Source organism: Eubalaena glacialis, chromosome 13 (assembly GCF_028564815.1).
Source record: "Eubalaena glacialis isolate mEubGla1 chromosome 13, mEubGla1.1.hap2.+ XY, whole genome shotgun sequence".
Taxonomy (NCBI): domain Eukaryota; kingdom Metazoa; phylum Chordata; class Mammalia; order Artiodactyla; family Balaenidae; genus Eubalaena; species Eubalaena glacialis.
In genome coordinates this window covers 50,587,188-50,729,888 of record NC_083728.1, presented here as the reverse complement: position 1 = coordinate 50,729,888, position 142,701 = coordinate 50,587,188, and the positions used below count along the sequence as shown (strand labels likewise).

At 50.6% G+C, this 142,701-nt stretch overlaps 3 protein-coding genes across 7 annotated transcripts; 2 read left to right on the top strand and 1 right to left on the bottom strand.

The window, feature by feature from the left end:
• The first annotated feature begins 68,296 nt into the window (after positions 1–68,296).
• Positions 68,297–71,335, top strand: NXT1 (nuclear transport factor 2 like export factor 1). Of its 4 annotated transcripts, none has more exons than XM_061208579.1 (3): positions 68,297–68,591; positions 68,965–69,245; positions 70,674–71,335. In XM_061208579.1, exon 3 carries the CDS (start codon positions 70,733–70,735, stop codon positions 71,153–71,155), a length of 423 nt encoding a protein of 140 aa, XP_061064562.1. In that variant the 5' UTR covers positions 68,297–68,591; positions 68,965–69,245; positions 70,674–70,732; the 3' UTR covers positions 71,156–71,335. The 4 variants fall into 4 exon arrangements, with proteins under 4 accessions (XP_061064562.1, XP_061064559.1, XP_061064561.1 ...); XM_061208576.1 differs by having other exon boundaries at positions 70,472–71,335; XM_061208578.1 differs by lacking the exon at positions 68,965–69,245.
• Positions 71,336–80,401: 9,066 nt separating this feature from the next.
• Positions 80,402–88,681, top strand: GZF1 (GDNF inducible zinc finger protein 1). Its single transcript, XM_061209379.1, has 6 exons — positions 80,402–80,623; positions 81,537–82,951; positions 84,104–84,198; positions 85,620–85,787; positions 86,221–86,378; positions 86,698–88,681. Exons 2-6 carry the CDS (start codon positions 81,558–81,560, stop codon positions 87,031–87,033), a joined length of 2,151 nt encoding a protein of 716 aa, XP_061065362.1. The 5' UTR covers positions 80,402–80,623; positions 81,537–81,557; the 3' UTR covers positions 87,034–88,681.
• Positions 88,682–91,618: 2,937 nt separating this feature from the next.
• On the bottom strand, positions 91,619–131,549 carry NAPB (NSF attachment protein beta). 2 transcript variants are annotated; one of them, XM_061208127.1, is made up of 11 exons: positions 131,388–131,549; positions 113,453–113,532; positions 108,778–108,893; positions 107,189–107,248; positions 107,020–107,097; positions 102,280–102,335; positions 102,024–102,108; positions 95,055–95,159; positions 94,286–94,354; positions 93,901–93,951; positions 91,619–92,956 (listed from the first exon to the last, which is right to left on the bottom strand). In XM_061208127.1, the coding sequence occupies exons 1-11, from the start codon at positions 131,483–131,485 to the stop codon at positions 92,846–92,848; spliced, it is 909 nt and encodes a 302-aa protein (XP_061064110.1). In that variant the 5' UTR covers positions 131,486–131,549; the 3' UTR covers positions 91,619–92,845. The 2 variants fall into 2 exon arrangements, with proteins under 2 accessions (XP_061064110.1, XP_061064109.1); XM_061208126.1 differs by lacking the exons at positions 107,189–107,248; positions 131,388–131,549 and adding an exon at positions 113,636–113,673 and having other exon boundaries at positions 108,777–108,893.
• Positions 131,550–142,701: the final 11,152 nt, after the last annotated feature.

Here is a 142,701-nt window from a genome sequence, read left to right as displayed (position 1 = left end):
AGCTTTGAGAATCAGAGGCCACATGCGTCCGGGCGCTCACGGCCGGCACTACAGTGGGTGCCGGTGCGGAGACACAGAGACAGATCAAGTCTCCGTGCTCAAGGGGCTTTGTGCTCTGGGTGGGAGTTGCAGACATCAAACCAACAGCTAAACAGGAAGAGGTGCAGCTCCAGCGCTCACACCAAACGGTTCTGTGACCGTGGCTGGGTGGGGCGCCTCCGTGGCAGGACGACCAGGGAGAGTGGCCTCTGACCCGGCCTCAGGGTGGAGCCGCTGCAAAGACCCTGGGCGGCGCTTTCCGTAGAGTCCGATGGCCCTGGAGCCTGATGAGGCCCGAGCGTGCAAAGAGGTCAGTGTAGCCGAGCGGAGCAGGGCCAGGGCATGACGAGAAGGCCTGGGGACTATGGGCAGAGGCCAGCACAGCTTCCGTCACAGGCGATGGGGACACGTCGTGTGCTGACAAGCCACATCCAAGCAGGCGTGGCAGGACCTGAGTTATGTTGTAAAAGGCCACTCTGGGAACTCCGTGGAGAAGAGGACACAAATGCATCCTTTTGCTTTCTTTTCCTTTAGGCAGTGGGAAGTCAGGGGGAGGCCCCAGCAGGGCACCACCAGGTGGGCCACCATGACCAGGCCACCGCAGGGGTGAGAGGGCACATGGCCAGAAAAGAATGGTGCGTGCTGCCACTCGGGACTTTTGCCTCCGCTCCAGTCCTCCTGGGTTTACTTTCTTTTTAAGGAATTTTACTTTAGAAAATGCTAATTGAGAAATGCAAGCAGAGGACAGCTGAACCCCACCCGAGGACCCCTGCCGAGGGCCCATCCTCAGAGGGAGTTTTCTCAGGCCGTCCTCAGTCTGTAAGAAGAGGACACATGGACACTGGCTGCAGGGCAGCTTCAAGGGAGGTTTGGTTTGGTTTGTGTTTTGTGTTTTCGTGACTATTTCAGCATCCCCGTCACTCGGCACACTGGCTCCTCTGAAGGACATGCTGATACACGTAGCCCCTTCCCCTCTCAGCAAAACTCAAGGGCAGCACCTAACAGAGGACCTTCGCGGGGGCAGACTCTCCCCGCACCCCCGGAAGAGGCATTGCAGCCGGACAAAGATCTCCCTGTGGAGCGCAGAGCTCTGGACCACAGTCTGCGGTGAGACAAAGCTGACGCGCTCTTTGTGAGATCGTTGAGTCCCTAAACCACAGGAAGTGCCCCAGAAGCAGAGGTCAGAGTGGAAGACGCTGAGGACACTGGCTGTCACGGCAAGGACCTCAGACAGCTGGAGGGGGCGAGTTTACTCCACCTGGGCAGCTAGAACCACGTACCTTAGCTCAGGTGGACCATAAACACAGAAGTTTAGGCCTCCCAGCTCTGGAGGCTGCAGGTCCAAGATCAAGGCACCGCAAATCCAGTTTCTGCTGAGAACCCTCTTCCTGGTTCACAGACGACCATCTTCTCGCTGTGTCCTCAAATGGAGGAAGGGGCAAGGGAGCTCTCGGGGGTCTCCTTTATATGGGCACTAATCCCCTTTATGACCTAATCACCTCCTAATGCCATCACGCTGGGGGAATAGGTTTCAACATAGGAACTTGGGGGCACAGTCAGCCCATAGCACCCCCATGTCAGCTGCACGAGGCCAGACCTACAAGGACCAGAGAGGGCAGAAGAAGCCAAGGTGGTACGCGCCCAGCAGCCGATCCAAGACAAGGTTGCGGGTGTTCGTAGGTTATCTGATCCCAGGACACCGGAGTGGGGAGGTGGAGGTGAGACAGGGACGGGAGTGACCCACACAACAGTCCTGCTACAGGCAATCAGGGCCCCCCACGGAGGGAGGTTGCGGGGTGCTTCTACCCTCACCCCCGTGAGTCACTGGTTGGGGTCTGCTCCTGGGAGGTGCTAATTCCCCCCACTTCCGTCCTGCACACCAGCAGGCCCCATGGCCCAAGTGAGCCCTCGGGCAGAGGCAGGAGGCCCATGTGCCCTGAATGGGGAAGGGCATGGGGCCGCGGCGGGCACTGACTCTGCTCACCAAGTGGCCCATGGACGTCTCATTTCCAATCCGCAGGGTTCCTCTCTCCACACTTAACGATATGCTTCACTCTGTCCTCTGTCCGCCTGTGGCCAGGCCCACCCATGACCATGGCACCGCCCTCGCTTTGCGTCCCTGCCCACCCTCCGTCGTGAGCACAGTGCCCCAGCCCCCCAGGGCCATGGGCGGTGGGCGTTTCATCCACGCTCAGCCATATTTTAGCAACTCAGATACTTTAGCAACTAACAAAGACCCAATGTGTCCTCCCAGGGGGGGTTCGCTTTATTTTATTTTACAATTAATTTTTCAACTTTAGAGAGGCTTTATATACATGGACTAAAATAGACCATTAAGGGTACAATTCAATGAGTTTGGACAGACCTCTACTCCTGTGTAACCACCAGCCCAACTAAGATATTGAATATTTCCATAACACCGAAAGTTCCGCACATCCCTTCAAAATCACCCAAGTCACCCCAGACCAGGAAACCACTGATCTGCCTTTTGCCTTACACATTAGTTTCACTTGCCCCAAATTTCACAGTTTTCCTTCGGGTCTGGCTCCTTTGGGTGTCGCCTCCCTCACTAGGTCATTCCTTTTTATTGCTTTTTATTTCGTGTCCCGCTGTACAATAGACCACAGCTGGGCTGTTTGTCCAAAGGCACCCGGGGCTGGTGCAGTCCGGGGCCGTCGTGGAGGAAGCTGCTTTGGACGTTCGAGTTGGGTCTTTGTGTGGCTCTAGGTTGCCGTCTCTCTTAGGTAAGTCCCTCAGAGTGGAATTGCTGGTAAGTTAAAGTTTAACTTTATAAAAAGCTGCCAATCTATTTTCAAAGTGGATGCCCTTTCCATTTATTTTTTTTTTAACAATTAATATATGAATGATCGTTGTAGAAAAAATAGAAAATACTGAGAACTTTAGAAAAATAAATATCTGAACTACCTCTACCCGGAAATAAGAGTCTTAACCACATGTTCACAGAGCATTGCCTTGTCAGCAGTCATTTGGGTGCAAAGAATGGAAACTATGTCCAGCACAAAGGAATTTTCTGAGCAGGACACAGAGGCATCTATGGGTGACAAGGGGGAGGGGACACAGCTGAACTCCGTGACGGTTGCCATTCTGGAGCTCTCTCTGTCTCTCTTGCTCGCTCCCAGGGGCCACAGGCCCTCCCTCTCTAGCCCCCGGTCCAGTCTCCCTGCAACAGGTGACTCCCTTGGTCGGCTTCTGACCCACATGCCTCCCTCCCCAGTGGTCACATCAACAGCACTTGAGCTCAGAGCTGTCTGCTTTCCAGGACTTGGTTTGTGTTCCCAAAAGAACGAATCTGGTTGGCTCAGAGTGGTTCAGCCATCCTCTCCTGGCCCCTGACACAAAGCAGGCCACGGGCCACAGGCCACAGGCCACAGGAGGCTCTCCATGGGGAGTTGTGGGTAGGAAAACAGTGATGAGTGTGACTAACACGGACCCCCGACCCAAAACCGTTCTAAAGAAAAGGTTCAAAAACCTGTATTTTTAAAATGTATAACCTCTTGTGTACACCCTTTCACGTCATTGAAAATATACCTGCACCATCATTTGAAGAGACCACATCATGGTACCCTATAAATGGATGAACCTCGACGGATTTAACAAACGCCCTAAACATTCAGATTGTTTCTGATTATTCCAAGAAACCACTTCTTGGTGAACATTCTTGTACATAAACATTTTATTTTTCTCTTAGGAAGACTTTCCTAGGATATTCTAGAGCCAACATCTAGAGCCACAATTTCATTCCATCTTCACCGTGAAACAGGGAATAACGCATCCACTTTACAGATGTAGAAACGGAGGCAACATGAAAGCAGCCAAACACTCGCAGGTGAGAGAGCTGGGATTCAAAAAGCTCTGTCCTCAAGGCTTCCAGGAAGGTCCTCCTCCACCCTCCCCACCTGTGGGCACGAAACCACATTCATGCCTGGGCCTGAGCCAGGTGGACAGTAGGTAACAAGCGCAGCCCCCTGAAAGAAATGCCTGTTCCACACAGAGCCTGCTTCTGGGCGCAGACAAGAACCTCCATGGTGGTGCTTGGGGTCAGATCTTCCCCTGCACACACCAGAGGTGTCCTCTCCAGAGTAACACCCCGCCCACAGCCAAGAGGAGCAGGGGGTCTGGATGAACGACGCCACAGAGGAAGAGACGACAGCCGTGAGCTGTCGGACTCTCTCCAAGGACACAGGAGCCCTCAGAGGTGACGGCCTGAGGCTGTGAGCAGCCCAGGGATGGGAACTGTCACAAGCCAACAACAGGGGATCTGCTCCGTTTTTCCCATTTTATTCTTTCCTTTCCAGATAAAACTGCACTTGGGCTGCTCTAGAGGTGGGGTCCCCAGAGTCTCTGTCCTGGATGTTGGCAGCTGCCTGGACAAACCTTTCCAAGGGAGTGGCCAGGTCACTGTGAGGGTCAGAAGACAGGAATAGGACCACGGCAGCTGTGGGCAGATGGTGTGTGGGACTCGGGGAGTGGCCGTCTCCTCCCCACCCGGCCCCTTCCTCCGTGTCTCTCTCCAGGCCTGGACCACACACTGAGTGCAGCGGCTTCATCGCTGCCTTGGAGGTTGGGGGACAGTCCTGCCAAGTGCCATCCTGAAGGTCAGCCCCCCAGGAGACCCAGACCAGGCCCTGCCCAGAACCCGGAGAGCCATCAGGCCCCCGGGAGCTGGGGCAGCCCCTTCACCTTTTCTGGACGGGAGAGGCCCTTGTTTGTGGAGCCTATCCTGAGGGTGACGGAGGACAACCCCTCATTCCCAGAGGAGGACGATGCAGCAACTGCAAACAGCTGATGGGGTGGAGAGCTTTCCCAGACCAAACAGGCCCCGTGAGCTGTCCCCCACGCATGTGTTAAAGGAAAAAGGAAAGAGACAGAAAATGGGATTCCACCTGTGGTCGGTCACCAGGGCCCAGCTCAGGAGGAGGGTTAAACCCCCTCGCGTTTCAGAAGCCAAGTTTGCAGGACGGCTCGCCTCCCCTCCTGCTCGAAATGTCCCTCGAGCTGCCTACTCATGAGGCTGCCCTGACAGCTGTTCTGACCATGCCTGTGAGTCTGGGGTGGCTCGTGGTGACTTGGTGTGACCCCTCCGCACACTGGGACAGTTAAGGAACTCGCCTATTGTGCTGGGTACCAAGAGATGCTTCATGGCTTACTGCCGTTGCTGGTAGCATTGTTATCACTTATAGGGTAAGTATCCTTCACAGCAGCCCCTGCTTACCATGCTGAGCTCACACTCAGAATCTACACAGCACATCCCTTTTCAGTCAAGCTCCATCGCCGTCCTGAAGCCGGGAGGGCGTCTTGCAGGGGGTCTGTGTCTCCAACAGATGCCCGCACACTCGCTACTTGTTGAGATCCAGCTCGTCTGTGCCACCAGGAGAAAGGATGCTCTCTGCTGCTGGGAGGGTTTCCTGGTCACTGGACTCCTGAAAGGAGCCCAGCCTGGCTGAAGGAGGACGTGAGCAAGTGTGCTCCATGACCCTCTACCAGCCCTCACACATCCGCTGGCCCGCGTCCCCTCCCCAGGCCCTTCCTCTTCTTCAAAGCATCCCAGACCAGAAACTCGACTTAACGTTTGACTTGCCCCCTTAGTTGTGGTGAAATTATATCACTCAGAGCAGTTTTATAGACAAAGATTCAGAATGAGGGCATGGCACAAAGAAAGATGTGTTAGCCACTAGGGTGGGGTCACAAGGGTCATTCATGGCCAGGCTTTGAAGGCTGAACAGGAGTTCAAGCAAAGCAGGAGAGGAGGGAATGATGATGGCAGAGGAGGTAGAGGGGGTGGGAAGGTCCAGGGGAAGGAAACAACGTGGAACTCAGGGCACTCCCACTGCCCAAGGAGGAGGTGAGGGAGGAGAGGAAGAGCTCCCAGCCTCCAGCCATGCTGGGGGGAGAGCCACACCAGGGAGAGCCATGCCAGGGAAAGCCACGCCGGGGGTGCTGGCTCCAAAAGGCTCAGCGGCACCTCAACATTATAAACCATGATTTTTCCTTCTTAATAGAAGTGACTTGTTTGATGTATAGCCAAGATATCAGCTCCAGCCCCAAGTTCCACAAGCTCCCCAAGATTTCTGCCTATCCCCCAAATCTATGATTATGTATACAGAATGCCTGCTGTGTACCAGGCACAGTTCAAGCAGCAACAATGAAACAATAAAGCAGGGGTCCCCAACCCCCAGGCCACGGATGGTACCAGTCTGTGGCCTGTTAGGAACTGGGCCACATAGCAGGAGGTGAGTGGTGGGCAAGCAAGCAAAGCTTCATCTGTATTTACAGCTGCTCTGCATTGCTCACATTACCATCTGAGCTCCGCCTCCTGTCAGTTCAGTGGTGGCATTAGATTCTCTCAGGAGCGTGAACCCTACTGTGAACTGCGCATGCGAGGGATCTAGGTTGCACACTCCTTATGAGAATCTAATGCCTGATGATCTGAGGTGGTGATGCTAATGCTGGGGAGCAGCTGCAAATACAGATAATCATTAGCATAGAGGTTTGACTGCACAGAGACCATAAGAAATCAATTGCTTGCAGACTCATATCAAAACCCTATCAGTGAGTGGCAAGTGACAAGCTGCATCTGGTGGCAGGCTTTATAGTGGCAAGTGAGTTGATGTACTTCATTTGTACAGCTGCATCTGGTGGCAGGCTTTAAGTCAGAATCCAACACTTATTTTAGTCCGCGAGTAGCCCGCCCATTATTTTATTTACCACTTCCGTCTGCGCCGCTTTCCCGCACTGCGCACTTGTCTCAGTCACAGTTTTGGTAAGCCCACAGGCTAACCCTAGACAAAATGAATAAAAAACAAACGTTGCTGGAGAGCTTCTTTGAAAAAGGGAAATGACCCAATGATGAGATAGCAGAAGACTCTAAGACTGCCAACAAAAAGAAAGCTGCATTTAAAAGAAAATACCAAGAGTCCTAATTAAATTACAGGTTCAATGCCAACAGGTGATTCACATTCTCCAAGCCCGCTTTGTGTAATATGTGGCGACCAGCTATCCAACGAAGCCATGAAACCTTCAAAACTGCTTCGCCACATGGAGACCAAGCACCCTGCATTAAAAGACAAGTTTTCGGAGTTTTTCAAAAGAAAAAAAACATGAACACAAAGAACAGAAGCAATTATTGAAGGCCACCACTTCATCAAATGTGTCTGCACTGAGAACATCATTCTTAGTGGCTAACCGCATTGCTAAAGCTAAGAAGCCCTTTACTATGGGTGAAGAGTTGATCCTGCCTGCCGCTAAGGACGTTTGTCGTGAACTTTTAGGAGAGGCTGCAGTTCAAAAGGCGGCACGTGTTCCTCTTTCGGCTAACACCATAACTAGGCAAATTGACGAAATAGCAGAGGATATTGAGGCACAATTGTTAGAGAGTATTAATGAGTCACTGTGGTACGCAATCCAGGTTGACGAGTCTACCGATGTTGACAATGAGGCAACAATGCCTGTTTTTGTGCGATATATTTTTCAGGAGGATGTGCATGAGGATATGTTATGTGCAATTTTGTTGCCAACCAACACCACAGGTGCAGAACTATTCAAGTCTTTGAATGATTACATATCAGGAAACCTGAATTGGTCATTTTTTGTCGGTATATGCATGGACAGAGCGGCTGCCATGACTGGACGGCTTTCTGGTTTATCTACTTGAGTCAAAGAGTCGCTTCTGAATGAGTCTATGCACTGTGTCATCCATAGAGAAATGCTGGCTAGCCAAAAAATGCGCCTGAATTTAACAGTGTTTTTCAGGATGTGATTAAAATTATCAACCACATTAAAGTACATGCCCTTAACTCACATCTGTTCGCTCAGCTCTGTGAGGAGATGGACGCAGAGCACACACGTCTTCTCTTATACACAGAAGTGAGATGGCTTTCTAAAGGTAGATCACTGGCCAGAGTTTTTGAGTTACGAGAGCCACTCCAGAGATTTCTTTTAGAAAAACAGTCACCACTGGCAGCACATTTCAGTGACACAGAATGGGTCGCAAAACTTGCTTCCTTGTGTGACACAAGCAACCTGCTCAACAAACTCAATCTGTCACTTCAGGGGAGAACGACAACTGTATTCAAGTCGGCAGATAAAGTGGCTGCATTCAAAGACAAACTGGAATTATGGGGGCGACGAGTGAACATTGGGATTTTTGACCTGTTTCAAACATTAGCAGAGATTTTGAAAGAGACTGAGCCAGGGCCTTCTTTCTCCCAGCTGGTGCCTGCTCACCTATCTCAGCTTTCAAAAGAGTTTGAGCATTACTTCCCAACCACAAAAGGCCCCCAAATTGGGAAGGAATGGATCTGTGACCCATTTGTGAATAAGCCAGGTGAATCGACTTTGTCTGTGCTAGAAGACGATCAAGTGCTTGAGATTGCAAATGACGGTGCCCTTAAAAGTATGTTTGAGACAACTTCAAATCGCCATACGTTCTGGATTAAAGTCAAGCCGGAATATCCTGAGACGGCCACAAAAGCACTGAAAAGCCTGCTTCCATTTCCAACCTCCTGTCTTTGTGAAGCAGGGTTTTCTGCAGTGACAGCAACCAAAGCAAGATTACGGAGGAGACTGGACATAAGCAACACACTTTGGGTGTCACTGTCTCCCATCACCCCCAGACGGGACCATCTAGTTGCAGGAAAACAAGCTCAGGGCTCCCACTAATTCTGCATTATGGTGACTTGTATAATTATTTCATTATATATTACAATGTAATAATAATAGAAATAAAGTGCACAATAAATGTAATGCACTTGAATCATCCCGAAACCATCACCCACCCACCCCGGTCCGCGGAAAAACTGTCTTCCACGAAACTGGTCCCTGGTGCCAAAAAGGTTGGGGACCACTGCAATAAAGAACGTCTGCCCTCATGGGGCTTCAATTCCACTTGGGGCAAAGGAGGTGAGGAGAAACAGATAACAAACAAACAAACAAAGCAGAATGTATTGAAGGTCCCGTGGAGATAATTGCCACAAAGAAAAACCAGTGTGAGGCTGAGTAAGAGATGAAGCTCAAAGCCATCCTTCTTCCTCCCTCCCCTCCCCCTCCTCCTTCCTCTCTGGATTATGACACAAAGCTTGTGTCCTCACTTCTCCTTTGCTGCCTTCGTTTCCTCTGGAGATAATGAGCCTACGTGCATGTCTTTCCATACCTGGTAGAGTGTTGAGCTCAGCTACTCAGGGGAACACTGTTGTCTCCCATTAATTTCCCAAAAATCGCCTTCTCTATAAATAACGTGGGCAATTAAATTGTTTAGAAAACCTAAGGGTTTGCCGAGAACACACATCATATTGTCCACATGTTAACTGGAAAGTTACCAAATGATTCCTGTTTTCCAATCTGATTGTTAAAACCTGATAAGTCAGCTTATTTTTGTTAACAAAATCGCTGGATTCCTCCTGCTATGTGATGTTCAAGTGAACTAACAGAGATTGGAGGCAAAAAATTGGACACGAGGAGTAGCCGGGTTCACAGTGAGTTTCTATTCACAGACTAATTAGAGTGAGCTGTGATGATGTTAGGAAACGTGGGCTCATCTAGGTGTGCAAACAAGGCCTCCTGGCTCATGGAAGAACTAAGAATAGCTTGGCAGCCCTTCTCATCACATTGGGCTACTGAGACCTTGTATTGTTCTGCCCTCAGGAGAATATTTTTGTTTTGAAGATTTCTAACCTGCTTTTTCTCTGGGGGGTAATCTTAATAGAAACAGGCTCTTTTCCCCCCTTAACACTTCAAAGTTTCCCCAAATGGTCCTTGTGGAAAATACAATGGCACCAAAGAAGAAAACAACTTTATCACCTCCCTGCCATCTGTGGGCATAAAAAGATTGGTCCCAAAACTCTGTTCTCTGTGTTGAAAAGCTTGCCTGGAACAAGGTCATGGTGTGGACATGCTTTGGACGGGTCAGCTCCTGAGCAGGCCCTCTATAAATTCTTGGAGATGTTAGGGAAAGTATTTAAAATGTGTTAAAAGGGCCAAAAAGTGGGTGGCACGACCTTCTGTGACCACACTGGTGATGTTTAACAAGACCACCCAAGGATTCTTCAATTATCTGGGGGAACGGGGCCGTACTTGACCTGCCGTTTCTTATGATTTGAGGTTAGACACTGTGAAATTACACAGTACATTAGAGACCAAATCTAGAACAGATGCATATAATTTCTTCCCTGTAGGAAAATAATCCCAAATATTACAGTTTTATTGCCCTGTAGGGCATTAACCAGCCATTGTTGGTCCTGAGGCAGTAAACTTATCTCAGGATGGTGTTTGGGAGGCGGGAGGCTGGAACCCTGATCCCCTACTCCGTTCTGAATTAGCTCCTCCACCTTACTGACTCCCTCACTGATGAGCTAAATGCAATACTGGGCTTGTATTCCTTCTGCATTTGGGTGAGTCTCATTTTTAACTCTTTTAAGACTGGACCTTGACGGGAAGGACAAATTACCAAGGTGATGCTGTCCTGGGTGTTGACTATGTCGAGCTCCCCTGAGCCTGGCACTTCTTTTAAGAACTTGCCTTCCCTCTGTTCCTGGCAGGGGCTCGCTGCAAAGAACCACCCCCCAAGGAACTTAGATGAGACGCACAGATGACCTCCCTGGTCACCTATGACAGGGCCACGTACACCACCCAGATGCCCAGGCGTGGCCTCGTAAATGATTAGCTGAGTTGCCTGTCGCCTCTGGACCAACTTGGACAAACACCCGCTCACCTGGCTCACCTGAACTACCCAAACTTTAGTGTAACTTCTCCTCATCCCCCACCAGGCCCCTGGACTTTGGCCCAATGCAGCCTGAGCTCATCGGAATGTGGACACCCTTCCCCAACACCCCTCTTTAAGCCCCCTCCTGAGAACCGTGCTGTCAGGATACCTCCCTGTCAGCCCCCCGCCCCTCCCCACTCATAAGTCCTTGCTGGCCTCGCTGACCCACCCTTTCAAAGAAGATGCGCCCCCCCCCCCCCGCCTGCCCTCAGGGCCCCTTGCAGACCTCATGGTCTGACCATCTCCCTGCTGCAACGGCCCCTCCCTTACTGAGCAAAAGGCCCTCCTCGCCTACATCGGGATCTGTTTTGATTCAACCCCATTCTGACCCTGTGAAGAGGAAGGGCCGAGCCTGAGGCTCCCTCACAGCCTATTTGTCCTACCCTACCTGCCTCTCCTCAGGACCCAGATCTAGGGCCGCCCGCTGTCTACACTGCTAGCCATGTGCCTGACCCTGAAGGGGACCAGGCATTTCTAATATTCAGTGGTTTTCTCCAGAATCTTGTTATCCAACATGTGTGCACATCTCCAAGGCATTCAAGCAGCTTGAATTGGTGGACACAAGGGTCAGGGGTCAGGGAGCAGAGGCTGCCCTGGGCCGGGGGGACTTCCTTCCACCCCCACCACTGTTGGGGTCCCTCCTCACTGTGTGGGTGTCCTCACAGTAGCTCTCTGTTCAGGTAGAAACTGGACCACACCTTTGTGTGGTACTGTCACAGTAACGTACAGACTCACTTATGTCCACTACAGGTGAGCAGGGGTCTCTCACGCTCTCTCTTTCCAGCATCCTTTTTAGCCCCAGGAAAAGGGGAGAACAGATGCCACTTGGAAGAAGCAGAGTGCGTGACTCAGAGCTCCGGAGCTTCATCGAGAGGACGTGATGTCACCTCCATGCTGGGCACCGGAGGTGGAGGGAGCCAGGTCAGCGGCCGCTTCCCTCTCCAGGCCACCGTCCAGGCTGAGGGTGACGCCTGGAGCAGGAGGGCAACTGCCCCGCTCCTTCCAAGCCCTGGGAGCAGCAGACCACCCTAGCCTCAGGGCATCGCCTGACCACGAAGACCCTGGGGCCAGCCTCAGGCCAGGGCCACAAGGCTGGTCAGATACAACCCATAAATTTCCACATTTCTGGAGAGGAATGCAAGGGGTGCCTGAGGACCAACTCGGGAAGGCGGGCCATCTCAGAGCAGCCTGGTCAGTCTGCAGAGGCCCCCGGCAGCATCGCAGGGGCTTCCAGGGTGAGTGACGGCCACACGCTTGGCCCACTGTCCTGCTGACTCAGAACAAAGCAGCATGTCTTCATGAACCCAGGGGCCTGGCACCCAAAGAATAGATTGTAGAGACTTACTTCAGCTGTCTCAGAATCCTCTGTGGAACAAAGAGAGAGACGAGGAGGGAAAGAGGGCGAGAGAGGCAGAGAGGATGGGGGGGGGATGGAGGGAGGAAGGAAAGGGAGGGGAGGGGAGGGGACGGGAGGGGAGGAAAAGACAAGGAGGGAAGAGGATAGCCCCCTTCCTTCCCTCCACCCCCACCGCTCCCTCTCAAGTTGAGGAAACATGATGGAAGGATGCAGGGATGCAGGGTTAGGGTGGCCCGTGCACGTCACCTTTCCCTGCGCCCTCCTGCCGGCCGCTCTGCTCTTGTGTTCTTGTCCCTGGTCCCGGCAGGAAGGTGAAATGACCCACTTGCCTGAAGTGCCTGTTGAGCTAACCCATCATCAGGGCCACCGTGAGACGGATTTCCTGACAGCACACTCTTGTGCAAACAGGTCCCTGCCCGGCCCTTCTCTACAAGGCAAAGACCCTACAGTAGGTGGGAGGTTACATTCCAGCCACAGGCTGAGCTTCCCCGGAAAAAAGAGCGTGGTAGGGAGGGGGGCTCAGGACTTGCTGGAAGGGGTCATCTGACCTGATCGTGAGGCTGCTGAACGTAGCACATAACGGCTTGTTCTGAACCTACTCAGTCTCACCAAACCCTGCCTTTCCCTCCCGGGCCAGGCCCTGCAGGGAGCAGGCCGCCCCAGGCTCTGTGCTGGGTGTGCGGGGTACAAGCCAGACGCCCCGTGACCATGGCCCTGGGGAGGTGCGGCTGAAGTGATGCGCCGAGCCCCCTTCTGGCTGGAACGCTTTGTGAGTTAGTTTCCTATTGCAGTGGTGATGACAACAGAACACAATAGCAGGACCCCTGAGAGTTTGTGCAAGTTAACTGAGATAATGCACAGTAAATCCTTTGACCAGTGCCGGGGTTGAAATCAATGATGAGTTGCTGCTGGATTAACTGCTATTATTTGAAATACACGTTTCTCCAAAGAAAGAAGGGTGGGGGGGTGGTGTACTTTGGAGGCGTATACATAAAGCTGTGGACACCAAACCATCATGAGAGTCTGGTGAGGGGTGTTTGGGGCCACGGCACCTGCCAAGGGGGCAGCAAGAGGAGTGGGGAGGTTGCCCTGGGGTGGGGGAAGGGCACCGCACTGGACCCAGAAGGTGACTCGGCCTTGAGAGCGGAGCCCTGTCAGTGATGGTTGGCAGAGGGGAGGCCCCAGACCTGCCCACTCCACGCTGCCTGGAGAAACCCCAGCCTCTTCCCAGGAAATCTCCTTTCCATTTCAACTGACTCAAGCCGGTCTCCTCTGCCTGCAGGAGAGAAAGGGGCCTGAGGCAAGCTGCCAGCTGTTCTTGTGTGTTTAGGTGCTTCCCTCTCCGTGTCCAATGGCTGACGTGCAGCAGAGACCCTGGTGGTGGTTCCAGCAGAAGCTTCTACACCCCGAACAAGCTTGGAGACCGTCTCCGGGCAACCAGTCTTCACTTGGGAAATCAGGAAATGGCCCTGCCCTCCCACCAACTCTAGCGGGCCTGGGTTCTGGGGCTGATGCCAAGTTCTGCCAGCAGTGGACACAGACCCTATGGGGGATGGAGGACAGGGGCCGGGGCAGGGGGGCCAGAGATGGGGGATGATGGGGCAGAGATCTTGCAGCGTGGACCTCCCTCTAATACCAGCCCCAGAAATTGTATTTAGCCGCTATAATTAACCAATTCACCACTGGAAAAAAATATTTGTAATTTTTCCAGATCTTCTTCCTCTCAGCAGAAATCTAGGATGTGTTTTTCTAGTTCCCTTTCCTTGAAACATGTGTGTTTTGAAGGAAACATAGCCCATGTGTTGCTTATTCATGTTTCACACAAAATGCTCTTAGGGAATATTTACTCAAGGTCCAAAACAGCTTCCATTTGTTTGTGTTTTTAAAGAAATCTCCTGAACTTAAAAACAGGAAGTCCTTGCTGGCGGAGTATATGAACATAAACTCTACGGGTTTCGTTGGTTTGGGATTAGGGTCCACGATGGGTCAGAGGAGCTCTCAAACCAGAGGAGCTGCATAGGCCCCTGGGGCCTGGTGGAGAAGCCCAGAGCTGACGAGCAGAGACCAGCTCCACGAACTAGTGGCCGAGCCTGCGGATGGCAGTTCCCAGGGGAGGGCGAGGAAGGGCCAGGGCCAGGCCTTGTGAAAAATCAGCTCTGACCCACAGCCCCAAAAGGCTTTGGCCCCAAATGCCCGTCGTCCTCCCCCGGCCTTGAGAGGGAAGGGACAGGGCATCCTGGAACCAGCTCTGGCAAGTAGGGCAATGTTTCATTGCAGAAAAAGTTAGAAAACTCTGCCTTGGTAGAGGTGCCCCTCCCACTGCCAAAGGGAAGAGGAGCCAGGCCACTGACGGGAGGAGGTGAGATGGAGGCCGGGGACTAGTGGACGGGGCGTGGGGCGGGGCCACCCTGCCGTTCTCCGCCCTGTGGTCTCAGTCCTACCATCTCTAAGATGGGAATAAATGCACCCACCTAACAAACTCAGAAACACGCATCATCTACGGTTCCCAGCACGTACCTGGTGACCCATCAGCAGACAGCACAGCAGAGTCTGGTGGGAGGATCTGCCCTGTCGGTGTGACAGTGCTGGTCACAGCTGCCCTGACCAGTGTGCCAGGAAGGTTTGGGGCCAGTTTCCAGAGGACACCTGTGCAGGTGCTGGCTCAGGCAATAGAAACTGAAGTTCTTTCCCATCATCCCTAAGCCTAGATCAGGGTTCCCCAGTGTGGACCGCGTGACCCTAAGAGTGTGCGAGACAGTCCAGCGAGACCTGGAAAGGACACCAGGGCTATCTTTACATTAATGTCACCAGAATGTAAGAAAGAGCGCCTCCCAGTACTTAGTGTAAGGACTGATGCTTGTGGACAAGTGCTACCGTCACAAATGTCCACTAGCCATTGGGAAGCCTGGGCAGCCTCAGTGGGGAGTGGCTGGCCTGCGGCCTCTGCCCGATGTGGTGGTTTTCATGTGTCTGGTGTGTGGATACAGACACGGGAGGATCTTGACAGTACTTTGACATGAGACGGGGGTGACCTTGTAAAGCTTTACGCCCCTCGGCTGGCGTGGATCTGTGCACTCGGACAAGCAATTCTAGAGACCAGGTGGGCAAATCTCTTTTACAAAAAGGTGGACACTTCTTTAGCTGCACTGTCCTCTGTGGACAAAGGCTAGTCACTGAGAGCAGCCTGGCAAAGTTTCTGAAAAAATAAACCCACTGAAGCTGTCTTTTCAAGGAAAAAGTGGCGTTTTCGCAGAGGAGAAGAAAGGGACTGCTTTCCACAGAAACTCATCCCACAGAGAGACTGAAAAATGTAGAATGTTTTCCATCCTCATGCGATTTTGTTACCAGAAACATATAAACACGTTGCTTATAAAAACTGTCATATCTGTACACCGAGAAAACTTGCAAACATAATCTGGTGCCTGTGTCTTCAGCCAGAACAGCCAGGGCAGGGTTCTGTAGAACCAGGTCCCAAAGTGCCTTAAACCCAGAAGCTTGAATCACTGCTTCAGAAAGTGTGGTCAGGATTTATAAAACTAATAGTGTATGTTCAATCATTCAGTCATATTAATGTTTCCAATACCATTTAGTTAAAAAAAAAAAAGAAAGAGATTGTGTCCACAATAAAAAATAATACAAATTATTTTAAATGTTTATTTCGTCTTTGTTCTATTATCTTTTTATTTTGATGGATATTCTATTATCCAGATAATATACCACTTCAGTGTCATGGGTATAGAATATGTGTGTGTGCATATATACACACGTAATGTGTTAGTATTTTGGGGATGAGTTTTTAGATTTGGGGGGATTGCCCTGGTCCAGATGGTCCCACTGAGTAGAGACCCCACAGAGCCGGGTGATACCAGCCCCAGCCCAAAACCCGACGAAGCCCACCTCTGCCCACCAGCCTTCACCTCACCTGAGAGCTGGCCTTTCTGTTCCTTGTTTGCTCCTGCCCGGCCCCAAAACACTCGGAGCCTGTTTTTAGGCCAACGTAGAAACGGCACCCAAGTGAGATCCTCGGATATGAGCCAAAGCAAACTAGTGCCCATCCCCAGAAACGTGACCTGGGAGCGTGACTGCTCTGCACGTCTGCGGAGAAAGCACGCCCTGCTGTCGCCTCCCCTCTGTCTCCCCCATACGCTCTCCTGGCTGGGATAGACATTCCGTGTGTGTGCACACAGGTGCACACGCACACCCGTGCACACACGCACACGCATGTTGGCCTCTGATGAGCAGATACTCTTCATAATAGTTTTAACTGCCCAGAGAATTGGCAATGGGATGACCAAGTCATAGAAAAAAAGCAAGAAAAAAAACTTGAAACCTGAAAGTTTAGACTCCAAATGGAGGGAAGAACGCTTTTAGACATCAGGGGCAGCGAGAAGAGGATAAATACTTCTTGGATGAATAAAATAAAATAAAACTGAAACCCAGGCGTACCCCCAGAGCCAGGCCCCAGCAGGCATGTGGTTCAGGCCAACAAATGATGATCCAGGGAACAGGTGATGGGGAGCAGACGCCTGGCTCCCTGCCCCGCTGGGCACTGCTCTGCCAGCCCACCAGCCCCAGCGGGCCCGGCTCATGAGCACCCCCTCCCCCAGCCCCTCTCACTTTCCCACTTCTTGCTTCCTGGGACCCCCAGGTACACCCCCTGCCCCCATGTCCTGCCATGGCTCTGCTTTCAGGGACCAGATTAGACACAGGGCATCCGTCCAGCGGGCACAGCCTCCTGCCCAGTGACACCTACAGTGTGGTCTGAACGACATGTGCATTTCTCATTGTTCAGAAAATCAAAAATCACGCTACCTGTGGCTTCACGGTCACTGGCTCTGCATCTCCTGGGAGCATGTGCGCCAGCGCTGGGGGACCAGGGTTGCCTCCATGCCACCAGCTCCAGAATGTGCTGGGCGGAAGACTGGTCTGGCCTAGGCAGGAAACGGTCCACTTTGTCTGACAGACGAGCTTCCTGAGCCGGGCACCTGCCATGTTTTCCATCCAGGCCTGTGGTCTTGGTACCAGGGTTCGTTGCCAGCTGCTGGCACAGAGCCACTCTCCAATCCTGTGAACTACTTCTGACCATTCCACCCCAGAGGGAGGAGGCCAGGTGGGCGTGCTCTAAGATTCCCGAGCCCCGGGCATCAGCATGCTCGGAGCCTGGACCCCCTGGGTTTGTTCAGTCCACAGCCCAGACTCCCTCCACGGCCCCCCCTCCCCATTGGTCACCTTCGCCCTTGTGCAGAATGGAAAGGAGGCCTCGGTTGTCATCCTGCGGACTCCGTCCTCGTCCCCCCTCTGCTGTCCTTTCCCACCTCGCTCTCCGTGACTTGCGACAAGGCCATGAGTCGGTCTGTGTCTGCAGATTCTAACTCCAGAATCTCCACCAGAGCTTCCCCGGAGCCCCCTCCTCCGCACCCTCCCTCACACTCCATGCCAAGGCCTCTCCCTGGTCCCCCCACCCCACTTTGTGCCAGCGCCCAATCTGCCCATTCCTCCTAAAACAGTGACCCGACAGGCTGCAGAAGGGCCCACACCCTTGTTCTCATAGCACTTTGCTCCTGATGCAAGTAGAGAATTCCCCAGATAGCATGAAGGATTCTGGGCCCAAGCCTAACATAGACTCCCAAGCCTTCCCTGAGGAAGCAAGGGCAGCCTGGGGGTCCTGGAGGCCTTTGAGAGGGTCGCTTTCCCAGCAGTTATCCACACATATGCCTAGCCAAAGGGGAAAGATGGAGGCCCAGCTGGGAGGAAGACGTGGCTGTAAACTTGAGACTGGCTTGTTTGTCAGAAGTAAATGAGAGAGAAGTTCGCCAGCCAGACGGCCAGGGTGGTCGGTGGGGTGGGCACCTGGAATTGTGCAGAGGGGTGGATGGGGGCGTGGCAAGGCCAGCCCAACTTCGCCAAAGCCCTTACATGGAAAGCCCTGCACATGGTCAAGCCGGGCAGCTCTTGCAGGAGTTGCCCTGGTCGGGGCAACAGCGATTTCCATGAGGGCACAGAGAATGTCTCACTTCCCACCCCAGGACATGGTGTATAAGTGTTTGTTAATTAATCAATTCACAAGTAAATGAATGACTTCAAGATGGTCATTTAGGTAATTTAGAAAAAAAAAAAAAGTGTCTTGTAAAACGTTTCCATCAGAATGTCTGGGAAACATTACTTTTTGGTGTCTCTCGGTGCACCCCCTTCCCACCCAGGTCAGTACCATCCCTTTCCTCTCTTTCTCATTGTAAAGCATCCAGAAGAGTACGGGAATGTACATGTATCCGTTAGCTTTTGCCGCATAACAAACTGCCCCAAAGTTTGGAGGCTGTATAAGCTCCCTATTGCTGCTGTAACAAATGACCAGAGATTTAATGGTTAAAATATCACAAATTTATTCTCTTTCAGTTCTGGAAGTCAGAAGTCCAAGATGAGTTGTTATGGGGCTAACATCCAGCCTGGGGCTGGTTCCTTCTGGAGGCTCCGGGGACAATGCATTCCTCACCTCTTCCAGATTCTAGAAGTGCCTGACATTCCTTGCTGTGGCTGCATCCCTCCAATCTCCATGTCTGTTGTCATTGTTATCACACCTCCTCCTCTCTGTCTGACCTTCCTGTATCCCTCTTAAAAGGGCCCTTCTGATTACATCATGTTCACCTGGAGGATCCAGCATAATCTCCCATCTCAAGATCCTTCTCCCTTTGTGGAAGGTAACGTATTCACAGGTTCCAGGGATTAGGACGTGGACATCTTTTTTTGGCGGGTGGCAGGGGGATACATGATTCAGAGACCACAGTGGCTCAGAACAACAGGGTGTGCTCTTCTCACCAGCTGGCCAAGCTCACCTGGGCAGTTATCTGATCCCAGCTGGGCCCCACCCTGTCTGGGTGAGCCGCCGGCTCAGCTAGGGGCTGGCTGGCCCAGACGGCCTGAGTCTGGGCAGCTCACCTCTGCCATAATAGCCTCTCACCCTCCAGAAGGCCAGGATGGACCTGTTTACATGGCTGGTGAGCTTTCAGACAGGGAAGGCGGGACCATGTGAGGCCTCTGGGGGCCTCGTCTCAGAACCGGTCCAGCATCACTTCTGCCTGTTCTATCGGCCAAAGCAAGTCAGTTCAGCTTCAAGAGGAAACAAGTGAACTGCAAAGTCAAATTGCAGAGGTCTGGATACAGGACGGATGCAGGGCTTCAGCCCTTTCCGCAGCAGTAAATGTCTAACCACTGCGGAATCTGTAATTCCCTGCGTACTCATCAAGCACCTACTGTGGGCTCTGCTCACACACAGGCAGGCAGCACCACCCTGGTCCCAAACTATCAAACACTCCGTGAGAACTCTCTGCTCCTAACTATCACGTGCTCCGAGTGCATTGCACACCCCTGCCCACCCAGGCGCGCCCACCTGCCTGCCCTCCCCAGTCCTTCCTCCCAACCAAACCTAGCCCCCATCGAGGCCAGAGCTATGCCAACATCATGAAGTCCTGTCACGTCCCCGGGGACATCAGCCACCCCCACGGCACCTCATAGTCACAGGTCAGCCTTCCCCTCCAAGTCCAAGGAGCCCAGCAGGTGTCAGGCAGCTCGGGTCCCACTCCGTACAACTGCAGGTGGACGTGTTGTCTGCAACAGCACCACCGTGTGGCAGGAGGGGAAGGGCAGCGCGGTCCAGGCAGGTGCGGGCCTTGGCCCCTGGGGGAAGAAGGAACTCTGTCCCTCCCCCACTTGTCTCTAAGGCCTTCCTGCCTTTAAGGCATTAAGGCAAACAGGACAAGAAGCAGGTCGTGATTGAAAGATAAGTGGCAGGACCCTCCTTGCTCCCCATGTGCTGCAGCCGGTCCTCTGGTTATAGCCTTTGTCCACAGCACACTTCTTTTTTGTAATTTTTACTTTGAAATAATTTCAAACTTAAAAAAAAAGTTTCGAGAATAGTACAAGGAACTCCTCTTCACCTTTTACCTATATTCACCAGTTAATTATATATTGCCCCATTTCCTTAATCATTCTCTCTCTCTGATACATATAGGTATATATATATGAATTTATATTTTTTCTGAGTTGTTTGAGAGTTATTAGGAGAAACTGTCCTCTAATTTACTGCTAATTTCAGTATGTAGTTCCTAAAAACAAGGACAATTTCTTACATACCTATAAAGTTACTATCAAAAGCAGAAAATTTTACATTGATGCAATTCTATTACCTAAAGCATAGTCCATATTTAAATTCCATCAATTGTCCCTATATTACCCTTTAGAGCAATATTTTTTCCAGTCGACTTTTTTAAATCCTTAATGACTAAATACATAAATTCAGTTAAGAGAATGTTAAACACAGTTGACTAACAAGTCAAACTCATCCATACCTTTCACCTAGCAGCTCAGGTAGCAGAGACCTTGCCATGTGATATGGATATGGTCAGGGATAACGGCAGGTGATTGTCCTGCAGGTAAGTCACACGGAGAAAGACTGTGAACCATTTTTTCGGTGTTAAACCTTTCTGCAAGCCTGAAATACCCCTCTTCCCCGGCCCCCGAGGGTGTCCCAGGCAGAGGAGGATTCCAGGTAAACTTATGAGAGACACTGTTCCAGATAAACTATACCAGGTAGTGGGGACTATGGGGCCTGAACAAATAGAACTGAGGATGCACCACAATGGAGAGAAAGCAGAGACGGGGGTGACGGCTGCCGGGCTGTGTTTCCAGGACACCTTGGGGGCTGGAGAGCCGGCTTCCCACTCAGTCTAAATCTTACCATTTGCCTTATGATATGAAGTCATTGTTCAGAACAAAAAAGGGGATGAGTGGGTAGGGTCATGTTTGGCCAGGATGGTGCTGATACCTGGTCATGACATTCCATCAATTATCCCGCTGATCATGGAAGAATTCAGAAGGCATCTTAGGTGAGTTCTTCCAGAAGCTGATTCTAGATTAAGGATCCAAGTGCGAGTTTTTTTGGAAGGTGAGCCCAGGAACTCAGGTAGGGGACTGAGAAATTGATTCAAAGAAGGGAAGGCAGCAAATAAAAGTGTCCCATCAAGCAAGATACCATGTGGGCAACTGCAGTGCAGCCTTTGTGGGGAGACAGTGTAGAGCACGCCCTGCAACGGCCCTGAGACGAGAGAGCTGGGGTATTAACACACCCACCCCTCCCTCCAGCCCTGGGTCGAGAGCCCTTCTGGGCTTTTAATTCCCTGGCACTTCCAGCCTGCCATGGGCAACAAAGCTGCATCAGGTGACCAGAGAAAGTCCTCAGACAAAGAAATGTCCAGACAGGCAGCTGGATATGGTGTGCCCTGACAAGTTAATGGTGAGGTGATTTGGGCACAGCAGCAACAGACTCTGTCACAGTGACATTACCACATGTGACCCGATGCACCATTAAGTCACGAAGTGCAATTAAATCCCAGCACAGACACTAAGTTGCTAATGATGTGTCAAGTAGAAAAGTACATGAAAAGTTAGGGAAATGAAAAGACAGCACCACCAACAGTTATCAGAGAGAGTTCCCTGCAGGAGGTGGGTTCAAAACTGGTATTTGGAGGGAGTTGGAACTGCCCACCCTGCTCATCAGCGGGTCTCCCGTGTTCTCTGTTAGCCTGGTCAGTCCAGGGTCCCTGAGCCAGTTAGAGAGCTCCGTGGGCTGGAATGCCAGGTGAACCAGCCTTTGCCAACGGGGTCAGTGTGGACGCAGAGCAGGATGTGGTGCTTCTGAGCTTGTGGGGCAGTGCTGCCTCCTCCAGCGTCCTCTACACGTGCCCATAAGGCTGACCTCAGAAGGTTTCTTCAGGACGCTGAGCAAAAGATGGCCACCTTGTAAAGCTGCTAAAGCCCTGCCAGCCGGATCCCTGGGGAGCAGCCCACACACAACGTCCAAGGGGTGGCTGCCAGTCTGTGGCCCACCGAGAGGATCCCTGCCCTCCCCGAGGAAGAAAGAGCGTGGACGAGACCTAAGATTCCCATCCACACACTGGGAAGGAAACGACGAGCTCTCCACCATCTTCGCTGTTACTAGTCTTACTATTATTATAATGACCATGACTATGTATGCGACATGTGCTCCATGCTGCCTGTTGGTTCCTTTTCTTCTCGAAATGTCATCTCATTTATTCCTCAAGACAAATTCTTTGGGTGCGTCCTATTGATACCCAACTCAGCCAATGCAGAAACTACAGCTTCGGGAACATGTGTTCCCCACTTACAGACACACAGCTGTGACGATTCCAGAATTCCAATCCATCACCAATCACCCATCGCTGTCTGCCTATGAAATCATCCTCTCATTATGCCATCCTGCCTCCCCCATACCTTATGTGCTCCCCCCCAGGAACGTACATGCTCCCCACCTGAAACACTGCCTGGAACCAGGAAGAAAAGTCACCCCCTTCATTTTTCCAAATAAATGTGGGTCAGTTAAGTGATCCTCAGGATAAATTCTGCCAGGAGCCAATAACTAGTCCTGAAAGTGTTTCCTTCAGATCTCTGCTCCCCTCTGGGGAAGCCATTGTCCAAGGTGACTCAGAGGACATTAGCACAACTTGTGAGGAGCCAAGTTCTTGCCTCAGGTCGCTTTGGGCAAAAGCCAAGTTCTACTTCAATTCATTTTCTTCTAACAACAAACCTTATTTATCCCCTAAACCGAGGGTGTTTATTGTGTAGAAATAGTCCATGTGGGTGAAACCAGGAGCTACTGTGCTGGCACATCAAGCCTTAATGCACTTACTTCTGTGGTCAGCCTTGGCCAGGAGGCCAGCAACCTGGGCCAGCACAGCCCACGCTCAGAGCTGCTGGAAGGATGCCATCTTATATTTAAGTTCATTGTGACTGACCTACCTTCCCGTCCTTATCCTCCCTCTCGTTGTTTTCCTATTTTAATGTCTCACCTAGGATCTCCAAGCATCTGTACAGATGATAATGTGATCATTCCTGTATTTTTTAAAACACTGTTTGCAACAAGTAAAAACTAAAATGACCTAAATATCCACCAGTTTCAAAATAGATAAACTGCGATATATTCATACAGTGGTCCACTAGACAGTGGTTAAAGTCAATGTGTTAGCTGTGTATTTTCAACGAGGTTAAATCTTTAAAATCAAATAGTGCTGAGGAGAGAATGTGGAGTTATTGTTTGATGGGGACAGAGTTTTGGGGAAGATGAAACAGGTCTGGAGATGGATGGTGGAGACGGTTGCACAAGAATGTGAACGTACTTAATGCCAGAGAACTGCACTCTTAAAAATGGCTAAAATGGCTAAATGGTATGTTCTGTATATTTTACCACAATGAAGAAAACACAAATCGTAATTTGTAAATAAGTTGAGGTACTTTTCTGTATGTTTGAAATACTTCATAACAAATAAGTACATAAATAAACAAATAGAAGTGAGCATAAAAATAGCCCTGCTGACCCCACTTCACCCTAAAAAGATCCTTTAGGTAAACAAGCATCTTCTAAAGCACATGGGGATGTTTCAGCGTTCATGTTCATGTGCATTAGCGCCCCACCCCTGGCTCTTTCCACCAACCTGGTAGGAAGTGGATCACATGAGTTGGGTCCGTGGGTCACGGCTCAGAGGCAGAATGTCGGATTGACCCGGTGTCCGAAGGGAGCATGAGGGTGGATTGGGGAGACGGGAGCCCCCATGCCTGACACTCCTGTGCCTGGCCAATCGGAGGACACCAGACACCCGTCCACGGCCCAGGCTCACGCAATTCAAGGCCACTCGGTCACCCATTCAGCTCACTGACCACCGTAGGACCGCATGATTTTTCTTGACTCTGAGGTTTGTGTGAAAGTAATGAGAAAAATGCCTAAAATCAGACCCGTGATGAACTCAAGATGCACATGGCCAACCCACTTGTTGGAAAGACCTCCCTGAGTTAAGCTTTTCCCAAATGGTCCCGGGAGCTGTGGGTGAACATTCCCAGAGGCTGGGATGGCAGGGAGGCATTGTCACTGCTGTTGGGCCACCAGACCTGGGATCTCTGACCACGAGCTGCCCACGTCACTCCAGGCGCCTTGTCCCCCGCATCCCCAAGCTTCTCTTGAGCGCCGTCCACCCTTGGCTTCCAGACCGGCTATCACGGCAGTGGAAAGGAAAGGCCAAGTTAGGTCAGGAGGTCCCTGCTGGTGAAACAGGCACAGAGGGTGGCCGCGCCCTTGCTGACCCTCCGGCTGACCTGGATTCCTTGCCGGGCAGTCCTGTCGGCCACGGTCGCCTTCTGCAAGGAGCAGACATAAGTGGTCAGCCTTCGAGAGCCATTCGGTCTCTGTCACACTGGTCACCAGCAGCCGAGGTGTGAACACAGACGGAAGCAAACACAAGCAGGTGGGCATCTCAGTGTACCAAGTAAACGGGGTTTGTGGGCACGGGACTTTGAATTTTCCCATGTCATGCAATATTAATATCCTCTTGGTTTTTTTTCCCAACCACCTAAAAATGTAAAAACTGGGAATTCCCTGGCAGTCCAGTAGTTAGGACTCCGCGCTTCCACTGCCGGGGGTCAAGCACAATCTCTGGCCAGGGAACTAAGATCCCACAAGCTGCATGACATGGCCAAAAAAAAAACAAAAACTAAAAATGTAAAAACTGTAACCAAGCAGGACCCTGTGGGACCTTCCCCGGGACAGCTCCCGCCCCCATAACTTCTGCCTGCCTCTCATTTGTAGAAAAGCTGAAGTCTCCCAGGCCTCCCCTGAGTCACAAAAGAGCAGCTTCAAGCAGTTAATAATCAGGACGATAGAATCACAGGACTCCTAGTTCCTCCCTGAAGGACACAGATAACAGTATCTGAGACACATTCCTAAACTGTTTTGCAGATACTATAACCGCCACCAGAGGAAAAAGCTAACTTCATGATGACCAGACTGCAGCCATGACACCAGCTGCCCCATCCCGTGCAGCCCTGAGTTTGTGACCTGCATAATTCCGAGAAGTGGTCTCAAGGAAAAGGGAAAAAAACCGACCCTGGAACTGAAGATTAACTGTGCTGAAAACAATCAAGATGACACTGACCAGAACACCACACGACCAAGATGACAATCAAGATGATTGCAGAGCTTGGCGTGCTGTTTTGCACGTAGCCCCCGCCATACACCCCTGAAATGTCCTGGTTTTTCCCTACAAAACCCCTTTCCCTCTAACTGACAAAGGGGAGACGGTTTGCGGGATGCTAGTCCGCCATCCCCCCAGGTTTCTGGCTTCCTGGATAAAACATCCTTCTTTACCAGCCCTTGTCTCTAGAACATTGACTTTTGAGTGACGAGCAGCCTGAGCTCGGTTTCGGGTCTGGCCAGTAACAAAACCCCTGGCTGTGCACAACCATGTGGAACCACATTTGTGCCAAGGATCATAGGCTGCTGACCCCTGTTCTAAATGCCCAGAAAGGTTCTTGGAGCTGACATCACGAGATGCCTCCACGAGGGCTGTGAGTATGAGAGGACCAGCCCTGTAGGAGGAAGAGAAGGAAGAGAGGGAGAAGGTGCAGACTCTCCCCATAGACACCGCCCACCCCTCTGTGGTCAGGCTGGTCATTCGCTGTCCACTCGGTTACAGCGGCTGAAGCTGAAGCATCAGCTCCAACAGCGATGTCTCTCCTGGCTCCTGTGTAGGGTGCCTCACTGGTCCCCACAAAGGCTGAAGCTGCTGCTGTTATCCCATCGTTTGGAGGAGAAAACTGGGACATGGACGCCAGAAGGAAGCTGCCCAGGACCACACAGACAGCGGGGTGGGCTCAGTGTCGGGCCTGGGCATCTGGTCTCAGCCTTGGTGCCCATTGGTCCTACATCCGGGGTTCTTGTTCAGAATGTGTCGGTGCCCCCTCCTCCACCCAGGGTCCCGAGGTCTGTCCTGTTTCTGTTCTTCTAAGTTCTGCACTCCTCCACCCCCTTCTCCACATCCACAGACGCAGTGAAGCACTTGGAATCCATGCCCGGCTGTACGGGACTGGAAACCATGGCTGTGGCCTGCTGTCCAAGTGACCGCGTGCGCCTACATCCCTGTCCCCTGGTCCCCTTCAGGCTGGGTTGAGCTCCACCTGGGAGATGAGTAGGATGGATGGATGGGGGGATTAGGGGCCTGGCTGGGGCAGCCATGGGATAGAGGGCGGGGCCGTGGTGCGGACCCTGGAATGCCCCATTCACCACCTCGGCAGCTGCAGCCCCGGTTCTCACCTGCGATCGCCCCTGCCTTCCAGCCGAGCCCGTTTCTATTCCCATCAGTGGAGTCTGAGAATTCCCAGTTCCCCACCTGGTCCCCAAGGCTTGGATTCTTGGACTTTTAACTTTTGTCGCTTTGCCAGCAGTGAACTTGTATCTCATTGTTTTAATTTGCATTCTGCCTCTACCCACAACCCAGTGGCCCCATCAGCTGTTCTTCCTGCCCCAGGGCCTTTGCACTTGCCATTCCCCCAAGCCTGAGTGCTCGCCCCAGGTGTCCACATGGCGCCTCCCTCTCACCCCTGCGCTCCCCTCACACATCACTTCTGCCCTTGTCCTTATGATAACTGACATGGGAACACAGGGTTTCCCTCCCTGTGGCACCAAGGAAGCCCTTCGGGGCACAGCTTGGCCTCATTTCCCCCTGCAGCGCTGCAATCCTTCTGTGAAAACAAAGCACAGTGTTCTCAGCCGCAGAGCTACAGGTGGAAGACGAGCCTCATGACCAAGAGACCATTAAGTTAAATTTATGTAGAACCAGGCCAGTCTGTACCAACAGTGACAATAAACACAAGACACGGGCTCTCACTTGAGGATCAAAGAGAATGGCCAGAATGCATCTTTCTCTTAGAAGGCACCTCCATGGAAGTTGGAATTCTGATGTATTTGAGTCTTTATTTTGTTGAACTTGGCATTGACCATTTAGACTATGTGTCATTGTTTACAGCTTTCAAAAAATAAGATTTTTATGCTCCGTGGAATTGTTTGGAGTGAAGCAATAGCCAAGTGACCCGGAGGCATAAACCGCCCACGTCTGGGGGGCCAGGAAGGGAGGGGGGCTGAGCCGTCTCTTCACAAAGATAGTCACCCACTTCCCCATCGCTGCCACCTCCCCCCTCAATCAGCCCCGAGGCCTCAATTCTCAGCCTAGATATGTCCCCGACCCGCTCACATTCCCTTTCCCTCAGTCCCAGCCCGAGCCACTGTCTTGCCAGACTTTTGCAGAATCTCCCTCCAGGCTCCCAGGCAGCACGCCCCCCAGAGACCAGACCCCACACCTGTCCATGGTGTCCAGCTCAGGGACGGGCACCGAGATGGCCCCGTGGGAGGGAGGGTGGCAACTGATTTCTCTGAATGCCTGTGGTCACTGCTGGTGTGAGTTGGTGGGGCATCCCCCTTGCCCGCTGGCCCCTCAGTGGTCAGCCTTAGGTCCTGGGGAGACGCCCACAGTCCCCATTCTCCATCCTGCCCTCGATGTGTGCCCACTGCCCCCTGTCCAGCCCCCGCCCAGGTCACACGTGGCAGAACCAGACTGTAGCAGACCACCAGTCGGCCACGCCGCCTTGTCTTTATGGAGACCCAGCGTCCTCCCCAAATCCTAACGGGCTTTGAATTAATCAAATGAAAGACAGTGGAATTTGTCCAACAATGTATATAAGGAGAACTTCTGAAATAAGTGATATTAACAGTAGCACGTCTGAGAGATGGGCTGCTACTTTACAGTCCAGAGACAGAGGCCCTTGCCCGTGACCCCGGCACCATGCTGTTATGCCATTGGTTTTGGGGGTCACCGCTCACGAAGAATTGGAGGAAAGGAATCTTTTCGAAAAGATGAATATGAGAATGAGGAATGTTCCCACACCCCGAGGAGAGTGGACGGTGGCGGAGGACCCGCGGCAGGGGCTCCCGCGTAACAGAATCACCAGTTATCCAGAGCCCTCGGGGAGGGAGCGGGGCTTGGTACGTGGCCCAGTGGCCGGGGCACGAGCAGCGGGGGCACTCTTGTGGCTGCCTCGTGGCTGGAGGGGCCAGACGACTTTCCCCGAGGCGTCTAGGCAGGGCGGGTCCTTTGAACCATCACTCGCGCTGGAGCTCCGCCAGGACCCTTCAACCCCGCTCCCCTGCCTGCTGCCCCGCGTTCACCCTGAGTCAGTTTGGCTGTTGTTTGCAAAATCAGTCCCAGGGTCAGGACCTTCAGCTAGGTCTGGAATTTGGGCTCCACCTTTTGGAAGAGGACTACGGAGGTGGCTTTTGTTCCACCCGCAGGACGTTCTGCCTCTATGTTTTGAGAAGGATCTGCTGACTCTGCGATGGCCCTCTCCCGCTGACAGCGGCCGCTGCACCAGCGACACTTGGTGCAATCCGTCACGTTCACCGCGACCCATGTACACCCTTTTCCCCAATTTGCCCCAATGCTTATGAGAAACATTTTCTCTCTACGGTTTGCGTTGCAAAGGGTTTTGTTTCCTCAGTCGCTGGAACCACTGGATTCTCAGTGATGGTCACGCTTCTCGTGTCGCAGAAGGATGCACAGTGACATGAGCCTCGTGTCCCGACCAGACACCTAGAACGAGGTTCTGGTTTTCAGTAAATCTCCTTGAGCCTGGAAACAAAAGCAGAAATCCTGTCCTACCACCAATATTTCTTTTTTTTTTTTTAACACTGTTGATTTTTATTATTTATTTATTTATTATTTTTGGCTGTGTTGGGTCTTCGTTTCTGTGTGCAGGCTTTCTCTAGTTGCGGCAAGCGGGGGCCACTCTTCATCGCGGTGCGCGGGCCTCTCACTATCGCGGCCTCTCTTGTTGCGGAGCACAGGCTCCAGACGCGCAGGCTCAATAGTTGTGGCTCACGGGCTTAGTTGCTCCGCGGCATGTGGGATCTTCCCAGACCAGGGCTCGAACCCGTGTCCCCTGCATTGGCAGGCAGACTCTCAACCACTGCGCCACCAGGGAAGCCCACCACCAATATTTCTAACACAGCCCGCCTGCATGGAGACCCTACAGGACTTGGGGGTCTCAAGCATAATACTTATAATTTAGCCAAGGCCCCAAAGCAACGTGTCCTTTTATCAGGGCTTTAGTGGTGGATCTGATCCCTGGGAAACCTGGAGTCCGGAGACCTGTGTTTCCTCCAGTGCCGGCCGGTGAAGCAAGAGCAAATTCCTGGGCCAGTTCCTCCTCAGAGGGCGTGACTGTGACCCTGGCCTGGCGGGCTATGGATGCCCAGGGAAGGTTCAGATTTCGAGAAAGTGGATGCCGCTTGGAACCACAGCCGAGTCCAGGGCCCTCACTCTGGACTCAGGCCCCAAGTCCCCTTGGAGTGGCTAAAGCTCCTCATACAGCTTTGTCCAGACTCCCAGCAAGGGATCTACTGGTCTTGGAAACTGTTCCTTCTCACTGCAGCCTGTGGGTCATTGAGTGCCTTTTAAACATGACCGTCCAGCTCTGCTTTGTCCCATCCCCATCTGAGAGGCTTCCGCACACAGAACCTCCAGGCCCCCTGCAATGACCCCAGGAGGCGGGGCAATGAGTGAGGGGGCGATGACCTCCTGGCTCAAACTGTCCACAGGGGGCAGCAGGGGTGGTCGTGGTACCCTGTGCACTGCCACGTCCGCCTGGGTCCTGTCAACCTCAGGACGGTCCACCCGGGAGTAATGCGTCTGGCTTGCTCTATTTAAGACCTGCTCAAACCACATGGAGAGTCCAAGCAGATGGCAGAATCTGCAGGGGGTCTGGGTAACGCACAGGCACGTGGTCCCCACCCAGCCCCCAGGCTCATGGCGAGGGGGTGAGAGGGGTGCCCTGACCTCAGGGGAGACAGGGCACCTCCGGTCAGGGATGTGGGGTCTGGACATCCCACAGGTCCCCATAGCCCGTGACACTCCCCCTCTTGCCTGGCCCCGGCCCCTCCCAATGGGTCAGCTTGAGGTCTGCCTAGAACGCGGCCACTCCCAAGGCTCACGGTGCTCGGAAATCAGCACAGGGTGCTGGTGGTTCCCGGGCAGCGGCCTCCTTTAAAAATATATTACAGAGAAAATCTATGCTTTTGTAGAAAAATCGGGAAATGAAGAGAAGTGAAACCAAAAAGTGTCTCAAATTATGTACGATTCCACTGTGCACCGCTAATGTTTTGATGTTTTCTTTCCCTTATGTATTATACATAAGTCCACGCATAATTTTTGTTCAAAAACAAGTTTATTCTGTAATCTATTTTTCTCACCTAGCAATTTATTGTTTTAAATCAGTGCCTGAATACATTACAGAAGAGTCAAGCAATGTGAAAATACAGAGAGTCCCTCCCCGTGAGTCCCCTCCCCGTGAACCAGCCCCCCCATTCAGCCCCTGCGACCTGAGCTCCTGTCTGGTGACAACACCGCCCTGAACATCTTCCTCCACCGCCAACGTGCACTTGTTTCTCTAGAGTGACACGGAGCAGCGGAATCGCTGAGTCAAAAATCCGTGCTTATTCTTTATTTTAATAAATACATCAAATTGTTCTCAAAATAGCTGTACGGATTTGCTCTCCCCAAATCAGAACAGCTGTTTTCCCACCTCTGCTAACATTTGAAATCATCACACACATCTTAATGGTTGCCAGTCTGATAGGTGAAAAGTATTATCTCATGGTTGTTTTAGTTTGGATTTCCCTGAATAGTGGCGATGTTTACATTGGCTGGTGAGCTTCCTCTGAATAACCTGCTCATATCCTGGCCTGCACGTTGTTAGCCTTTTAAAATGATTTTAGAACTTCTTTCTATGGTCTGGTATTAAACCTTTATATGATATATATGATACATATATAATATGTATGATGTTTTTCTCCCAGGTTTTTCCTGTGCCTTAAAACTTTGCTTATGATGCCTTTTATTGTAGAGAAGATTTGGAAAATTATTTTTATGTAATCCAAACTTTCAATTTTTTGTAATAATTTTGTAGATTTTGCCTTATTACATGAATGTTATATGCATACCAACTACAGATTGGTTTTTATATTTACTTCTTTCTCAAAAATACATTCTACAAATACTAATGATATTAGAAAGGGATCTAATTTTGTTCCAAAGTTATATCCAAGTATCATAATTGAATCCAAGTATCATTATTGACTATACCAAAATTCCCCTCATAATTGGAAAGCTGCTTCCTCATACGGGGTTATCACTGGCACCACTTTGCACCTGTGCTGAAATCACATTCTGTTTGCTGTGTTTTCTCAAGTGTCATTTCCATTTGTTGAGTCCAATGCCTGTCTTCTGTGGCTCTGACTTGTCATCTGTGTATTTGAGAATCCTTCCCAGCTGCTTTGAGGAGGTATGAAGCTTCTGAGGGTCACAGTGGGCCAGACAAGGGAGCACTAAACTCAGATGGTTCCTTCTGACTTCTTGGGCCTAGAGGGCTTATTTTTGTCACCTGGGACATCCTTCTAGCCCACTAAAAACTTTCAGAAGGGCCTAGGGTGCCGTGTCTGGCTTGTCCTGGTCACACCTCGGGCATTTGTTCAGTGAATGACACCGCCTTGGGGGCATCGTAAGGACGTTGCAGAGCCATCAATTTCTCATCACCAATGTTGTATTTGAATTTCTGACAACTTCTATATTTGCTAGTAGAGCGTGCCAGGGGAATAGCTACTGATCAAAGGGAAGGGACACGTTATTTACTAGGGAAGAGCTATGCGATCGAGGTGCAACTTTGTGAGGATGTGTAGAGAATGGATCCAGTAATGTGATGTGTTTTGATGACTCAAAGTGAGAGAAACATAACCTGAGATAATAAAAATCCTCACTGAGGCATTGCTCTTTACGATTCCATCCTGAATTGGTAGTCAGGGGGGATATTTTTTAGCTGATCTATTTGTTTCTTGATAAATGCCATTCTCTGCAAAAACAGACACTGTGTCAGCAAAGGAGCCTTGCTTTTTACCATAAATAGATGTCTAACATTTTGCTGAATAAATTCTATTCTGAATGTCCCAAGAAAGGTTGCTCTTTGAAGGTCTCATCCCATAAAACATGTGTATGGTGTTTGGATGAGGTGGATGACCTGTAACTGGGAATAAAAGGTAATAGGTCTGTGAACAGAATCAGTACCACGTAAGTCTCAACAGACTAAAAAGATGGGCCAAACCAACTTGACAGTATTTAACAGGAACTTAGCAGTGGATGGGGGAGGGCTTGAAGCAGCAGGAAGCGTACCTTGGAGAAGAGAAAATGCAAGAAGGGGGCGGGTTGGGGACAGCCCGTTCTCTGCATGGTCTCTGGGAGCTTTAGCATCTGTCCCCAGGGGCGACAAGTCCTCATGAAGGGAGGGTCTGAAAATAACCTTATGCCAAGAAGGTAACTTTAATTTCATGTGGGCGACGAGAGAAAGCTGAAAGGAAGGCTGGGATCTGAGAGCAGGTGGCAGGACAAAGGTGCAGGAGGACAGCGTCCGATCTGCACGCTGCCCAGACCCTGCACGGAGACCGGTGGGCTGGCAGGGAGTGTGGAATGGATGGAAGAGAGAGACATCGGGGAATGAGGGAGGGAGGGAGAGAGGGAGGGAGAAAGGGAGGGAAGGAAATACCTCCTTTGAGGGGAATCAGTATATTATGAGACAGAAGACTAAATCAGCTTTGCCCTAAAGAAAAAGAACCTTTGAAGAAGTGCTCCAACACCCACTGGTTCGAAACCCGTTCCTTACTTTCTCATTCATCCTTCACAAACCCCTAAAAGCACAGTCTCATCACCCCAGTTCTTCAACGTGACCCCAGAAACACTTCACAGGCTGCCCAGGTCACACCCCCAGCTCCCCCTCCCAGCCCCACCCCCGGAGCTGATTCCAGTGGGGAGACACAAGGAACCTCAACTCAGCAGCCATCTGTGAATGCTAAGCCCTTGGGGTAAAATAAGCAAACAGGAAAGGGGAGGGGAGCGGGGTGGTGCAATTTAAAGTAGGAGGACAGGATAGTACATGCAGATATTTCCCTGGTGGGGTGGGGGGCAGTGAGGACCCCCTTCTCCCTGTTGAGGCTGAGCTGGACTCAGTATGGAAAAGGAAGCCTGGTCACTTGACAGTAGGAACCTGGCAGATGCCACCTCCACCAACACAGTCAGGGGGTGTCACGTGACCCCAAGTTCTCTGATGAGAAGGCACTAAACCTCTGTGGAGTTCTCCCCAGCAAGTAGTCAGGAGGAAACATCAGAGAAGCCAGGTTGGGGCATTCTACGGAGTTCAGAATGGACTTGGGGTCTGGAGCTGGCACGGGCTGCCCTCAGGTATTAAATCACAGATGCTGGTGACCTGGCTCCCACCCGGCCTGGGATGGGTTGAGTGGGATGCCAGGACCTGGAGTCCCTCAGATAACAGGCTCACAGACCTCCCCCTGCCACCTGTCTGAAGAAGGTGGCACCCTCGGGAGAAGCGGCTGCAGGGCTGGTCCCAGCCCTGCCCCTCTAAGGCCTCACGTGGGCCCCCCGGGATGATGCTCAGAGCCTCTGACACAGGGTCCAGGAAGCTCCCTCCCTTCCGAGGAAGGGGCGGAAGGCCTCACCCTCCCAGCCTCGCAGGAAAGGCAGCCAGGCAGCAACCAGAGCCAAAGGCAGGTGTCGCTGGAAGGAAAGAGTCCATCCGATGTGACCCCACAGGCCTGCGGTCTGACAGGTCATCTCCAGAGAGTGCTGAGTGTATGGATTCATGTCCCAGGGCTGCCGTGAGAAATCACCACGAATGTATTGATAGATAGGGCCTAAAACAACAGAAATCATTCTCTCAGAGTCCTGAGGCCACAAGATCAAGCCAAGGCCACGCTCCCTCCCACGCCCCCTCCGAAGCTCCAGGGAGGGTCCTTCCTGTCTCTTCCAGCTTCTACCCCAGTGGTCTCGGGCTTGTGGCATCGTCTCTCCACCCTCTGCCCCATCATCCCACGGCCTCCTCTCTGCGTGTCTCTCTCTGTGTCTCTTCTTATGAGGACACCAGCCATACTGGATTCAGGGTCAGCCCTACCCCGGGATGACACCCTCTTAACTAATTACAGGGCAGTGACTCTGAGATGTGACCTTCTTTTTTAGTCACAGCCACAGAGGTTCCGAGGTTCCAGGGGTGGGAGGGAGGGTGGGGACATGAATCGGGAGGGATGCTGTCAGCCCAGGAGAGCCTGGAACTCAGTCCGATGTGAAAGCAGCACACGAGGTCACACAAGGTCACAAAAGGAGCCATGGCTCTCAGTGGGAGGTGACCGAGATGTCTCTGCTCAAAGTGAAACAGTGAGGACCCTGGGTCCGACCCCCAGCTTCCAAACTCAGTCCGGCCACTTGGCAACTACTGTCTGACTTTGTCAACTCCCCTTCAATCCCTCTAAACCTTGGTTTCCTCACCTTGAAATGAAGACGCCATTCATCATTCATAGAAAGCGGTGAGCACGGTAAGTGCTCGATCCCTGGTGACGGGCTGTCCTCTCCAGGCCCAGCACGGGGAAGGGTTTTGCAGAAGATTCCCAGGAACCTGTACCTTATGCAGGTCATTCTGCATTTGCCATTAGTAACAGCAACTTGGGAAAACGAATTTGAGAGTTTAGACCTGGAAGGCTTATTTCAGACATTTCCAGCCTGCTCCTTCAAACCGTTCTCTGTCCGCGCGCCCCCGCGCCGGTCCCCCATTGTCACTCATTGCTGATGGTACCTGGAAGGCGTTGCTGACCCTGGGGGCACAGACTTCGTGGATACAGAAACAGAGGTCTCTGCCACCAGTGAAACGGGGCAGCGATGGAAGAGGACATGGGCCCAGCCCCTCCTGTTTCCTCCAGACCCGGCCCTCCCTCCTGGCCAAAGCAAAGTGCACACCACACCCACTCCCGGGGGAAGAAGCTCGTTTCCACACTGGGCTCCAAGACATGCCTTTCTCCCTTCCCCACGAGGCAAGGGTCCCAGTGTCAGTCCCAGCAAATGCTGGGCACTCCTTCCCAACAGCAAAAGTGAAAAGTCCTGTCACTTACGTGGGCAGAAAACGCACCTGGCTACCTAAGTGAACAGCCTTCTCATGGGGACAGCCATCCTCGTGTCCACGTGGCCACCAGCAAGGGTTGCTTCACAGTTTCTAAAATGCTTAGCAGACACCATACTCCCCCTTGGTTCTCACAGAGCTCCGTGACCCTAAGTAGGCCACATTTTCACCCCTGACCCACAGATGGAAAATCTGAGGCTCGGAGCAGCTGACCAGGGAGGCCCCACTAAGTGCCGGAGCCTGGACTCAGATCCAGCCCTTCATCCGGGCTCGGCACCCCTTCAAGTGGCCCATGCCACCTAAGGAGCAGTTTCTATGCTGCAGGGTTTGGTCTGAAGTGGACATGGCCCTTCTTCCCTGCAGAAATGTCCCATCAGCATGCTCCCCTCCAAAGGATCACCTCACAGGTTCCCATAGCTTTTCTCATATGTCAGCACATATATTTGCATCTGAGGATCGGGGGCAGTGTTGCCCAGTGGTGAGAGATGGGGGATTGGATCGAAAAAGACCCGGACGTGAGTCTGATCTCTGCTGGGTTGCGGTGATGTGGCTCCGTTCATCTTAGTTGGGGTGGAGGGGCGGGTAGTGTCCAGCATCCTGGTGCAGGGGGGAAAGTACAACACTGCTGCAGCCCAACGCCACTCCTCTCGGTAAGCAGCAGCCTTATTACCCATCAAACACCAAAAGCCTTTCTTCAGAGGAGAAAAGACCACATCCTTGATGAGACAAAGGTTGGCCTGAATTCAAGGCAACTCTCCATCTGTGAGAAGCCTCAGTGCCTGATGACTGATGAATCCAAGATGCCAGCTGACAGAATCCCAGCCAGCCAGCCTGTTCCTGACTCCACTGCTCAGTCCGGAGCCCTCGCTTAGGCTGCGAGGATGGAGCTGGGCCAGCCCGGAGTAGATCCCCACCAGCCTGCCCGTCTTTCAGCAGCTCCTCCATCAGCACAATTGAGTGTCATCGGAGCCTGGGTGTTGTCTTGGCTCCCGTGAAGCCATTATTACTATAAATACGTGGAAAGTTCAATTGCAAGCACAGCATTTTTGACAGTTTGTGATTTGCACCGGGAAGTGACTCAACTTCCTCAAGGACCCAGGCGGTCACCGCGCAAAGGTGACAACTCAATCAGCCAGGAGCGGGGCAGCGGCCAGCTGCATCACAGCCACACACTCGTGGAACAAGCGCTGCTGGTCTGGCTCAGACACGGCCACAGGACAGGGACTCCCAGACCCAGGGAGCGCTCGCTCCATCCGAGAGACTGACATGGAGGACGGACGCGGACCCACGCCAAAAGCCCCTGCACATCCTGGGGAGAAACCGTAAAGGTTTACACCACGACCAGGGTCACGTGGCATCCACTGCTCCACCACCACTCCAGAAGCTGGAGCGGAAATCAACACCTTCTCAATTCTGAAAGTAAATAGTTTCCAACTGAGAATTCTATACCTAGCCAATTGCTTAAGGATGAGGGTAGAGTACAGACATTTTCAAATGTGCACAACCTCAGTAATTTCCTTCCCTTCTCTCTTTCCCAAAAGCTATTGAAGTTTGTGCCTCACAGCATGGAATCAAAGAAATGGAGCCTGGAATCCAAGAAGCAGAAAGTCCAACACGGGGTGGGTGTCCCAGGAGAAATGTCAGATGAAGGTGCTGGGTGGAGCTTTGCACCAGATCCAGACCTCAGTCTGGGTTGGGGGGCTGGGGGGGAAATTTTAGCATCTAAAATGGATAGGTAATCTGGGATGCATTTGGACAATGGAACATTATTCAGTGATAAAAAGAAATGAGCTATCAAGCCACAAAATTCATGGAGGGACCTTAAATGCAGATTTCTAACTGAAAGAAGCCAGTCTGAAAAGGCTACTGTGATTGCGACTCTATGGCACTCTGAATGAGGCGGACTCATGGAGACAGAAAAGAGATTGGTGGCTGCCAGGGGTTAAGAGGGAGGGAGGGATGAACAGCAGAGAACAGAGGATTTTTAGGGCAGCTGGTAGGTAGAACAAGCAGTTAAGACAGGTAGCAGGTAGGGCACGTAGTAAACAGAGGGTAATAGATATGGCAGGTGGTAGGTAGGACAAGTAGCAGGTAGAGCAGATAATAGGACAGGTAGCTGATATGGCAGGTAGGAGGTAAGATAGGTTGCAGGTAGGGCAGGTAGTAGACAAAGCAGGTGGCTGGTAGGGCAAGAAGCCCCGCCTACATTTTAAGATGGTAAGTGACTCGCCAGTCCCCCAACCTGGTAGTGATGAGGCCAAGAGGTAAACTCTGCCCTTCTGACCTTTGATCCTGTAGCATCGTGCTCACACTTGTCAAAGGTTTCCCTGCCCACCCCACCCTTACCCCACCACCATTTCTTCCTGTTGGTAAAATCAGAGACACCTTACTTTCTAAAACCTGACACATTCCTTTGGACTCTGTTTATAGGAAGGAAATTCTACTTTTTCGTTTCCTGTGAGTTTCCTGGGTCGCAGTGGGCTTGGACTGAGCTTTGTTCTATTCCTGTCTGTGTCTCCAGGGTGTATCTCTTCACACAACACGCGTGCCTGCTCATGGGTTAACCACCGCCCAGAGCCAGGCTGCTGACGCGGCTCTGTTCTTGAAAGCTCTCCTCCCCGGCAGCCCCCCGAACCTCGGAGGTGAGGGTGTGTGAGCGAGACAGGCCTGACTCAGCCACCATGGCAGGCGCTCCCTGCAGACGGGGGCTTGGTGGCCGCACCCGACGGCAGGACCGGTGTCAGGAACACCCCCAGGGGTACAGTGAGCGTAGCCGCTGCATCTGCCCTGAAAGTGCGAGAACTCACCCACGGCCACTGCCAGAAGAGGGGCTCCAATCAGGCCCGCTTCCTCTCCCCCAGCCCCCCTCTTACCTCAAGTGGCCAGTCGCCCACGTTTGGGGAAGAGTTCCTACCCACAGGCTCCGGCCACCCGAACCCTTTCAAGGCCACTGACTCCGGGACAGAAGGGAGGTGTCCTGCCTGTGTAGACGGCATCTGGACGTCCAGGGGTCCCAGAGCCAGGCCGGCCCCCACCCAGGGAGGAGCCTCCCCCTCTGGGCTCACCTCCTGCTTCCCTGGGCAGCAACCATGGCCAGGGGACCGAGTGGTCCTCAGAGATTTGCAGTCGCTTTGCAGCCGGGACCCAGACCGGCACAAGTGACGCGTGGAGGAGGCTGGTGTCTTCAGTACTCCACGGCAGGACTGCCCAGCAGAAGCAGCTGTGCACCTGTCGCCGCCCGGCTGGTTCCACCCAGGTGTCAGTGAGTGTCCAGCCTCACGTCGTCCACGGTCTCGGCTCTGACCTCGCTGACCTTTGGCAGAGGGGACAAGTCACACCAGCAGGCCTGTTGCAGAGCAGCCCTAAGCTGTCCCTGAGCAGGACTGCGGCTTCTCGAAAAGCTGGCCCTGAGACGTGCCTGAGCTGAGGTCGTGCCGTCCAGGGCAAGGGACGACCCAGCACAGCGTGGACACTGGGAAGCAGGAGGGAAAAGCGCAAGGTCCCTGCCTCCCCAGAACTTATATTTCTGGAGGTGGGGGGACCATCTACAAGCAGACAGACAATAAACCAGGAAAGCATCAGGGAGAGATGAGTAAAACACTGAACATGCACATGGGCTTGGTGATGGGGCAGTACCATCGGGAGTAGGAGGTGTCTTCCCCCAGGAAGGTCCTTCTGAATCATAACAACAACCACACGGCCCCCAAAACAGCCTCGTCTCAGAGAGAGAGCAGTGCTGCCCCGAGGGCCCTTCTGGCCTCACCCACACCCGTCACAGAGCCTGCCTGTGACTGCTCCCCCCCAGGCCTCGTTCTAAAGATACAAGACACAAAGAGGCCAGACGTGATGGCCTGGAGGGCAGGGTACCCTGCTCAGCGGGACGGGTGAGGCGATGAGGACGCTGGCCTGGGCTGGGCTGGGTGAGCTGCCCCTTGGGTGCTCACTGTCTAAGCACTGGTAACCCTGAGTGCTCTGGAAGCGCTCAGGCGCCCCCGGCCCAGCCCCCTGTAGCATACGTGGAGGCACTGGGGGGGGGGGGACTCCTGATCTGTCCTCCACGGGGTCCCCAAGCACCGGTCAGCAGCCCGCACACCTGACACCATGAACAAGGGGCAGAACACCCATGAAGGGGCCACAGTGCGGTTACATCCCAAATCCATTTTACTTAAAATCTGTTCTTAAATGTTTGTAAGAGAAGGAGGCAGATGCCTGCTAAGAAAATGGTATGTGTGAAAATAAAATCAGGGGAAAGTGATTAGGAAAGTAATCCTCCGAGAGGGGCTGGGACGGAGCCCAGGGTCAGGGGCAGAAGTGCCTGAAGCTCTGGGGATGGGGGGAGGGGTCGAGGGACCAGCGGGGAGGAGACCAGGTGATGGGCCTCGGGCAGGGGGAGGGCAGGCCTTGTGTGGCCCTAACCAGCCTGCCTTGGGGCCCCTCAGAGGCCGTGTTTGGAGTAAGAAAGCCATGTGTGTTTTCCGCCCTTGCTTTTCTCTTCCTCCTGAGGCGGATTGAGAAAACATCTCCCCACTCTCCAGCTGAGGGGTAACTGTGGGGTTGTGAGAGGGTGGGAAGGAGGGACACCATGTATTCTGTGCCGTTTCCAGGCTGCAGACCTTCTGCCAATACTGTCAAGAGATTTAGGGAAACAAAACACACCAACCTGGAAGCCTGGGATACACAGCAGGGGCCCCGGGGCTCCGTCCTGAAGCCTAACCCTGTTCCCGGATGTTTCCCACGCAGTGTGGCACCGCTAGGAGAAGGGGCCCCGGAGAGAGTGGGCACCCAGGGGTTCATTCTCGGGTTTGCTTTGAAGCATCACGTGCTTCCCTGATATCAGGACTGAGCACCTTTATCAGCAGGAAAACATTTCTGCAACAACAGCAGGGTCGGGTGACATCATGTCTTCATTCCAGAGGCGTGAGGTGCTGGGCGACCCCCCACCCCCGCCCCCGCCGGTGCCCTGCGACGTTCTTCCAGGCCCAGCAGCCACTCGAAGTCACTGATGGTGGTGCCCAGCCGTCAGCTCTACCCAACGTGGCGTCATCACCATGGGAGCATCAGGAAGGGTGCGGAGCAGGCCACCAAGAGGAGACACAACTGTCTCACTGGACCAACCTATCCCGGATGGAGAGATGGATTCAACACGGTACGGGGCTACACACTGGGATTCAGCCTTTCTGCTTCTTCCGACCTGTTTCCTCCCTTCACAGATGTCTCATCTCTTAATTCCTAACCCGAATCTCTCTCCCCAGCTACCAACTCAGTTTTTAATACATGAAGTGTCAGCAGTAAAGCCTAATGCGGCAGAGCTTTTCTTTGTGGAAGATGTTTGATTACAGATTCAATCATCTTACTATTTATAGGTCTATTCAAATGTTCTGTGGCTTGGGTTCATGCCTGGTAGGTTTGTGTTTCCAGAGTTTGTCCATCTCATCTAGATTATCCAATTTGTTGATGTACAAATGTTCATAATACTCTCTTATAATCCTTTTCATGCCTGTAGAATCCGTAGTAATGTCCCCACATTAACTTCGATTTTAGTAATTTGAGTCTTGTCTTTTTTTTTCTTAATCAATCCAGGTAATCAATTTTGTTGATCTTTTCAAAGAACCAGCTCTTGGTTTTGTTGATTTTCTCCATTGTTTTTCTTTGCTTTGCTTCATTTCTCTCTACTCTAATTTTTATCAGAACTGAGAGACAATACCTTTCTGTTGTTTGAGTCCCAGTCTGCGGTCTTTTGTTTCCACAGCCCCAGCAGACACACACTGATACATTTACTTCCAAGGAGAGTTACTCGGGCAGGGTAACGGGATGTCGGGATGTCGGCAAGGGCGGGGAGCAGCTGGCGGGTACCTGGTCTCATGAACCCAACAGCGGAGTGTGGACAACGAGCCTCCCGGACCCCACGTGAGGGACCCAAGGCTTACAGAGGTTAGAAAGTCCCCAAGGTCACAGGTGGTCCAAGGTCACAGGGTGGTGAGCAGAGTAATGTCTCAGACCTGCGCTGGGCAGTTGCAGGGCTCGTGCTGAGCTGTGATAGGAACTTTTCAACATCTTCATCCCATCCAAACGTGCTTGCACGTTTCCAGCTGAAATGAAGACAAAAAAAAGATGAGACGTTTCATCAAAGCTGGAGGAGGATCTGGACATCTCCACTCCCCATCACCATTAGCAGAGATCGAGCGTTCACACTTGCGGTCCCCTCTGAGGGCCTGTTGGGATTTTCAACGGACTCTTCTGGCATGACTGATCCAGAATCCAAGGCCTTAGGGCGTCTGAGTAAGATGCCCAAACTCCTATGGAGGTGAGCCCTCCAGAGGGGAGTAGCGTGAGCATCTTAGGGAGGGCGGACAGGACAGAAGGGGGAGAAGCCCCGCACACTGGGCGTGGTCCCGCTTCAGCTGACCCGCAGGGACTCCTCTCAGAGTTCCGAGCACTCGGCAACGGCACCGGAGGCAGCGGGAGGGCTGGGAGCCAGGGAACAGAGTGAACCTGCAGGCGGAGGTTCTGAGCAACAGGGCAGGGGGAGCCCAGGCTGAGGGAGGGGAGGGGGAGCCCGGGCTGGGGGAGGGGAGGGGGAGCCCGGGCTGGGGGAGGGGAGGGGGAGCCCGGGCTGGGGGAGGGGAGGCCTCCAGGGATCCCAGCGCTGCTCACAGCCTCTTAGTTTGCACCCTTGTTCCAAAGGAGGAATTTCTACTCCATCAAAAGATGGTGAATGGGGCCGGCTCCCCACCACTGCACCCAAGCCCCAGGTCAATAGGAGACGGCGACCCCCCAGCCAGGCTCAGCCCCAAAGCCCCAGCCAGAGAAGCCAGGACCGACAAGAGTCCCACCTGGTGTCCCAGAGCTGAGACCCCTGGCGGGACACCTCCGACTCACCCTCGAACCCATCTTGCTGCCGACATGCCTCCACCCCGCCCTGTCTCGGGGGTCCCTCCCTGGAAAGGCAGCTTGGCATGGAAGAAAGGGACCCACATTAATTATTCTCCCCGCCAAGTGGCCTTTCTCTTATGAGCAAAATAGATAATTTCCCTACTTCACAGGGATGTGTGACTAAAGGAGATGGCACAGGGAAAGCACCTAGCCCACAGGCAACACCATTATGAATTCTAGTCCTTATCATCACTCCCCTGTCCTGGGAGAGAAAGCCCCGCAGGCCAGGCCTGGTACCAGTCACTGATGGGTGGAGCCCCACCTGCCTTCCCCCATTCTTCTCCGGATCCCAGCACAACCTGCTGCAAACTGGTCCCCAGGCCCAGACCCCCTGCCGCTGCCTCCCTGCCAGACCCAGACCTCTGCCCTCTCCCCGCTCCCAGGCCCTCTGGCCTCTTCACCCCCGACCCTCCTCAGCGAGGACTGATTCGGATTAACCAGCAGGCCTTGACAGCCCTCTGCTTTCTTGGTTCTGCTGCCTCTGATCAGGACCATTTTGTTGCCTTCACAGCCCTGGGCTGTCTCTCAACTTGCAACCAAAGAACAGCAATGCTGTCTGTGGAAAAGGAAGTTGAATGGCAGGGGCCTGTGGAGCTGGGAGGGACGCTGGCCCCAGTAGGGTGGTTTCCATCAGTGTTAGGGGAGGACAGGTTTAAGCCATGAGGCAGAGACAAATGCCCCAGACCCCAGGGCCTCACACAGAGGGCACTTACTTCCAGCTGCTCCTCCCACAGCCTTTCGGGTGGCTGTCCTCCAGCAGTGACCCAACGGTTCAGGAGAGTGTTTCTGTGGCCCCCCTATCTGCAGCCTCCCCCGTGGCTGCCACGGCTGCAGCAAAAGATGGGAGGGTGGGGACTTTCCTGGCGGTCCAGTGGTTAAGACTCCATGCTTCCACTGCAGGGGGTGCGGGTTTGATCCCTGGTCAGGGAACTAAGATCCTGCATGCCACGTGGCACTGTCAACAAATTAAAAAAAAAAAAAAAAGATGGGAGGGTAGAGCAGGATTCAACAACCTGGGATGATTTGCCTCTACACCCACATGCTGTTACCAGGAAGAAAAGGAGAACTGGCTGTCACACGAAGAAACATTTGCTTTCCCCCAAATTAACCTTTACACAGAACCCAAAACTGGATGCTTCTCTGTTTTAAGGGGGAAGGGGGAGAGGCCTCTTGAGAGCCCACCCCCTCCATGAATGACCAGCCTCAGCCTTCTGTCCTTGGAGCAGACGGGGCAACCCGGTGACAGGGTCTACATCCCACCCCCATTTGGCACATTCAGAAAAGACCAGCAAAGCCAGGGGTTCCTGGCCAACACGCAGCTTGTCACTGGCGGGGAACCATCCCAGAGACTTCTTGCTCTCGGACTGACCAGACTGACCGACAGCACTTCTTAAAGGACAACACAGTGGATGAAGTCGCCCCCATCATGGACTTCGAGCAAAATCCTACCCAATGTAATTGCACAATCCTATTTAAACCGTGATGCAGGTGAGGAAAGGGAATATTGCAATACACCCACATCTGGAGAAGACTTTGCAGTAACCGAGAAAGTTTAGAAATTCATCTGACCTTAGAAAATGTCAGAGGAAGGTGCCTGATAACAAAGGCCAGGATGTTAAGTAAAGAGACAGGAATTAATCTCCATTCATTAATAGGAATCTAACGTGACCTTTAAATTAAATCGAAGTCGCATCATTGAGGAGAAGTTCAGGCGAAGTTCCCTCCCACCCACGGCGCCCGCCCTCTCCTTTGCCGATGGAGCCTAACTGACGTCTTCCCTCTGCCTCCGTCCCTCCTCCAGCTAAGGACATGGTGGGTGTCTGGAGGAAGCCACGCATCTGTGCCGACAGGTTCACCCTCCACGGAGCCAAATCGAGACCCACCCCCGTCCTCTCAATGGTCTGCCTCCAGGAAAAGCACCGCGTCCCCCATGCACCTGTCTCTCCAACCCTGCCCTGCCCCTCCTGGCCCACCTGCTCTGTGCCTGCCCCTTGATCAGACCTGTCCTGCCCCCTCCTCCCCGAGGTCTCGAGACCTGGGCTGGCTGGGTTGCCCAGGAGCCTCCAGCGTGGTCTCCCAGCCCCAGCCTCAACCTGCATACACAGCTGCTGCCGGATCCGGGGCTCCCTCTCACTTCTGTAGCCCCGCGGCCCTGCCCACCCTTCCCGTCAGGCACCACGCCTCAGGTTGTGTTTTATGAGCATTCCTTCCACCCCGCTTTGTATCCTGGTAACTCCCTGGGCTCAGGGATTTGTCCTCATAATCCTGCCTCCTGTGGAGATGGTTGCTAAATACACACTCACACACATGCGCATATTATATATACGTACACTCACATACATACACAGGTGCATGCACACGCCCACATACACATGCATGTACCCACATATATGCACACGCACATACACACACACAGAACCCCACCCCAGCACACCCCCTTGGCCCTCCACGTGGAGAAGCCCCTAGCAATGTGTTTCCAACCAGGAAGGAAGCAGAAAGCTGATGGGAGACTCAGCCAGCAGAGATGAGCCTCACATCGTTGTGAAGTGTCCTCTCCAAGGCTGGGCTGTGCTGTCCAGCATGGTCCCCTGGACACACATTCTACCCATAGACGCTACTCCAGCATGAGATGTGCCTTCCTGTAAAGCACACGCCAGGTTTTGAGGACTGTGCTGGAGAAGGGTGTGAAATATCTCATTTTCAGTGACTATGTGTTGAAATGATAATACTCGAGATGTGCTGGGTTACGTAAAATATATTATTAGAATTAATTCCACTTCTTTCTTTTCGCTTTTAAAGTGCCTACTGAAAAGGGTACCATTACATGGGTGGCTCGTATTATCTTCCTACTGAATAGCACCTCCCTAGGAGCAAGAGACAGCAATACAGCCACGACTGGAAGCCCCTTGCTGGACCACAGCCCTGGCCTCGCACTTGCTGCAGGTCTGAAGATGCATCACCCAGAGCGGATCTGAGTCCTTGTGATGAGACCAGCAGCCTGCAAAGCCAAAAATACTGACTTCCAGCTTTTTAAGAAACAGCTGACCTGCTCTAGAGTTAGACAGTGGATGAGTGGGCTGTGCTGCTTGGGGGAACAGAGCAAAACTTCATCTATCCACCATCCACGAGGCTGCGACAAATTCAATCTAGTTAACCGAAAACTCTAGAAAATCTGGGTAAAATTTGTTAGAACTGTCCCAGTAATTCAAAAGTACATTTCTCAGAATCTGAAAAGTAATGTGCGTGTGTGTAAAACTGAATCACCGTGCTCTACACCGGAAACTAACACAACACTGTAAATCAACTATACTTCAATAAAAAACATATATAAAATAAAAAAAATTTTTAAAGTACATTTCCCTGATAAGTCAATTATCAAATATATGAGAATAATTCAATTATGGATGATCGCTGTTAGAAAGTGTGAGATCCTGGGTGGACTCCGCTTCTAACTTTGGGAGAATTTTGTTTCTGGCAGCGTTTTGGTAACTGACAAAGAGGGGGCGCTGGCATTTCGTGGCACCTGCTGCAGGCAGGACTCTGAGCCAGGGGCTGGACAGATATTGTTTCTCTTCTTCGAATTTCTGGTTTTTGAAATCGAGTGGCTTCGACTTAGTCTCGATTTTTACTAATAGGCAGCATAATTCCTTTGGGTCCTGTTATAGGCTCAGTGAGACTCCAGGACGGGCTGCACCTTGGGTGAGGAAGGCAGCGTGGGTCCTCCTGGCCTCCTCTCAGGAGTGACCCTGAAACCAGCCACAGGGTCCCCCCATCAAGGAGACCTGGTCACCCCCCGGCCAGAAGGTTCTTTGCTGAGGTAGCTCCACGGACTGAGACCTGTCAGGTCTGTGTCCTCTCAGGCTCCTCCCGGGCCAAAGGAGCGCTGTGGGAACTTAGGGAAGGTGGGGACGGACCGTGACGAGAGGGAACGCCACCAGGCCGGCAGGGAGACCAGGGACCCTTGGCCTTACAGGTCACTCACTTCCAGAAAGTCCTTGGCGAGAGACGGTGCCACGTGCTAAGCACTGCTGCAGGCTAGTGTTGAGCTGAGGAAACTCTCTGTTCCTGACTCTGGCCAACAAGTGCTGACATGAAAGTGAGACACGGCCGCCCCCAGTGTCAGGATGGCTGCAAACACCCACCCGCCCAACCCCAGGTCCAGCCAGCCGCTCGACCTCCTGTCTCCCGACTGTGGGAGGGGAAGGCTTGTCATGAAGCCACATTGCGTCTTCTGCACATTTCTCCCCACCCGGCTCTGTGCCCCATAGAACCCTTCCCAACCCACAGGGTTAGCTGTGACCCGCAAAAAAAAAAAAAAAGAAGAAGAAGAAGAAGTCTGTTCTTTGGCAAATGTCTAGGGAGCGTGGGGTGGGAGGGACACTCGTGTGTCCCAGAGGGACGCAGCCTGGGCAGTGTGCCCAAGCGTCCCCTCCGCCCCGTGGACGCATAATGCTGTGTTGGAAGCAAACAAGCTCCTTCTGCCCTGGCCTCCCCAGCCTCATCCCAGCCGCCACCACCGTCCCCTTCCCCGTCCCCCTACAGAGCTGCTCCCACCCGGAGGTGGCATCCTTGCTCCCGTGAGATTTCTAATGTCCGATGGTCTCCAGGACCTCAGCCAGGAGGCTGGGTCCTCCAGGGCTGAGCGGATGGAAGGCAGCAGGATGTTCTCCAAACCACCAACAAATGACTTGACTTTCCCAAGAAGAGGAAGCTGACAAGTCCTGGAAAGGCCTCATCCTGGGCAGAATCCCAGCCTTTCCTAGGAAGTGGTGAGGAGGGGCCATTCTGGCCCCAGGCAGACAACTCACGTGGCCCAGCAGCCCTCGTGGAGTTGTTCCACTTCCCTTCAGCTCCGAACAACCCAAAGGTGGACAAGCTGAGAGGGCACGCGGGCCTCCTCCTGCAGCCCATGGCCATCCTGCCCCTCCCAGCGCCCTCGCCGTGGCTGTGTGCCCACCGCCCTCTCACCCTCCCTGCATCACGGCCCAGGCTCAGGCTCCAGGCCTCTGTGTCCGCCCTCCCGCCCCGGACAGCTCCCCCATGCCCCATCTGCCCGGTGAGCTCTGCACAGCTTCTACCTGCCCCTCGGTGTCTGTGTCTCTGAGTGGCTCACACACGCCTCGCCTACGTCCCTCTTTGTTGTCTGTCCCTCCTCCCCGCCTGCACTCAGATGTTAGCACCCAGCTCCACACCGGCAGACGGGGGCCGGGGACCAGTGTGGAGAGTCATTCAACAAGACGTTTCCTCCCGGGTTCCTGCAGGAGCCCCCCTGCTAAGGGGTTCTGCCCCCGAGGAGCTGAGAGACACTTGGATTTTATGTACACCCCATAACTATGATTGAATGCCACCCATTTTGTGTGTAAGGCACAGTGTCATGCGCTGCAAACACAAAAAAGGAAAGGAAAGGACTTCCTAAAGGTGCTCTGGTAGCCACTTCCAGCAGGCATTTGAAAGGCCCAGGCTTCGTGTGGTTGGTTCACATATTACGCCCAGAAACGTGCATGTGAAAAGAAGTCATGTTTCTTTATTTTCGTTTTAACTTTAATTGCATTGATCTTTTCATAGGTGATGCATCTATATGGCAGAACATTCAAAAAGCTACACAGTGAAAACTCCCTCTCCAGCTCCCCAACACCCACTTCCCTTCCTTGGAGACCACCTGTTTCCTGTCTGTCCTCCGAGGTATTTCTACTCAGCTACAAACTAATACAGAGGCTTTATTTTCTCAAATATTTATAAGTCTGACTCCAGCCCCCACCTCCCTTAGCCAGGCACAAAGTCCACTTCGATGGTACTAGGCTCACCGGCCACTCCGGGGTCACAGGAAAACCAGGTGGCTCGGGCTTCCCTGCTGGCGCAGTGGTTAAGAATCCGCCTGCCAATGCAGGGGACACGGGTTTGAGCCCCTGTCTGGGAAGATCCCACATGCCGCAGAGCAACTAAGCCCGTGTACCACAACTACTGAGCCTGTGCTCTAGAGCCCACGAGCCACAACTACTGAGCCCGTGCACCACAACTACTGAAACCCGCATGCCTAGAGCCCGTGCTCCGCCACAGGAGAAGCCACCCAATGAGAAGCCCGCGCACCGCAACGAAGAGCAGCCCCTGCTCGCCGCAACTAGAGAAAGCCCGCACACAGCAACGAAGACCCAACGCAGCCAAAAATAAATAAATAAATAAATAAAAATAAAGTTCCCTTTAAAAAAACAAAAAAAGAAAAGAAAAGAAAAAAAACCAAAACAAAACACGTGGCTCATGCTAGGCCCAGAACATGGACCTGGGGGACCCTCATCTGCACCGCGGCCATGTCTCCCGGTCCTGGGACACCACGGCCACCGTTCTTCTCTGAGGAGCTCTTCCCAGCTGGGGAAGTGTGGAGAGTGGGGTGCTACTGATCAGTGCTGTCAGAGTCAGGCTGGGCCGAGGGTGCAAAGTGGGAGGAGGCCCCTCTGCGGTGGTGCCGTGGCCCGGCCTGTGAGCTGGAGCTGTCTCAGCGGGCATGTGGAGGAACTTCATTGCGATTTAACTGCATTTCCCCAATGTCTGAGGAAAGTGAGCACCTCTTCACGTGCTTGTGGACCATTCCTGTAGTCTTTGGACAAAATTTTAAAGGACTCTGAAAAGGTTTGGGGCCTAAGCACTCGCACCCAGGGGTTGTCTCCCAGGCCCTCCCACCTGGCCCTCCCTTTACCCCATCATCCCACCCTCCCAGACTCCTTTCCCTTGCTGAGAAGTCTTAGAACCAGCAGACCCCCAGGCCTTAGGGAAGGGGACTAATATCCTGCACCCAATTCCAGCGTGCGGGTTTCTTCCCAACACATCCCAGCGAGTCTCTGATGTCAGCTGGGTGTCCTACAGTTCAACTCCATTCTGACGCCATCTACCTGGAGACGGCATCAGATCCCACAGAGTAGGTCAGTCCCCCAAGACGCTCCCCACTCCCCACCGTCTGCCCCTGCTTCTACTTCAGCTCCTCACCTGTGCTTCTCGCCAACCAGCTATAGATCAGAGGTTCCCACAACCCCCTCCTGTGTTTGATTAATTTGTTAGAGTGGCTCACAGAAGTCAGGGAAGCATTTCACCTACTAGGTGACCAGTTTATTATAAAAGGGTGTAACTCAGGAACAGCCGGTGGACAAGATGCACAGGGCCGGGTGTTGGGAAGGGGTGCCAAGCCCCCGTGCCCCCTCCAGGCTCAACACCCTCCCCAAATCTCCACGTGTTCACCAACCCGGAAACTCTCTGAGCCCGTCCTTCCGGGTTTTTATGGAGGATTCATTATGTAGTCATGATTGGTTAAGTCATTGGGCATCGGTGATGGATTCAACCTCCAGCCCCTCTTCCCTCCCTGAAGTCAGAGGTCAGGACCCAATCACTTGGTTGGGTCCCCATCCTTAGGTGTTTCCAAAAGTTACCTCACTAACATGGCGAGACACCTGTATCTCTCTCATCTCTTAGGAAATTCCAGGGGTTTAGGAGCTCTGGGCCAGGAGGGGGATGAAGAGCAAACGTGTATTTCTTATGATAAATCACAGTATCACAGGGACAGAGGTGGTTTCAGCCTTGATTCAAGCATTTCCTCCACAAAGAACATTCTCCCCTACAGGGACTCTGCTGCCAACCACGAGGACCCATCATGGCCACCGTGTCACGTGTCACCGTGTCACGTGTCACCCTCACTCCTCAGAGGAACCTGGTGAAACAGGATCTGAGAGCCCAAGTCCCCTTCCCAGGGGACCCCGGAGGACAAGGCAAGGTTCCCTGTTTCCGGGACAGGTTAGGGCTGGGCCTGCTGTCAGCCAGCTTCCCTTCCTGATTGTACATCCATCCAGCCCCAAATCCCACCAGCCCCCTGCTCCCTGCTGGGCACTGCCTCCCGCCTTGGACCCTAACCCAGCCCGGCCCAGCCCTCTAGCAGTGAGAGCAGTAGAACAGCTTTCCCACTGGCGCTCTGCGCCCAGGACAGCGCCCCAGAAGCCACTCTACAAAACAAGAACTCTCTCTCTCTCTCTCTCTCTCTCTCTCTCGGTCGCTTTCAGTCCTTCTCCCAGAACCTCCCTGCCAGCAAACTGGCAGACTTGGGGCATTGCCTCCATCGTTGGAGCTGGAGCTTTGGGCAACGATTCACCCACACGATGAAAGGATCCGGACCAGGTGAGGAGAGGCCAGGCCTGGTCTCTGTGTGCCGCTAAGGGGCCACCCTGGGCAGGAAGGTCCCCACCGGGACGGGGAGGCCCCCTCGATCAGGGCCGAACTGGAGAAGTCAGGGCAGCCACAGGGGGTTGTCAGAGCCCCAGAGGAGGAACAGCAAGGAGGGGCCGGGAGGGGTCCGGTTTCTGGCCCCTGCACATCTTTTCTGATGGGTCATGCAGCCAGGAGACGAGCCCCAACCTGGGTGACCATCCCTGAGGCTGTCCTGGGACGCTTGGCTTGAATCCTCCAGCAGCTCTGCCCCTGAGTCAGGTTGGCCTCCATGCGGGGTCACCAAGGTTCTACCCGCTCCCTTCCCACCACCCCTCAGAGAAACTCCTCAGCAAAGAATCAGAGGGGGCAAGCCGGGGGCAAACCTGGGGCAACTGTTGGCCTGGTGGATGAGGAAGCTGGGAGTGATGGCAGCCAGAAGAAAGGCTCTTTGTTCTGGGAGAGCTGGAGCCGGGCTGCCCACACACAGGCCTCAGCCCGGCCCTTCCACCCTGGGCTGCAGGGCAGTGGAGACAGAAGGAAGGGGGGCCCCTGAGCCGTGCAGAGAGGATCCAGGTGTCGGGGCGCCGGTGCAGAGGGAGCTGTCTTGGTGGAGAGGGACATGGTGGTTACGGGGCTCGGAGGCCAGCCAGGCTCAGAGGAAATAATGATTTCTTCCTTCAGAAGCAGGTAGCTTTTGGAAGCATATACTGGAAAAAAAAAAAAAAAAAAATCTGTGATGAAACCCACTTTTAAGTCCCTGAAAGATGAGGTGTGTTTAAGCTAACGCAGACCTGCAATGAGCCCCCAGTCAGATGTGGCGGGCGTGACCTCTGGACCACTCGTGCCCCGGGAGTCACGGAGTGCTGGGGATTGGAGCTTCCCCTGGCAGGTAGCATCTGAACAGGAACTTTCCAGAGTTGCACTCTCTTCCCTGGAAAAGGACCCCAGTGTCTGTCCAATGCCCCCCCCCAATGACGTCTGAGTCCCTGGGACCACTGGGAGGGTGGGGGAAGGAGTCCTCCATTGTGCTTTACTTTGAGGGAAGCTGTGTAAACCCTATTTCTCTGAATCAAAAATACCTGTCCGATTATGATTTCAAGTGGTTTCTGTCACTTTCTCTGACACGTTTCCATAGCAAGAGGCCTGTCTTGGATGCCAACTGCCTCTCATTCTAATCATGCAAAATGTGCATAATGTACCTAAAGCATGCCTAAAACATACTTAAATGCATGCTGCCGTCTGTGGGTCCAGCAGCCCAGAGTCCAGGGAGGGAGACCAGACCCCACCTCTCACTGGAAAGAGCAGCAGAGTGTCCAGCCGTCTCTAATCAGCCACACGAGCTTTGCATGTTCTGTGCGTCTGTGCTGTGTCGTAAGTGTTGCTGTTGGCAGAAAACGACAGAAAGACAGCGAGGTCAGAGGAGACGGGAGGAATCCACTCCCACCACGAGGACAGGCTCTCCACGCTCGGGACCTAAAAGGGGCCGGCCCCCAGGGGCACAGAGGGACAGCTATTTTAAGGGAAAGGTCCAGGGACATGAACTACGCTTGAAGAAACTTGATGAGCTAAGATGTAGCCTCATGGAAACACTGTTAAACAGGAATGGACCACAGAAGTGGTGGAAGAGCCAGAAACCCCTACAGTCTGGCCGCGTGCAGGAACTCTCACTAACAAGAACTGCACCACCTCCAGGCGTGTCCAGGGATTCCGGTGCCTTGCTCAGTCCATGTGTTTTGCACACTCTTGCCTTCATGAAAGACAACAGCGAGGTGGGCGCTCACCCACCTGCTCTGCCTGAACCGGCCCACCCTCGTGTGGGCGGGGCTGCCACACTGGGTCCTGCCTGTCTCAGAGCCAAGGTGCTGGTGTGACAATCAGCTGGCCAGAGCCTTCCCGGCGAGCTAAGACCACCATGACCCTGGGGCTCATCTTCCAACAGATATTAAAGCCCTTCCTCCCAAGATTAGGGCTGGGGAGTCAGCACGCTCCAGGGAGCTGACCCACCTGGGCAGCAGCTCCATGTTTGGACAAAATGCCTGGAGGACCTCTGATTCCTTACCCTACAGATTTTACCTTAAAAGAACAAAATAGCACAAATCATGTGGTGGATGATGGAGAGTTTGAAGGGAGAAGGAAGGAGGAGAGTTTTCCCAACAGGAAGTGGCGGCTAAGACCTCAGGGTCCCTGCAGAGACCGTCTCCCAGGGGCCACGTCTGCAGTCCAACAGGGTGAGGAGAAGCCGTGTTTACGGCTCTGCTGAGAAGCAGGTTTGCAGAACTGCGAGGACCTCAAGGCGAGGCAGGTAAAGGGGTCCATGTCCCCAGGCCTCCCGCCTTTCATGGGTGTCAGAGCCACGTTGCACAGGCCCCCTCAGTCCCGTCTCCTCTACAGACAAGTTGCTCCCCAATCTTGGCATCTGCTTCCTGAGCTGACGCACGACCCATGTTCACCGTGAGCATCTCTAACCGCAGAAGCTCACAAGGAAGCCTGCTCCGCTTTGACGTGATGAAAAGAGCGTTCTTATCGTCTGATTGCAGTGCTGGCAGAAAGCAGACTTCCACATGGACGGTTCAGGTGGAACCTTTAGTGGAGGGAGACGCATGTAGGGGATGAGGAAACAAACTAGGGCCGATGAGGCACCTGATGCTCCCCCAACCAACCTGAAGCTCTTTACACCCTAAGCCTGAAGGGGGGACTGTGGTCCTGCAGCCCCATGGCACTGGAGCCACAGGGGTGCAGCCACTATGCAGCGTGGTACCAGGCAGGGAGGGGGCATTGGCTGCAGTCTGCTGGGCACTGGGCAGGACGGGGATGGACAGCAGGGGCGAGCAGAGAGCAGCATCCAAGCACCAAACTGCCACGTCCCTTCCTTGGTGCCCACTTGTGGGTTCCCGGACGTCTCCCTTGCTGCTGTTCTCATTCTGTATCCGACCCATGATTCCCCCAATAGCTCCTCTCATGTTTCAGCCTAATACTCACTTTCACACTTTCCCCGCCGGCTCTGGGTTCACGCTCCAGGCCTCGTGATGACGCACAGGGGTCTCCACCTAACACTCCTCGCCGGGGCCCCTCATGCCATCAGCTGAAGCCAGACAGAGGGTGTGGCACCGACGGGGACCCTGAACTCATCTCCCTACACACACACTGTATCTTGAGTGGAAACCCTTGGCCACCTGAAAATGTTTATCAAACCACAGAACCCTGTGGACTCTTGTTGACAGCTGCTGATTCCAGAAGTCAGGGGCCACCGGAGCCCGCCTCATTCTACTGACTGTTTGCGGTTAAAACTAGTTTTCCAGCTGACCGTGGCCCTCCCCACGCCAAGCCTCCAGATCCCTGGCGATCACTGCATATCCACTCAATGCCTTGAAACCAGAGCCAGAGTCAAAGGAAATTTCACCACCACTGCAAAATATATTAAAAATATGCAAAATATCTGAAACATAAAAAGATCCAAATTTACTCAACAAATCCCAAGGGAGTCGGTTGCTTCACTGTTGTATTTTATGCGGGGTAGCCATGTGACCCATCAGGCCTGGATTTTTATCGGCAGTAGCAGTTTCACTGATGCACACTGATCCAAACACGGTGCCCTAGCTCTGTCACACAAAAGCCAAGGAGCTGTGATACAGGGTAGAAAAAGGGACCCCCTGTATCAGCACGACATCCCAGACTGTGTGACTCTTACACGGGAGAATCTGGGCTTAAAAGTACGGCAAGCTTTTTATTCTGAAAACCATATAACCACAACATTACAGAAAGTATTGAAAAATGACAAAAGGCTTTGCTTTTTAGTGGTATCCTCTGACAGGTCTTTTCCAGACACGCATTTGCTACAGAAGGAAAGAGCACTCCAAATCAGCCATCTAACCCCACCCTGAGAGTGACATGGGTTTTCCAGGAGCCGAGGACCAGTGAGTGAAAATCCAAGTGTCCCCACCCCAAGCAACACATACCCGAAACTCCCATGGACCCTGCAGAGATGCATGCTCTCTCTCTCTCTCTCTCTCTCTCTCTCTCGTTCTCGCTCTCACTCTTTCTGTGTCTCTGTCTCTCTACCTCTTTCTGTCTCTCTTTCTCTCCCTCTCAATCTCTCTCCCCACCCACAGGCTCACCCGTGGGAATGGCCGGCCATGCTGTGAGGAAGCCCAGGCCACATGGAGGCACCATGGGGCCCCTGCTGAGACCCAGCAGCCCCTGGGGGCTTGTGGGTGGGTGACTTCAGGTGACTCCAGTCTCTGGCCCTCACATCTCCCAGCTGAGGTCTCGTCCTGGAGCAAACATAAGCCGTCCTGCTGTGTCGAGTCTGAATTCCTGACTCGGGGACACCGTGGCAGATGATAAAGGGTCGTTGCTGTTTCAAAGCCCGGGTTTGGGGGGATGTGCTATGTGGCAATGGACAACTTCCTGGGCGGAGGGCAGACGGTCAGCAAGCATCTCCGAGCTCCAACTCCACCCACCGCCCCTCCAGCCTCCTCCTCGGGCCCCCTCACTGCCCCGCCCTTCCCTGCCCTCTCTGCCAGAAAGCCCCGCTTCCCAGGCCCAGCGCTGTCCCCCTCAGTCTGCAGGTCCGTCTGCAGCTGGTTATGGCGTTTCCAGACTCGGCATCCCTGCAGCCATGGTCCCACAGCCGGATGTGGTCCAGCATCCCAATCAGAGACAACATCTCGGATGGGAGGCCTGAGGGGGCCTCTGCCTCTGCACCCATCTCCCCGGGGGTAATTATGATGACAAGGAAGTGACTTCTAGAAAGAAGTCTCCCCCTGGGATGCTCTCCATGCCACAACTTCAACCACATCTGAGTCTAATTCGGGTCCCCCAGCCTGGACGGCCACCCCTCTCCTCCAGCTTATTTGCTCCGTCAGTTGGAGCTTCAGCCAGACGCCAGCTGCCCTTCATCCTCCTCGCCCCCGAACACTCTTTCTTACCCCTTGAAGTTCCCACTACAGACAAGCTAGTCTACTTCTGTGAATGGGAATAACCCTGTTAACCATGAGATCTCAGGGCCGATTTCTCCCCCGACCTCCAGTTTTCATTGTCTGACTGCCTCGGGACCACCCACGTGGGGACCCCGTGGACCTCACACCCCAAACGGGCTCAGATGGGGCTCCCGCTTCCTCCAAAGCAGAGAACCGGAGTCCTCCCTATCCTGGCCCATCAGGAAGTCCTGATCCCCAAATGCACCTCACCCATGGCCCCTTGTCCCTGTTTTCACTGCCACGGCCTCCCCCAGACACTGTGACCTCTTTCCTCAGCTACTTCAAACATCTCCAAGTTGGGTCACCTGCCTTGGGTCAAGCATTGAGCTCCAGCCTGAGAAACAGGAGTGACCAAGACACACCGCTGCTCTCCAAGAACTTGCCTGTACATGGAGTTGGCATTGCCTGCAGGGTTGGCGTGGGCAACGAGGGTGGAGGCGGAGGGGAGGGCTTCAGAAAACTCCATCCGGGGTGGAGGTTCGTGACGTCAGGGTTGGGCAGACGGGGAATAGGGTTAAGCGGACCACCCAGCCTCTCGGCACCAGGACTGACATCTGCAGGAACTCTCGCCTCTGTCAGGGTCTCTCACCTTCTCTCTGCAGAGCACTCAGCGGAGACGTGGTCTTATTTGTTGTTATGTTCCTCTTCACTACAACCTGGGGAGCGCTTTCCTCCAGCACGGTCCCCCAAGCATCTGTGAGGAGAAACCCGGCCGGGACCCGGGGCAGGTGTGAGGGCACGAAGGTGAGGATGCCACCGCCTCGCAGGTCCAAGAACCGAGCCGCCCTGGAGGCTAAGGCCTCCTTCACGCAGAGTTTAGCGGGAACACCAGAGTGGTTGTTGGGTGAGTTTCTCTTCTACCTTTGTCTTTCCTCCTAAACTCCAGCCTACGGCACCTTCACAGGGCACACACTCCCAGGAGATGGAGAGGACATTCGGGGAGTGTGGCCCCCAAATCACAATAACCTTCTCATCATCATCACGTTTAGCAGATGTTCATAAACTCTTGAAAAACGATTTTAATGATTGTGGTAACTGTAGAATATGCAGTGGAGTCTTTTCTTAAATAATTGCTAAATATGTAAAGCAACGCCCAGATGTCATGATATGTCACCCCCAAATACTTGGCATGAAGACATGTCAACAACTGATTCCGGTAAAAATAAATTCTTCATTGTCATCCTTGATCCAGAAAGAACATGTGAAAGGAACTGGATTTTGGGTCCCAAACTTTTAAGTTTAAAAAAACTAAAAACTATCGAGTGTTGATATGGAGAGTGAATTTCACAAGTTGGGTAATTCTGTGTAAAGGTAGACTGTGGTTTATTCACCTGTGATCAATATACAGCAGTTGATGCCACATTCAAAGTACAAAAAATGACCACATGGAACCTTCCAGCCTCTCTCCAGAAAGACAGTCAAGTGTGTATCTTTTTCTGCTACGTAACAAACCAAGCCAGTACTTTGTGGCTTAAAATAACAGTGCTTTGCTATTTCTCCCAATGCGTGGGCTCACCTGCGAGGCTCCATCCAGCTGACACTGGACTGATTGGCATGTGGTGCTGGCCGTCGGCCAGGGCAACTCAGCCTCCTTGACGTGGCCTCTCTGGACCAGGCATCTTCCCACCCTGGAGGCCTCAGGGCTCCAGGAGAGCAACAGCCAGAGCTGTCAGGGTCCTTGAGGCTCTAGAACTTACCCAGTGTCACGTCCTCCACGTTTGACTGGTCCAAGCAGATCACAGCGACCCAGATTGAGGGGACAGAGAAACAGGGCCCTACCTTGAGGGGAGGAGGAGCAGTGCCACATCCCAAGGGGCGTGGACGCAAGGCGGCAACTCACCGAGATTCACTGGGCCCTCATCATAACCACCTGTCTCGTGTCAAGCAGAGCACAGAGCACGTGTGGCGCTCTGCTGGAGGTTTACAGGAAGGCAGATGTCCCCAGAGAGGGTTCCAGTGCCCAGGGGATGGGCTGCTACACCTTGGAGGGGAGCCTGGCCCAATGTCAAAGCCACCCCTTTGCCCCGCGTCTCACAGGCGTGTTAGCGGCTCCTTCAAACTCCTGAGCAAAGGGCCAGAGGGGCACCTCCCGTGGCTTCGCCCAAGACTCCATAGCTCAGAAGTGCGCTTGCAAACGCATTGGTCCAGGAGACTCGGCCCAGCCAGGGGGTGTCAGCCCCCTGCCCAGTGAATGGGTCTATGAGAAAGCGCGCTTTCCTGGCCTGGCTCTGGGGTGAAGGTCAGATCATTCCCTGCTATTCGGGGGGAGAACGGGGCCGCCCCAGGCGCCTGCGGACCCTGGCTGATCCGCTCAAACACGCTGTTCTTGGCGCACCAAAAACTCCTACCTCTGCAGATTGTTCTCTGGAGTGAGCGTTTTCACGCTCTGGTTCCAGGCTCGGTCCACGGGGGAAATTGCTCAAGACTCTTGAGCAAACTTGCAGAAGAGCCAGAGGTCTGACCAGCTCAGACTCGCCCCTCCTGACAACTCGTGCCACCTGGCGAGGAAGTGAGACGCAGCATCCATTGCCATCTCTGAGCCCCAGCCAGACAGTTCTACGGGATTGGGGACCTCGCCCCGCTTCCCAGGGAGGCTCGCCAAAGCCCGCAGCACCCTGCGAGTCACAGACGGACTCCTCATTCACCGCGGTTCCCTGGCCAGACCTCTGCGCCTCCAGCCCCGGGTCCCACGCCAGCCGAGCCCGCTGCTGCGTGTCCGCACATCCAACCCCGCGCACCCCCGCCCCCTCCCGGGCCCTCCCTGCCACTGGAAACAGTCAGGGGTCTGGTTTGCAAGCAACAGAATCTGAAGCCGGACAAATTAGGTGAAAAGGGAGATTTCGTGGAAGGCTACCAGAGCTCAAGGAACAGATGGGAAGCGGAGAACGGCGGTCTCACGCGCTACTCTCAGGACCACCTGGCGGCTGAGAGGCTCAGGGAAGCTTCCCAGTTAATGATCCCAGAACCGATACCTGAGGATGAACCCGAGTGGCCTGCCCACTAGCCCTGCCCACTAGCGCCCCGAAACTGGACTTTGTAACAAGAGAAAACCAGCCTGCAGGCCTAAAAGTGACTTCGGTGGCCTAGTTTGCTCTCATTGGGGGGGAGGGTGGACGGGGGGGTGGGGAAGAGCTCCCTTTGGGGCCAGGAGGTGGGGATTTTTGTCTGGGATGCCCGGGAATGACACCACGTAGCTCTGGGCCCCAGTTCCCTCCATGTAAGGGAGCAACTCTTCCTGACGACTCTGAAGGTCCTGTCTTACGTCCTATTTGGCTGCAGAAAATCCAGGCTCTCCGAGCTCTGATGTCAGCTTTGTAGGATCACGGCCAGGTTTTGCAGAGCAGTCGTCATGGCAGCTCCTGTTTCCTGAGCATTTACAAGGCCCGGCTCCTGCTTCATGATCTCAACACTGAGGCTCTGAGTCCCCCAGCGATCATGAGCCAGTAGCCCGGGACTCCCATTAACCTGTCCCCAAAGTCTCTGGGGTTTGAAGCTCTCAGGGTACCAACGTACCAATGTGCCAGTAGAAGGGCTCAAATACCCCGCAACACACATACAAACACACACACACACACACACACACACACACAGCAGACAGCCCCACGTGGCCCACAGGCCGTGGGGCACAGCATCTGCCCACTATGCCCCTCGTCCCTCTGTGGCTATTCCTGGTCTCCTTCTGCTGTTCACAAACCACCTGCCACTCGGGAAGAGCCCTGGCCAGCACCCCACAGTCCACTCCAGGCCTCCCGCACTATTTGGATGCCAGAGCAGCCCTGGGCGCCCGTGCTGTGAGGCGCCCCTCTCTCCAACCATATCCCACATGCGGTCACTTGGCCCCCGAAGCAGCTGGGCCTTTGCCCACAGTCCGTGCAGGTTCCTCTCTTGAGGAGCATCCCTGGCCTCTGGCTTTGCTCAAGCCCATCCACGGCGCTGAGTTCAGATGCCATGCCCTTCTCTCTCAGGGCCCCAGGCCCAATCCAATCCCTTCTTCCTCCACTAGTAGGAAAACCAAAGCCCCAGGCAGAATGGTTACATGATCTGCTGGGTCCAGTGCAGGCTGAAAACCCGGGGTCCCCTGATCAGAAGTTGTTAAGATTCCAAGACACAACCGCAAAGCATGGAACCAAGCTTGGGGCCCTTCTGAGCACAGGGCCCTGTGTGACGGCCCAGGTCACACACCAGGGAGCTGACCGTAGCCCCACACCTGGATGGGTGTCCACTGGTGGCGAAGAGGCCACCCGGGCAGCGTCGGGTGCCACCCAGATGGGGAAACCAAGGCCCTACCTGTCTGTGCACCTGCCTGCTTTCTTCCACTCACCCCTCAAAAGTGCTCAGGAAGTAGACTTGACAGTTGAAGGAGGGAGGGAGGGAGGAGTCAAGAGACAAAGAATCAGAACTGGAGCTGGGCTTCTCCGGCTCCTTCTGCGTTTCCACTCCTCCCAAGGCAAAGCCGCATTGCGGGCGTTGTTTTCCCCAAGGAAAATGTTCCATGCTTAGCATATAACGAGGTTGGAGGCACCCTCCTCTCCTAGCCTTGCCAGGAGCTCGGGCCCCACCCTCTCGACTGACCTTCCGAAAATACTTTGCGTGTGTCCCCGGGTTCCCCAGACCTCGCTGTGCTCGCTGGATGCCGGACAGGCCTTGGGCAGGTCTGGAGCAGACCAGGCTCTCGGGGGCCAGGCCCTGCCTGCAGATGAGGACCTAAAGCAAACCTGCACGTCTGTCCCTGCGCCCCACCTGAACGGTGTCTCTGGACGGCCCGTGACGGCCCTACAGTGTTTCTGTTTGTGTTCCGAGCCCAGCGTGAAAACCCGCTCACATCACCTGCCCGAGCCTCCCTGGGAAGCCGCGAAAGCCCATCGCACGGGCGCCTGGCAGGGGCCACTCACAGTGGGCTTGTTCTGCAAACTGCTTGTATCTGAACTCACTCCACTCTCATCCTCTCCTCTCCTTCGTCTGCCCCATTCCTCTAAACGCATGACTCGTAAGCTAACAACGAGGGGGAGGATGGAACCAAAGAAGATGCTTTATATTTTATATAAATTATAAATTTATTTAAATGTAAATAATATTCATATATTATTCAACCATAAAAAAAGAAGGACATCCTGCCATTTTCCACAACATGGCTGAACCCTGAGAGCATTACACTGTCAGGCAAAGACCAATACCGTATAATGCCACTTATATATGGAATTTCAAAAAGCCAAACTCACCTCTATGGGAATAGAATCTTAAAAAGAGTGGATATATGGATATGGATAACTGATTCACTTTGCTGTACAGCAGAAGCTAACACAACATTGTAAAGCAACTCTACTCCAATAAAAATTAATTTAAAAATAAATAAAATAAAAGAATTCAAAGACTTTTTAAAGAAAAATAGATAAATAAATAAAAAGCCAAACTCACGGAAACAGAGAGTGAATGATGATGAACCAGAGGTTGGAGGTGGGGCAGGGATGGGGAGATGCTGGTCTAGGGCACCAATTTCCAGTTATAAGTTGGATAAGTTCTTGGGATCTAATGTACAGCATGGCGACTATAGTTAATACTGTGTTGTGCACTTGAAAGTTGCTAAGAGAGTAGTTCTTAAGTGGTCTCAGCCATCCCTCCACAACTGGGAGAAATAGATTTCTGTTGTTTAAGTCCATCCAGCCCATGGTACTTTGTTACAGCGGCCAAGCTGACTGGTACCTCACCCTCCCAGCCTGCGTTTCCTCCTCTATAAAATGGAAATAATCATGAAACCTCCCTCACTGAACTGTTGCGGAGCTTTCTGGATAAAGCCATACACAGATGGAAGTAGTTATTCTTTGGGACAGTAAAAACAGCTTCTCACTCAGAATCTTGAAAAACAGTTTTCGGTATGGAGCATCGTTTGCCTCCCCCCTCTACCCCTCTCCCCCCCACCCCCCGCACAAAATCTCTGCAATTTGGGAGCAGTGAGTGACGATAAGTTTGCAATCCTTCTGCGCAGCTCTTTAAAGTAAAGCATCATCTGATCTGACTTCCAAATTGCAAGGTTCGTTCCTAAGCAACAAGCACAGGTTTCAAGAAAAACTGACAAGAACAGAGAGAATCCCGGGCTGTGGGAAGATCTCTGGCGCAGAGCTTGTGCCGGTGACAATAAGCTGTGGCCCAGTGTGCCGGCCACTGTCTACCATCAGGCCCTCTCCCTTGGGGACACCTTTTCCTCTTTCTCCGGGAGGCAGCAGACCCCAGCCCTGGTGGACCATTTGCTTGATCTCACCTCATGGGGCCAGCTCTGCAGCTCCAGGAGGGCACAGGGCATCCGCTTTCCCAAAGGCTCCCAACACTTCCTCCCCGTAAAGAAAAACCCAGAGCCCCTCGGCACACCCACTGCCAAGCCACAAGAGATAGTCTTGGGCTTTGCCACATTTTCCCGGGTTTGATCTGGGAAAAACAGAGCTGCTTTGTCCTCGCAGCCCTGGAGCAGCTGAGCTGAGCAGACGGGCGTGCAGAAGCTCTTTCCAAAGTCTGGACCACACTCTTGTGGCCATTGCTTGAATAGCAGCTCAGAATCCAAGGGCAGGAAAGTCCAGACAGCGTCAAAGTTGGGGAAACCACGCACGTAGTCAGGTCTGAACTAACTGCCAGGCGAGTGGAAAGTAATGCCCAATTTAAGATGCTAAAATCACGAGAATCCCAGGTGTGGGCTGCAGGGTTACTTCCATCAGCAGAATCTAGGAAGCCTCCACTTCAAGGGGCTTTTCTCCTAGCCCTCACCCTGCAGCCCCTCAGAGCCCATCCCCAGGCACTGTCCTCTGGTCAGGGTGGTGGTTCTCCCTGTGGTGCTGGACCAGCATTGGCGGCTCCAGCGAGCCCTGGGACTTAGTTAGTAATGCAACCCCTAGAAATGCAACCCCAGGCCTCACTCCGTCCTCCTGAGGCAGAAACCGAGGCAAAGGCTCCAGCCTCTGTGAGTTAACAAGCCCTCCAGAGGGTCCCGATGCTTGTGGTCTGTTAGGTATGTTTGGGTTTATTTCTGTTTATTGCTGTTGCTGCAACATACCTGGTAGCCAAGGTACTGACCCTGCAAGGTGCCAGGAGGACCCCCTGGAGACTCCCCAGGACATCTGATGTTGAGACAGTCTTGTCTTCTCTCTCACTGCTGAGGCTGGGTTCCCCCAGCAGTGACCCCAACAATCATTCCCGTGCGAGTGGGGCAATGGGGAGGTGGCCTCAGGACGCACGTGCTGGGCGTGGGAAGGTTGAGGGCAGGCCGGCTCCAAGGGCGACTGGGGACGGTGCGGGCATCCTCAGAGACGTCCCTCCCGGGGCTCAGGAGCTGGGCTATGTATCCTCCAGCCCCATCTGTCACTGTTGAGGGCAGCTCTGGGGTGTTGACCCCCGGGGTGTCCTGCTTCGCCCTGGGTGAGGCCAGGGTCTGTGGCCAGAGGACCCTCATCCAGAAAGGAGAGCGTGGAGACCCCTACTGTCAGCTCTATGCAGCTTCCCCAGGTTGCCAGGGGGAAGGAAAGTTCTAAGACTCTGGTTCCTTATTCACTTCCTTGGCATTGGTCCCGTCTTCCCTGGACACCTCGGCCTCTCCAGGTGGAGCGCTGCCTCTCTAGACACACGTCTCCGTGGACTCTGGGCCATGCTGTGGGTGCGGGTGTGAAGTGGGGCCCCAGAGGACAGGCAGTTTTACGAGGCCACCTCTCCCTGAGGACCTCACGCTGACGGTCAGCTCACTGAAGGCAGGGACAAGGAAACACTCTGCTTTTCCCAGGGTGGTCAGCTCGGAGCAGTCATGGCTTAAGGAGGCACACAGCGCACTCGGCTGGGCATCTGGGGGCGATAACACTGGCACCAGTCACCTCACAGGTCCACCCCATGCCCGCAAGGGGTGGCCTGTGAAGGACACTGGGCATGGGGGTCCCCACCCCTTGCAATGCCTGCCTTAGACCGTGGTACCAGGAAATGACACCCTCCCCGCAGCCCTTGACCCTCAGGAGTTGGGTGCACACACCTCAGCTCTATCCCCCTCTCTGGCCTCCAGGTGGGATTGTTACCTCAAAAACTGGGTCCGCCACTTGGTGGGTATCAGGCCAAAAGACACAACCAAGCCAAAGAGCGGGAGAAAGGGGGAGGTATTACTTGCAGGAAGCAAAGAGAACACGGAGGCTCTTTCCCAAAGGAGTGTCTCCCCAGCAGCAAGACTGGGGAAGTGTTAAGCTAAGGGTATATGCATGTTCATGAAGGGGCTTGGGCAGGAGACCTCAGCATAGAATTAAGGCAAAGGTGGACAGACTCCAAGCTTTAGTTGATTGAAGTCACAAGGGTCAGAAAAGGTCAACATTATCATCCCTGAGGTTCACTGAAGTGGGAGTCTTCACAACTGGCGTCCGACAGTTCAACACAGTTCTATCTACCTGGAGATGGTGTCGGATCCCCCAGGCTGAGGGCTCAGTCCCACAAGATTCCCCCACTTCAGATGCCAGTCACAAGTCCAGGTCGTCACCTGGGCTTCTGGCCAACTGGTTGTAGATCAGAGGTTCCCACGACCCCCTCCTCAGGTTTGATTCACTGGAGCGGCTCACAGAACTCAGGGAAGCACTTTACTTACTAGATCACTGGTTTGTTATAAAAGGTTGTAACGGGCTTCCCTGGTGGCGCAGTGGTTGAGAATCTGCCTGCCAATGCAGGGGACACGGGTTCGAGCCCTGGTCTGGGAAGATCCCACATGCCGCGGAGCGACTAGACCCGTGAGCCACAATTGCTGAGCCTGCGCGTCTGGAGCCTGTGCTCCGCAACAAGTAGAGGCCGCGATAGTGAGAGGCCTGCGCACCGCAATGAAGAGTGGCCCCCACTTGCCGCAACTAGAGAAAGCCCTCGCACAGAAACGAAGACCCAACACAGCCAAAAATAAATAAATAAATAAATAAAATTAAAAAAAACCCACTTCAAGTGACTTTGAGCCAAGGGTCTGTTTTAAAAAAAAAAAAAAAGGTTGTAACTCAGGAACAGTCAGATGGAAGAGATGCACAGGGCAGGGTGTGGAGAAAGGGCGTGGAGCTTCCATGCCCCCTCCAGGCTCACCACCCTCCCAGCCTCCTCCTTGTGGGTGTTCTTCAACCCAGAAGCTCTCAGAACCCCGTCCTTTTGGGTTGTTTTTTTTTTTTTTTAATTTAATTTAATTTATTTATTTTTACACAGTAGGTTCTTATTAGTTATCTATTTTATACATATTAGTTTATATATGTCAATCCCAATCTCTCAATTCATCCCACCACCACCACCCCCCATATCCCCCCTTGGTGTCCATACGTTTGTTCTCTACATCTGTGTCTCTATTTCTGCTTTGCAAACCGATTCATCTGTACCATTTTTCTAGGTTCCACATACATGCGTTACCTTTTGGGTTTTTATGGAGGCTTCATTACACAGGCACAGTTGGTTAATCTTTGGTCATTGGTGATTGAACTCAACCTCCAAGCCCCTCACTTCCTCAGAGATCCAGGCATGGGTCTGAAAGTTCTACCTTTAATCCTCTCATCACCCGGCTGGTTCTTCTGCAAACCCTTAGGTGTGGTCCCCAAAGTCACCTCATTAACACAACAAAAGACAACTTTATTGCTCTTATCACTTAGGAAATTCCAAGGGTTTTCGGAGTTCTATGACAGGAAGGGGATGAAGAGCAAATCTGTACCTTTTATTGTAAATCACAGTATCATACCCGCCCTGTCTCAATGCCCCTCTTCCCCAGCAGTGCTCCCACACCTCCCAAACCTACAATCTGCACTGAATCCCTGCTCTGGATCTGCCACACACCAGCAATTCATACGCAACATTCAGGGATGCTGCCGAGAAGCAGAGAAATCAGACGCCCTGAGAGTTCAGTCAGCGAGACACTGACTGGAGCAGACAGGGGCCACGTCATCCTGAAGAGAAATGAGGCTCGGGCCAGCCCGGCTGTGATCTATCAGCCAAGTGGGAAACACTGAAGCAGGGTGGGAAAGCTCACAGGGCAAATGTGGGTGGTGCTGCTGGAAGGAGCTGAGCTCACGGGACTCTGTCTGGTCCCCCTGGTGACACTTTCCCTGCTGGGAACGCAGACCCTTAGGATCATATCATCCACTGCCTCTCTTTGTTCTGGTCACTGCTCCAGAGCCGGCGCACCCCACCCACACCATCCACATTGCTGTGGCTCCCACCTACCCCGCTCACACGGAGAACGTGCTAGTCTCAAAGGAGGGGAGGGGTGCTCCAGTCCCCGGGACGCTAGTTCTGGCTGCAGATGAACAAACCTCCCTCTCAGGGCTTGATTTTAGAGATGAGGAGGGAGCCGGCCTCAGGACTGCGGGCAGTTCCTCGAGGCCGTGTCGCCATGGAAGACCTGGTGGGGTCTTCAGGGTCCCTTTAACAGCAAGTGGCCCACCCAGGTCATACAGGTGTAAGTTAAAAAGGGAGGTGCTGGGCTGGAGGCTCTCCTGGGGCCTTAGGACAGGGCCTCAGCGGGGCTCCGAGGGTGCTGCACAACAGACCACAGGAGCCTCGGTGCATAACCAGGCAACGACCATTTATTTGCTCGGGAATCTGAGATCCATTGGGGCAGGGCTTGGCAGGGAGGCTCATTTCTGCCCTGAGCCACACCAGCACTGGCAGCCCGACCAGGACTGGAGGGTCTATTTCCAAGGCAGCCCCTCCCCCACTGCTGGCTATTGGGGAAGCTCAGCTGCTTCCTCTCTGGGGTGTGTGTACGTGCGTGTGTGAGTGTGTGTGAGTGTGTAGGTGTGTGCACACGTACCTCACTCCAGCTGCCCTTCTCCGTCCCTCCCTCTCTCTTGCTCACATCTCCCCTCTGGGCTCCGGCCACAGCTCAGCTCCTAAGCTAACGAGCCTCCATTCTCCCTGCCTTCCCAGAATCTCCCTAAAAGTCTCGTCCCAAGTGACCTTCCAGAAATGCAGCCCCAGCTCACCCTGGTCCAGCAGCAGCTCAGATGATTCCTCTAAGGCAGGGGAAAAAACAACACATGATTGTTTTGGAGGCAACGTGTTGGAGGGACAACTGCCCAGCCATCACCGTAGACCCTTGGAGATCAGCTCCAAGTCACACAGCCTCTTGCAGCAAACAAACGTCATCAGATTCTGCACCAGAGAACTACGCTGACAACTCGGAAAGCTCAGCCCTGTGTTTACAGACCCAAAGATCCCAGCCTGTCTTCAGAGATGCCAGCAGCTCAGCGTGTCTGACCAGCTGTGTCCTTCCTCCCTGGACAGACTCCATGAGGCAAATGGGCCATTGGTTCCACGGCTGCTCAAGCCAGGCTCATCTTCCAGAAGGCGCCCATGTGATTTGGTGACAAATCCTACCAATTTGTCAGTACACTTGTCCCAAGTTTAAAAGCCAGTTGTTGGAAGGATTGTTGGCAAATAAGGAAGTTGCTGCCGATGCAAAATGTCAAAATACACCACCGTTTCCTGGATGCTCGGCCCTGGGCTAAGCGTTTCCTTTGTGCTCGGCCCTGGGCTAAGCGCTGACCACAGCCTCCTCCATTAGCTCCTCACATCAACCCGAGGAAATGATGGCATTACTGTCCCTCTTCTACAGGTGAGGCACTGAGCCTCAGGTAGGTTAACTCACTTGCACAATCACTCTGCTAGTGCACTCTGCTAGTACACTAATTAACTTACAAATATGTTTGTTAATGCCCAATTTTTAATAGTATTAAAAAATAAAAGGAATTTACTGGCTCTTGAAATTAGAAAGTCTAAACTTCAGAGTTGATTTGGTTCCCAACAGTCATCCAACTCTTGATTTCTCCCCATCTCTCCGGTCTGCCTCATGATACAAAGGCGCCCCCCTCAGCGTGGCAAGATGGCTGCAGCAGCACACATCACATGTCCAGAAGGAGAAAGACAAACATCATCTTTTCCAAAATCCCCTGGCAAACTCCTTCTCTAGGCTCAGTGGCCCTACCCAGGCATCCCACCACTCCAGAATTGTGCCCTTGGAGCCAGCGGTGTCTCTAACCTCCCAAACTCAAGGACCACAGGGGGAGTAAAAAACAGGCTTGCTTCCAAGAGCAACGGATTAAATGTTAGAGAGGAGTCATCACAACTAGAATGTTGTGGAGCAATGAATCGAACCCAGCCCTGTCTGTTCATTCAAACAGTATTTATCGCGCCCTTGCTGTGGGTCAGGCACAATTTGGTTGCTGGAGACACAAATCTGAAAGCTTCCTGCCCTCCCATCCTCCCGCTGCTGGCTCTGCTGCCTCTCAGGCTTAAAGCCTTGTGTTTTCACCAGAACTTAGCGCTGGATTAATGTCCTCCTAACCAGCTTTTCTAGGACTGAAGTGGCTCTGTGACTCCAGGCTGTCATTTAATTTCTGTCTCTCGGCCTCCTCGTCTATAAAATCAGGAATAATGATACCTCCCACGAAGCTATGAGAATGAAATGACAAGGGCTTACATGGGAAACATAAGGAAACTTAAAAGCAGTGCGACATCCAACCCAGTGGACATGCAGGTCAACTCTCATTTTCATTCTAGGGATTCGGAGTTTTGTACATTAAACTCCAATTTCACTGGCTCGGGCTTTGTAAAGTGTGAATACGGCTCCAAAGATGCGAGTTCAATTCACCTTTCTACTTAGCCTGCAACTTATTTGTTTATAATGCACACTTTTCATTAGGGGCGGAGGGGTCGCCTATATGGAAGAGCCCACCCAGTTTCTAAACTTGTCCTGAACACTGAGAGCAAGCTTTCCCTTAGGAAAGCAGGCAAAGGTGCGCCCTAGCGTAGCCAAGGCGGGGGGAACGCACACACTCTGAATACGCGGCGGCATCAATAAACTTCTCATGCCCGGAGGCTTTCGCGCAGCCGCGAGACAGCCCCGCCCCGAGAGTCGGGGACGGGACTTGCGGAGCTTCGTCCAATCAGAGGCCCCACCTAACGTCGGGCCGGAGTCTGTGTCCCAGATTGACCAATGAAGACTCGAGCGCAGATTTGCCGTGGTCTTCTGGGAAAGCGTCTCTCCCGGAAGCCCCCCTCCCCTCTGCCACACCTGGGCGGGGCTAGCCTGCGGTCCGCCGTCCCACTGGCTGGCACAGCTGCCCATCACGGGGCGGGGGCGGAGGCCGGGGACTCGCGTCTGCGCGGAGCTGGCGGGCCGCGCGCGGGAACTCGCGGAGGCTCCGACCGGACCAGGCGGGTCCTGGGAGGAAGGGGTTCGTGGGAGGCGGCTCTTCCTGCGCCGCCTCGGGCGAGCAGCGGAGGAGCGCGGAGCCTCGGCGGGCCCGGCCCAAAAGTCCGTTGTGCCGCGGCCCGCGTGACCGGAGCCGCCCACGCCGGCCTGCGCCGACCCGGGTCGTTTCGCCCACGCCTACCCGGCTGACTGAGGCCCACGCTGTCCGGCGCTGACTAGGGCCGCCACCCCGCTGTCACTCCCGCGCAGGTAGGTGCCCCACGCAGGTCGGTGCCCCCCACTCAGGTAGGTGCCCCCCACCCAGCGCAGGTAGGTGCCCTCCGGGCAGGTAGGTAACCCCGTGCAGGTGAGTGCCCCCTGCTCAAGTAGGTGACCCCCGCGCAGATGGATGACCCCCGCGTAGGTAGGTGACCCCCGCAGGTCGGTGCCCCCGACTCAGTTAAGTGATCCCCTCCCAGCGCAGGTAGGTGATTTCTGCGCAGGTAGGTGACCCCGTGCAGGTAAGTGCCCCCTGCTCAAGTAGGTGACCCCCGCGTAGGTCGGTACTCCCCAGCGCAGGTTGGTGGCCCCCGCGTGGTGGGGATGCCGGCTGGTCCCGCAGCGGGTCTTGGGCCGGTCGCAGCCCCGCAGGAACGACCTCCCTCCCTGCGGACGCCCGGGCGGGCAGCTGGGTGAGCTGCGTTTGCAAGGCGGAGGCCCGAGGTGCTGGGGAATCGCGTGGACGCCGGTTGATGGGGAGTCCAGCGAGGGAGACGGGCCCGCAGAGGGAAATGACAAACTGGCTGTCCCGGAACCTTGAGCCCCAGACTGGACCCCAGAAGGGCAGGAGCCAGTGAGAGGACCGCGTCGTCCCGGCAACAAGTTCTTGTAGTGACAGATCAGGGGTGTGATCTCCGTCCACACGTGAGTTTTCTTTTCTCATTAGCGAAGTTGTTACAGTAACACCCTCATTCGGTCTCGGTGACCATTAAAGGACGTGGTGTACGAATGTAAAGCGCTAGGAAATAGGAGCTTGGAGTGAGTGTTTGCGAGGCTGGACTTGAGGTCCCCGAGGGGGTGGCAGGACCCCGCATCAGCGCTCGGCACCCAGCGCTGCCTTCTAGGTGGGAGCTCCCGCCCAGCCTGGCTAGTTCTCTCCTGGAGGCTCAGGCCTGCACCTTCCTCCGCCCTGAAGAGTGCCTGATTGCTTCCCAACCCTGCCTGGGATCTTTTATTTCTTTCATAAGATGATTTTTTTTTTTAAGGTTGTTGAAATTAAAAAAAAAATTCAGTATTTAAGTTTGTAAATCTAAACCCATCCACTATTTTAGTAATGTTGTTCTCTGTTGGGTTTTTGTTTAGTGAAATATTTTAATCGTCCAAAAAAGAATACAGCTATAATAGTTGTACCATACCCTGAAAAAAGGTAATAATAATTTTTCTTTGTGCTTTTGGACCTTTTTTTAAGGAAATGTGACATTTCGGCTACAGTTGAAATTCTTCCTTGCTGCCACCACCCTGCACCCCATAGAATTTCTTCCATCTGGCCTGTCTTTCCTCGGCTCATGGGGCTCCCCTGTGCTCCCAGGAGCTCGGCGCCAGCTTAGCTTCTCATTCCAGTCAGCACCAGCTTAGCTTCTTAGAGCCCGTCATGAGGACTGTGGCCACCATGTTGGTCCCGTCCTGTCCTCATGGCATTTGTTCTCTTACCCTCTTAGGAAACCTGCCTTCTCCCTCCCAGACCCTGTAGGTGAGCTGAGGATAGACTGATTGGCCTTTGTTGGGCCACTGTTCCCTTCCCCAGGGTGCAGCGTCTTTACCCGCTTCTCTAATTTTTTTTTTTTGGCCGTACCGCGCGGCATGTGGGATTTTAGTTCTCTGACCGGGGATTGAACCCGTGCCCCCTGCAGTGGAAGCTTGGAGCCCTAACCACTGGACCGCCAGGAAAGTCCCTTTACCCGCTTCTCTAGGGCAGTCACAGCTGTTCCATGCTTCCAGGAAAAAGCGGCCTCCCACTATCAGATGTACTACAGCTTATAAAACGAAACCGTTAAAATTCATAGTAATAGCTACCATTGCGGACCATGTGGGTCTCAGGCTTTTTAACTAAGCACGTGGTGTACACGGCTTCGTTTCATCCAACATTGCAGTTATGCACAGCTGTGGCGTCCCGTTTAAAGTGAGCGAACTGAGGCCTAGTCAGACCAGGCGTCAGCAACAGTGTGCGCCTAGAATCATCTCTCCACCATGTGTAGTCGTTCTGCCACCAACAGAGGAGGAGGAGTATTCATTTGTCCGGCAGGATGGACAATGGCATTCACACAGGGTCTCTTCCACCTTGCCGCCCCACAGCCCAGCTCCCCCAGGTACAGGAAGCACCTGGGTGGAGGCCTTCCTCAGCGGGGCCAGAGATGGCGTCCGTGGACTTCAAGACCTACGTGGACCAGGCCTGCCGCGCCGCTGAGGAGTTCGTGAACGTGTACTACACCACCATGGACAAGAGGCGGCGGCTGCTGTCCCGCCTGTACATGGGCACGGCCACCTTGGTGTGGAACGGCAACGCCGTTTCGGGACAAGAGTCCTTGAGTGAGTTTTTTGAGATGCTGCCTTCCAGTGAGTTCCAAATCAACGTGGTAGACTGCCAGCCTGTTCACGATGAAGCCACCCCGAGCCAGACCACAGTCCTCGTGGTGATCTGTGGGACGGTGAAGTTTGAGGGCAACAAACAGCGGGACTTCAACCAGAACTTCATCCTGACAGCCCAGGCCTCGCCCAGCAACACGGTGTGGAAGATTGCCAGCGACTGCTTCCGCTTCCAGGACTGGGCCTGCTAGTGGCGTGGGGAGACACCCCCAGACTGAACTCTGTGCTCCCTTGAGTCCCAGGGGCCCTTTTCTCGGCATACACTTGTCATAGCTGCCTTTTCAAAGTAGTAAAATTCTCTATTTTTCTACTTGCCCAGTAGAGACCCTGTCTCTGGAAATTCTGATGAATAAAACGATAATATGAATGTTGCTTCTTTTCCCCTCGCCTGATGTGTTTGGTAGGTTTTGGGGAGGGGGAGCAAGAGAAGGAGGGTTAAAGGCAACAAGCTCAGCAGAAGGCACTGCAGGGGCTGAGGTCCAGGGCCGAGCACCTGCCCCAGGCGCAGGTGTGCACACAGGTGTACGGGAGCCGGGCTCACAGCCTGCGCACACAGGAACTCGTTGGGACACTTTGAAAACTCACCAGGCTGCACATCCCGGACCAACTACTTCTGAATATCTGAGGGTGGGGCTGGCATTGGCATTTTACAAAAACAACCTAGCTGTCCATTAAGACACTTTAGAGCACATCAGAATCCCCTAACAAGGTGCTGGGCCCTCCCTTAGCACCTGCGCTGGGAGTTACATGGATGAGAACAGGTGAGATACCTGGAGTTAGCTAATAATTGCTTGTAAATGAAGCAGCTACATTGACTACTCCCTTACGAAGAGAAGGAGGAGAACTGCTTTTAAGAGGAAGAAGTACTGAGGTGGGGCTGGGGGGCATCAGAATTGGATGCTGGTTTTATTGACCCTGAGGACCAACTCTAACTGCATTTCTCCAAAGTAAAGAAAGAGGAGAAAACTAGAAGTTTCCATCATCCTTTGATTAATAGATGAGATCTTGTGGACACGTGGCTTCCCCAGGTAAATCTGTGACAAAAGGTCGGGCTAGGGGTGTGGGTTAGGATTAGGAAAGGGGGAATTTGATGTGTAGGCTGCACAGATAGCAGGGACCTCTAGCCTGGGGCTGTGGCGTCCACTGGGGATGGCTGGGCAAGGTGGGCATTGCTGCTGTGTTGGGAAGGATCTCACTCCCCTCTGATAGAGCAAAGGGGCCTGACCCTGGGGATTGGACGGAGAGCTGGTGGGACAGGAACAGGGCAGGAGGCAGGACAGAGGCTGCTGTACGGGGGGCAGCTTGTACTTAAGGGCAAGCCCTGGTCAGTTTCCCTGGCTGAGATGCAGGCCTGAGCCCGGAGCCCTGCCTGGGGATTGTCTCGGGCGCTGGGTGATTGGGCTGCTGGGAGAGGCCAAGAGGAAGGCGGACATGGTCCTCAGGGTTCATAGAGTTGCTAGGGAAGCAAAAGCCCCCCAGAGCAGGAGGTCCGTTCTCCAAGGCCAGATCTCGGCAGTGTTGGGGGCCTCAGAAAACCCACTCAAGTGCCCCAGGAGAGAAGAGATCCCAGGTTCAGAGACAGCCAACTCCTCTTACAGAATGCTCCCCTCCAAAGGCTCATGACTGAGAAACTCAGGGGTGATGGAGGTGGGCACAGGGGGCCAGAGGGGCTCCAGCCCGGCTGAGGGGGTGCAGGCACAGAGCCTTCTAACACTTGAGGCCTCGGGGGGATTTAGGTGAATGCAGGACTGTCTTATCTACAAGTGAGCACCACGTGTCATCAGGGTGTCCCCACCGAAGGGCACGAACTGCCCTCTGACCCCATCCCACTGAGAGCTCGGTCAGACATCACTTGCTCTGTGGGTGGACCGAGCACCCTGGTTTGCCCAGGACTGGGGCTTCCCAGATGAGGCTGTCAATGCTATGATCAAGAAAGTCCCAGGAAAACTGGAACTAGTTGGTTACCCTACCCTCAACCCAATTTCTGCCACAGACTAGTAAACTCTAAACAGTACGGTGGCCTCTAGAAATAGGCGAGGAGTGGAGTGGGGTGGGCCCATTAGTGCTGGGAGCAGGAGGGCGTCAGGCTGTCCCACTGGGCCTGGTGAGCGGACATGTCCCCCAGCCACTTGAAATGTGGCTCGTGTGACTGGGGCACTGGGTTTATACTTTATTCTAGTTAATTTCAACTTGAATAGCCATGGTGCTTGGTCCTTACTGTACTGGTGCAGAGATAAAGAGGAATGCTGGTCTGGAGACAGGTGGCTGAGAACCCGGAAATGAGTGTGGCCGGGGCCTAGGCGCAGGCCTAGGCGACAGAGGGGACATGTGCCCCTTCTTAGCTGGAATGGGCCTCAGAACTGACCAGGTTGACATGAAGCACAGATCCCCGCTGACGTCTCCTAAGGAGAGAATTTTGTCCTGCCCATCAGGAGGCGAGGCCAGAAAGACCTTGTTCCTCGACTTCCCAAGCACATCAGTGTTACTGAACTCAGCTCCAGATGCTCAATGCTTGAAAATCAATACTCGAGAGGGAAGTGTTGGGAGAAATGGAAAATGTTGTTTTGATCAGAAAGATGGCAATCTGGGGAGAAGGCAGACTCGTGTCCTTGAAATCCACCTCTATAGATGCTGCTCCGCCATGAAAGGTTTTTTTTTTAATTCTTTTTTTAAAATTAATTTATTTTTTATTTACATATTTTTTGGCTGCGTTGGGTCTTCGTTGCTGTGTGTGGGCTTTCTCTAGTTGCAGCAAGCGGGGGCTACTCTTCGTTGCGGTGCACGGGCTTCTCATCGCGGTGGCTTCTCTTGTTGAGGAGCATGGGCTCTAGGTGCACGGGCTTCAGTAGTTGTGGCACGTGGGCTCAGTAGTTGTATCACGCCAGCTCTAGAGTGCAGGCTCAGTAGTTGTGGCACATGGGCTTAGTTGCTCTGCGGCATGTGGGATCTTCCTGGACCAGGGATCAAACCCGTGTCCCCTGCATTGGCAGGTGGATTCTTAACCACTGCACCACCAGGGAAGTCTCTGCCATGAAAGTTTTAAAGGGAAAAGGGGAAGTAATGTCAGTTAATCATGGAGCTAGGGTATCAGACTCGTAGCCATTTCCCGCAGTGTGCAGGCTTGTCAACTCCTCATGATCTTTATTTTTTATTTTAAAAAAATTTTTTGGCCGCACCATGCAGCTGGCAGGATCTTAGCTCCTCGACCAGGGATGTAACCTAGGCCCCAGCAGTGAAAGTGCCAAGTTCTAACCACTGGCCCACCAGGGAATTCCCAACGTGATCTTTTCTTTAGATGCTGTCTTGTTCACCATTTATTTGTGCCATTACTGAGGGGAAGTTAGGGAATAGATCTGTACACCTGTTAATTATTCTTCATTTTTATTTCTTTGATCTACGGAAAGAACCAACAGGTTAGGCAAGGTACTGTGTGATCAAAATTCGATAGGTGTGCTAGAGCAGGAGATGAGTAGAGCATGGGGGCGCCTAGTTTAAGGTTAGTGACAATATAGCTTTGCTAAAGTGACAAGACAAAAGGGTGCCCCTTCGGAGAGCTCTTTCCTGCCAAAAGCTGCTTACATCAGGATCTCACCTGCTTCCTCCTTGAAATAAGGCACAAGATGGGCTTGAAACTTCTCCCGGAAAACCACCCTAAAGTAAATACAGATGCAACTTGGATCCAGACATGAAGACACTCTCTGCCTGTCCTCTGCCGCCGTCCTGCTTGCGGCCTCGCAATTACTGTTGAGTTGTCGCCTCCCGGTTCGGAGAGGCAGGTGTGACAGGGGATGGGTCAGTCGGTTTATCTACCGTGACTTGTATGAAGTGTGAACATTGCCTTCTAACTAAGGCCAGATGGGAGGGGAAAGGACAAGGCTTTAACCTGAATCTCCTGCTTTAGCCTGAAGATGAGCTATTTCACGGTCTAAGGAATGGTGTGCACATATGTGTGTGTGCACGTATGTGTGTGTGCACGCCTGCTGCAGCTCTTCTTGCTCTCCTCTCCTGCAGGCCCAGCCAAGGCAACTCGGCCCTCCCCTCCCACCAGGTGTCCCCTCCCTCAAACACTCCCCCAGCCAACCCCAAACACACAAGCCTGTTGAGGTTTTATTCAGAATTTCAGAACCAGGGCCTTCTATAGGGCAAAGAAAAAGATTGTTAAAAGCTAGCATTCAGGCCTGCACTTCAACACAGCAGGGGCTCGCAGCCCCTCAGAAGGGGGCTTGAAAAGAAAAGGCAGACCTGTCCCTGATACGAATATGAAACAATCTTTGAGTTTCTTTGGTAGTCAGAAAACGAAGTTCAAACACTTTGTGGAATATTAACAACAGTTGTCACAGGCAGCTTTGTGGAATATTGACAACAGTTGTCACAGGCAGCGAGAACAACATCCCAAGAACTGCTCAAGGTACTTCGCACCATTTTCAATCTCATTTTACAGATGAGGAAACTGCTTTGTGTTTAAAAAAAAAAAAAAAAAAAAAAAGATTCCATATAGGCTTGCTCTGTTTGCACGGACCTTCTGGAAGGATTGGCAAAAACGTAAGGACAGCTGTCCTTAGGGATTGGGTTCTAGGGTTTTAACGTGGAGACAAGGCATTTGCTGCCGAATGTCCTTGGACTTCATTTTTTATACAGTGCGCCCATCTTGTTTTTTAAATTAAAAGCTCACTTAAGAATCAGGACTCCGTTTCCGCAGCCAGAAGTAAGGGGTATTCAAGTTGCGGGCACCTCGAGGAGTGGCCTTTTCCCCCACAGAGTGGCCAACCTGTGCCTGACCTGACCAGTGAAGTCTCCAAGTAGATGCTGCTTTGAAACATCCTGAGTTCTCGCAAAAATGGATGTTTTAAACATTTAAAAATCCCCACCTAGGCTTGTGAGAAGTTAGTGTAAAGTCCGGATATTTTGCCCAAATTGAAGGCAGGTGAAGACGTGCCCAAACTCAGACTCTTGATGGAGCCCCAGCTGCCCTAATGCGCTTGGCCTGACCCACCGGAACCTGACCTCGCAGTGGACCGCACAGCCGAGACCGCGCAAGAAAACCTCACCCGACCTGCCGCCGCGACGCCGCCCAGAGGGTTGGAGGGAAGCCCGGGCTGACCTACCCAAATCGCGCGACCACCAGCCCGAGGCCTGGACACAGGAGCTGCCTCCGTGCGTCCGCCGGCCACTAAGGCGCGCTTCCGGGCGCACGCAAGGCCGCCGACATCATCATCAGGCGACGGCCCAGGACCAATCGGAAGATTGACTGTGACAATCTGAGATTATGACAGCCAGTGGGCGGTGAGTGCCTCGGAATCTGAGGCCCCAGCCCCGCCCCTCCTCAGCGTCGGGTGGGCGGGGCGGCCGCCGGCGGGTGGGGCACAGCTTCTCCGCCCCTCCCTGGGCAGTTTAGAATTTGATGTGGCGAGATCCTTACGGTCTGGTTCTATAGATTTGCTTTTAAATCAGATCATTTCCCGGGTAAAATAGCGTACCTTCTTTATTCATTATAACATAGTGAGCATTGCATCAAACAATTCAACATTTTTCCAGCTTTAAGTATAATTGACAAATTGTCTATCTTTAAAGTGTACATGATGATTTGATAAACATATACATTGTGGAATGATTACCACAAGTTCCATTAAACATTTTTTAAAATGTGCATGGATATATTATAAATTATTCAGTTGTCTCCTTTTGGGCGAGTAGATGGTTTCCAAATTTTCACTAACATAATTACCTGAAAGTTGTTCACTCCACTTCCTCAGGATGGCTACAGGGCCTTACTTGGAGATAAACATCTATTCCAACTACCCCTGAGATTGCATTTCCCATGCAAACTTCTGCGACATCACAGGTTATGTTTAACTTCCGGTCAATTTGTTGTATTCATTGGTTTATCATTGCTTTATCATTGCTTTTTATAGTATTCTCTTGTCTCTGCCATGGTTGTCTTTGTTCTTTGTTAGTTTTGCATTGGGCTGTTGGTGTTTTTTTCCTTGTTTTCCAAAGCTTCTTTGAATAGCCTGATGTACTTCCTACCTTGGAACCTGATCAGGTAGCATTTCTAAAGGGAACTGAAGATAAAACTTATAATAATCATATCCAGTTCCTTCACTTGGTCAATCACTAAAGCTATTATGACCCTAAATAAAGAAGTCCTTTCAGCACTGAACGCTAACTAACTTGGGCAGAACACAGAATCCTGGCTGCTCTTTTCCACATATGCTGCTTCTACGTCTACTTGGACTTCTAACACATTCTAAATACTTCATGTGCTCTTTTAAACACTTAGACAGGATCCTTGTTAGTGACAAAGTAAGACTGCAGTGGTGTTACGTTTTATATGAAATTGTCCTATAAAAAGCGGTGCATCACCTATTTTGACATTCTGTGTTGAAGCAAAGTTGATTTCAAAGCATTTGTGGCCAGATTAAGTTTATCCAAATGTGATGCTCATGATAAGAGGATACATGTATTTTTAAAACATATATGTTTTAGTGGAATCTGAACTCTTTCCAAAAATAAGGTGCTATTTGTTCGTTTGTTTCCCATCTCCTATCATGAATTATCATATAGGCTTTTCTTAGAGGAGACATTTTATTTGGGCTCACATCCTGAAGACTGAGGACTATTTTTTGAAACTATTTAGGGTTTTAATAAATAGAATATCATGCTGAAGACACTGTGTATGTGTAAAAATTCCTTGCTTAAAATTGTTTCAGTCCATCTGTGAGGATGTGGAGAAGTTGGAACCCTTGTGCACTGCTGGTGGGAATGGAAAATGGTGCAGCTGCCATGGAAAACAGATATGGTAAACACAGAATTACCATATGATCCAGCAATTTTACTTCTAGATACATATCCAAAAGAAATGAAAGCAGGGACTCAGATACTTGTACACCAGTATTCATAGCGGCCACTGGCAGACCCGTGCCTCGGAGAGCTCGGAGGTGAGAGATGGAAGTGACGCGGCCAGGCAGGCAGTAGGCCTAGATCCCTGGGCTTTTGTGAGAAGTCCTCCCATGTCCCCCCAGCATCTTAGAAACCACAACTTCTCAGTGTTCACTTTTGGACTCGTGCAAACCAGACATGGAATTTCTAGGATGCTATTTAATCACACTCTCTCTAGTTCCCTTTTGATGTTTACCTGATCTGACAGGAGACAGCTCTGTTTTGCTGTAGCTGTGAGGCATGTGGTCTGCGCAGAGCTGAGTTGTGGAGGTTGTACCCTGGCTCTGTCTTGCTCTCTGTGTGATCTTGGGTAAGTTGGCTAACCTCCCTGTGCCTCAGTCTCCTCATCTGTATAATGGGGGTAATACTACCGCCCCTCACAGAGTTTTGTGAGAAGTGACTAATACCAGTAACTGGGGGTGGGTAGTAGTGACCCACCTTCTGTAACCATCAAGCACATTCTGTTCTTATTATCCTGAGACTTGGGACCAGTTTGGGGGAAGTTGCAGGGAGGAGATCCCATTTGCAGGAGGAAGTCGGGGCCCCAAGTGAGGGAGGGCAGGAGAGTCCTAGGCTGGAGAAAGACTAAACTCAGCGTGTGCACCTGGGGCTGAGCCCGGCCTCCAGGAACTGGGATGGCTTCTGGAAATTCTCCTGAGATGGGGAGCGACAGCAGGATCCACTTCTGGGTGCACCTGGAGGTAGGAAGAGCCCATAGGTGTGTGAGGCGGGCAGGGCTGTTCTGGAACCAGCAGAGTTCTGCCGTGTTTTTTAGCTGCAGCAGAAAGTAGAGATTGTATGGATTTGTACAAATCAGAAACTAGAAAGTAGGGCAGGAAAGATGTTAGAACTGCTTTGTCCTGTTTGGGCTCCACTGTGAACAGCCGACCACTTCCCCAAGGTCTGGCTTGTGCGCTGACTACACCCAGGGAGGTCAGGTGGGCACAGTGCCAGGTGTCACCGTAGGTGGCAGGGAGGGTGGGTGGTATGTGCCCTGCGTGGAGGAGGAGCCAGGCCCAGGCAAGCTGAGCACCATCCTCTGCCACACGACCTCCAGGCTTCCTGGCCCCGGGCTCCTTCTACCAGTGACACTGGGTCCATCAGGGCAAGGCCTCCCACTCTGTGGAAGCGCTTATAGCCCTAAACACAGACGCTGAAGGATGGTAAGTACAGTTATTTTCAAATGCTCCCTTTCATCCCCCCCTGACAGCATGGAAAAGAGGCTGCTGTCCGAGATCTCCTTGCCTGGACCCTCTCACCCCGGCCCTGCTCCCCGTGTCCACACTGCATTCCAGCCGCTTCAGGCAGATGCTTTACAGGCTATGACAGAGACAGTAAGAGAGGGGTTGTTCTAGATCAGGGGTCCCTAACCCCCGGGCCGTGGACCACTACCGGTCCACGGCCTGTTAGGAACCTGACCGCACAGCAGGAGGTGAGCGGCGGGCAAAGCTTCATATGCAGCTCCCCATCGCTCACATTACTGCCTGAACCGTCACCCCACCACCACCAAAAAAAACTGTCTTCCACGAAACCGGTCCCTGGTGCCAAAAGGGTTGGGGACCGCTGTTCCAGATGATGACTGCGCAGAGGATCTGTCTCATTTCTGGATGTTGTCTACACTGCATAAACTGAACCAGAAGACACCGGATGAGAGATCGGCCCAGGGTCCGCTGGGCGTTTGGGAGAAATGAGGACAAACGGAGGCTCGGAGTAGCGATGTGAAGCCTCTGGGACGCGAGGGCCCGTACCCTGGGGTCGCCGGCGAACGGCCGACGGCGTGCACACACCCGGGAGCGGCGGCCGGAGCCCGAGGCTCGGAGGCTCTCGGAGCACAGACGGCCTCCGGTTCAGCTCCTGACTGCCCGCCCGCCTGCCGCGTGCCCAGAACGAACTCAGCCGCCCACTCTGCAGGGCTCCGCTGGGGATCCAACAACCGCTTCTTGCGGCACGTGGAAGCGCCGCGCCCTCTCTCCAAGCCGCGCCCACTCCTGCAACCTCCTCCCGCCGCCCCGCCCCCTCCTGCCTCCTCCAGCGCCCCGCCCCTCCACCTCCCTGCCCTCTCTCTCCGCCCCGCTCCTTCAGGGGCTCCACCCCATCCGGCGACCCGCCTACCTGCTGTACTGCCCATGGGCTGGAGCCGGGGAGGGACCCACGCGAGACGGCGTGCGTGCCCCGCAGGTCACGTGACTTTCGGGGTGGACCGGCCCTGCCCCCGCCGCGTAGAGAGAAGCGCAGAGCCGCCGGCACAGTGTTCTGCGCAGGCGCAGACCGTGGTTCACGGCGGGTGACGCAATCCTGCGAAGCCGGCCGGGCGTACGGCGGCAGCGTGTGTCGAATTGCGTAACTTCCCCGAATGGCCTCCGCAGTGGGACGTGCATGCGCAGGTCCTCCCCTACCCGCGAGGGACGGGGCCAGGCCCACCACGGCCAATCGGCGTCGCCCTCGCCGGCGCCGCGCCCCGCCCCCCGTCCGTCGGGCAGTCTGTTGGTCCCGGGGCCTAGTCCTCGGAAGCTCGTCGGCGGCGGCCGGTCGGTAGGTGCGCGGCCCGCGGGGCGGAGGGCGCTAGGCCTGGGCTCCGAGTCGGGCTCGGGGGCCAGGCGCGGGCCGGGAGGCCGCCGGGGAGTCGGGGCTGGCCTGGCTGTCGGCGGACGAGGGCAGAGGCGGCCACCTGCGGCCATTGCCCCGCCGACCGGCGGGCGCTGAGGAGCTGGACCGGGCAGGTAAGGCCGGCCTCAGGGACCGGGACGAGCCTGGAGGCGGGCGGCAGATGCGGGAGCTAAAGGCGGGTGCGCCGGGGGGAGCGTCCGCGCCGGGTCCGGGAGGACGGATCCCCGGGCGGTCCGGGCCTGGCGGCGGGAAGGTGGTGCGCCGGGAGGCCCGAGTCCGGCCCGGCCGCCCTGTGACCTTGTCAGGGCCTCCCCCGTGACGCCTGCTCGAGGGTCGCCGGCACGGCCGGCGCGGCTGCAGCCCTCACGACGGCCTGTCAGCCTCCAGCACGGGAGCCACTGCGGCTCGGAGGGGTTGAGGTCCCTGCTCGGGGTAGCGCATCTGTGCCCCCGGCGCAGTGCCCCGCATCGCTTCGGTGCAGTGACGGTGACTCCACTAGGAGGGACTTAACGAGGTTGGAGAATGACTGTGAATTGTGGGCTAATTTCCATGAAATTTTCTTCATATAAAGTAGTTTAGTTGGTTGTTTTCAAAGGTAGACAAGGTTTGCTCTCAGACCGTGGCCGCCATGTATATATATATTTTGTTTTATTTGGTTTCCTGATCAAAGTAGTAGACATTATTTATTGTTGCTATAAATTCTATTAGTTTGGGGGTCTGAGTCTGTAAGTAAATTACAAAATGACCTAGAGAAGCCAATTACTGCTTTAATGTATTTTATTAATCATCACTTTATTTTTAGGGCAGTCTTAGTCTGTTTTCATGCGAATATCTCATGAAGGTGCATCAGGGCTTCAGAAAAATGCTAAGAAGTGGCGCGTGACTTGAATCTGTACATGAGAAAAGTTAGGTTTAGGTCATTAATCAGTTTATTTCCTCTAAAGAACTGATATAATCCTCATAATTTTTAATCCTTCTACTTCAGAGGTTGCTCATGCATGAATAATTCTTGGTTTGTTTTCAAAGCTGTTCCTGGGAAGAAGAAACATGGAGAGTGGTGCAGTTCTGCTGGAATCCAAGTCCTCCCCGCTTAACCTTCTGCATGAAATGCACCAGCTCCGCCTGCTGGGTCACCTGTGCGACGTGACTGTCAGCGTGGAGTACCAGGGCGTCCGGGAGGAATTCATGGCCCACAAGGCGGTGCTGGCAGCCACCAGCAAGTTTTTTAAGGAAGTGTTTCTTAACGAGAAGACTGCGGACGGCACGAGGACTAACGTCTACTTAGACGAAGTGCAGGTGGCTGACTTCGCTTCTTTTCTTGAGTTCGTCTACACTGCAAAGGTCCAGGTGGAGGAAGATCGGGTGCAGCGAATGCTGGAAATGGCAGAAAAGCTGAAATGTTTGGACTTATCTGAAACCTGTTTTCAGTTGAAGAAACAGATGTTAGAGTCGGTACTTTTGGAGTTGCAGAATTTCTCAGAGTCTCAGGAGGCAGAAGGGAGCAGCGGCTCCCAGGTCGCTGCTGCTGTCGCCCCTGATGCTCGGGCAGGTGTGGCCGCGGACAGCCCTCTGGCCAATGGCGTCGCGGGTTCCTTGGATCCCCCAGCGGCAAGAATCGGCAACAGCCTGTTGCCAGATCTGCCCTCAAGGAAGTCCAGGGAGAAACCAGACAAGAGAAAAGAGATTGCTAAGTCCCCTTACCCCAAACTCAGAAGGGCTAGCGGGAGGCTGGCTGGGCGGAAGGTGTTCGTGGAAATCCCTAAAAAGAAGTACACTCGACGACTCCGAGAGCAGCAGAAGAGTGCCGAGCAGGACGCCGGGGACCGCGGGGGCCCCCGGGAGCCCAGCCCAGACGCCGGGGGAACAGTGAAGGAGCTGGTCACAGTCACAAAAGACGAGGAGGACGGCGGGGCTGCGGCCGAGGCGGAGGCAGTGCTGCCGAAGGCGGGGCAAGGGGAGGAGGAGGACGAGGACGAGGAGGGGGAGGGGGAGGGGGAGGAGGGGGCGGGGAGGCGGAGGAGCAACTTCCAGTGCACGCGCTGCGAGAAGGCCTTTCTGTACGAGAAGAGCTTTCTGAAGCACGTCCGGCACCACCACGGCGTGGCCACCGAGGTGGTCCACCGCTGCGACACCTGCGGCCAGACCTTTGCCAACCGCTGCAACCTGAAGGGCCACCAGCGCCACGTGCACAGCAGCGAGCGCCACTTCCCGTGCGAGTTGTGCGGCAAGAAGTTCAAGAGGAAGAAGGACGTGAAGCGGCACGTGGTGCAGGTGCACGAGGGCGGCGGCGAGCGGCACCAGTGCCAGCAGTGCGGCAAGGGCCTGAGCTCCAAAACGGCGCTGCGGCTGCACGAGCGCACGCACACGGGCCACAAGCCCTACGGCTGCACCGAGTGCCCGGCCACCTTCTCGCAGCCTTCGGCCCTCAAGACCCACCTGAGGTAGGCACGGGCCGCCTCGAACCCCAGAACGCACGTGGAGATGTGGGGGGCGTGCCAGGAGGCGGCCGGTGTGGCTGCCTCGCGGGATGGGTCACTTTTAAGTTCACTCCCTCTCAAAGTCGGGGGCTGCTTTGAGTCTCTGGATTCTCTCTCGAGGCAGAGATGCGGGCATGGCGCTCCCTGGGCGCGGGCCCGGCTGATGGGGACCCACACCTCCTGTTCAGGCGCAGGGGCCTCTCCCGCTCCTGGTGCTGAGGCCTCCCACCACCCTTGCAGAGTGGGACCAACGACCCCATCCCCCTTCCTGATCCTTCATTTGGGACTCAGTCCTGTGACCGGCTGGGTGGCGAGTCCCACTGAAGACCTCGGCAGGGCGACACTTCTCTGGGCTTGGAGAGTGCCTGCTACCAGTCAGTGTAAGCTCCAGGATTAGGACGGACAGGGATTCCAGTTACTGATTTTTGAAGTGTAGGTGGGTGACATTCAGTTTTTAAATAAATTCCCTTCCAGTGCTCAGTACTCATGCTTGAAATCCAGACAAAGCAGTTTTCTACTCTCCCCAGATCTGCCGTCATCCTGGGCCAGTCTAGGGGTGGGAGCTGCGTGTTCCTTGTCCTTTTACTGTCATTTATAGCCCGGCTCGGGAAGGGCTCAGTAAACATGGTGACAGCCACTCCATCCTCACCCTGAAATGCAGTGCTTACGCATGCGCCCCAGGGACCGGCTGGCTTCATGTGTTGATAACGGTTCTTCCTAGACTGTTACGTCAAATTAGGAAAGGATGGTAAACATTTTGATCGCGTGGTACTTTTGTCAGCCATGGTTCCTAAGGTGTCTGTGGGTGACTATTCTCAATGAGGGAGCTTTATAAATACCAGACGGTGCTGTTTGGTGTCGTAAACAGCCTGCAGAGGTACAGCCTGTGCCTGCACCTGGGGGCAGCACATGGGGGGACTCGGCGTCTGGCGGGGATGTGGCGGTCTTGACTCGGGCAGAGACTGACTTGGGGGTGAGAGTCCTGGGCCTCGCCACCTTTCAGTCCTTCGCATTCGGGCTCCTGGAGCGAAGTGTCTCCCCAGGTGAGGGAGGAGATGGTAATGCAGAGTGAGCTTTGACACATCCTGAGCTACCCTCTGAATGTTGTGCTTTCAGAATTCACACGGGGGAAAAACCTTTCGTCTGTGATGAATGTGGTGCAAGATTCACTCAGAACCACATGCTGATTTATCATAAAAGGTGTCACACAGGTAAATACTCCGTCATGATTGAATGTCTTTCCTGGCTGTAGGAGGAAAACTGCAGTTTTCTTAATTTAGAAGTTGGCATCTGCCAAGTGGTTTAGGTTAAAGCCCTGATACGCTCTTCCGTCTTGTAAGTGAGCATAAGTAAATGCATAAAATACGCCCGCTGCCTCCAGTGCTGTGTGCTTGTGGCCATGACCTCTGAAAGAAATTGCTCAGAATATGGGAAAAGCTATATGCTATGATCCCGCTTCCTGCCATTTCTAAGAACAGAGCATTAGAAAAAACCTGACTGTCCAACCCCAGGGAAGTGGTTCAGTAAATGGGTACATCCACCCTGTCCCATCCCAGGCCCTTCTGACTAAGGTCTCTGAATATTAGGAAAAACGCCTGTTTGGCTGTCGACTTGAAAAATGCACAACTGAGCATACAGTGAATCCCAGCTTTATTGAAAACCTGCAGAAATATAAAGTAGTTACATGATGTGTTAAGGTGGTGGAATTACGGGGTTTTCAGAATTTTTGTGGTACGATTTCATCAGGTGAGGGAGAACATTTAAGCTCTTTATTCTCATTTTGTGCAGTGCTCCTGGGGTTCAGAGCCCTGGGGCGCGTGGAGTCTAGCTGTCGGGTACTGGGCTTATCACGCTAACCCAGTTCTTTCCTGCTCCCATTTAAAAATTTTTACTTCTTTGACTGTCCTATGAGCCTCAAGTTCAAATGGTGAGATAGATGAGCCACTTAATGACGTGAATTAATAGACTAAAATGAGCAGAATTGGTGTCTGATGGAAGACTGGCGTCGGGGGAGGTCAGGCCACACCGAAGGATTAAGTTAGAATCGGTCATTTGATAAATACGCTAATATATTTGGATTTTATTAAAGCCAGTAGTTTTGTTTTGATGTTTGAGAAATCGGGGCACGCCTGACAGAGGAGTCTGGTTTGTGGGCCCTGAGGGCCCCAACTGCACAGCGTGAAGGGTGGACGCCCTCCTTGCCCTGACCCCACCCTGGGCGGCTGGGAGCTGCTCTAGGACCGCCCCACGTGTCCACCGCACAATCCTCTCCCTTCACGAGGGGCTTCTGTTCTGATAGAGACCCACAGAAGCCCTGTGAACAAGTCCAGCTGTTCCACCAAACCCGTTGTCAAACTGTTTTTCTTGTTTGGGATGACTGAATTTCCAAAACGTGAGCTGGCTGAATACGCTCTTTAATTCTAATCTACTGGAATCTTTCTTGGGATTTCCAGGGACATTTTACACCAACTTTCAGCAGGTAGCGAGCACTGGACACAAAGAGAGATTTTATGACAGTTTTAACTAGAAAAGAACGCGCTGCCTGCCAGGGCACTTGGGAGGGTGGACCCCATCCTCTGCGTGTTCTAGCGCCCATGTCACTCCTAACTTCGTGTCTCATGTCTCCGTGTAGGTGAGAGGCCTTTCATGTGTGAAACGTGTGGCAAGAGTTTCGCTTCCAAGGAGTATTTAAAACATCACAACAGGATCCACACTGGGTCCAAACCCTTTAAATGTGAAGTTTGTTTCAGGACTTTTGCTCAGCGGAATTCGCTTTACCAGCATATCAAAGTCCACACAGGTATGGCTGGAATGTCACCAGAGAAGGGAGGTCAGTGTGGCAAGAAAATATCCCGAAGGTTTTAGATTTTCTGGAAAATTATTTGGAATTTAGCTTTAAGTCGTGCGTCCTAATAGCATTTAAACATTTTTGAGTGTCTAGTTTCTGGCTCTGACAAACTGGAAAGGTATGAATGTGTGAACATGGATGTGGACGTGTGAACCTTTGAACACCTTGAGATTAGAATTAGGGGTGATGATCTGCACGTGCTAGTGAACACCCCCACCCGCGCAGGGTCACTTACGACTGGAAAGCTGTGGGTGAGGCCACGGACCCCTGGGGCTCCTGCACGGTCAGCTGCTCGTGCCCGTGTCGCCCTCCCCGTGGCGGCTCGGGACGCCGGGTGGCCCAGAGCAGCCGGTAGCTCTCGTGTCCTCCGTCCCTTCCCTCCCAGGGGAGCGGCCCTACTGTTGCGACCAGTGTGGCAAGCAGTTCACGCAGCTCAACGCGCTCCAGCGCCACCACCGGATCCACACGGGGGAGAAGCCGTTCATGTGCAACGCGTGCGGGCGGACGTTCACCGACAAGTCCACGCTCCGGCGGCACACCTCGGTGAGCGGCCAGGGTGGCCCCCAGGGACGGTCGCCGGACGGCAGAGCCGCCCGCCCCCCTTCCCTGAGGCCCTCGATCCGGAAGGGGGTCCCAGGGGAAGGTGGGGCTCTCCCTCCCGTGCAGCAAGGGCAGCCAAGGGGGGTGAAGCAGGGCCTGGGGCATGCTGAGTCCTTTCTGGCAGGGACCGCGGTGGCAGACACGTGTCTGACGGTTGGAGAAGGCTGTTGTACCTGGTAACGAGTGGCTGTGAATTGGGGGCTCTGCAGATCCTGGTTAGGGACATAGTGGGTGATCTCTCTGTTCTGCGTTTGGTCCGCAGATCCACGATAAGACAACTCCATGGAAGTCTTTCCTCGTCATCGTGGACGGCTCTCCCAAGAACGGCGATGGGCACAAGACTGAGCAGCCCGATGAAGAGTACACGCCATCCAAACTCTCTGATAAATTGCTGTCTTTCGCAGAAAATGGCCATTTTCACAACCTGGCCACCGTGCAGGGCAGCATGCCTGCCGTGCACGATGACAGTCCTGCAGACCCGGCCTGTAAGTCGGACGGCCTTGTGGGGTCCCAGGACGCGCTGCTGGCCACCACCATCAACGAGCTTAGCGAGCTGACGCCGCAGACGGACCCGGGCCCACACAGCTCCACTCTCTGACTCACACAGACTAGAGCGCGGGGTCACCTGCCCCGCGGTCCCAGCCTTGCACCTGCGCCTGCGTGCGTGAGGGCTGGACGCGAGCGTTCGTCAGGGGTCAAGAACTGTGGGCAAAGAAGTGGGCAAGGATGGCTTCTGCAGTTTCTTGAATTTCTGCTAACTTGCACGTCTCTATCAAACCATTTCTCATGCTTTCCCTTAGAAATCCTGATCTGCATGGTCTCAGCCACAATTTATCAGCAAACAAGGCAGTTAACATAAGCTCACTTAATTCTGGTGGAATCAAACTAATGCTTGATGACCTTGACATTCCTGAGGCTCCTGAGGCTGGGGTTACTGCTCAGCTTCCTCATGGAAGTTTATTTCTGATACTTTAAAGCTATTTTTCTACCAAGCTGAAATAAAACTGGGACCATGTATTTATTTTCAGCTGTTTCTTTGCTGTTGAACTGAAGCCAGTCAGAGGTGCTCTGGGACCCTGGAATGGGGCTAAAGAGACAGATGACTGCACTTGTCCCCGTCTGCCCCCCCGTTCGTAGGCACTAAACTGAACACTTGTAAAGTAGCTGCTCACAGCACACATGCAACTACGAAGTTTGTCATAAAATGACCTGAGATGTGGCTACAGGTTTCATTTCTAAAAATCCAATTTAAAAAAGCTGTCCTACCAAAGACTAGCAGAAAACAGCGTAGTAGTTTTTGCAAAGAGGTGTGAAAAATTAAGCCAGGGGCTTGAGATCACTTGAAACATAGTGTAGTTACTTTATCCACGAGTAGCAGTGAGGTGGTGGTAGCCAATCTAAGAACACAGAGTACTGGTAGTTTTGCTAGGTTTTTTTGACAATTTCTGTGATTTTCAGAAACCCAGCATTTCTCATTAACATGTCTAGACGCTGACACAGGCAAGTCGCTGGCGCGCACGTTTCCCTGGGAGCGTGAGTGAATTCGGCAAAAGGGACCAAAGCCTCCGTACACTCCTCTGATTAGCCTCAAGAGTGGACCATGGAACCGCCAACCTTGTCTTAAATGCACCTCTGTCTCATGCTGGCCTTTGGTAATTCCGCTGTCCTTACCCAGCCTGGCTCTTGATCCAGTGGTGAGGGCAGGTCGCCATGCGCACAGTGCTTTGACTCACGTGTGACCCAGGTAAAAAGAGAAGGGGAATTGTCACTAGTTGCTCTTTTTCTTACATTTAATTTATTACACTTGCTGTGAAAACAGTCATTTTCTAAGAGGAAGGGTACGTTATGCAAGTCCGGGATGAAGACACAGCTGCACGAGATGCCAGAAAAAGACCGAGGACGCTTTCTTCCCCGTGAGACGGTGACGTCGACACTGAAGGTGCCGAAGGCGTCCCAGGTGCTGACACAGGCTGCAGGCGGCAGTACCGAATCCACCTCCAGCTGTGACAGCATCGCCCACTTGTGTTCACAGAGCAAAACAGTGACTCTCACACACATTTTACTCTCGAAAGGAGAACGAACCTGCCCGGCTAATGAACTGTTTCTTGGGGTAAAGTCATCTTAATGAGAAGAAATTTAAATAATAGATTATTTTGTTACCTCTCGGAATAATTTTTGTCTTGAATTTGTTTCTTTAGAAATTCTACAGAAAACTTTAATGTGTTAATAAATGTTTTGTAAAAATAGTTCTGCAAGTCTAAGTTTATTTCCATTATTAGAATTTAGGTTCTACAGAAATAAGATTCCTGATTCATACAGGTAGCTTCCTTAATTCCCTGGTCCTTGGAGTCTCGCCACCTCCGTGCACTGCACGTGTGTTCCTGACACGTGACAGGCCTGGCCCCGCACGCGCTCGGCCTCGGTAGCTGGTGCCAGGCGGCGCGGAGGGGCCCAGCCTCATCGCGGCCATGGTGACTGCGCCTCAGAGGCTCCTCCATCTACGGTCACTTCTCTGCTTCCCGGGAGGGGACAGGAGGGCTGCCGCCCCAAACCCTGCCGAAGATGCATCTCATCTCGGGGGTTTGTGGGGCGTCTCCGTTTCTCCCCATCCAGGTGCTATGTTGCCACGTGACTGTCAGCCCCGGACGCTCAGGTCAGGCCACCAAGGCGGCGATTTCGCGCCTTCCAACCATCGTGTGGGAGACGCTCTCAGCCCAGACTCCAAAGCTCCCTTGCCTCTGCTTTTAACCAAAATTTGTTGTACAGAGTTTGAAAACAAAATTGGCCAGGTGGTGGGGTAAAACCTTTATTAAAGGTGATCTTCACAGAAATGTGGTTTTGCCAAAGGTGATCATCTAAACTGACCAATTTGAGTGTAAGTTATCATTTAATTCTAACCTGTTGTATATCTTGCCACAGCAGGGACATTTTTTGAGACCAAGCAAGTGCCTGTCCCCTTAACTGAACTTGATGGTGTTCCTGTCACTCTAAGTAACATTATTTCAGGCGAAAGTCCATTTGTCCACAGGCACCAAGACGGGCAGATGGATGCGGGCACAGGGCCGCCTGGCACATCCGTCCCCCCCAAGCTGAGCCCCGGGAACTGCCCACTTCCCTCCACCAGTTTGCACGGGCCTCTGGGACCCTCACTGAGGCTGGCAAAACCCACCACGGGAGCTTCTGTTAGGAAACAGAAGAGACATTTGAATGAGAAAGTAACCTTGAATATCAACAACTTGGCAGAATTCCTAGATGGGACGGCCTGTTTGACCATTCATTTTGAATTTGCCTCAAATGATCTCTGAGGGACCTGAACAAGGCCCTCTGACAGCGCCAAGTCAACGGGGCTCCACCAAGGGAGACGGGGCTTCGGGCCCCCGGCCTCCCCCTCTGAGGTCTCCTAGGGGCCACTCCTCCTTCAAGCCTGCCAGTGAGATCCCTGACCAGGCAGCAGGAGGGATGGGAACGGGGAGCCTGCAGAGCCCGGACGGCTGCTGCCCACTGCCCTGAACCCCGGGGGACACCTTCCAGGACAGGAAGCCACTCCCGACCTGTGCAAACCAACCAGGAAACTCACCATACCGTTCACAACTTCGACTTTATTTACTGTACAGGTTCACATGAAACACACGGACTCTTTGCGAAGGTGGATTTATCATCACAGGATGAGTTCTCATAATACACCCTCCCCGACAGCGCGGGGGAGGAGAGGCCGCGCCAGGCCGGGGCCCCGGGAGGCAGGCTGCGTGCCACAGGCCCCGAGAAAGCCACGGGGGTTGCCTCTGGGCATCTTAAATGCACAGTATCAGAGGAAACAATAAATGTTTACAGGGACATCATCACACATGGTCACGACTGCAAGAATACTGCTTTCAAATCATTAAATAAAAAAGGAATTCACATAAGCTATAAAAACGTTGCCACAAAAAGCAAAGCTTTCCTGTAAGAAATTTTAACTCATTCTGACAATGAACTAAACACCATCTGCTAAAACACAAGGACTGTAACATAAATAGTCATTATACTTTGTTCATAAATAACGATCTATAAATCCTGGAAACCTGACCCGGGCTCTGAGTCACAGCACTGCCCACTTTGATGGAACATTTCAAGGGAGAAAGTCTGGATACTGTTAATGGGACTTTTTTCTGCTCCTTCTCCTGTTACGTTCTGGCAGGTCTGCTCTAGCCATTACAATTATAGTTTACTCTTTTTCACGTGAAATAATGAAAACAAAAACATCTTAACCCAGGCACTGATCCCAGTGTTCATTTCAACACAAACAACTCTGATGTGACAAAACGCTGCCAATACTATTTCTCAAAACCACAGGTCTTCTGTCAGGGGTGCAGGATGAAAAGCTAATAAACAAACTGCCTTAAAAGACATCATTTGCTTTTTACTTTACGTGGTCAGACCAGGTTCCTTTAACAAGTGGGAACAAACCTTCCAGACTAACGACAGAGTGCACACGCTGGCGGCGAGGGTTACAGCCCCTCAGGTGGGACAGATCTGCAGCCGGAGGACACAGGCCCCACGCTCATCTCACCCAAGTGCTTCTGGCCGGTTGGCATTGGATTAGGTAGAGCAGCAAAACCCCACTTTTCTCTCTAAGCGTTTCTTCACAGTTCCAACAGGAAGAGAAGAAGTACCAAGCGGCTCCATCCCAAAATGTCCCGAAACTGCCAGCCAGCTTTCTTTTAAAAATCCCAGACCTCTGAAGGAAGGAAGGAAGGAATCCTCATCGGATGCCAGGGCCCAAGGTCAGAGCACCCGCGTCTCCTGGTCCGTTCCCGCTGCCCTCAGCCAACACTGTGACATCACTGCCCTGCCTCTCCACCAGCACAGCCTGCACAAGTGACCCCGCAACTACGGCCACCGAATCCTCACGGCCGCCCACAGGGCTGCTCCATGACCGGGTCCCAGCCGGCCCTTCTCAGCCTCCTTTCCTGCCACTTTCTGCTTCATCCCAGACGGACCTGTTCCCCATCCCCAAGCCTTCCTCCCCGCTCAGCCCTCAGCCTGGGCACACCCTCTATTTCTGCCCAACAGCAGCTACCAATCCCAGTCGAGGACCGTCCAAAAATGCAAACACCATTCAAATACCAGCTAACATTGACAGGACACAGGAAATTCCACTTACCTGTCAACACTGTCATTACCTGGCAATTAACACACATCAAACATAAATCATTTGTGCCTAAAAATATGCACACAGGAGATTCAGGAAACAAGACCACGTCTAAAGTACGATGTCGGCACATAACATTATGCGCAGGGATCAAGTTCACAAGTCAACAGAGCACATATATAAGCCAAAATAATAGGACAGAATTCAAACACACAAGCTAAAACAACTCCATCAGCTAAGCGCAGGTCCCCTCAGAAGCTAGTTGGGGTTCTTTTCCCGACTGAGCACAGTAAACCTCTGTACCGTACTCAGCCTACCAAGCCCATCACATCCAATTAATGGATAAAATGAATATGACACACAATTAAAAATTAAAATTAATGACACACAAGCTTCGACTGAGATAACCTCCCAGCCCTGGTGAGCATGTACGTGAGAGGGCACAGGAGGTGCCCTCTCAACGTGGAAAAGTGTGTGAACACGGAAGTAAAGGGATGTGCCAGTTCAAACACCTTTCTATGAAGATGAAGCAAGGGTCCCGCCCCAACTAAAAGTGGACACCATCTCCAGGAAAGGAAAACGCCCAAGTCTTCTAGATCTTGTATGTGTGTGCACTTGTATGTGAGATCAGGCCCACCTCCACACGCGTCCACACACATTACCAGGCAGTGCCGGGAAGCTCCCTCTTTTCCCACTGTAAGCGGCTGGCAGGCCCGGCTGATCTGAATTCTCACATGCACATTAGCTACAGAACGATATAAAAAGCAAAGAAACTGGTCACTAGCACCATCAAAAGAATCACAAGATAACAAAAAGGATAAATAATTTCTCATGAGGAAAGTCATAAACGCATTCCTAACAACGATCCTACACTAAACACACACATTTAGAGAATCCATCCAGGTGCAAGTTCACAGAGAACATGCAAAGCATCTATTAGAACTGGGTTGGGTACTCTAGTCCAGGAAAAAGGACATAAAAATATGTGGCAAAATTAAACAGGAGCTCTGCATGTATCAAAATAACAGGAGTAAGATTCGGAAGCAGTTCTCGGAAAACTCTGGGGACTGACAAGCGGGAAACAGCCTGTCACGCTCGCAATACACACAGGAGCCGCCCACCCGTCCGCTGCACGGTGACACACATGGCGGCTTAAACACACACATCATCAGGCTCATGTGCAACAAAATGAAGCCATTGAATGGGCATCCCATAATGATCACTGGCCCTAACACGAAACTAAAGAGGACTCAGCGGCATGCCACAGAGACACAGCGCTTCACTTGAGGTCTCCATCTCCTTCCCCGTCCCCCTGGATGGACTTCTTGATGCGCAGCAGCATGGTGGTGAGCCACTGGTCCAGGCGGGATATCGAGTCAAATTCCTTCACCTGGTTTAAGGGAAGAGGAACAGGAATCATTCCATGGAAATACAATCAAACACAGAACTACACTGCCCCACACTGCTTAAACGTTTACAGATCCACTAACTTTCTTCATTTAAAATCATTCATTCCAGTTTACAACTTTCTTCATTAAAAATTTTTTATATTGCTCTTATGCTAACAGGCAATGGCAAAACTCCATAACAGCCTTTATAACTGGACGAAGAGCACGTTTAGCGTGACAAAGGACACGAGACCCTGCATAAGAACAAGGGGACATGGAAAATTAATGTGGCTCCAGTATCCACTGAACACAAACAAACGTATTTGCAGCGAGGGAACATGTGGAAGCAGAATTCCTTTAACTCATTTCCACAAGTTATCGAAGAATGGACTTTCATAGGATGAAAAGGGTTTGGCAGCAAAAGTTAAAGGGGAAACCTCGCCTTCCCACTATTGCTTCAAAGCCAGGATGAATGAATTAATGAAGGACACTAAGAAATTCGCTTGATTATAAACATAAGATGGAAAAAGATGGGAAAACAGGAAATTGATCAATGTAAAAATAATTTTCCCGTTTACTTTATGCCAAGAATATAACAAACTCTCATTGCTTTGTTTTTATGTTTTAAATTTAAGTGATTAGATTTCACTGATTTTACTTGACACTTATTTATGGATCAGATTATTTTCCATAAAAAACATCCAAACAACAAGTCATAACATTTTATGTGATATGTCTTTGCCTCACAGCTAAATTCAGCACAGCTCATAGAACTGTGTAATTGTGAAGGCTGGTGGGATCTAAAAACATGCCTTTTGGAAAACACAACGTAGGTGTAGTGCAATAATGTCCACATAAATGTTCAGCATTTACACGATGAAAAGGAGAAGTTGTTTCTGTAACGTAAACTTTCAGAGAACATGCTAAATCCCAAAACCGAACGTACTGCTTCCGTGTAAGCTTCACTGTTCTGCTCTTCGTGAGCTTCTAGAAGTTTCTGGGAACATAAATACAGAAAAATTAGTTTGGTAGGCTAAAAAGTTCCATCTATGAATGGATACTTTAAATACGAAATAGCCTTCGTATCACACTAACTGATGTTGCCAAATGACTTACAAAAATGGGGAAATTTTCAAATACAAGTCAAGAGTTACCCCGAGTCAGGGATCCAGCCTTGTGCTAACGTGCCTGACCCGCCAGGTTAAGAGCAGTGCGCGCCTGACCCTAACGGCACCTGAGGCCTAGTGTGCAGGAGCAGAAAGGCACGGGGCTGCTCAGTGAGCAGATTCACAGGATGAAAACGTCACTGTATCCCAGCCCCACCTACTTACTTTCAATAACTTGCATTCTCTCGAATCAGTGAACGCCGGAAACATTTCCTCGTATTTCTCCAGAGCAAGCTGGGAAAGAAAACCACTCGTTAACATCGAGTCACTGAACCAGGAAACGAAGCTTTGACATTCTACTAACATTCAGTACGATTTATTTACGTCCTACTTAATTATCAGATTCAACATCAAAATCAACCTGTGTTGATCAAACCTGTTTATTCTGAATTTCAATTTCAGTTAAGAATAAACTTCTAAACCAGTTTTTCCAAATGAGGTTGCTGTAGGGAAGACGTGAGCCAGATCCAACGTTCGGACCTCCCAGAGCAGGCGTCTATTTTCACGCGCTGGAGGAGGCTCTGCCCGGAGCCCGGGGCCCTAACCCCGACCCCGAGGACACCAAGGCTGCCCTGTCCCTGCCTCCACCTCCAGCTCTCTCTTTGCTTTTCTCCCAACCCTCACCCCAACTCCATTTCTGAGTTTAAAAAAAGACACGATTCTGCTTTTACTGTCTCCCCTCAGCCCCTAGTTTCTTTAAACCAAAACTACTGAAGGAAGTGTGGCCCCCAGGGGGCGTTCACTTAAGAGAAGAGCCTCAGCAGCTGTCACTCCAGCTGTGGTACTACAGCCAGGACAGGGTCAGAGTATCACCCTCCATGTTGCTTTTCACGTACGCAGCACAGTCTTGCTCCGAGCGGGTATCAGGGACAACGGCTAAGCACCTGTGCTTAGGGGTGAAGCACATCAGAACCCACGCCGCAGGGCCCCTCACCTTGGCATTCAGCTCATCCACTATGAAGTGACAGAGGGCAGCTTTAAAGAAGTAATCCTTTGCACTGTACTTCAACAAAGGGTTATCCATGGTGTTGGCCCCAACCTAGGCACAGAAAGTGGGGTCAGAGTGAAAAGGTTTCCCTCCTACACTAGGCATGCTGACCCTCATCTACTCTTTAGCAAGTACTCTGCATCTTACGTTAGTTAAGCTATGAAATCCATTCTTTTAACCCAAAGCCATGTACCAGAAATGTTACTAGACAAAAAACCAATATTTAAGACATAAAGTGCTGACCTGTTAAAAAAGACTCAGCAGAATTCCACATCCAGGTGGATGGAACAGACGTGCTGTCCTCTGTCCCTCCTGCTAAGTACAACTAAAAGCCCTGGATCTTTTATATGAAACTAACGTAGGGAGACTGAAAGGTGGAGAGAAGAGCAGACCAGCCAGGAACACAGGGCAAACACGGCAGGGAGCTCCCTGGTTTTTCATTTTCTTGCATAAATCCCTGACTTGGAACAGAAAAAGCCAGCAACCCATAAATGCCGGTGGGTGCAGCGAAAGAAAGAGAGAGAATAGATGAAAGCCTGCTTTCTCCAGCCAGAGGACCAGGAGAGGGGCAGCTAGCAAGACAGAAAATGTTTAGATGACACCTGCTCTGATCCACCCCACTCACAGCAGCAAAAGCCAAAGAGGAAGACAAGACGCCCATCCTCCTGGGAGAGCCCCACTCTCCTGCCAAGGAGGCCAGAGCAGGAGCCAGCCTGCGTCCCCATCACAGAGGCATTGGAGACCACGTGGGGCCTGCGTCACCTCCTCCCAGTGGGAAAGAGGCCCCCTCATCTCCCAGCGGGCATGGATTCACCTTTACCTGCTGGTAACCAGGCGGTCGAGTGGGGAGCTTGAACCCTACCTCCACCTGGCAGGAGCGAGGCCACACCCCTTCAGTGCCAAAGAAAACCAGCTGAGAGGAGGTTTACACAAGACCCTGTCTTATAACACAATGTAAGAATATCCAGTTTTTAATTAAAACTCACTTGCAATACCGAGAAAAGGGAACATCTCAAGTTGAATGAAAAAAAGACAACTAATCAGAGTGAAGTAAGTCAGAAAGAGAAAAACAAATAACGTATATTAACGCATACATGTGGAACCTAGAAAAATGGTACAGATGAACTGGTTTGCAGGGCAGAAATTGAGACACAGATGTAGAGAACAAACGTATGGACACTAAGGGGGGAAAGCGGCGGGGGGTGGTGGTGTGCTGAATTGGGCGATTGGGATTGACATGTATACACTGATGTGTATAAAATGGATGACTAATAAGGACCTGCTGTATAAAAAAATTAAATTAAATTAAAATCAAAAAAAAAAAAAGACAACTAATAAACGACAGCTCTCACATAGCTGAGATGTGACACTTATCTAACAGATTTTAAAGGGGCCTTCCTAAAATGCTTCCATAAGCCATTAGAAAATTGCTTGAGACCAGAGGAAAACCAAAGCATCAACGAAGAAAAATTCTCAGCAAGAAACCCCAGAAGATACAAAGAAGAAATGAGTGGACACTTCAGAACTGAAATACGCAATAACTGACATAAAAAGTGGATGGGTTCACCAGCAGATCCCATGGAACAGAGGAAGGACTCAGTGAACTGATGGTAGAACATTAGAAATTACTCAGTCTGAACAACAGAGAGCTGACAGACCCAGAAAAGAGGAGCAGAGCATCGGGACATATAGGATGATAAAACAAGGCATAACATCTGGGCTGTCTGAGCCACAGAAGGGGAGAGAAAGAGGGAGTGGCTAAAAAAGCACTTGAAGAAATAACGGCTGAAAATTTCCTAAATTTGGCAAGAAACAAACATAAACCTACAGATTCCAGAAGTTTAATGAAATCCAAACAGCATAAAAGCAAAGATACCCATGCTAAGCCACATAAACTTCTGAAAACTGAAGACAAAGTTAAAACTTTTTGAAAGTAGCAGAAAGAAACACCACCTCACCTACAGGGAAAACAGCTTGAATGACAGCAAACTTCTCATCAGAAACGACGCTGGTCGTAAGGGCACATTTTTCAAGCACCGAAAGAAAAGAGCTGTCAACCCAGAATTGTATACCCAGGTAAGATAAGCTTTAGGAATGAAGGGGAAATCAAAACATTCCCAGATGAAGGAACACCAAGAGAATGTTTCGCCAGCAGACCTACCCTAAAAGAATAGCAAAAGGTTGTTGTTCTCTAAGTAGAACAAAATACAGGAAGAAAGAACACATTAAGCAAAATATGGGAAAATACAATGGGCTTTTCTCCTCCTCCTGAATTTTCTAAATTAAGTTGGATGACTGAAGTAAAAATTGTAACAGTGACTGATGTGTTTCTAAAAGTGTGTAGAGGAAATATTAAAGACAATTATATATTGGATGGGGGAGGATAAAGGAACAGAAAGTAAGGTAAGATTTCTGTATTTCAATGGAACTGAAAAAATGATGACATCATTAGCCTGTGATACTTTATGTAAATATAATACCTATAGCAATCACTACAAAAGCTATTTAAAGAGATACACCCAAAAACACTATAGGTAATCAAAAACCCCCTGGAAGGTAGGGAAAAGGAAACAGAAAAACAAAAAACAGAGGATAAACAGAAAACAAAAAAATAAAATGGCAGACTTCAGTTCTAATACATCAATAATTACATTAAATGTGAATGATCTAAACATACCAATTAAAAGACAGAAACTGGCAGAGTAGATTAAAAATATGACCTAACTCTATGCTGTTTACAACAAACGCACTTCAATTATAACAATATAGGCAGGCTGAAAGAAAAAGGATGCATAAAGATATAGCATGTAAACATCAATCAAAAGAAAGCTGGAGAGGCTATATTAGTATCAGATAGACTTCAGAGCAAAGAAAATTACCAGAGACAGAGGGGGACACTATATAATGATAAAAGGGTCAGCCCAACAAGAAGACACAGCAATCCTAAATATGTATGCACCAAACAGAGCTGCAAAATATTGTGAAGCAAAGACTGACAGAAATGAGAGATAAACAAATCCACAGTGATAGAGACTGTAACACTCCACTCTCAACAACAGAAACAGACAGAAAATCAGCAAGTACACAGAAGAACTCAACAATGCCATCAACCAAGAGGAGCTAATCAACATTTATAGAACATATCACCCAGCAACAGCAGAACCACAGAATATATGCCAAGACCATATTCTGGGCCATAATACAAACTTCTAAGAATTGAAATCACACAGAGTGTATTTTCCAGCCACAAAAGAATCGAACTAGAAATCAACAACAGAAAGATAACAGGAACACCTCCAAACACTTGGGAATTAAACAAAACACTGATAAATAATCCATGGAAATCAATAAATAAAATAAATAAAAATAAAACAATGTAACAGAACTGTGAGACACAGTCAAAGCAGCACTTAGAGGGAAATTGAGAGCACTACAAATGCCCACACAACAAAGAGGAAAATCAATTAGCTAAGATTCTACCCTCAGTGCCCTAAAAAAGAAGAGCAAAATAAATCTGAAGAAAATAGGATAGAAATCAGGATAACAATAGGAATCAATGAAACTGAAAACAGAACGATAGAGCAAAATCACTGAATTCTACCAAACGTCTGAAGAATTAACACCAATCCTTTACAAACTCTTCCAGAAAAGGAAGAGGAGGGAACACTTTCTAACTCATTCTGAGGCCAGTATTACCTGGCTACCAAAGCCAGACAGACATTACAAGAGAAAATTAAAGGTCAATATCCCTTACGAATACAGATGCAAAATCCTGAACAAAACACTAGCAAACTAATTCCAGCAACTTACAAAAAGGATTACACACCATAACTATGTAGTAAAGGATTAATTTTGTCCAAAGTGCCCTTGCCCATGATTCCTGGTAGATAATCTCTAAGCCTCTGGAATGTCCTGCCTGAAAGAGTGTTTTTGTTTACCCAGGGGTCTTAGACCATGTAGTTTAGCTCAACCTATGGAGGGACTGCAGAATAAGGCCAACCACGTTCAGGTGAGTTTCTTCCCCGGTGGCAATACCCTACACATGCTTTCACACATCGCTGTTGGGAGAAGTCAGTGCTTCTGGGACAGTTCCACAGTCCCAGTCTGGGCAGGACAACAGGAAGCTCACACTCAGGGCTCTCCTGACCTCCTCTCTGCACCTCTTCCTTTGGCTGATTTGGGTCAGCATCCTTCTGCTATAATAAACCATAACTGTGATATACCAGCTTTCATTGCGTTCTGTGAGTCCTTCCAGAGAATTATCAAACCTGAAGGTGCTCTTGGAGACCCTGAAACTTTTCAACAACCAAGCAGGATCTATCCCAGGGATGGAAGGTTGGGCCAACAGATAAAAATCAAGCAATGAAAGACACCATGTTAACAGAATAAAGGACAAAAACCACATGATCATCTCAAAAGATGCAGAAAAAGCACCTGACAAAAACAAATACGCTTTGATGATAAAAACAACAAACTGGGAGGAGAAGGGAACTTCCTCAAACTGATAAAAGGCATCCGCAAAAACCCATAGCTGACATACACTCAATGGTGGAAGACTGAATGTGTTCCTTCTAAGACAGGAACAAAACAAGGATGTCTGCTCTTACTACTTCTACTGATCATTGTTCTGGAGGATCAAGCCAGAGCAAATGACAGGAAAATGAAGTAAAAGGCACGCAGATCAGAGAAGTAAAACTATCGCTACTTGCAGAGGACATGATTTTGTATAAGGAAAATTTAAGGAATCCATAAGAACTCATTAGAGCTAGTAAACAAGTTCAGCAAAGTTGCAGTAAATAAAATTAGCAACTAAAATCAGAAAAGAAAATTGAGAAAACAATTTCATTTACATAGCATCAAAAAGAATAAAATACTTAGAGGAGTACATTTAACCAAAGATATGCCAGACTTGCACACTACAAAACTCTAAAACATTGTTGAACAAAATTAAAGATGATCTAAATAAATGCAAAAGCACCCTGAGTTCACAGATTATAAGACTTAATGTTAAAATGACAATACTTTCATCAAAATCCCAGCTGACTTTTTAGCAGAGATTGACAAGCTGATCCTAAAATTCATGTGGAAATGCAAGGGACCCCAAATAGCCAAAACAATCTTGAAAAAGAAGGACCAAGTTGAGGACTCACATCTCCTGATTTTAAAACCTACCACACAAAGCCACAGTAATCAAAACAGTGTGGTACTGGCATAAAGACAGAAAACCAGTAGAATAGAATAGAGAGCACAGAAATAAACCCTCATTTATATGGCCGCATGACTTTCAACAAGGGTGCCAAGACCCTTCAATGGCAAAAGGACAGTGTATTCAACAAACAGTGCTGGGAAAACTGGACGTGCACATGCAAAAGAATGAAGTTGGACCTTTTACCTTCACCACATACAAAAATTAACTCAAAATGGATGAAAAACATAAACCTAAGAACTAAAACTATAAAACTCTTAAAATGAAACATGGGGAAACACTTCAGGACATTGGGTTTGGTAATGATTTCTTGGATCTGACATGAAAAACACAAGCAACAAAAGAAAAAGCAGACAAATTGGACTTCATCAGGACTTAAAACTTTATGCATCAAGGGGCACTAATAACAGAGTAAAAAGGCAACCCACAGAATGGGAGAAAGTATTTGCAAATCACATATCTAATAAGAAATTAATATCCAGAATATATGAAGAACTGCTAAAACTCAACAGAAAAAAACAACCCAATTCAAAAAGGGACAAAGAGGGACTTCCCTGGTGGCACAGTGGTTAAGAATCCGTCTGCCAATGCAGGGGACACGGGTTCGAGCCCTGGTCCGGGAAGATCCCACATGCTGCGGAGCAGCTGAGCCCGTGCATCACAACTACTGAAGCCTGCGTGCCTAGAGCCTGTGCTCCGCTACAAGAGAAGCCACCGCAATGAGAAGCCCGTGCACCACAACGAAGAGCAGCCCCTGCTCGCCGCAACTAGAGAAAGCCTGAGTGCAGCAATGAAGACCCAATGCAGCCAAAAATAAATAAATAAATAAATTTATTAAAAAAAAAAAAAGGACCAAGAAACTCAACAAATATTTCTACAATGAAGGTATACAAATGACCAATAAGCACATGAAAAGATTCCCAACATCACTAATCACTAGGGAAATGGATATCGAAAACACAATGGGATATCACTTCACACATTAGGGTAGCTACTGTTAAAACAGAAAACAAGTGTTTGTGAAGCGTGGAGAGCTGGAACATGTGCACACTGACAGAGGGAATGTAAAATGGTGCAATTTGGCACTTCCTCAGATAGTTAAAAAGGGACTTGCCGCATGACCCAACAATCCCAATTCTAGGTATATAAACTAGAGAACTGCAAACATGCCCCCCAAACCTGAAAACAAATATTCTTAGCTGCATTATTCATAATACCCCCAAATGCAAACAGCCCAGATGTCCATTAATTGATAAATGGTTAAACAAACTATGGAGTATTACAGTCACCCCTCGGTATCCAGTTTGGAGCGACCCCTCCAAACTGTGGAGTATTACTGTCCCCCCTCGGTATCCAAGGGGGACGGGTTCCAGGACTACTGAGATACCAGTGTCCACGGATGCTCAGATCCCACAGTCGGCCCCCCATATCCGAGGTTCCACGTATACAGACTCACACACCACGGGCCTGGGAGGAGGGGAGGATGGGATTTCTTTGTGCGATGATGGAAATATTCTAGAACCAGGCAGTGGTGCTGACTACACAACTTTGTGAATATACGCAAACTCACTGATGCGTACTCTTTAAGAGGCTGAATTACATGATATGTGAATTATATCTCAATAAAAATCATTACTAAATAAAAAGTTGAATTTAAAAAGAAGATTCAGAATGCCTTCTGCCGGAAGCTGCGCAGAATGCAGCCTCACCTGCTCGAAGATCTCGATGGCCTTCTGGTACTGCTCCAGCTGGGCGGCGTACGCGGCCACTTTCAGCAGACATTTGTTAGCCGAGCTGAAACCGAGAACCAGAGCAGAGAGAAAACAATCCCAAAGAGAACCGACAAGACATCTCAGTGCACCTTCACGTGGTATGATGCAAGGGGCTCCCAGAGCAGAGTGAAGGTCTGTCTTTTATTACATGTAACAAAACCCACTGAATTATATCAAGAAAAATAATACTTGCCTATTGGATTCTTCCCCTTTGTAATAATCAGCTGATTGTTCATAATGGGCGATAGCCTGCAAACACACACACATTTTATTCAAACTATTTGTTTGAAGAGTTGCATTTAAAAACTACATTTGCACAGATATTTTTCCTATAAAGAAACCTTTTCCAGCAACAAATCTTTCACAACCCGGCCTGCTTTATTTTGGGAACACAAGAAAGCATGCGCTTCCAGCAGATGGCTTGCTGTCCATCAAAATCTCTTCTTCCCTACCTCCCACCCGACAAATGCCCTGCCACCCCGTCTCCCCAGGCCTGCTGCAGTTAGGGGCAGCCAGGTGACCTGTCCTTCCCAATGGGATGTAAGCAGACACGCTGTGGGCCACCTCCAGACGTGGCCCACACATCTGACTCTGCAGCCTTCTCCAGGCCTGTACCCTTCCCGTGAGCTGGAAGGCAAGGGCCACGTCTAGTGATGCTGGAAGCCGCAAACTGAAGATGGCAGCCATTCTGTCAGCCTGGTTCCCAAGTGATGTCCCCACCACCACCAAACCCCAAGCAGTGACAGTGGACTGTTATTTCAGAGGCGTGTGAGGCCCAATTCCATTCAGATCTATGGCTTGCTGCAGCAGCACAGACGTTCCTCACGGATACCTAAGGGTCATCCAGAATAAAGGTGTTGCCTTCCACCTAAGATGAGGGGAGCTGTGAACAATCAAGTGGAGAGGAAACAGGCTGCAGCCTGGAAAGCTAGAAGCCCTGGTCATGCTGCGGCTTAAGACTTAGTAAAATCGGGCTTCCCTGGTGGCGCAGTGGTTGAGAATCTGTCTGCCAATGCAGGGGATACGGGTTCGAGCCCTGGTCTGGGAGGATCCCACATGCCGCGGAGCAGCTAGGGACGTGAGCCACAATTGCTGAGCCTGCGCGTCTGGAGCCTGTGCTCCGCAGCAAGAGAGGCCGCGACAGTGAGGGGCCCGCGCACCGCGATGAAGAGTGGCCCCCGCTTGCCACAACTAGAGAAAGCCCTCGCACAGAAACGAAGACCCAACACAGCCAAAAATAAAAATTAATTAATTAATTAATTTAAAAAAAAAAAACCACATTCTAAAGTATTTAGAAAAAAAAAAAAAAAGACTTAGTAAAATCAAGCACCTGACAGCTCAGAAAGCAGAACCGTGCCTGCTGGAGCAGTGACCCCGTGGTTAAACATAATGGGCTACCCAGCTAAGATGAAGAATAATGATACAAAGTATCAGTATGAAAGTTCTTCATGAAATGGTAAATAAAAACAGCCAGAAAAGAGTATATACAAATACACAAACACGTGGAGGAAACACCTGGAATCCACCCTTTTGGAGCACAGAGCCCTCTCTCTCTCACACACACACACACACACACACACGCACACATACACGCACGCATGCTTTACTCTCCCACTACACCATTAGCTCTGAGGGCAGGCAGGCAGGCCCACGCGGCTCTGCTCCCAAGCCCAGCGCGACGCCTGTCACACAGCGGGTGCTCAGCAAACAGGTGCTGAGGGGACGTGGGCAGCTGCATTTCTCAGGCGGTCCGGATTACACTACCAGCACCATCATGACTGACGGGAATGCCCACCAAAGAAAGGTTTCCCATGAATTTCTGATTAATCAAACATTATCTCTGAACTGTCCTCATTCTCTGAAATACTTTGCACCCTTTCCCATCGTAATAATGGGGTAAGTATGGGAAACAATACCAAATCACTGTGTAAAGAGTATCAGGCTGTATAACTTCTTCCCAGGGAGGGAGCGTACGGACTACTCACCTTCCTGGCTCTTACCGCCCAGAACTCAGGGAACAGTGCTGGGCTGAACCATGTGGAACTGTGTTTTGGAGGGTAAAAAAAAAGGCCAAATGCGGATGATATGGTTTAACCTGACACTTAGTAAATAATGACACTGGTTCATCAAGACGTTATAGCTCTAAACTACAGCTAGATTTATCATAGTAAAGAAAAATTCTGTTTGGTTTCTAATAATTAATAATGCTAATTAAACCACTAATCAAATTTCATGGTATTCCCAAGTTTTGACAGAAACTAGTTGAAAACAAACTTACCTAGCGCTTAACAGAGAAGTTTCAGAGAAAAGAGGTTGGGCACGGGTTATCTTTGGATGTTCACACTAGTGTGGAATTTTAACATGTAGTGACATTAATCAGGCACAAGTCGACCCTTACACGTTAGAAATCAGCCCAGAGTATCTTACAATTTCAAGGATGATAATAAATATCAAAAGCAGAACACAGCCGCCAATAACAACAGCACACATAACAATAAATCCAGACACAAAAATCAGTTATTATCCTGTAATTTGAGTAGCATGCCAAAGGAATCACAATACTCCTCCTTGGGGAGTCTGGTAAGCGTCACGGTGCTGGAGAACACTGGGCCCTGAAGGCAGAGACTGGGCTCTAGGACTGCGGTCACCACCAGAGTCTTAAGGCAAACGCAACAGCTAAGGGTCAAGCTCAAGAGTCCACTTTGTAGGTGAAACAGCCTTAAACAGCCTTCAGATGGGATCATTCTTTCAGAACCTACGCCCTGAGAACCTGCCATAGACACTTACCCTACACTGTAACAGACAACACGAAATCACGTTCTCCAGGGGCTGAGACGGACACGAGCCAGAGCTCCTCTGGGTCACTGATTATTACTGATTATTATTATATTAATGTTTTACTTGGAAGTCAAAGAAGCAACGTGAGTTTATAGAACTTCACATTTCCTTGTTCACCAGCTAAAATCTGAGTGAACCAGGGAACACATCGTGGCCACATTAACAGGGAAGAAACATAATGAATCAGACGTAAGATGCCTCAGTGTAACTGATTTTTCAAACAAACATCATGCGCCAGCAACACAACCTGGAGAGTCCCGCCAGGGAGGCGAGGGTGAGGACGTTTCTAGACACAGGAGCCCAAACATGAGGGAACAAGACGAGCTGACCCCACGCGTGCGCTGAGTGGTGTGGTCCTTACGATGCACCGTGACACGCCCCACGTAAGCGCCAGGAGGTGCTGCCCATGGGCAACCTGCAGAATGGCAGGAACACCGTGGGCAACAGGCTGCAGAAGCTCCCGTGACAAGCTGTCAACTTTGTTCAAGAAGAAGGAAAACAAGAGTTCGCCACAGGTCGTTTATCCACCCTGAATCTTCTGGAGACGCATGTAGTAAAAAGGCTGCCCAAGACCACCCCAGAAGACAGAGGACTGACCACCGAGGGCAGCAGCGGACGCAGCGGCCTCGGCTGGAGAAACGCTCTGCCCCCCAGCGCTCATCCCCCCAAGGTGGTTCAGCTCAGTAAAGACGTGGAGCCCACCCCAGCCACCCAGACTCGGCTCCTCCTGCTCTGCCATCGACTCTGCATCAGGGAACAAAGGAGGGCGCAGGTCTGGGGCTCATCACCTCCTCCTGGGTCTGCAGAAAACCTCCCCACAGAGACGGGGCATATGGCCCTGACGTAGTCAAGGTCTAAGGGCAGCCTCAGAAGAGCATGGCACAGTAGGACAAAAATGGCTCAAAGCGAAGTCCATGAAACGAGCCAGAGAGTTCTGAGCTGCGTGACCACAAGGGGCATCAGCATGAAGTCAAAGGGCGACGTTAACAAGGCCTGTCTGACTGCGGCACTGAGAGGGCCTCCCCGCCCGAGACTCCGGCTGCTCTGGCAGGTGCAGTGTGACAGTGAGGGCATCCTCTGCTCACTCATGAGAGCCTGGGCTCTCGGACACACCGGTAAACCACAGGAAGGTTCGGGCTGACGTGGGGCACCCACTCCAGTGGAGGGAGACGGCAACACAGGGACGGTGAGCAGGCCATCACAGCGCCTGTAAGGGGGCCACCGAGGTGGGGGAGGCGTCCGGGCGTGTCCCCGTGAGGGCTGAGGTCCCAGTGTTAACTAGGTGGCTGTGATAGTTCTCATCCCAGTTACAAATGAGCAAAGCTCTGAAGGACAACTGACGTGTGGGAGAAGAGCTCAGGGCAAAGGGACAAGCAGCGCCAAGACCCTGAGGCGGAGCACACCTGTGCGAGGGTCAGCAGAGGTCAGGGTGGCTGCTGCAGGGGGAGCAGGAGAGCAAGGGGGGAGGAGGAGGAGGGGAGCCTGAAAGGCGCTGGGTGAGGGGCCAATCCGTGGGGCGTAGGAGGCCACCTGCAAGGTTGGAAGCAGCGGAGAAACAATCTGATCTCCTGCGAATGAGGATGGCGAGTTGCCAGCATACACGGGACACTTCAAGCTGCGACGCTGCGTGAGCACAGACAGGACCACGGGAGCGAGCACAGTGAGAGCGGACGAGGGCCCAGCCCCGAGGGGAGAGAGGAGGAACCAGCCAAGGGTGGGGGGCAGAGAACCAAGCGGGGGCTGTGCTCCAGAGGCCAAGGGAAGAGGTGAAACAGGAGAGGAAGAGAGACGAGTGACAACGGCCCAGCGCGAGCAGCAGGCACGGGGTGAAGGGTGACCTCTGAGAGCTCAGCGTCCGCCCCAAACAGTGCAAGCCATTCCTCCCTGCCTCGCGCCTGCTTCCCACGGCGCTCGGTTTTACATAAACGCCGTCCCCAGGTGGAGGGAGGCAGCCTGGGGAGCTGGCAGGGCTTTCCCTCCCACCCCAGCCCAAGGTCTCCATGTGACCCTGTCTGCGCGCGCACCCCTCTGCCCTCACGAGCCCACTGCAGGGGCGCCTGGGGTCCCTGCCCGCCGCCTCCCCCCGTCCGCACACCTTCTCGATGTCCACCAGCTCCGTCTCGTAGATCTCCGCGATGGTGATGTGGTGCTTGGCCGCGATCGTGAACCTTCCCTGGGGAGGAAACAAAGCAGTCACATCCCGGTTAACCGTGAGCTATCTCGAGGGTGCCACCCCACGGCCGCTCAAGCAAGGCATGTCTTACCATGTCTGTGTAAATGTCGATGGCTGCATTTAAGCAGTTGATAGCCTCTGAAGCGAAGGCATTCAAGAAAAACAATGAAAAATCCATTCAGTCAGAGGGTTCACTGAGCCTGTCTTCCTGGCTGCTTCTACATGGCTAAGGGGCCCCGCTGGGGCGGGGCGAGACGGGGCAGGGTGGTTGGCAAGAAGCAAACACACGTCCAGCCCCTCGGGGAGCCTGTCCACGGAGTGTCATCGCCACCTGTCAATCTATCCACTAAAGCCTAAGTACAGCGCACTCCTCGCTGGCATCACGTGTACGTATTAATTTTGAAAGACAGTACTTTTTGTACAGTGTTAAAAGACGCTAACTTTCGGTGTACTAACAAATACCCATAGGAAGAAAAAATCTAATAAACGAGAGTGCTAATGACACTCATTTTCTGAAACAGTGAGCTGACAGCTCCCCACCACACGGTGGCGTTTACAACGCTGGCAAGCGGTTGGCGGCTCGAAGTTTACTGCTTTTGCTCTAAAGAGGCAGCAGAGCAAAAAGGCCTGACCGAAGATCAGAAAGATAAGTAGATTCGTGAAAATAAAAGCAATTTCCCCCTAAGCTGCATAAGAAATGTGGATTGTTATGCCTTTAAAAATACAGAAAAATAGAAAAGCTACCCACAAAACCCACTCAAACCCCCGGCTAGGAATTTGATGCACTTTTCCTCCCTGTGTTTTCTGGGTGCATTTCTATGAGCACTGACGTATTGTGAATTTGAGATTTCGGCTCTCCATGGTTCCTCAGCTGCCGTGAGAACATTTCCCAGGTCCGTGAGACGCCCTGAAGCCAGGGGTTCAGTGCCTGCAGCACACTCTGAAATACTGATGTGAGGTGATTCTACTGTGCACTTAGGCTGTGCCCAGTTTTTCCCCTTTGGAAAATAAACTGTGGCTAATCCTTATACCACAGCCCTTGAAATAGCTTATTTCAGTGTGATATATTCACGAGAGCTGGGATTTCTGTGTTAAATGGGCTGCTGAAACAAGGAGGGAGGGTCCACAGCCACCAGTGCACGTGTGCAGGGAGGAGATGAGGCCTTCAGTCGCTAAGTGTGCACTCCTCTAACTCAAAAAGAAAGAACGTCTGCAAAACTTCACCTCTTCGAATACCCAAGATCATTCTTTCCTCAAAACCTAAAGTGTCTGAAAAACACTTTTTAAAGAAGTCACATGAATGCCGTGTGAATAAGCTGTTTTCAACTATAGGATTTTACGGCCTCCCATTAACTGGATCTCCACACACACTATTCGGGAGCGAGGGAACACTCGTTTCCTTTAGTGAGCGATGTACACACTCACACAATTAAGATAAGACTTAGATAAAATTAACACTAATTTCCAAAAAACTGTCCACAATGCAACTCCACAATGGAGTTCAAGAAAATGGTGTTGAGCACTAAGCTGGATAAATTTAACAGATTTTCTCCTCATAAAAGCTTCAGATGATTGCAGTTAAAAATCCCCAAATCTCCACTGTCCTGAAGCGCGAGCATCTCGCTCTAGCAGCACAACCTGCAGGAGGTCCTGGGGGCCCGGGACAGAGCGCAGCTCACCTTGGGGGTCTGCCTTCTTGTAGGCGTTCCCAGCATCCACAAAGCTGGTGGCGGAGTCGTGTTTGCTCTGCAGCTGCATATGGAGCTTGGCTGCCTGACAAAACGCATTTCCTGCAGCTGAAGAAGACAAATGACTAAGTTAACACAGAGGAGCAAGCACCCTGCAGAGCGGCCCTGCTCCAGGAGCCGGGCCCACGCCTGCCTGGGGAAGGCCCCATCCCTGACAGCAGCACACGTGCCTGTGACCCAGTGCACCTCGGGTGGCCACAAAGACGCCCAGGACCCAGGGGGACAGCAACAAGGGCTCCTCTCAGCCCCAGGCCTCCTTCCACACGGACCGCCCGGCGGCGGGTGTTCAGTTCTGTCCCCGGCACAGGCCCCGCACCAACAGGGCGTCTCCGCGGAGGCGTGAGGCCGGGAGGGCCCGCAGGCGAGGATGCGCACCGCCCATCTCTCTGTGTCCACTGGCTCAGCTGGCATCACCGGAGTAACAGCGACAAACGCTCCCAGATAGAGCAGGCTCTCAAGGAGTGAAGATGAGGCCCACAATTTCGAAAGTCAAAGCTCTTTCCTAAGTTTATGACAAAGTCTGACAGAGACCCATGAGGTTGAACTGTGCATGTCCCACTTGGTGTGGAACTGGCACACTTCCCCGCAGTCACACAGGTGCTGCCCGGGGGCACAGCGTGAGAGGTTCACGCACTCAGCTTTTCCAGAAAAGGTTCTGGATCAGGAAATGTGGCTTCTGGTGGGGCTGAAATGGAGGAACGAAGGAGGAAGGACCGGGCTGGGGCGCAAGAGGTCAGGCCCGCCCAGGAGGCTGTGAAGGTCAGCATGGGACCTGGACGAGGATGAACCCACTTCACCACGAGGTCCTCAAGCGCAGGGGAGAACAGGACTGGGGGCAGCTCGTGAGGGTCTGGAGTCGGAAGTCAGGACTAGCAGGGATGGAGGAAGAGCTCGCCCCGTTAGGAGAGGCACCACCAAGAGTATCACAAAACCTCCTGGTACTTAAAAAAAATTTTCAGTCGTAAACGTTTCAAAGACATTCAGAAAAGTATAAAAAATAGTGACAGACGCCTAAGAACCCTGATAGAATTAAACATTTACTTTAAATTTCTTTTCAGAAACAGAACAGTCAATTCCACTGAAGCTTCAGTGGCTCTCCGTGTCCCAACCACACTCCCAGAGGAAACTACATAATTCCCACTGGGGTTTCTGGACCTTCACCCAAGGGAGAAGAGGCAGCACAACCCCTGAGCCAGGCTGCCCAGATTCAAGTCTTGCTCTGTGCAAGACAAAAGAGAGCCCAGGCACTTCTGAAAATATTTACCCACCAGCGTGGCCTGGGCCCTGCCAGTCCAAGCAGACACTGGCCTGCGGCTGGAGCTGGGACTGCAGAAGCCTGCCCGCCAGGCCTTGACCCCTACCTTGGTGGACCGCGAACCCAGAGGCCCAGAGGAGGGGCCAAGCCACTGCCAGGGTGGTGGGCAGGTACCCAGGTCCTCCAGGCAGCTGTGAACTTCCCGGTGGCAGTTCAGGAACGTAGCGGCCAAAGAGTGGCTCTGATGGGCTCGGCCTCAGAAGCGTGTAGCCATCACTCGGACCTTCTAGGCAAAACGCTCAGAACGGCCTGGCCCCAGGCACGTGCACGCGTGTTGGCCACTGTCATTAGCACACGTAAATCTGTCCTTAGAGAACACCTGTGCTTTGCTGTGTTTAAATGTCATCGCTTCTTTTACAACCGAATCCTCCCTCTCCCACCAATAATTTAATTTTTGACAGTTTATTTGTGCTGGCCGTCCCAGAACCAATCGTGGTCCATCCTTCCCTGGCTGAGGGTAACAGCACAGCATCCAGGCTCTGCCGTGTTGGCTCCACTTCCCCGGATGATTTTTTTTCTTTTAATAAATTTACTGATTGATTGATTGATTTTTTGGCTGCGTTGGGTCTTTGTTGCTGCGCGCGGGCTTTTCTCTAGTTGCGGTGAGCAGGCGCTACTCTTCGTTGCGGTGCGCGGGCTTCTCATTGTGGTGGCTTCTCTTTGTTGCGGAGCACGGGCTCTAGGCGTGCGAGCTTCAGTAGTTGTGGCACGCAGGCTCAGGAGTTGTGGCGCACAGGCTTAGTTGCTCTGCGGTACGTGGGATCTTCCCGGACCAGGGCTCGAACCCGTGTCCCCTGCACTGGCAGGCGGATTCTTAACCACTGCGTCACCAGGGAAGTCCTCCCCAGACAATATTAAGAGCTTTGATTTTACAATTTCACGCTCCCACCTTCCAAAACTAGGTGCTGGCTCACTTTTTCAGTCTGAGCACTCACTCCAACCACCGCTAACAAACGCCAGCTCCATCTCTCCAAACTTGGAAGTGGTTTAATACATGCTGCTTTAAAGACAAAGTTACACACTTTCTCAGGCCCAATTTCCTCAACTGTAAACATCTAATACCTGCCAGGATGACCTCTCAAAACTGGAGTAGCAGATGAATTAGTTTATAAAAGAACTTCTAAAACTATAAACAAATGCAGTGATGTCATGATCACCACCACTAGGACACGGAAGTAATTTCAAAGAACCTGATTTTTTTTCAGTTTCTTATTTCATTTTTTAACCATTTTTTAAATTGAAGTAGAGTTGATTTACAATGCTGTGTTAGTTTCAGGTGTACAGCAAAGTGTTTCAGTTATATGTACATCTATTCATTTTCAGATTCTTTTCCATTATAGGTTATTACAAAAGATTGAGTATAGTTTCCTGTGCTATACAATAGGTCCTTGTTGTTTATCTATGTCATGTATAGTGGTGTGTATCTGTTAATCCCAAAGTCAAAGAACCTAATACTTATTAATTCACTACACAAATATGCTGAGTATCTATCGTGTTGCACATACTGGTCCAGGGCCTGCAGGTAGAGCACAGATAAAGCCCAGAAACACCCTGGCTTTCTAAGGTTTATGTTCTAGTGAGGGACAGCACATAATAAAAGCACAGACAATACAAATGAACAAATGTACTTCATTTATTTTTGCTAGATGGTGGTAAGGGCATCGGAGAAAAGGGAACGGGGCTTCCCCGAAGAGAGGACTGCTATCTTTAAAAGCGACGGCCAGGAAATACCTCACTGAGACGACAATGACATTTGTAGAAGGACCTGGAAAAAACAGGGACTGGCCACGCCCTACTGTAGGGAAGAGAGTGCCAGAGGGAGGGCACAGCACAGGCAGAGGCTCAGAGGAAAGAGCCGGGGAAGGAGGGGGTGGGCAGGAGAAGCATCCAGAGTCGGGAGGGGATGGGAGATTGGGTAGATCCTGAAGGGCACCATGAAGGACTGCAGCTCTGATTTGAAACAACATGACCTGACTTAAGATTTAACGGGATTACTTTGTTTTCTTCATTGAAACACACTAGGAAAGTAAAGAAGCAGGGAGGTAACAGTCCAGGCAAGAGATCACTGGGGTTGGGGTGGGGAGTGCACACACGTCCCCCTCGGTTACATAACCGGTAATGCCCCTCTGAAAGGAATTTCCAAAGTTTAGAACATCTGGTCACCAGATAAAATAAATAAAGGGTCTTTTTAGATAAGATCACTTTTTACGTATGATTACAGGACCTGAACCAAACAGAAGATGTGAATACTAATACTCTTTTCTCCTCCATTTTAAAATACATTATAATTCAGGTGTAAATGCACTTTGGAAACAGAACATAACTTTTTAACCTACAACTAAACCTATAAAAAGAATTTTACAGCCAGAAAGGACCTTTTAGGGTCACCTAGTTCAACAGCATTTTCTTCACTGAAATGATTTTAAAGTGTCAGCCTTTTAAAGTGTCAGGGGGAAAATCGTCACACCGCACACCTCACGCTTACATGATGCGATGTGTCACTGACATCTCGATCAAGCTGGGAAAGCACACAGGGAAACACACTTAGAGAGGGCAAGGCCCCGCCTCAGGTCATCCGCAGGTGCTAGGGGGCTGGAGACCCACGTCCTGCCCCGTCAAAGGCTCTCTCCACCTGCACTACAGAAAAAACCCCAGCACAGAACTTCTTTCTCCAGGGGTAGAGGATAAATTTGTTTCTCAAATCAGTGTTAGAAAGAGCCATCCCCTCTCAGAACAACGAAAAGAATTCTGATTTTATTTTGTGTAATTTCCCCCGGTAGAAAGCATTATGTTCGAAACTGACAAGTCTGTCAGGGTTTATAGAAATAACACCTCCCACTGCTGCATTTCTCAGTGGACCACAACCAGTTATCAGAGTAAGGAACGGTTAGAAATTCTCCACCAACGTTTAGGTAAACAAAAGCAGACTCTCCTGCTTATCCTACTTGTTTTCAGTAAGTTTTACTACAACTTTCATTCCTTGTGGTACTGAATTTATTTAAGCACATTAATAAGAAGCGAAGATTACTATTCTTAACTCCAAGTAACTTTAAGTCTTTTTAATCACTACATGCCCACTGTATGAAGTGGTTTATAGACACTAAAACAGACACGGCCTCTATGCTTAAACTTCAGCCAGGATTTCAAGCTTTGTTCCCTCGGATCAAGGCCCCCCTCTCCCGGTCCACAGCCAGCAGTTTTTCTAAGGGGAAGGCAGACAGTCATTTCCTCCTCCAAAGTGATTTTAAAGTTATTTGCCTAAAAAGCAAACAAAAAAAAACTTTATACATACCACTCCAATTCTTAGCCATCTTGAACATATTTGCAGCTCTGGTATACATTTCACAAGCTTCTTCTATTCTTGTGTTTCCTCTGAGAAAAATTTAAAAATGAGGTTAAGTTTTACTATAACAACCATCCACATCCCTAATCCTCCCCTCCTCCCTCAAATAATAAACATTTAATGAGCACTTACTATGGGCCAGACCAGCATTAGAGAACCTTAACAGCTGTTCAAAGGAGTTACTCTAATTATCCCTGTTGTCCAGATGAGGAAACTGAGGCATAAGAAAGTAGCCACACAGCAAGGATGCCACAGAACTGACACTCAAATACAGATGTGGCAGGATCCAGGGCTTACACCCTCAACCAGAGTCTTTTCCATGCATGAAAACTGAAGTTTTACTCATTCTGAGAAATGAGAAGTATATTTTTCAAAGGAAATTAGGATAAAGACATCTTGACACTTTTAACATCGAAGAGTTCAGCACTATGTTTATTCAGACTTAAAAGTAAAAACAAAACCCAGGGCTTCCCTGGTGGCCCAGTGGTTAAGAATCCGCCTGCCAAAGCAGGGGACACGGGCTCGAGCCCTGGTCCAGGAAGATCCCACATGCCGCAGAACAACTAAGCCCGTACGCCACAACTACTGAGGCTGCGCTCTAGAGCCCATGCTCTGCAACAAGAGAAGCCACCGTGATGAGAAGCCCGCGAACCACAACAAAGAGTAGCCCCCGCTTGCCGCAACTAGAGAAAGCCAGCACGCGGCAACGAAGACTCAACACAGCCAAAAATATAAATAAATAAATAAATGAATGAATGAATGATACTCAACATCATTAGCCATCAGAAAAATGCAAATCAAACCACAAACGAGGTATCACTTCACCCCCACTAGGCTGGCTAGAATCAAAAAGACAGATTTAACAAATGTTAGGGAGGATGTACGGAAACTGGAACCCTCATACACTGCCGGTACAAGTGGCAAATTGTATAAAAAGCCACTTTGGATAACAGTTTGGCAGCTGCTCAAAAGGTTAAACATAGTTACTATATGACCCAGAAATTCTACTCCTAGGTACATACCCAAGAGAAATGAAAACATTAGTCCACACAAAAACCTGTACACAAATGTTCACAGCAGCATTATTCATGACAGACAAAAATGGAAACAACCCAAACGTCCATCAAATGATAAAGGAGGTACACACACAATGGAGGAGATCAGACAATAAAAAGGAATGAAGTACTGATCATACTACAACATAGACGAGCCTTCAAAAAAACATCATGTGACGTGAAAAGCCAGTCCCAGAGGAGCACACCATTCACACGAAAGGTCTACAACAGGCCAGTCTACAAAGACAGAAAGCAGGCTGGTGGTTGCCTAGAGCTGGAAGTGCTAGAGAAAAATGAGGGGGGAGGGTACAGAGTTTCTTTCTGGGGTGATGAAAATCTTCTAAAACTGCTTGTTGTGATGGTTGCAAAGCTTGGTGAATATGCTTAAAACTACTCAACTGGACACTTTAAACAGGTGAATTGTATGGTATGTGAATTATATCTCAATAAAGCTGTTCCCCTCCCCTCTAAAAAAACCCCTTTGGAAGCTATGTCACACAGCCAATGATAGGATGGCAACAAACCACACCAAAAATGAAGCATCAGAATAGGTAAAAGCCTTCTCTCACTCACACTTTCATGTTCCTTTTTCTCTACTTCAAAGGTACATTTAAAAAAAAAAAAAAAAAAGCTAATTATCCCAATGGAAAATTCCCAACTTGAGAAAGCTTTCAATCTTAGCCACAGCTCCTTGGAGCTAACAAAGGCTTGCCACTTTCTGTGTCTTATTTTTCTAACATGTACCAGGTATCTTGAACTGTAATTATAGTGCAATCATTCTTTTTTTTTTAATTTATTTTTGGCTGCGTTGGGTCTTCGTTGCTACTCGCAGGCTTTCTCTAGTTGTGGCGAGCAGGGGCTACTCTTCATTGCGGTGCGCGGGCTTCTCATTGCGGTGGCTTCGCTTGTTGCAGAGCACGGGCTCTAGGCGCGTGGGCTGCAGTAGTTGTGGCTCACGGGCTCTAGAGCACAAGCTCAGTAGTTGTGGCTCATGGGCTTAGTTGCTCCGCAGCACGTGGGATCTTCCCAGACCAGGGCTCGAACCCGTGTCCCCTGCACTGGCAGGCGGATTCTTAACCACTACGCCACCAGGGAAGTCCAGTGCAATCGTTCTTATTAAAGATTTCCAAATAAAACTAGCTTAATTAAAATGTACTTTATCCTATTATTTTCAGAAGCAGGTTCAGCTAGGAATAATAGAACACCTACATTATGCTAGGTTTTATGCTGCATATTTCCACACGCCTTACGTCATCTTCATTATTACAACGACCACAAAAGATCTCCATGTTACAGAAGAGAAAATTGTACCTGGAGGTCAATGGCTTGCCCAAGGTCATCCAGCCAAGGTCAGTGGTGGAGCTGACACCTGATAACAGGTTCAGCGATGTTTATAAAAATAATGAATGAACCCTGCCTCACCTCTCCTAAAACAGAATCACCAGAAAAAAATCTCATGTTAAAAGCACCAGAGAACTCATGTGTCATAAACAGACATAACTTAAAGAATTCATGAAAAAAATATACTTTTAAGTCACTCCAAATGCCTACTGTGTTCTACACCCATGAACGTTGATTTTTATAAGTTTTAAGGACAAATATTCAGAATTCACATTCAAATAATTCAACTGATCGTTACCCAGAGCCCCTATAAGTGAGGTAGAAGATCCTCAAAAACAGAAACAAGTTTCTTTGAGGGAGTCTACATTATAAAGTGATATAGTACAGTACATGGCACTGACCTGCCAGAAATCACTAAGAAAACAAAGTCCTTACCCAGGAGGAGGTCAGAATGCCAAGAAGAGTATTTAACTTCAGTGCTGGAGAAGTCTGAGAGTGTCTAACATCCCCGCCCCAGGTTCCAAGGAGATGGGGTGAGAGTCACACGCCTCCCCCAGCCCCCAGGAGCAGCAGAGCTGGGCCCGAGCCTGCCTGCAAGCCCCTGCCTCTCTTCACTACCTCCGCCCGGCCCCCACCTGTTCCCGTTTTAATGTTTAGGAGGAAAAAAAATCAGCCTGGGAAAAATCACAGCCAGTTATTCCAAAGAGCTCAGATGACATCTACACGCAGACAAGCCTATTAATCCTCCACTCATCCGAAGTCTTGCATTTTCCTCATGGTGAGTGAGAGCTACCTGGGAGCAGCGGGAAATTGCAACTGAGCATGTGCGCAGGTGGGGGCCAGAGACACCAAATCAAGAGCCGTGGGGACCAACGACACACACCAAGAGATATGCCCCAGAGAAGCGGGGCAACTGCTGAGGCGGAAAGAACGCTGCTCTTAACCCACAAGATCTGGAGCAGAAGTGTCCTACCACGTGACAATCACAGAGCTGTGATGATGCCAAAGCAGGACTAGAGACAAAATTCAGCTTCATCACCAGAACACCCTGAAGGGCTGTCAAACCGTGTGGAAAGACTGAACACAGGGATCACTTTGAGTTTCCCGGGCCTGGGAGAGGCTCCTCCTCCTCGTTCACCAGTGACACCACTCCAGCCACCAGGTCGATGCTGGGACAGGGTCCAGCACAGGGCCTGGCTCACAGGCCTCAATCACGAGGCTGAAGACCCAGCGTCTGCATGGAAGAAACAGCCCACGTCACAGATTTGCAAGTTTTCCCACGTGTCCCTCAAAACAACAAGCAAATACAGAAACCATCCCGAAAAGAAGTGAAAAATTCAAAGTCTTTAAAATACCTCTACCATTAAAGGAAACAGTTTCTCTATTCACAACACTTCTGACACCAAACGTGGGTTTTCTATGCCAAGCAACTCTCCAATTCCCTGCGGCCACCAGCGGGATGTCCTGCGATTCAATTCAGTTCCACACAGACCTCACAGGTTGAGCACCCGCACTTCAGATGCCCGTTGCACGTGCTGGGCCCCCGTTCTTCTGACCGACCAGCTACAAATCAGGGGTTCCCACAACCTCCTCCTCAAATTCGATAGTTTGCTGGAAGGGTTCACAGAACTCAGAGAAACACATTCCTATCGCTGGTTTCTTATCAAGGACAGAGCTGAGAAACAGCAAAACGGGAGAGAGGCACAGGGCAGGCGTGTCGGGAGGGCACCCGGAGGCCCCCTCTCCCCGGGAGCCCCCCTCTCCCCGGAAACACCCTCCCCCCGGGAGCCCCCCTTCCCCCAGGAGCACCCTCTCCCCTGGAGCAGCACCTCCACGTGTCTCCAACCCGGAAGCTCTCTGAGCCCTGTCGTGCAGGGTTTTTACAAGGCTCATGGCAGAGGGACTGACTACCCTGGTGACTGACTCAATCCCCTCGGGGGTGGGACTGAAAGTTCCAGCCCTCTAATCACTGGCTGCTTTCTCTGACAACCAGCCCCCATACTGAAGCCATCAAGGACCCACCTTGAGTCACCTCGTTAGCATAACCCAGGTAGGGTTGAAAGGGGCTTATTATGAATAACAAGACGCCCCTCTCACCCTCACCACTCAGGGTCTTACAAGCCTTTAGCAGCTGCGTGCCAGGAACCCAGGGTGGAGAACAAATATATGTTTCATATATCACAACATCACAGCCATATACAACTATTTATTCTACTTTTTACCCTCCAACAAGCAATTTACTTTCATCTGATACTTCATATCTGTAATCTCCACAGATTCTAAAACTTGGGAGTTTTCCTAGATAAACTTAACCCTTTCAGGGTTATTTTAGTTCTGGGTTTAATATGTCTGTAAACAATCCAGCTTCCTCCACGTGATGAGGAAGCAAAGCGCCTGCAGCAGGTGGAATGCAGAGGCCCCAGGGAGATACTTTTCTTAGTGCTCATTTGAATTCTTATACCAAACGCCTGTAACTGTCTGACTGAAGTCCTCTGCTTTTTCACAAACCAGTAACAGGAGGAGTAGTGGCAAGCACGCAGGCTTTGGAGTCGGACTGACTACCAACAAACGCAGGCATCTATCGGCTCCCCTCCCTCCCCCGCCAAGAGCAGACACAGCTCCAAGCCCCAGAGCACCACCCCCAGAGCAGCTGGCAGAAGACAAGCAGGGGCCTCAAACTTGACAGGTGGCCTCAGTGCTTTGCCCTGGACCCTGGGATTCCATCTTCTGAGAACATCTCACTTTATTTCCATTTATGTAAGAAAAAATAATCACAGATTCTCAGACACAGGAAACAATCTGAGACATTTAAAGACTGTCTGAGAAAAGTATCTGCATTTAAGCATAACTTGCTGAAATAAAGTTACAAGAACAGGTACAGCAAAGAAAGCTACTTGGATTTTATTTGGTAATAGTCCCAATGCCTTGACTTGATATGGGGAGTCACCTCTCTTGAAGAGGGGAGATATGTATAGATTGGACCTTTTAGTAAAACGAACCAAGATACTTAAATATTACAAGGAAACCAAAAATAGGAATTACTGGATACACTCAGAAATGACACACACAACATGACTTGCCAAGAGAAGTTTTTATATTTAACTTCAATCTTTATAAAAATTCAATTTTTAAACTGAATTTAATCTTTCAGACTTGTGATTCCCATAGGACAATGATGGCTGCCTAAATACAAGCGCGTCCTCACATCCTCCAGAACCACACAGATCAACAAGGAGCGGATACAACCACCCGTAATACACTCACAGCAAAACTAGCAGACAGAATTCAACAAGACTTCATTTAAATAAAGCTGGGGAAATAAAGACCCTGAACTAGCAGAGCTAGGGACACAGCCCCTGCTAGAAATCAGGAGGGGACGGCTGGACACAAGGTGGGGTGCGGCAGGGTCCCAGCAACAGCAGCTCACAGACGACAAGACCCCGACAAGGAGGGGCCGCAGAGTGGGGTCAAGGAGGCAGGTATGAGACCTGGAGCACCTGGGGGGCTGGAAGGGTGGCCTGGCTAGAGGCGGCAGACTCCAGAAGACGTCCTTCTGCGGGAGGGAAGGGGAGAGGAGGCTTGGCAGTGAAGGGAAAGAAAGCGGAGGTGGAAATAAACTCAGGGTCTTAGGAAACGGGAGGAGGCAGAACTGGAGTGGCAGCAAGCCCCAACCCACCCCCATGACCCTAGTCATCAAAGAAGCCACACTAACGTACTGATAGAAGGCGGAGCATTCAGAAGAAACCAGGCTTCGAATTTTGATCCTTCCCCAAGTTAGCGATATGCAGTAGACCCTCTCTTGTGATGGGTCTGGCAGGGACACCAGCTGCGCTCGCAGTCAGTCATGTGATCACCGACACACTCACAACCATTCTGGACCCAGATGCCCACTCTGCTTTTCACTTGCAGTACCTATTCAATGAATAGCAGGAGACATTCAACACTATTATAAAATAGGCTTTGTGCTAGATTGTTTTGCCCAACTGTAGGCTAATGGAAGTGTTCTGAGCATGTTTAAGGAAGGCCAGGCTAAGCTATCATGTTCGGTAGGTTAGGTGTATTAAATACATTTTCAACTTATGAGGGGTTTATCAGGACATAACCCCACTGTAAGCGGAGGAAGAATAACTGAACCTCTCCGATACACACACACCCGGATAAAGGGGTAAGTAGAACACCCTCTCTGAGTGGCACATAGGTAGCTAATGGATTTTTTCCAGGGCAGACAAAATACTAGATGCCTAAGTAAGGAAACCGAGCAAAGGGTATTAAAAAAGATTCATGGCATAAAGGTAGCCAGTAAAATAAAATTACGAAATTTCCTAAATAAAAAGCAAAGAAAAGAGATCACATGAAGAAAAACTGCAAATAAAACATAATACGGTTGACCCTTGAACAGTGCGGGGGGGTTGGTGCGCTGACCCTGGTGCAGCCAGCCCTCCAAACACGCAGTCCCCTGCCCGCACCCTCGTATTCCACAGATCGGGCAGCACCGCAGTACCTACTACTGAAAAAAACCTGCGTGTAAGTGGACCCACGCAGTTCCAACCCATGTTGTTCAAGGGTCAGCTGTCCATAACAAATATAACAAAATGACAGAATTAAAAATCATCCATATGCCAGTCATACCAATAATGTAAATGTGCTCAAGATTTTTAGATCTGCTCATAAATCTAAACAAACAAAGCCCAACTCTGTGCTCAATATGACAGACACAACTAAAATAAAGCTATTCTGAAAGCCTCAAGATAAAGAGCTGGTCGGGAGTTTGCCAAATATGTCAACCTGCGTTTGACAGATTTGTTGCAACAAGAAATATCCCCAAGTCTTCCCGAAGCTTCTCTCTCTCTCACTCCACCTTGTGCTGGTTGTGACTCTGCTGGCTCTTTCTCCGTGGGTCTTCTCTCTGTACTGGAATGCGGCCCCCATCGGGTGTACTCCTCTCATGACGGAAGCACAGATGACCCCTGCAGCTTCTGCTCTCACTTCCTACCTCAAAGTCAGTCCCAGCCACCCTGCCTGGACTCAGGCCAGGGCGCCTGGACTCAACGGGGAGGGGAGGTGCCCTCTCCCTGGGGCGAGGCAGCACAGGCCACATGGCAACAGGCATCAGGTATAATCCTCTTACCTAACACAGCTCTAAAACAGGCAAACGCAAGTAACAAGAAAGCAGGGATTGCTGGCATCAGACAAGGTAGAATTTGGGCTCAAAAGTATCAAATGAAATAAAGAAATTCACTTCATAATGCTAAAGATACAATTCAAATGAAATTATCTTAATTGTGAATATCTATGTACCAAAACCTGGCAGCCACCTTTCTACAGCAGAAATTACAGGAATCCTAAATGCCAAAATAATCTTGAGAAGGAAGAACAAAACTGGAGGGCTCATACTTCCTGATTTCAAAACTTACTACAAAGCTACAGCAATCAAAACAATGTGGTACAGGCATAAAAAAAGACATACAAACCAACGGACTAGAATAGAGAACGCATGAATAAACCTTTGCATATATGGGCAAATGATTTTTGACAAGGGTGCCAAAATATTCAACAAGGAAAAGACAGTCTTTACAACAAACGGTGCTGGGAAAACCGGATACTGACTTGCAAAAGAATAAAGTTGGACCCTTACGTATCACCTTATACAAAAATTAACTCAAAATGGATCAAGGACCTAAATGTGATACTTACAACAACAAAAAAATCTTAGAAGAAAACAGCAAAAGCTTCATGACACTGGATTTGTCAATGATATCTTGGATGTGACACTAAAGGCACAGGTTAGAAAAGAAAAATAGACAAATTGCATTTCATGAAAATTAAAAAAATTTTATGCATCACAGACACTATTCACAGAGTAAAAAGGCACCATACAGAATGGGAGAAAATATCTGCAAATCACATACCTGATAAGGGATTAATATCCAGAATATAAAGAGAACTCCTAAAACTCAACAATAACAAAAAAACAAACCAATTCAAAATTGGCAAAGGACTTGAATAGACATTTCTCCAAAGAAGATATATGAATGGCCAATAGGCATATGAAAAGATGCTCAACATCACTAATCATTAGGGAAATGCAAATCAAAGCCACAATGAGATATCATCTCACACCTGTTAGAATGGCCATTATTTAAAAAAAAAAAAAAACAGAAAATAACAAGTGCTGGCAAGCATGTTCAGAAATTAGAACCTGTGTGCACTGTTGGTGGGAATGTAAAATGGTACAGCTACTGTGGAAAAACAGTATGGCAGTTCCTCAAAAAATTAAAAGTAGAATTACCATATAATCCAGCAATTTCACTTTGGGGTATATACCCAAGAGAATGAAAAGCAGGGTCTTGAAGAGATATTTGTACAATCATGTTCATAGCAGCATTATTCACAATAGCTAAAATGTGGAGGCAACCCTAGTGTCCATTAATGAATGAATGGATTAGCAAAATGTGGTATATACATACGATAGAATATTATTCAGCCTTATAAAGGAAAGAAATTCTGAAATATGCTACAATATGGATGAATCTTGAGGACATTATGCTAGGTGAAATAAGCCAATCACAAAAACACAAATACTGTATGATTCCACTTATATGAGGTACTCAGCATAGCTGAAATCATGAAGAAAGTATACGGTGGTTTCCAGGGGCTGGGGGAGCAGAGAATGGGGAGTTATTAATGGGTATAGAGTTTCAGTTTTACAAGATGACAAGAGTTATGGGATGGTGGTGATGGTTGCACAACGATATGAATGTACTTTAATACTACTGAACTCTACACTTAAAAATGGTTAAGATGGTAAATGTTATGTGTATTTTACAATAAAAAAAAGAATAAAAAAATTACAATAGATCCAAGAAGACAGAAATACACTCATAAAAGGAGATATTAATATACCCCTTTTAGTCCAAAACAGGTCAAGTGGACAAAAAATACAGACATGAAAGACCTAGACAACATAATCAGTAACCAGATCTCAGGGATCTCTAGCAAGTCATACACTCTGAAAAGAGAAAACCCACTTCTTCTTAAGGGCACATGGACCACTCCTGAACACCAATCACACATTAGGTGGCAAAGAAAACCTCAGTACGTTCTCTGATCATAATGAAATAAAGCTAGAAATTAATAATATACAAAAAAGGCCCTTCTACCTGGAACAAAACCCTCAAAGAACTCCTGGGTCAAAGATGAAACAAATTAAAATAAAAACACTATATTTCAGTATCTATGGGATGCAATTGAAACAGTAATACAGTTTTAAAGGAAAATTCATCCATGAATATTTGGATCCATATAAATAAAACAGAAATAATGAATTAAATACCACCCCTCACCCCCCCAAAAAAGCCAAGGGAAAAAAACAAAAGAAAGTAATAAAGGTAAAAGAGAAATTAATAAGGTAGAAAACAGGAAACTAGTAAAAACTCGTAAGTCAAAATATCAGTTTAAAGAAAAAGAATCAAGACAAAAAGGGGACAAGCACTAACACATAAGTAAGAAGTAAAAAGAGGGAAATAACTGCTGCAATAACATTTTAAAAGTCATAAAAGACTACTTTGCACAACTCTGCAAATAAATTTTAAAACTTGGATGAAATGAATAATTTCCTTGTAAAATACAATTTACCAAAACTGACCTCAGCAGAGATAGAAAGTTTAAACATTATAAATTCCAGAGGGAAAAAAGAGAAAGTTATCAAAGAAATACCCACCAAAAAGCCCAAGATGATTTCACTGTAAGAGGATTCTATTTAAAAATCCAAAGACCAGAGCATGGGAAAAAAGAAAAACTTACAAATTCTTTTTATGAGAGTACCTGTGACATGAGTGCCTGTGACATCAATACTTGAATCTGAGATATACACAGAAGAATTGTAAATAAAAGAATCTGAAGTAAAATATTTAAAAACAGAATCCCATAGTAAAAATAATACATTATAATCCAGAGGGGTTATTCAAGGGATGCAAGCAGAGTTCAATATGAGGCTATCCATTATTTAATATACTAATAACTAAGAAAAAAAGTCACGCTTACCTGACAGTTACTGAAAAGGCCCTCATTCAATCCCTAATGAAAACACTCATTAAAACCGAATTGGAAGATACTTCCTTACTGTGAAAAACATATTTTAACCCAAGAAAGAATTGATCTATTACTTTGTTAGATTTTAATTAAATTACCATTACTTACGATAAGCTCTATTCAAATACAGACGTGATTAACACTCTGAGATTCTATTTTCAAAGACTCCTTACTGTGCACTCACAAGCATCACTAACTGAAAATTCTTAAGGTACGGAAGTTTTATCCATTTTATCATCTAATCAAATGAATGTAAAGTGAAAGCATAAAAATAGATTATAGAGTTGCCTTTAACTAGGATGATCCTCCGTCCTGGTTGCGGGGACACTCTTAGGTTATACCCGTTTTCTTGGCAACTCAAAAATATCCCAGTTTGGACGTGATACTCACGGCCACTCTATAACTCACAGAAATAGGGAAATATCTGAAAAACTTTTAAAGCAGAATTATAAATTTAACTGTTACTTACATATAAAAGATAATATTTGGAGATTGAGAATTAACTAAAAACAAGAGGTGAAGGAGAAAATGCATTGCCACATAAGCTATGTGGCAGGATCGACAAATATTATCTAAAATTAATAAATCTGGTAGTAGAAGTATTCTTTTTTTTTTTTAAACATCTTTATTGAAGTATAATTGCTTTACAATGGTGTGCTAGCTTCTGCTTTACAACAAAGTGAATCAGTTACACATATACATATGTTGCCATATCTCTTCCCTCTTGCATCTCCCTCCCTCCCACCCTCCCTATCCCACCCCTCTAGGTGGTCACAAAGCACCGAGCTGATCTCCCTGTGCTATGCGGCTGCTTCCCACTAGTTATCTATTTTACATTTGGTAGTGTATATATGTCCATGACACTCTCTCACCCTGTCACATCTCACCCCTCCCCCTCCCCATACCCTCAAGTCCATTCTCTAGTAGGACTGTGTCTTTATTCCCATCTTGCCACTAGGTTCTTCATGACCTCTTTTTTTTTTTTTTTTTTTTTCCCTTAGATTCCATATATATGTGTTAGCATACTGTATTTGTTTTTCTCTTTCTGACTTACTTCACTCTGTATGACAGACTCTAACTCCATCCACCTCATTACAAACACCTCCATTTCATTTCTTTTTATGGCTGAGTAATATTCCATTGTATATATGTGCCACATCTTCTTTATCCATTCATCCGATGATGGACACCTAGGTTGCTTCCATGTCCTGGCTATTGTAAACAGAGCTGCAATGAATATTTTGGTACATGACTCTTTCTGAATTATGGTTTTCTCAGGGTATATGCCCAGTAGTGGGATTGCTGGGTCATATGGTAGTTCTATTTTTAGTTTTTTAAGGAACCTCCATACTGTTCTCCATAGTGGCTGTATCAATTTACATTCCCACCAACAGTGCAAGAGTGTTCCCTTTTCTCCACACCCTCTCCAGCATTTATTGTTTCTAGATTTTTTGATGATGGCCATTCTGACCGGTGTGAGATGATACCTCATTGTAGTTTTGATTTGCATTTCTCTAATGATTAATGATGTTGAGCATTCTTTCATGTGTCTGTTGGCAATCTGTATCTCTTCTTTGGTGAAATGTCTATTTAGGTCTTCTGCCCATTTTTGGATTGGGTTGTTTGTTTTTTTGTTATTGAGCTGCATGAGCTGCTTGTAAATCTTGGAGATTAATCCTTTGTCCGTTGCTTCATTTGCAAATATTTTCTCCCATTCTGAGGGTTGTCTTTTGGTCTTGTTTATGGTTTCCTTTGCTGTGCAAAAGCTTTTAAGTTTCATTAGGTCCCATTTGTTTATTTGTGTTTTTATTTCCATTTCTCTAGGACCTGGGTCAAAAAGGATCTTGCTGTGACTTATGTCATACAGTGTTCTGCCTATGTTTTCCTCTAAGAGTTTGATAGTGTCTGGCCTTACACTTAGGTCTTTAATCCATTTTGAGTTTATTTTTGTGTATGGTGTTAGGGAGTGTTCTAATTTCATACTTTTACATGTACCTGTCCAATTTTCCCAGCACCACTTATTGAAGAGGCTGTCTTTTCTCCACTGTATATGCTTGCCTCCTTTATCAAAGATAAGGTGACCATATGTGCGTGGGCTTATCTCTGGGCTTTCTATCCTGTTCCATTGATCTATATTTCTGTTTTTGTGCCAGTACCAAACTGTCTTGATTACTGTAGCTTTGTAATATAGTCTGAAGTCAGGGAGCCTGATTCCTCCAGCTCCATTTTTCGTTCTCAAGATTGCTTTGGCTATTCGGGGTCTTTTGTGTTTCCATACAAATTGTGAAATTTTTTGTTCTAGTTCTGTGAAAAATGCCAGTGGTAGTTTGATAGGGATTGCATTGAATCTGTAGATTGCTTTGGGTAGCAGAGTCATTTTCACAATGTTGATTCTTCCAATCCAAGAACATGGTATATCTCTCCATCTATTTGTATCATCTTTAATTTCTTTCATCAGTGTCCTATAATTTTCTGCATACAGGTCTTTTGTCTCCTTAGGTAGGTTTATTCCTAGGTATTTTATTCTTTTTGTTGCAATGGTAAACGGGAGTGTTTTCTTAATTTCACTTTCAGATTTTTCACCATTAGTATACAGGGAGAAGTATTCTAAAATTACTTAGACTTATGGCAATAACCATCAAAAGAATCAAAAAGAAAGTTAAATGGTTACTTCTGCTGAGTAAGATTTAGGAGAGTGAGGCCTCAGGGAAAATTTTACTTTTCAACTGAAACCCTTCTGTACTCCTTGCATTTTCCTACCATGTATGGATTTACTACAAACACATATTCAAGAAAACAGAAGAAAGTGACGTGAACTCCCCCGCTCTTTGTTACCTTTGCTCTTGAAACTACACAAAAGAGTACAAGAAAACAAATCAACACCTGTATCCACGTTCACCGTAGTCCACGCGCGCCTGCCACAGCCACATGCCGCGCGAAGTGCTGGGCCAAAGCCACCAACTAAGGCAGACGCCCCAGGACCTAGAGCCACAGGCCACCACAGTCCTCCCTACTTCTCGTAAAGGACTCTGCACCTCGCAGGGCTCACAAGAATGAGAGAATATGTGGTGAACACTGCAAAAATGCAGACAGAAAAAGGCCAATCTTGTGAGAGTTTATCACTTGATATACAAACTGTAACTTGACATTGACACTCAAATTAGGAAACCAAATGATTATAAGTAACAGTAATATAGCTCTGTGCAGCTTAATAAGCATTCTGATACCTCATTCAATCCTTACAACTCTGACAAGTAAATTCTTTCCCTCTGCCCATTCAAAAGCCGAAAAAACAGAAGCTCTGAATATGATTTACCTGGCCAGGATCACCAAGCTAGTAAACTAGAATCTATATTTGGTCTTCTTACATATAATAGTATATATTATTATGGTTCATACATAATATACCTTATATAATATATAATGATTCAATATATAGGTTATTCTATTTTTTTCTTTTTTTTGGGCTGTGTTGGGTCGTCGTTGCTGCACACAGGCTTTCTCTAGTTGCGGCGAGTGGGGGCTACTCTTCGTTGCATGTGTGGGCTTCTCATTGTGGTGGCTTCTCTTGTTGCAGAGCATGGGCTCTAGGTGCGCGGGCTTCAGTAGTTGTGGCGTGCGGGCTCAGTAGTTGTGGCTTGAGGGCCCTAGAGCACAGCACAGGCTCAGTAGTTGTGGCACATGGGCTTAGTTGCTCCACGGCGTATGGGATCTTCCCGGACCAGGGCTCGAACCCGTGTCCCCTGCATTGGCAGGCGGATTCTTCACCACTGTGCCACCAGGGAAGTCCTCTATTTCTTATTACACAGGAAATAAAGAGTAAATATACATATATATTTCTTATACCATACTACCTGTCTCTGAGTAAATCTGAGCTTACTGTTTTTTTTAAAAGTTTAATCTGCATTTGAATATCTACTGTAACTGAGGCAGACCTAAATGCTTTATAAATACTTTCACATGCCCCCACCATATTTTGGCAAAATTTAAACACAATCTTTGCCAAAATAAAGCTGAGTGAAGAATACTGATAATGGCCTATAATGCTTAAGAAATATTCCCAATTTTCACAACTAGCTAAGAAATTATAAACTTACAGTTATTTCAAGATAACCCTACAGGGCCTTTCATTAAATTTACTTCAACACTGCCAGATTTACAGCTCCTTATAAGCTTTGAGACTGGGGAACATTCAAGAGCACGAGAAGGAAGCATTAACCATCCAGAACATCTTCCCACGGTCAGTCTTAAGCCACTCTCTCCATGTGCGCTGGGCAGTGTACCCAGTGTGGTCTCCTATAACAAGAGAAATGCAAAGCTATCTTGCTGTCAGACCCAGGTCAGCTAACCATCATACCAGTAGTTAAGACGCTAAATTAAAATTTGAAATTAACTACAAAGTTCAATAGCTCATCTCTGGAAACAAATGAAACCAAAACACAACTCTTTTGGTGGTAATTTTGCTATACTAAGCTCAGTCAGCAAAAGAATAAGTTTTAATTTCATTCCACAACTACAAAAACACATCACTGTTTAACTGGCAGTCAAACAGAAAGACAGACCACCACGACAGTGGCTTCTTGTGATGGCTGCATCCCTCAGCAGCTCCCTTCCTGCAGGGGGACGCGGGCAAGGAACACTGACATCTTGCAGACAAGCCTAGACTTGTGCCTTACACACAGAGGAATGCATGACTGACTTTTTCTCGGGAATACACAATGCATATTTTCATCTAATTTTACTGAAAGCAACAAAAAAGGAAGAGCTACAGAACAGTAGTGAGAATACAGCATTGCCACAAAACTAGCGTGGGGGGTGGATCAACACTGAGTGAAGGGGACCCACTTCTAACAGGTTTTAACCTGCAGCTGGGATAATGAGTCCGTGGTGTGACACATCTGCAGTAAAGTACACTGAGCACCTTGTAATGGCTGCCACAGCCCCAAACAGCATCACCTGCCCCCTTTAAAGCACTGTCAGCTCTTAAACAGATGGGCTCGGTGATACTGGTGATACTCATGCAGGTATGTTTTGTTAATTAAGGAGCCTGACATGAAGATAGATTACACTGTGGTTTAAATAAAGGAAAACAAGTAGATGGGAAAATTCTCTGGCTAAGGGAGTGGGGGCAGGGTGGAATAACATATATCCCGGCTTAGAAGGGTGATGACAGGTGCAAGTGATGCTAGATGTAACATCAGATTCTGAACGACTGAAGCTGATACAGAACCTGTCTTCCCACTGTCACTGAGAGAGAAACTAGGCCTGGTTTTTGGCTTCAAAGAATTATGTAATGCTATTAAACCTCACAGAACTCTGAGTACCCTCTTCCCCAAGTTTTCCTGGAGCCAAGTATTACTAAAAACACAGTCTTCCATAGTATAAATAACCCTTACATGGTGCAAAGCTCTTTCAAATACTTTATTTCATTAAAAGACCAATGATACAGTCCAAAAGGTCTTTGGCTCCGAAATCCTGCTTTGATCTGTCTGGCTGCTTCCTTGATAAATAACTGGGCCTGAAAATTTTGATGAAGATACTAATTAATATTTCATAATCCCCATCTTCAATGACTCTAAATGTTTTACAAGCATATACTCAAAAAACCCTCACTCACTATGAGATATACTTCTCTTACCCTCGTTTCATAGCCAAGGAAACTGAGGCACAGAGGGGCTAAGGAACTTGCCCGAGGTCCCAAAGCGAGGATAATAAACTGACCTACTGGATCCACGTCAGACCTAGGATGCAATGACTTTCAAGCAAACTGAGTGTGAATGGTGAGGATGAAGTCTTCCTATACAGCCTGCCAATGAAACAGGTGATCAACAGCCAAGTAGAAGAAAGACAAAAGGCCTTTTTAAAATCCCTTAAGGATTACTGATTCAAGACCTGGCCTACTTTCACGAAAACAATAACGCAACACCTCTTCACAGAAAGGAGCACGCCCCTGAGAAGCATCAAGTGCTCTCCGGCTTTTTTCCTCTGCCAATTACAGATTCTCTTCCAGGGAAGCACATCTGGACTTGAAACGCTGTGCCATTACGATCACCTCCCAGCTTGAGGTGCTATGACATTACATTTTATATAAATAAACTGTAATTGTTTTGTGAACAACCAGAGAAAGGAGCTATTGTTTGGTGTTAGCATCAAGTATTAGGCAGTGCTCCTTATGTACTGCCATAACTTTTAAAGGGGAACAAATTTATAATTCACTGCTACAATGCAGACCACACATCACATGAGAAATTTAGAAACCAGCTGGCATAAGTGCCTCGAGAGATTTTTGAGGACAGGAACCCTTACCTTTCTGCATCTTTGCACCCTACACTACATGCACTGCATGAAACCTGCATATGAGCATTTCCTGGAGATTATCAACAACGGTAAAGTATCACCAAAAGACCGAAGGTGGCAAGACTAGCAGATTCCAAACCGATTTTGTACAGAAATAAAACTGCGTCTAATAATGCAACAGTTAAATACGGACCCCCGGTCCTTCTCAGAATAAAAACATGCTCTGGGTGTTGGCCGAGGACCTTTCACTTCCAAAAGGAAAAAGAGTAAACCACCACGAACTTTCTGCCTCTCTCATCCTAAACAGCTGAATCATTCACATATTCAACCGCCCAGAATTCTTCCAAGGACTGTCAATGCAAGCTCTGCTTTTTGGGAAGTCCGAATTTAAGACCTTCCCTAGGAGAGCACAGAAGAATTATAGGAAATGAACGGGATTCCCAAATGACGCAGACTTAGAGGAGTTGCGTTATCCCTAATCTAACAGGAGGCCCTGGATATCACATCAATCTCCAGTGAAGGAAAGACACCAGTTTGAGAAAACGTACTCATTCCTCCCACGGATATTTATTAAACCTGTACTTGGCGCAAGGCGCACGGGCACCGGGTGGTGGAATGCGGCTGCCGCGGCCCCACCGCCAGCCCGACGCCCCCGACAGACCGCGGGCCAGACGCTGGGGCTGGGGGTCCGGGACCCGCCGCTCCCCGGTGCCTCACGCCCACACGGGTCTCCCGAGCTGCGTGGGTTCACTCGTGGCGAAATAACAAACCGGTGTGGCCGCCGCGGGGAGGGTCACGCACACCCGCGCGGCCGGTGGGACCCCGCACCCGCGCGGGGGGGAGCCTCCGGGGGTCCTAGGGGATCCCTGGAGGGCGCATGGGAGCCCCTGGAGCGCCGTGGGGTTCCAGGGAGTGCGTGGGGAGCGTTCCGGGGGTTCCAGGAGATCCCTGGAGGGCAGGTGGGGGACTCCGGGGGTCCTAGGAGGTCCCTGGAGCGTGGGGGGGCCCTGGGGCGTTCTGGGGGCCCCCGAGGGAAGTGGAGGGGGCCGCCGGCCAGGGACAGAGACCCCCGCTCAGGGCACGCGCGGTCCGGCGCTCACCCAAAGAGCCCTCGGAGAAAGGAGTGGGAGGCCTTGACTCGCTTCTCGGCCTCCGCCATCAGTTGCACCGCCTCTCGCTCCTTCCCCGCGTTGTCCATGTCGCCAGCCGCGACCGCCGCCACAACCTCCTCTCCGGGTCGGACGCGCCTCCCGCGCCTCCCGGTCCTCTCGCAGCAGCGGGGCGCGCAGCCTGTCGGGAGTTGCAGTCCAGGCCGCGCCCGGGCCGTCCTCTCGCAGCTGCGGGGCGCGGAGGCGCGCCGTGCAATCTATCGGGAGTTGTAGTCCAGGCCGCACTCTGGCGGCGGGAGCGAGCGAGGCGTCCACTACCATACCCAGAAGGCCGCAGAGCCCGCGGGCGTCGAGGGCCTGGAGGCGGGGGTCCTGACCCTCTGTAGAGCCCTCTGCGAAGGGGAACGTTAATCTTTTAAGGATGTGGGGAACGGAAAAGAGCCCGTGGCTTCCAGAGAAGACCGCCTCAAACTCAAGCATCACGTTGGATCAGGAGTCTCTGCCCAGCACGACCGTGGCCAGGGGATGGACAGGGACGCGGGGACAACGGGGTGGACGAGGACACGGCGGGTGGCAGGCTGGAAAGCTTCACTGCCCGCGAATTCCGCGAGCGTGATGTAAGGCGGCCAGGGACGCAGCTGCAATAACCTTGCGATGCCCCGCCCACCCACCCACCAGCTCCAGCAGCAGGAGGAACCACGTTTATCTTCAGAGCGAGGCATTTAAGAAGGAAACCTTTGCCCCAATATAAATTCAGAGTTGGGGCTTCCCTGGTGGTGCAGTGGTTAAGAATCTGCCAGCCAATGCAGGGGACATGGGTTCAAGCCCTGGTCTGGGAAGATCCCACATGCTGTGGAGCAACTAGACCTGTGGACCACAACTACTGAGCCTGTGCTCTAGAGCCCGCGAGCCACAACTACTGGAGCCCGCGCGCCTAGAGCCCATGCTCCGCAACAAGAGAAGCCACCGCAACAAGAAGCCCGTGCACCACAAGGAAGAGTAGCCCCCACTAGCCGCAACTAGAGAAAGCCTGCGTGCAGCAAAGAAGACCCAACGCAGCCAAAAATAAATAAATAAATTTATTTTTAAAAAAAATTCAGAGTTGTTTTTCAGTCTCCGCATATTGTAACTTTCTGTCGGTCCTCTTCCTTGGTTAAAGAAGACTTGCATATATGGGATATGTGCATAATCCTCTGTTTTTATTGACTGAATTCTTTTCAATGGATGTGAGCCATTGAGCTCTCTTATTCTTTACATAATGCTGGCCATAGTGTGGAGTGGGTCTCCTGGGACACAGTTCTGCCTGTCAGGAACTTATAATCTCCTAGGAGAAGTATCCGTAGATAGACGCTACCCTGTGCCAACGATTTCCAGGCCTGTCCTGGAAGGACAGAGGGAGTTATTTGTTAATGCAGAGTCTAGACCATTTACATTTGGCAATGCTAAAGCAGAGGTGGTGAAGCAAATATGAAAATCGCTGCCAAATGAGAACTTGAGACAGTTTCAAACTATTAATAAATACACTGTGGGCACTGGCACACAAAATACATCTAAGCAAATGAAGCCTGAACTGGGAGAGCAAGGCAAGAAGGGCCAAACTCCTAATAAGAAAGGTCACTAAAGCGTATGTCACAGAGTCCCTGCAGTGCAGCCACTCTAGAGACAGAAGGAAGCCTCAGATCCTCAGGCAGAGTTTATTAACTTTTACTACGTGCATTATTCTAACTTCAAAAAGCTAATCTGGAGCAGTATTGGTGAAGAAGGAAGCAGGAAATTAGAGGAAGTAAATGCAGGAGTAAACAGAAAAACTGCAAAAAGTGGACACGAGCAGTCGAGAAGCAGAGCAGTCTGTGGGGATTTGGTGGAGGGTCCAACTCGAAAACTCCAAGTGCAGCGTGAGTGTGTTAATTAAAGCAGTTCCCAAAGGATGGTCAAGAAATACTGATCCCTAAGCCCCTCGCTCTTTGTATTGGCATCTGGTGGAGCTGGAGTCTAGGAAGTGTACGTTTAAGAAAGAACACCACTATTCGGAAGCATGCAATTCTAGATTCTCAAATCTGTAGTCAGCGGAGAAGGAGGCAGGATGGACTGCCTTCTCTAAACCAGAACTTGCAGTGATGGGGGGCAGGGGTACATCTGGACAGTTTTGATATTTCTGGGTATTCCGCTCAGTCTCTTCTTTCTCACGGGCACTCCCAGCCTTCCCCCCAGACCACACCCCTGTGGGAAAAAACTTCAAACCTTCATTGTTGTGTCAAGTGCGTGTTTTCTTCTCTCGGCGGCTGGGTGAGGGGAGGTAGCAGGGCAGAGGGACAGACCTCTCAGAATGAACACTGACCAGAGGGACGGAGGAGGGATCCTCAAAGCAGGAGGGAGGAGCTGTAGTGGACCAGGGAGGGGGAGAGGCCCTGGAGTAGATCTGAAGGAGCCGTGGCCCGCACCTGTGCCAGCCAGGATGGTGGCCACTTAAATTTAGATCAGATGATATGAAATGAAATGTAAATTTCACCCCTCAGTCAGGCCACATTTCAACTGCTGAACAGCCACATGTAGCTAGTGGCTGCCATTTTGTCACTGCACAGAGTTCTAGTGGACAACACTGGCCTGTGCATACCTTGCCTTTCGGCAGCTCTGGACACTTTGAAGAAAAGAGGAAGACGGCTTCAGAGCTTCTGAGAAGATGGAACTGGAAAAGAGGAGCTTCACCCCGAACGAGACGGAACCAGGCAGAAGCTGCAGGCCTATCCCTGTGAGCAGGTCAGGTGACGGACACACAGGAGTAGATGGAATGTCGTGTCCACCCACCCACCTGAGAGGTGGTCTGCAAAGGCAGACACAGGCCCTGTGACAGCTGCAGCTCTAGGAAAGGCGGGTCAGGACGTGACCCACGTGGGAATCTAGGTGTGGTGTCTGCATGTGCTCTCAGAGGGGCTGCAGCATGGGGGTCCCGTGTGGAGCCAGCACCTGCGGGGGCAGCGGGCGCCCTTGCGGCCTGCCTCGGGGTGCCTCTGACTGCTCAGTGGCCAGGCGGCAGCTGCCAGGTACAGCTCACCTAGTGTCACCCTCTGTTCCGAAGTCAGTAGGAAACTTCTGACGGTGACTAGCACTTAATCTTCCTGTGCCTGCAGCTCCCACCTGCCAGCACCTGCAATTCTCCTGACGGTTCTCTCTGGCCTTCCAGCCTGCTCTGATTGGATGCTGCGGGAGGCAAGGGGGAGGTAATTAACCTCATGAACGGGGGGATTCACGCCCCTTTGCCTCCTGGGAGCAGCCCTCAATCAACGACTGCTAGAAGTTGGAAGATAAATACCCCTCTGGTGGGACAGCTGAGGAATGTTCTACACTCTCCCCCGAGGCGCTCAGTGGGAATGAGCCCCTGTTGCCAAAAGGAGAAGGTAGCTTGTTCAGTGCCCTGCATTGGCTTCCTTCCCCGCCCTGTCCCCACACCCCTACTGGCGCTGCCTAGTGGTGTCACCCCCCCGCAAACTGCTCTCACTAGAATCCTCGTCTCGAGGTCTGCTTCTGGGAGGACACCAGTCTGGACAGGGAGAGTGCGTGCTGAGGACCAGTAGGTGCGTTCGGGCCCCCGTGCTCATTGCAATTTCATCAGCCGAGCTTCTCACCTGTGGGTCACTGCAGACGCAGGGCTCTGGTTCCCACTTCCAACGTGGTATAAAACCACAACAGCCATTTGTCACTGTCATCCCCCGTGGTCGAGGCGCTGCCTGGGATGCCTGGCGTCTCACTCGGGGTCTCTCAGTGAGGGTGTAGCTGGAGCTGGGGTTGATTCTTCCCACTCACCTGGTGCCGGGAGTGGGAAGACTCATGTGGCCCCTCGCAGGCTCTCTCTGTACTCACGTGGTGGCCAAAGAGCCAAAGGTGCTGGGGGCCGGCACCCAGGCAGCAGCCCCATCACCTTTAACCTAGTCTCCAAAGTTTCCAGGCATCACTTCCGTTTCCCGGAAGGAAATCACTCACCCGTGTTCAAGGGGAGGGTCTCAAAGGCTTTGCAGACATGTTAAAACCTCCACAGTTAGGTTCCAGGGAGCCAGCCCCCAACCTGGTCCACTCTGGTTGTGCTGACAAAGCTGGGAAGCAGAAGCCCCCAAGCTGGGAGCCGCCCTTGCCTCCAAGGGCCCTGGAACCCTGACAGGCTCTGCCCCGTCTTCAGCTGCCTCCTCCAAGGACATCTCGGCCTCGCTTCCATCTGCAGCATGAGTGGCTCAGAGGCAGCCAGTCAAAGCCAGGCCCCATCCACTGCTCCCCTTTAGAAAGAGGGAAAAAGGAAGCCATTCCAGAAGGCCCTTCGTCCAAAAGCATCAAAGTAACGAATTCAGGACAAGGAATGTTCTCCATTCTTGTTGATGAGGTTGGGCTTCTGTACTTTTTGCAGCATTAAGGATAGAATTTAATTACTTTATTTCCAGTGGTTCTTTTCATTTTCCTCAAGGACTTGCAAAACGCAAGAGCAATTGAATGGGGAGCTTCAGAGGAATCATTGGATCTGTGTTTTTTATTGCAATTGTTTTTACTTTTCAAAACAACATTTGGGTATGTGTATGTTTGAGACATTTCACACCATGTCAAAATTTCTAGAAATAGTCCCAAAGGCAGCTTTGTTAATATTATTTAACATTTCCTTAAGAAATTATTTTATAAAATTTAGAACAAAGAATTAGAAAAGGTAAAATTAATTTAATACACAATATCTGTTATAGGAAACATAGAAAATCTTAAGTTAAAATAAATACTCATGGAAAAATAGTATTGTTGTTAATGTTATTCTTCTAATTAATCTATATGAAACTCTAAAACGTGTTTTGAAATTAACTTGATGCTTTTAAATATGGCAAATAGGCATAAAAAAAAAGATGACAACTTTTATTCATATGATATGTTCAAAGACCTCTCTTTTCTCTCGGCTTAATATAATTCTTTTCAAAGTTATGGTTCTGAGCTACAGGCACAATGACTTAAAGGGAAAAAATAGTTTATTTCCTGGACTGTTCTGATATCCTTTCACATTATTTTTTAATGGAATTTGTTTATTTTAATATTTATTTATTTATTTATTTGGCTGCACTGAGTCTTAGTTCCCTGACCAGGGATCGAACCCGTGACCCCTGCATTGGGAGTGCAGAGTCTTAACCACTGGACCACCAGGGAAGTCCCTCCTTTCACATTATTATTTAATGCTACATTAAAGGAAATTTTAGGAAAAAAATTTTCACCCATATTTCTACCTACCTGAGACTTTCTTTTTCACAAATATGTTTTCCTATCAAATCTTTATCTTTTACACTGCTATATTTAAAACGGATGACCAACAAGGACCTACCGTATAGCACAGGGACCTCTGTTTGATATTATGTAACAACATAAATGGGAAAATATATAACTAAGTCACTTTGCTGTACACCTGAAACTATCACGACATTATTACTCAACTATACTCTAATATAAAAGAGTTAAAAAATAAATAAAATAAAATAAATATTTAAAATCCTTATCTTTTAAACCTACAAATATGCAGGAATTATTAGGGTGTATATTTGTATTTTCTTTAGGAAAGAAGCATTTTCTACATTGCTACAAGTCTTTGTAATTGATTGTTCATGGGTAATAGTTCACTGCACTGAATTTAACATATCCGTTCCCCATTGTGGCATATTTGGGTTTTGTCACATTTGGCTATTACCAGAACACTCAGGGCCATCCCAAAATGCAAGAAGGGTTTTCCCAGCGGCGGTCACGTGGACTCAGCTTCTCTAGGGTGTGGTGCCGGCCCCTCTTGACACTCCGCCCCTCTGTACTGGTGACGGGATTGGGAAACACTGGTGATGCTTGTTGCCCACGGATTCTGTGCCTGCAACTGTGCCAATTCCCTAGCATTTATTTGTAACCAAAATCAACACCCAGGGCACTTTTGCGGTCATTTGCAGACGTGTGCAGAGCAGGAGATATTGGCGTGCTCGATGCACACGAGGACTAGTCCACACGCTGGTCTCATGTTGTAAATGACTGTCCTTCTCGTAGTCTATTTAGTGCCAGGTCTTTCACATTTTGTACTTTCTGTTGGTGATTTCACTATTTAAACCGGCCCCCCCGAGCATGGTGCTGAAGTGCTGTCTAGCGTCCTCAGGGGAGAAGGCGGGCCATGCCCTCCAGAGGAAGCACGTCTGTTGGATAAGCTTCGTTCAGGCACGAGTTACAGGGCTGTTGGCTGTGAGTCCCTGTTAATGAGTCAACGAGATGTCAAATAAAACGATATATTTCATATACAAGATGGTGACATACTGATGGGTGACCAGACATTCACGGGAAGCAAACCTATGTTACCCTGGGATGGCGATGGTTCAGTCTTTCTTAATTTAGGGTTTGTGCTGACTTTACAGAACGGAACTACCTCGAATGATGAGAATCGACTACATTAGGAGGGTATCTGGTAAAGACAATGAAATGAAGTCAGATCAGGGAATCTCTCTTTCCCACTCCCTAAAAGAAATGGATAAAGTAAAAATCTAGCAACTCTTCCTGAGAATTAAGACAGAGAAATCTCCCCGTGTCAGATCACGTTGCCCCCAGCCCCACTCACCACCCATCTGTGAGGTGCTGTCTGTCCTGTGGTGCTGACCTGTATGGACTCCATCAATGGGGCCCTGACCTCTGACTTCCTGTTGTGTCTGGCCAAAAAGGTGCCCAGCCTGTGGTGGAGGGCAGAAGGTAAGGGACATCCCCCGACCAGGTGGCCAGCTGAGGCTCCCCTCATCCCGTAGCAAATGATGGCCCTATGCACTGGGCTCCCTTGCCCCTGCAGCATTGTAGATCACCCCATAAATAAGCCCTCCTATTGCTAGTGTATCCTGTTTACTGCTGGGACCCTGACAGACACTCCCCAGCTCATTGTCTGAAGACGGTATAACCTTGAAACCCAGACCAGAAAAGGTCAGTGTGAGAAAGGACAATTTTGAGCCAGTCTCACTTAGGAACATGAACACAAAAATTTTAAACAAACATTAGCAAACACACCATGCAAGAAAATCTTGATGGTTATGGACATAAATGTGAAATGCTAAACTTTAAAAAGTTTTAAGTGAAAATACAGGAAAGAAGCTTTATGACCTTGATTTCCTAAATAGACATCAAAACTGCAAACTGTAAGAGAAAAAATCAATACATTCACTCCCTTAAGATTAAAGATTTATTTTCACCAACTTTGCATGACTCCGACGAAAAGACAAAACCACAGCCCAGAAAAAGATATTTGCAGCAGATTTGCCCTCAGATAATTATTATTAAGGGTAAAGAAATTCTACAAATCAATGGAAGACCAACAACCAAATAGAAAACATGGGCAAAGGACTTGAAGAACTGAAGGTGACAACAAAGTCTGGGTTCTCTTCAGCTTTTGCTGCTCATTGCCTCAGGAGGACAGTAGTTTGTTCATAGAAAACCAGAAAGACAGCAGGGAAGTAGCCAGTGGCCTGCAGGGCCTGGGTGCCTTTTCTTTGCTTTCAGGATGGGGCCTGATGGCTGTTTAAGTGGAGTAGCCTGCTTAGGAACTGGTAAACCAACATTGCAGGATTATGGACACCGTCTGCAGAAAAGCAATGTGACAAAGGACAACGGCGTGTGACAAACCCGCCACCCTCGGTCCCCAGGTGGAAGCCCCATGGAGACAGAATGCCAGCCCCTGTGACCTCTCTGACCTTCTGAGTCCCATGGTTTCTCAGGTATCCTAGTCTGGAAAAAGCAAACGTCTGCTGGGCCTTTTGAGGTGGTGCCAGCTCCAAGCCATCTGGAGCTCCGCCTCGTCACTGCTGGCTCTCTGCTGCTGGCCTGCTCCCCGGGGCCAGCAGGCCTCTCCAGCCAGGGTCAGCCATGTCCTTCTGCTGCAGCCCAGGGATCAGGGCTGCCGCTGGCAGCTGGCAGTGTCCCCTGCAGCCTCCGCCGGGAGCGTGCGGGGCAGCCACCCCTCCATCCCGGGGCTGCTCCTTGCTGGGCTCTCTTTGAAGGGTTTCTGGTGGCAGGGTGAGCCTCAAATAGATTGGTTTCCTGCCTGGGTTACATCCAGGTCAGCATCCAGGCCAGATCAGGACTATTTAGGCTACAAGGAGGAGCTTATCAAACACAAACACAAACAAAACAAAACAAAAAGACCGTGGAGAGAAGAACCCAGAGGAAGCCAGCCTGCTGTTTGCAAGGGCTCATTTGTTCCCCCAGATAGAGGAGAAGAGGCTCGGGAGCAGACGCAGGTCCCTAAGAGAGCGTGACACTGTGACCCGTGTCCCAGGCCCAGGCCGGCAGTGGCAGAGGGATGGAGGGAGGGAATGGCCAGAAGCCCAGGGCCAGCCCACCTGCCTCATCTTCTCCTTCTTATTAAAACAGCTGAAGCCCTGCCCCAGGCACCATGCTGGCACTTCTGTACCTTTTATCATTTAACTTTCACAGTCAGCTTCCTATGACACCGATTTTACAGGCCCGGAAACAGACTCAGGAGGTAAAGCAATGGCCAAGCCACAGTGGCGAGGCTGCCCCACCTCGGCCCCTGCTGGGCAGCGCCCCCCTTCACAGCAGCCCAGGCCACACAGTGAGGCCAGACTGACCACTGACCAGCCCGGATGTCTGGACCCAGCCTGGCTGGGCAGGGGATGCTCTACCTGGCTACGTGTCCTGGAGCATGCCGGGCACCCTAGGGCATGGGTTCCCACCTGCTACATGACCTCCAGGTCCCCCCCACTTTGGGGAGCAATGGCACCCCGCTTCAGATGTCCAGTCAGAGCGTAACACGACGAGCAGAGGTTTTGACCAGGGTGATCTGTGCCGGCCCTGAGAACTTCATGGGACGAGGGCAGCAGGGGTGGGGGACACGGCAGTGACCAAGGTAGGACCAGGGAGTGGGTTAAAAACCACAGCCAGGAAACTCCTGTCTCCAGACCCCAGCCTCACAAGCAGAGCCTTTCTGCTGAGTGCGAAGGCAGTTTCATTGCCTGCTTATTTTCCCCCGGGAGCAGCTGACAAAGAAATCCCAAGCCTGGTTGGCAACAGCAAAACGAGGAAGTTGTGCAGCTCACAGAGGGGCCCCCCTTGAATCCCTGCTACCTGATCCACACACAACCAGCCAAGGGCTCATCTGAGATGAATCCCATCCTCTTGCCACCGTGACTGGTGCAGCCATGGCTCTGCTACCAGGTTCAGCCTGTGAGTCAGGAGGTCAGGTTTGTTGGACTCTTGGGAAAGATGCTTCCTCTTTCTTAAGAACCAACTATTGTCTTCCTCTGGGTGGCGTGGCAGCAGATGAGAAGGTAGCCTGGGTCCAGGCAGGTGGAAGGGGCCAAGGTGCAGACCTCACTCTTCTCATCCTTGCCCCCGCAAGCCTCTGCAGGGGCAGCCCTTTCCCACTCAGTGGCCCGGGTACCAGTCAGGAAAAGGGGTGGTGGCAGGAGGGGGACTCCAGTCTGAGTGTCTGTTCCACAGGAAGCCCTGTGCTTATTCCTGCACACCCTTCATCCATCCATCCATCCACCTGCCCACCCACTCACTCATCCATCCATCCATCCATCCATCCATTAATCCATCCATCCCTCCATCCATCCATCCCTCCGTCCACCCAACTGTCCATCCATCCTTCTATCCATCTATCTGTCCATTCATCCACCTGTCCTTCCATCCACCTGTCCACTCATTCATCCATTTGTCCATGCATCCGTCCATCCATCTGTTCATCCATCCATCTGTCCTTCCATCCACCTCTCCACCTACCCACTCATCCATCCATCCAAACTGCTCTTTTCAGGTATAATTGACATACAATGAACTCACATATTTAAACTCACACTTTGATGAGCTTTGACATATGAATCTCCCATGAGATCATCTGTACAATCCATAAAAATGAACACATCTACCCCCCAAAGTTTCCTCATGCCCCTGTGCATTCCCTCCTTCCCAGCCCGTGTTCCATGGACATACACAGGCCCCATATTTGCTGTGGTTCCATGCTATAACCAGGCCATATTTTCCCCTTCTTCTATTGACAAGAACGGGGTTCCCATTTTTCACTTTTCATGAACATAACCAACGAGTGTACCCTTATTCCATGGAAATAGTCAGGCTCCCTATTTTCCTCTTACCCCTTGGCTGTAACCAAGCAACATATTTTCCTATTATTCCATGGAAATAAATACGTCCTCTATTTTCCCCTTGTTCTGTGGACATGATTGGGCCAGATACGGAGCCAGGGCCTCTAGTTCCCTGTTAGTTATTTCATGGCCATAACCAAGTTCCCTATTGTGAGATAATAGAAAATATACATACTGGTGTCTGCCCCTGGTTCCTGGCACAGGGCTCCTGGAACCCTGTAACTTCCTGGGTGACGGGGGTGTCTTCTGTTCTAATGACGTGACTCTGGGTGGCTTCTGGATGGAAGCTGGTCACCAGAAAGACCAGGCCATGATTGGAAGCTTGGGATTTTTAGCCCTACCTCTGCTTTCTTTTGAGAAGGGAGAAGGGCTGAAAATGGAGTTCGATCATGCCTACATGATGAAGCTGCCATAAAATCCCGAAAGTATGGGATACAGAGACTATCGGGGTTGGTACACACATGGAGGTGCTGGGAGAGTGGCGCCTGGGCGGGGCGTGGAAGTTCTGTGCCCCTCTGCACACACCTGCCCTACGTGTCTCTTGCATCTGGATGGTTGTCTGTATCCTTTATCCTTATATCCTTTTATAATAAACTGGTAAACCTAAGTAAATGGTCCCCTGAGTTCTGTAAGCCTCACTAGCTAATTCATCGAACCCAAGGAGGGGGTCATGGTGACCTCCGATCTCCAGCCGGTCGGTCAGAAGCACAGGTGACGACCTGGACTTGCGGTTGTCCTAGAAGTGTGGGGCGGGGGGCATCTTGCAGGCCTGAACCCTTACCCTGTGGGGTCTGATGCCGTCTCCAGGTAGATGGTGTCGGAATGGAGTTGAATTGTAGGACGTCCAGCCAGTGTCACAGGGAGTTGCTTGTTGTGGGGAAAACACCCACCTATTTGGGAACCAGAAGTGTCAGAAGGTGTGTTTAGTGGGAGTAGTAAAGGAGATTCATGAGAAACAAAGACACAGTCGGGGAGAAATGGATTTTTCCTACACAGGTGGAAAGCTGAGTTTTTCCTTTATACCGATTTTCCCCTTTCCCGTAGAAACGTCCAGAGACCCTCCTTTCCCTAATCTTATGGGTATGCCCAGATTCCCTGTTTGCCCTGTTAATGGATGTGATCAGGCCCCTTCCTCTGACTTCATGGACTTGCCCAGGCCGTGG

Bases quoted from the DNA above. Each gene is read 5' to 3' on its own strand.
- NAPB (XM_061208127.1), bottom strand. From the start codon at position 131,485: ATGGACAACGCGGGGAAGGAGCGAGAGGCGGTGCAACTGATGGCGGAG. The intron at 95,160-102,023 runs GTGAGGCTGCAT...TTCTGTGCCTAG, and splicing joins CCATCGAGATCTTCGAGCAG to GTTGGGGCCAACACCATGGA. The intron at 94,355-95,054 runs GTGAGGGGCCCT...TTTCTTTCCCAG, and splicing joins TGGATGAGCTGAATGCCAAG to CTTGCTCTGGAGAAATACGA.
- GZF1 (XM_061209379.1), top strand. From the start codon at position 81,558: ATGGAGAGTGGTGCAGTTCTGCTGGAATCCAAGTCCTCCCCGCTTAAC. The intron at 82,952-84,103 runs GTAGGCACGGGC...TTGTGCTTTCAG, and splicing joins GCCCTCAAGACCCACCTGAG to AATTCACACGGGGGAAAAAC. The intron at 86,379-86,697 runs GTGAGCGGCCAG...TTTGGTCCGCAG, and splicing joins CGCTCCGGCGGCACACCTCG to ATCCACGATAAGACAACTCC.
- NXT1 (XM_061208577.1), top strand. From the start codon at position 70,625: ATGGACAATGGCATTCACACAGGGTCTCTTCCACCTTGCCGCCCCACA.